This window comes from Archocentrus centrarchus, chromosome 3, assembly GCF_007364275.1.
Source record: "Archocentrus centrarchus isolate MPI-CPG fArcCen1 chromosome 3, fArcCen1, whole genome shotgun sequence".
Lineage (NCBI taxonomy): Eukaryota > Metazoa > Chordata > Actinopteri > Cichliformes > Cichlidae > Archocentrus > Archocentrus centrarchus.
In genome coordinates, this window is record NC_044348.1 from 27,241,401 (window position 1) to 27,364,098 (window position 122,698).

Genomic DNA, 122,698 nt, shown 5'->3' on the forward strand with positions numbered 1-122,698 from the left:
AATCCCACTTCCACATTGCAGACTGCACTATGCAATCCCTTTTTGAGTCCTGTCCAGGTTGATGCTAATGAAGCAATACAAATACAAATTTTGGATTTATCTGAGCAAAACGTGGGTTGTCTGTATTTATTAGACTTTTTAGCTTCATGCAATGTCCTTTGCACTAATTGAGCATTCACAGAAACACCCATTTTACTTCAGACAATTATTTGTAACACAGAATATTGAGGTATTAGACACAGAAGCTGCAGTGTTTACAGGTTCTTTTTAAACCATGTTCATGCAATTATCCTTAATTGGAAATGAAATGTGTACTCACATTTGTTGCATTGTGTTTGTACTGCTTTTAACGCAACCTGTCTGTGTTTAATTATACATAAGGCCTTAATTAAAATACAGTTATTATAAGATGATGAAATTTTCAATAAGTTTTCAAGCCAGTAACATTGCACAAGGCTGCACTCAGTTTAGCTGTATTCTTTACATATTGTATCCTGTGACTGAATCTATGTAGAAATGCAGACACTGATGCTGTTTCTAAACATCAGATTTAGTAAGACATCACATGATTTCTTTGCACCGTGAGACAAAATTCAGGGCAATGTTTTTCTAGGTCATCTGTGATTTCCAACAAATTACTATTTCTACAAAGAGAACAGCAACATGTCAAATAACGATGTTCAAAAAACATTGACAATGTGAAAGAGTTGCTTTGTAGTAATGATCCTGCTGGAATTATCACTCAAATCTGCAGCTTCCTTCCTGCTGTTTTCAGCAGGGAGAAAACACCACAAACTCACTGCATACTACCTGCCCAGCATCAAACGGCAGACAGATGAGGTTAGCAACAAAATGGCCTCACAATTCCCTCAAGAGACCAAAAACAGGCTTCCAAAAAGTGAATAGTGCATCAGTGGTCTGGTTTCCAGAAGCACAATTTCAAATGAATCATGATAAATGAGGATATGTAAATGCAACGGCCTGCAAACTACTGTCGATGCAACTCTGTAAAGCAGAGTTTGACAGTTGAATGCTTTTTTTAGACCTCAGATATATATTTAACTTAAAAATTTCTTAAACATTTCTGCTTCCGCCTGACAGTTGTGTTTGGGAGGGAAATCAGTTTCCAGCTACTGCTGATGGCAGTTACGTTTCTCTTTGTTGAGGACAAGACAGGAGAAAGGAGAGAATGTGGAAAGATTGTCAGCAGCATTCATTCCCTCGTCTCACAGTTGACGATGGATGACTTCAATGCGTCCTTCACAGCTGGCCTCTGATAAGCCCTCTTTCTGAGGCCCAAGGAGGAGGGCCCTCTTAATAGAATTGCTCTCATCTGAGTAGCAGTGCTCTATTGACTGCTCTTACCAGTGAAAGAGGACCCCGTTTGTGAACTGGATGAACCGGGAGATTGATGAGGCTTGGCTGTGTCAAATCAGAACGGCATTGTCTCCTATCCAGCCAGAAGGCTCCAACAACCTATCTAAGAGGGTATAATTCATATACATGTGAAAATGAAATGTTTGTACTGGGCTGTTTGTACTGGAAAAGCAATGCAGCACCAACATATGCCAGCCTCCAGTGAAACCTGGAGATCCTCCATGAAACTCACAACAGGAAACATAGCATAATATATTTCACTGTCTGTGTTGTCTATTATTAGGTCCAAAAATACCGCCATAGATTGGAAAAAAGATGGATAATTGTTAGGTTTGATGCAACAATAAATGACACTGCACACACTTTTAGTATGACCTGCTTTCTGCCTGAGAGAGAAATTAATGATTTAACTAATGAAGTTAAATAATACACTGTCAAAGGCATGTTTTTTTTTTCTCCAAAAATGTGCAGAGTACAAAAACAGAAAAGTACTTTATCTACAGGTAACAGTGGCTGTCTAACATTCTGTAATACAACAGATATCCACTGAGAGTTCAGGAGGCAGACGACAGGCTGATAAGATACTTATCTCCACTGAGGCTCTACTGCCTTATCGCTCTTATAGAGGCTCTTACCTTTTGGCTTTGACACAGCCAGACGATGATCCATTCTCAGTAGGACTTTCGGCTCTGTGTGTGGGAAACTATATTTGTTTGCTTGATTTTGCTGCCAGTTTTATGACACCTTGAAAGTGTCTGAACTGCGTAACGTTTATATAGGGTATGTATTTCTATATCTATATCTTTAATATATTATCTTGTATCTACAGAAGAAACTGGGTAAAGGAGTCTTTTAATTGTAAAATCAGAACATAAAGCTGCTTATGAGCTTGTGTTCATGATGATTACCAGCATTAGGGCTATATTTATGTGGCATAGCAATTCAAATATTACTTGATGGCAAAAAGCCCATTTCTAAGATACAGTTGTCCCCGGTAATGGAAAGTCCTTTGTCTTTTCCCTGAGCCTTGTCTCTCCCATAGTTGTGCAGCCATTTGGCCAATGTAGAGGTCCATTCATCAGGTCTGTGAGTGCCCTCATGTCTGATCATCTGTCAGTGGCTTTCTTATGTCTCTGACATCCGTCCTGCTGCTTCTCAAAATAGAGCGGGAGATTAGGAAGATGGGAGCATTTTAGCCTGGTCCCAGGAGGCCATTAATTCCCTCCATCCACCCTTCAAACCATCCCAATCTCCACCTTTCCTTCCCCCATCCATCCTTCAAATATCCACCCTGCACTTTCCTCCCCCTCCTCTTCCTCTTCCTTTCCTTCTCCTCCCAATTTTCTCTAGCATCTTCACCTGATGGAGCCATCGGGGGAAATCATTGTCGAGTATGTGCTACAGGTGAGGGCATCATCAGTCACAAAATGACACACTAGTCCAGCAATAGGCACATGGTGGGGCATGGAAGATAAATATTGACTAACAGCAGAAAAAGACAATCAAAAGTTTTTGGACAAGCTACAGTGTAAAATTATACATGGTAAAATACTTGTACAATTTGTTACAAATAATCACACAATGTAAGTACATTTGTGTTGCACATAATGCATATACTTTATCTATCTATCTATCTATCTATCTATCTATCTATCTATCTATCTATCTATCTATCTATCTATCTATCTATCTATCTATCTATCTATCTATCTATCTATCTATCTATCTATCTATCTGCCATTGTCTATTAAAGTTTAGAGATCCAACATCCCCCCCATCCATTTTCTTAACCTCTTAGACAACTTGAGACGAGGTACACCCTGGAAAGGTTACCCATCCATCAGAGGGCGTAGAACACAATGAAAATTGTAATCAGAGAAGCAAATGATAACCTAAACTATGTTCTGAGACAGCATGCACAGTGACACAGTGTTTTACATGCACAGCATGCACATGATGCAATAAATGTAATTAATCCCACCTCTGATTTTTACCTACCAACAGATGACAAAGTGTCTATTAAAAGTAATGGCACAAGGTGGCAAAACTGTATAAACAGCACTGAGGTCAAACATTTATCAGTCAACATCTTATTAGGTGCTTTATCAAAAGCAGGTTCAGAATAAAGGCAAACAAAATGTTTAAAAGGCATTTGTTCACATGATAATAAAGCAACTTTCAGCAGCTTTCTTACAAGCGGTTGCCACAGCGGACAGCTCTGCATGTTTGATTTGGCAGAGTTTTACACTTCATGGCCTTCCTGATGCAACTCCCAAGGGATTATTTGTTCATATAATATTGCAGTCACAAAAGTGCCTCAGCCTTTCTGCAATGTAACTGCGAATAGTGTGAGATATTAGATCAAACCAACCGATTCTGATCCTTTTTGTCTCATCCATAAAAGGAATTCTTAATATCATTCTAATTAGCTGGAGAGTGTACATTAACATTGCTCTTCTAAATGAATGTGAGAATTTAAAAAATAAAGAAGTATGGACAATAACTGTTACTTTTTAAATTTGTGAAGTGTGCGTGTGTGTGCATGTTGTAGTAAACTGTGCCAGATCTGAGTGAACTTGAGCACACAACATGCAAGTTTTAAACACTTCGATTGACTTTAGACTAACGTCTTCAGCAATGTGAAAAACATACCCCCCCCCCATCACCACAACCGCCACCCCTGAAATGAATAGCTTGATATTCCACCTTTAACAGCAACAGCTGAAACCAGTCACCTCTGATAACTGTGATACCTGATAATTTCACCCCACTGATCTGATTGCAGGGCTGCTTTAGTGCCACCACACAGCAGGGTTTGTGTGCATGAAATGTTCTTTTCAGATCCGGCCTCAGCTTCTGAATGAGATTTAGGCCTGAATATTGACTAGGCCAATTCCATTTGAGCAATTCAGAGCTTCTCGGTTTACTCCAGATGTTTCAGAATCCCCTGTATTTCAAACAAGTTCAACTTTCATGAGCCCACACCCCATTCCTTCCAAACCTGTGAGGGTCATAAAAGTGTGTTAATGTTTTATTAGCGGTTAGCTCTCCCGTGAATATCATTTAATGTACTACTGGTGAGACCTTTCAGGCAACTTCATGCTCATTCTCATGGGATGTTTATTAAGTTAAGGATAAGGATATTTATTTAATTCAACAGAGCTGGTAGTGAATCGGTTTGTGTGTGTTAAATCAAGCTGCAATCATTTATCAAAGCAGTTCTGAGGGATTCGTTTGGATTTCGTAACTAAGTAGATGAAAACTTTTTTTTTTTTACATAGGCCCACTTGGGAATACACAATGATTTATGATGCAAAGACAAAAACTGAGGAAATCCCAAGTGGGCACAACACTGTATTTGTGTAACTACCACCAACAGCAATGAACATTTAGCTTCACATTTGTTGAATCTTCTGTCGTCATTACAAAGAATTATCACTTACTTTTTGGGGCTGGCATCTTCACAGGATTAATTCAGGGGAAGTCCATGAACGCTGTGAATTTTTAAGTACTTTATTTAAGTGTTAATGTTGGCTCATGTTTTCATGCTGCATGGTGAAACAGCTGGCCTGAGTGTTAAATTACTTCTCTGACATTTGACAAAAGATCTAAAATGACTGAGTGTTAAAGATTTATGCTGATTAATACGAATTAATGATCCTAAACTAACATATAGATTTAGACACACCAATGCCTCCTATTGACTTTGAATTTATCTAAAGTTTAATGAGTGATTCTTACGAGTACTTGTCAAGCAAATTAATGCCGCTATCCTCCTCTATCAATTACATGTAACCTAAAGAAAAGACCAAAGCAACAACTCCAAAAAAAGAGTTTTGTGAGATGTTTATTAATTGGTGAGATTAGAAACTTTTTAAGGGGGAAAAATATCTTTGGACGGCATAATTAGGATAATTATGGGGACCACTGCAATCATAGCAGTAAGAGCAAAACGTTGTTTGCTCATTTTTCCGTGTAAATGAGTGCAAATGCATTAATCACTTCAGAGCTATAGTGTGAAGTCTACCTGTAATATGAATATGATCAAGATGTAAAATACAGTTAGGTCCATAATTAATTGAGAAACTCTTGGTTTGCTTTTGCAGTACATTGTGGCTCTTTATCCATTTGCAGTGTGAAGCAATGTTCAATCAGTTTTGCAGCATTGGGCTGAATCTGAGCAGAGAGCATGGCCCCGTACACTTCAGAATTCATTCTGCTACTTCTATCAGCAGTCACATCATCAATAAACACTAGTGACCCAGTTCCACTGGCAGCCATATGTCCCATAACATTATCTCCCCCAGATAATGTGACAGATAACGCGGTATGCTTCAGATCATGAGCTGTTTCCCCTCCTTCTCCATACTTTTCTCTTCCCATCATTCTGGTGCAGGTCAATCTTGGTTTCATCTATTCAGAGATTTTTTTTTCAGAGCTGTGCAGACTCTTTTAGATCTTTCTGACAAAGTCTAATCTGGACTTCCTGTTCTTGAGTGTAGAACCTTGTTGTAAAACATCTGGATTTACATTCATGAAGGTGTCACTGGACTGTAAACTTTGACAATGATATGCCTACCTCCTTGAAATTGTTCTTCACTTGGTTAGATGGTGTGAAGTTTTTTTTTTCATAGCCAAGGAAAGATATGTCCACTTGAGTTATCTTCTGTGGGCTTCCAAGTCTTTTGGTGTTGCTGACCTGGTCAATGACTTCATTCTTTTAAGAACGAACCAAACTGTTGATTTAGGCACTCCTGAAGTTTTTGCTCTTGCGCTCTGAAAGTTTATTTTGGTTGCCCAACCTAAAGATGGCCGCCTTCACTTGCATATTTGTCATAAAATAACAAGGGAACAGGCCTCACCTGGCCACGAAACCCCTTGGCAGTCAAATGTCCAATTACTTTTGAGCCTCTGAAAATGGAAGACTATGTTTAAACCCGGCTGTAATTCCCCTTGAATTAAAGCTGAAAGTCAGCACTTTAATTGCATTTTGATTATCTAAAATAAACTCACTGTAGTTTATGTAAGCAAAATGTGCCAGTGTTCAAATACTCATGGACCTGAACTGTTTGTATGTAGTAGATTTCACAAAGCGATGACATAATATGCAAATCAAATCAAACTGGACCAAACTGTGAATTGAAAGCTCATTTACACTATCTTTGCACACAAGAGCTGCATCAGAAACTGTGAGATGCACAGTTAAACTACAGGTTGAGATGTAAAAATAAATTTTGTCTTAAGAATTGTGAGGTTGGTTTCTGCTCCATAGAAGTATTCATACATAAGTAAAGACAGACTGTTCTTACTGTAGCTACAAAGCTGCGCCTGATGGAAACTGTTGAGGAAGAAGCTACAGCAACAAAGAACAAACAAAAAGATTATCCTGCTTAACTTAATATTATAAAACAATAATGAGCCAACAAGGCTTTGCATTAATCAGCCTGGACTACCCTGCACAAGTCATGGAAATGTGATATTGTCTCTAATAGGCCTAGATTAATTTTCCTTTGTGTCCTTTATTATTAAAACCTATTCTTCCTTGTGTTGAAGGCTGAAGGTTATATTTTTTTTGTTTTCGCCACATGAAAGGCAGTTTTGGAAGGCATTATTATCTTTCTTTCTAAGCTATATTACAGCCTCATCAGTCAGTGTGGTGGTTGTTGACTGCAGACAGTTAAAACGAGTTGTTTTTCTCTCTCGCAAACAAACTGAACTCGGCGTTATATCATAATTCTGAAAAGCATCTAAATTTTTTAATGTATTAAAAAGTTCAATCTCCCACCATATCTTTTTGGTCTGAAGAGAAACCTGCAGGCTTTAAAAGATGTAAACCAGCTCTGATGCAAAACACGTCACAAAAGACAACTACTTCTCCGTGACACAATATCTCTTTTTAATAAAATCCAAGAGAACTTCAAATGAGAGAAGGGAGTGCTGCTCTTTTTAGTAGTTTTAGATCAATGCAAACTGATGATAATTCAGTTCCATTTCTTCACTGCAGGCGGAGGGCTGCACGAGGGAATCACAGTAAGATGAACGGTCCATTTCACTGAGATCATTGCTTTTCCTATTGATCGTCTGATGCAGGTCTTGCCTGAGTCCAGACATAGTGCTGAAAAAATATATACATCGCATAGGGGAACAAAGCATGCATTCTTTGCCCTGAGCTCTACCACACACACACACACACACACACACACACACACACACACACACACACACACACACACACACACACACACACACACACACACACACACACACACACAAAGAGATGATTGTAGCCTCATCTGAGCAAGCTAATTGATCAAAGACACAATGTAGGAAACTAATTCCCATTAAGGCTGTCTAGCTGTTCTCTATTAGTTACTTTGTAACGTCGAGGCTAGTTAGCGGTCTGTCATGTTCCCTCCTTCTTTGTGTGGCCCCTTTTTCTTTCTAATATATGACTGATATAACAATGGCACGCCTTCTCTGCTGTAATAACTGGAACACGCATTTTACCAAAGTAATAAAGCACAGCTCTCTCCGGACACTATCTCATACAAGAGTGTTTGGTTTTGTTGTCCTTTTTGTTCTGTCTGAAGGAAACTTTCTGCTACAGTGCCCACACAGTATTGAGCAAGCATCTGGAATGAGTCATAGCCCCTCTAATGGAAATCCATTTAGCCTGGACTGAAGCATAAGTCTGCGCAGGGAAGCATAGCGTCACACTGAACTGAACCTCTGGCCATCTTTCACCACGAAGAGCACAAGTAGCCAACACTCAAGGTGAAAAGACCTGCCTGAACAATCAGCAACAAAGGTATTATTTGGCCGTTGTGGGAGAATAGAAGTGTTTGTAGGTAATAGCATTTTTATCAGACTACTTTTTAGGTTAATCTATCTTTTTTTTTTTCTCTGCATACGCAATATAAAACTTTTAAAAGACCCAGGGATCATATTGCTATGCAGTCAGGAGTAAGCACTGAGTCTTGATGATGGACAACTAAAAACTGAGTGTCCACAAAGAAAAAAAAAAAAGATCTGATTTAAACTAAAAGAGCCAGGAAGGCTGCAGAATATAAAGCAAAATGCAGATCCATGGATCATTAATATTTACAGATACTTCAAGCTGGGGGAGAATTGGATTTTGAGGCGGGCCTTTTATGCATTCTGGCTCCTGATTGTGATGCTGCTGCAGCCCAAGAGGCAAACTATGAATACATTTGAAGTGAATCTTTTAATGGAGACATGAAAGAAGGCCTGTGAAGGTCAGCTGCTCAGTAGTGCTGTGAGCAACTGAGCTCCTTTAACCTGTTTGGATTACTAAAAAAAAAAAAAAAATTGAATAAGAATGGCTTCCTCTTCTCTTTTATCACTGGAATTAAGAAGCCTAATATTTTCTCAGGAGCAGGTAATCATTTATATAAAGCACTGCTGCTAGTGGATAAAAGCAATCAATCTCAAAACACTTGTAATAGTGCCAGACAAAAATTATACTTAACCAACAAAAGGATGTTTGTGCAGCTTTGGCTTTAAAGCTTTGACAATGTTAACTTTTTTATATTACTGCCATTGAGTGGTGGCAAATTTCTTCCTCTCTGTTTCTCATATTTATTCTGGATTCCAAATAGATTTTGATTCAATATATGAAAAAAAAGCATTCTCAAAACATATATAATTTATGGACTAATACAGTGCATACCAAGACATACTTACAATGGCATTTATGGATCAACAGAGGAACTGATATTCTTTTACAGTAGCTAATTATGACCATAATAGGCTACATCAGTAGAGCCAAAAACATCATCAAGGACAGCTCACACCCTGGCTTTGAACTGTTTGACCTGCTGCCCTCTGGCAGGCGCTACAGGTGCATCAAAGCCAGAACAAACAGACTCAAGAACAGTTTCTTCACCAGAGCAATTACCGCCCTGAACTCACACACTCACCCAGTCTAACTGTGCAACACCCACATCTCTGCAATATTATATCATTCATACTGAACAATATCTATCACTCCTATATTGTGTGATATCCAATATTCATTCACTAGTGCAATATTCATTCACCAAGTGCAATATTCATCATCTTCATTATTATATGTATACTTATTTTATTTTTTACAACGTATATATTTTTATACATTCTCTTATTTTCTGTATATATTTTTATACATTTTATTTTCAGTATATTTTATACATACTGTTTTATTTTCTGTATATTTTAGATTATATTAGATTATTATATTTGTATTTTGCATGGCACTGAACAGGAGTGGCCCTCTAATCTCATTGTACATCCTGTATAATGACAATAAAGGCATTCTATTCTATTCTGAAAGTTTGGAAGAAGATTGGATAATGACTTTTGCATTTTATTAATATGCTTTTTTTTTATAGTAAACATACACAAGATACACTTATTTAACTGCTCCTTAATGCAAATATCTAATCAGCCAATTACATGGCAGGATAAATTAATGCATATGCATGTAAACATGGTCAAGATGAAGCTGAAGCTCAAATTGAGCATCACAAAGGTCATTTAAGAGACTTTTAATGTGGCATGGTTGTTGGTGCCAGACATGCTGGTTTGAGTATTTCCGAAACTGCTGATCTACTGGGATTTTCTTGCATAACCATCTCTAGAGTTTACAGAGAATGATCCAAAAAAACAGAAAATATCAAGTGAGCAGTAGTTTTCTGGGCAAAAATGCCTTGCTGAGGTCAGAGGTCACACAAGAATGGCCAGACTGTGTAGAGCTGATAGGAAGGCAGCAATAACTCACATAACCACTCATCCAATCAAGGTATGCAGAAGAGCATCTCTGAATGCACAGCACATCAAACCTTGAAGCTGACGGACCACGGCAGCAGAAGACCACACCAGGTGCCACTCATGAAGTGAAGCTACAGTTTGCACAGGCTCACCAAAAGAAGATCGGAAAAACACTTCCTGGTCTAATGAGTCTTGATTTCTGCTGTGACGTGTCGATGGTAGGGTCAGAATTTGGCATAAACAGCAGGATAACACACCAAAGCTCAAATCATCTCAAACTGGTTTGTTGAATATAACAGTGAGTTCACTGTATTCACATGGCCTCCACAGTCACCAAATCTCAATCCAATGGAGCACATTTGGGTCATGAAACAGGAATCACAAATCACAGCTGACAAACCAGCTGCATGATGCTGTCAATATGGATGAAAATCTCTGAGGAATGTTTCTAGAAACTCTGTGAATCTACAGCATGAAGAATTAATACAGTTGTGAGGGCAAAAAGGGGTCCAATCCAGTACTAGCAAGGTGTACCGAACAAACTGTCCAGGAGTGTATATTAATACCAGAAGGGCTGCACATAACAACAAAAAGAAGACAAAGCCAAAATACAAACTGCACATTTTGTGTGTGTGTGTGTGTGTGTGTGTGTGTGTGTGTGTGTGTGTGTGTGTGTGTGTGTGTGTGTGTGTGTGTGTGTGTGTGTGTTTGAGGTGAATAACTAAAGGGAACACTTGTGCTTTTACTTTGGCTCCTTGAGGAAAGATCTCATGGAGTTCTGGGTGGAAACTTGTTTGCTCATGAACTCCTCACATCATCTACAATCTCAAGAAATTCCCTGCAAGATAGCCCATATATGTCACTCACTCATTTGCTTGTTTCAACATATAATGAGAATTTTGAAATCATTTAAATAATTCCCTTTGTAATCATGCTTGAGCTGCACTGTGGCCCATCAAGATGCTCAACAGAGGAAAATAAGGGTGCATCTTCCCACAAGGTCAGCTTAGCTTTTCTCCTCCACAGGCTGTTAGTGTCCCTTTAAAGTATTGTATCAATGCTGGAAGAGTAATGGGCTCCATCACTTTTTTCATGTCTTTGTGGTGCCTTTCTACAACTTTTGTAATTTGGTTCTGTGTGTCTATAGGTTGGTTCAAAAGATTTCATGACTCATTTTCTATTCTGTGCACTGTGTCAGCGACCAATTTATTTTGAAGGCCTTGAAGGTAAATCTGTTGTCAGTTGACTGGTGATGTGAATTTAGATATCCCCTGCCAAGGACAGACCCGGTAGCAATAAAAGACATGAAACAGAAAGGCAGGAAGGTTAGACTGAAGTCTAAAATACTTTTCTTTCTCATTTGTTGTTTTGTTGTTGATTCTGCCTTGTATACATCTTCCATGATGATATGAACAACATTTAGGAGTTCTTTAACGAACAAAACTCCAAACAGCTCGCTGGGCAAATTCCACTTGCTGTTCACACAGGAATACCTGCACCCTGAATGGCCATCCAGCAAAAATTCACTCTGAATACAGAAATTTATTTTCTTCTTCAGAGTTCTCTTTTTTTGGGCGGCACAGTGGTGGAGTGGTTAGCACTGTCACTTTGCAGCAAGAAGGTGCTGGGTTTGAACCCACCATTATTATTGCCTGCGCTGAGTCTCTCCAGGTACTCTGGCTTCCTCCCACAGTCCAAAGACATGCATGGGGTTAGGTTAATTGGTGAAAGGTTGTCCATAGTGATTAGCAAAACTAGGCTTTGTGAAATGCAAACATTCAAAACAATTGTGCCAGAATTGTATCAAGGTTTTGTGACAATCTGACACCCAATTATTTCCACAGTGATACAGACTGGCCTTTTGCTCTCGTCACATCTTGATAATACTATCCTATAAAACAATGAAACGGGCAAGCGTTGCACAATTCTAAACAAAGTTACATATTATACCAGACTATCAATAATTATGATCAGCACAGGTCTTGGAGAAATCCCCACACAACAAAGAAAGAACAACTTTGAGATTAGTAAAGACAGCAAGCTGTGACTGTAATGAAATGTGTTTCAGCAAAAATTTTTCCCCCTGTTGTGTTAACATACGCGAGGCTATTTTAGTAATTCAGTGAACTGCACAACAAACCATCCATCCGTTTTCTTTCGCTTATCCAATTCAGGGTTGGAGCCTATCCCAGCTGTCATGGAGCGCGAGGCACGGTACATCCTGGACAGGTCACCAATCTGTCACAGGGCAAACACACTGAGACAGCCAGCCATTCACGCTCACATTCACACCTATGGCCAATTTAGCCTTTGGACTGTGGGAGGAAGCTGGAGTACCCAGAGAGAAGCCACACAGACATAGTGTGAACATGCAAACTCCACACAAAAAAAACACCCCAGCCTGGATTGAAACCAAGAACCTTCTTGCTGTGAGGCAGCAGTGCTAACCACCACACCATTGTTCCACCTGCAGAACAAATCAATTTATAAAAAAAATTGATAAAAGGTTATTATGTTTATCACGATAAAAACATGGGCTTTGTTGAATTGATTGTAAAATACTTTGTAGGTAGGCTAAATGCAGCCCAATAATCCTTGTGGAAGATGTTTTGTCTACAGTGGAATTAAGTGTGAATGAATGTAGCTAATTATGCTTATGGAAAATGAGGATGAATAAGAAAAAAAAAAAGAGTAACAATGTATACATTCTCATATATGAAAATTCAAAAATTTCAGCTTAATCGGTTTATCTTTTGACGTCTGCAGTGCCATCAGCAGTTGCAGTGTGGGTACTGTGGGTTACACTAACCAGGCTGTCAAAGAGTTCCCACAAACCGTCTCTTACTGCGGTTGCAGCTGCCACTCCTGCCTCCGATGATGATGACTGTCAGGCTTTCTGGGAGTTTGAGGTGTTATCGGGTTTGTGCTACACTCCTATCAATCAAACCGAGAAGCAGCAGGTAGGCCACCAAGCTAGGGTCAAACACACTAAGACCTCAATTAGCCGTGGTCATGTAACATAGGTGTTTTGAACCACACCTCGGAGCACTGTTTGGAAACATCTGCTCTTCGTAAGAGCGACACAACACTGAAACATGCGTATCAAGTGTCCCATCCCCAGTTGTCTGTTAACTCTGCGGCAGTCTGCTGCAGGGCTAAGACAAGGGTGTATCCCACCTCCTGCCCTGTGGCAGCTGAGATAGGCTCCAGCCCCCCCACCCACCCTCCCCGCCTCCAGCGGCCCTGAATTAAATAAGCCAAAGAAGATGGATGGATACACAGAGTTCCACACACACAATAATATATTATTCAGTGGCCATTCATAATGTTCTCTCTGTGACAACTGTAATAGTCCTTACATTCGTTACCCAAGGAGAGCTCTAATATGTAATCATATATTTATCTGTCCTGATGACTAGGATGACTAGGCCTCTCCACCTTCATCACCTAAAACTCGAGGCTTCAATTTCCAATAAATGACTGGTTATTTTGATCTAAACATCAGCACAGTGCGAGCACTGGAGACTTTTATGGCTTTATATTATCTGTCTGTGGGGATGGCACCTGACTTATAGCACTCGAGATGATCTGTTGTAACATCAGGTCACAGTGAGATTGGCTCTTTTTTTCAAAGACAGACACCATTACTCTAGCCTTGCGCCTGTGTTCTCAATTTACTCTAACAAGGCTCACACAGAGCACTATAAAAGTGCTGCTTGTCTATTAATACCAGGAAGCACCTGCTGTCTGTAAAAAAACATCTGGTTTTGTTCCTGTACTGCTGCACTGTTTAAAGCATCTTTGGGACACTGACCAGAGGAGCTGGCAGGAACAGATTACTTTAATTAAATGAGTCCAGGAATTAAAGACAACTACGGGCTGTCACAGTGTAAATACGAATGAGACACAATATTATACTCCAAACATGCCTGTTGAGGTGAGAAAACTTTTGACTGCATGATGAAGGCACTCTGTATATGCTGTTTAAATAGCTACTGTTTCTAAGCTTGAAACATCAACAAGGCATGAGACAAATGCAGTATTTAAAGTTTTGGGGGCATAGCTAACATACTAATTAACATATCTAGCTCCTTTTTATCATGTCCATTAAATGTCTTATCAAATGTCAAACATGATTTTCCACAGGAACCTAAATCAACCTGAAGTTCAGAGTCTCTGGTCTTTCTCCTTCACAGAAGATATGATTCACATATCATGATGGTAAATATGTGCAGTTGTGGTCAGAAGTTTACACACACTCATGAGCATGAATGTCTTGCTAATTTTGTACCACTGGCAACAAAACAGCCAACAACATGATGCTGCCACCTCCATGCTTGGCAGTTGGTACAGTGTTCTTAGGTGTGAAAGCCTCAACCTGTCTGACAAAGCAAAGTAGGCTAAAAGAAACAAAGTCACTGACATCTATCAGTCTGGAAAGGGTTACAAAGCCATTTCTAAGGCTTCTATTTAACCTTCCCAGGAGTGGCCGGCTGACCAAACTTACTTCAATGACTCATCCAGGAGGTCACAAAAGAACCCAGAACAGAATCTAAAGAACTGCAGGCCTCACTTGCTTCAGTTGCATGGGAGAGTACTAAGGCAAAAACCACTGCTGACCAAAAAAAAACACACATCTCCAGGACTTTTGGGAAAATATTCTGTGGGCTGGTGACACAGAAGTCAATTGATTTGGAAGGTTTAATCCTGTTACATCTGGCATAAAAATAACAAAGCATTGGTCTGGTGTTGCTTTGCTGCTTCAGGACCTGGACGAAGTGCTGTATTTGATAGAACCATGAATTCTGCTTTCAACCAGAAAATCCTGAAGGAGAATGTCTGGGAATCTGTTCATGCCCTGAAGCTTAAGCTCACTTGGGTTATGTAGCAGGACAATGATCGGAAACACAGCAGCAAGTCCACCTCTGAATGGTTAGTCAAAGTCCAGACTTAAATTCAACTGAGGTGCTTTGACAGAACTTTTAACAGGCTGTTGGTGCTCAAAAACTCTCCAAAGTGACTGAATTAAAACAACGGCTAAGAGAAACTATCAGTTGTAGTCAATCGTGACCATTAACGAGACATTAATAGGCCACGGACTTGTCAAGATAAAAGACACCGTAGAACCTTCAGCAGCACTTATTAAAAGATTTGAGTGTATGTGTATATTTGAGCGTGTAAAAGCCAACTTTTGACCCTGTATGGATGAAAGAAAATGCAAAATAACTTAAAACTTGTGCTCCCAATTCTTGATTCTTTTTTAAACTCATTAAAGATGTATGCTTTACAGTCATTCCACCCTGGAAAAGGAACAGTTCAAAGAAATTATTAAAAGCCCCAAATCACGATGACATTCACGGCCATGTTGAGTGTATTTAAACTTCTAGCCACAACTGTAGGTGACAGCAGAAAGTTTCTTTTGCCTTCAAACAGGCCAAACAGCAGGGCTAGTTATTTTTTTTGTGTTATACATTATTTTGAGGCGAGGCCAAATACTAACTGGCTGTGGAATTATACTCAACAGAAGAAAATGCAATGTTTGCTTGAGTGAAATAAAATCTTTGCTGTACGCATTATCTGCAATGCGGTATCTGCTCCGTTGGTGAGAGGAGGATGATCAGCAAGACACATGGCTAAAAGCCTCAGCACTCCCTGCTGATACACATAATCTGAATCCGAGTTTATATTTGAGCGTGTTACTGGTAAAAGGTAATGCAGTCAGCGTCCGATGGATGTGGCCATCAAGCCGCAGGCTATCAATCAGCTCCAGCTGATTTTGAATGTGGCCTACTGTGCGCCGTGCTCTGGCCCAGGGTGGAGGAGGAAAAGTCAGCTATTTCTTGCTCTCAGTTTGGACACTTGCAAGTTAATCACAGAGATGCACAGCCTCTGTCCTTTGGGCCCCAGCCTTGCTGGTCTCTTGTAGGCAACAGGCTGGATCTGGATAATGAGGCCTTCTCCTCTCCTGCTCAGAGGTCAGTCATTCAAACCTACTTGTAAACAACAACAAAAATTGCTGTAATAACAGGCTATTAGCCTTTTGTTGCCAGACTGCTTGGTTCCACTTCTCATTATATTCCCACTCCTGCATCCATGTTTGAATTAGAGATGTGGTACTGGCTCCTGATTTTGCAGGTCTTGGTTTGAGTGATTTCTAAAACCCATAACTATCCAGGTTGCAACAGCTTGACAATCAATAGGTCATCTATAAAGGGTGATAGGTCTCCTGCTCATTATGAAGACTGATTGGGATTAATTCAGCTATTTATCACAAACTTGACATTCATGAGATAACAAAAATAAATAACTAAACAAACTACAGCTGGTAGAATATGACCTGTCCATGTCCATATGAGATGGAACCCCATCAATAGCAATCTTCTCACTGAAAGAAATGACCTCATTATTCATTCATTCAACCTTGGAGGAAATGAGCTACAGAGGCGGTAAGAACAGGAATGAGTTTTATAATGGAGCACCAACTGCTGACCACTGTTACAAGCCAGCAGTTGTTGAATATCACAAGTGACTTTTAAAAAAAAATAGCCTCAAGTTATAAGGGTGCTCTAGTACCACCTTGTGGTGCTTTCTAGCACACACACACACACACACACACACACACACACACACACACACACACACACACACACACACACACACAGAGAGAAGATGGAAAGGCAACTGAGTAAATGCAGACAAAAGAAAAACTATTAGAATAAAATCTGTTCATCTCATTTACCAGCACACCACCTGTTCAAGCAGTTGCCCTCTGGGAAGTTGCAATAAATTAGTGGCATCCAAAGAAACTAGTACAAAAATTGCAACTTTCTCTGCTGTGTGCAAGAATATTGAAGCAGAGAAAGTCTCCAATTTGATCCAACGTATCCACTGCCCTTAAGCTGTAACTGCTGTCTTCATACTAGATGTATTTATGGATATGTCATGCTGATGCAACTATACTGTCAGATGACTACACTAGTCATTCAACCTGCTTAGGAGCTTAAATGACTTTAAATAGATATATAAATTGAGAATTTGATTATAATCTTAGGTGCACTGTGCTGGTTCAGGTAATTTCAGCATTGCCAGTTCTATTATAGAGTTATCCTAGCAAAGCCACAGATTTGTACATGCGAGGTTAAAAAAATTTAAAAAGAAAAGAATCCCCTAAAATCATGCTGGAGGGTGAAGCAGCGGCCAGTGGTTTAAGCGCACTGCCATGTTTCTTTTGGTGTTGTCAAGGGACCAGGGACTGAGGACTGCTGGGTAAAAAAAAATGACACCTGAATAATTTGGCAAACAGCACCATCTACTGGAAAATGTAAGACATGCACTCAAACATCTGGAAAATTGCATCACACAAGCGTCTGCCAAATTAAAAGTACAGTAATTATGCGTATGTGTAACCTAAGGCTCAGTTTGACACTGTTTTTATCTAGAGTAAATTACTTAATACCAGACTAGCCGCTTATCCAGTGTATACCCCACCTTTGCCCTGTGACAGCTGAGATAGCCTACAGCCCCACTCTGATCCTAAGACGGTTAAGTACAAAAAAATAAATAATTAACAAGATGGTCTCAAGAGCTTGAATGGTGACTGGACTTCTTTAAGGTTACCGCTCATCCAAGAGGCTTCTTCAGTTCTAAAACAAAAAAGCGTAGAGGCCCAGGTATTTAAACTCTAATGGGGGTTGTCCCCGTTGGAGGTGGTTGTTGACCCCACTATAAATCATGTCATCACATGAGCCAAGGTGTGGGGAAAAACAAAACAAACCAAAAAAACAAAACATGGGCCATTACTACCTGGGGTTTTGTGTGAAACTACTGAGACCTTGCCCCATCCTACTGAGATCACCTGAAATAAGGTGAGTGGGAAGAGATCTCAAGACAGCATTACAGGTGGCTGAAAGCTGCTGTTGTAAGCCACCACCTGTATTCAATGACGGTCATTCACAGTAGACACAGATGGCTTATTTTAGACAACCATTTGTTGAGACTACCGTGATGCGAATGACTGGAAACCTACACAGACAATAAACAAGCTGGATGATAAATTGATTACTTTCATACTTCTAATCAACTTATATAAAAGAATTAAAAAAAAAAATTCATAAAATTCTTTATTCATAAACTTGATGCAAGTTTACAAATTACTTTACATGGTCAAACTCACCCTTGCAATGGAAAAAAAATGAAACCAAAACAAAGCATGCTGACAGTGCATAACTTTATAACCCGGCCACCGCAGTTAATGAAGCAAGGTAAAGAACCCTGTATCAGGCTAGTTCAGTCCTCCAATACGTTACTTGTCAAGCCAAGAAGGTTTTTGTTAGTTGGAGCACAGCAGACTTGAGTACGCCATTATTCCAAAAGGTCAAGTTAAAGATGCAGGATTATAATTGATCTGATGGCACACGAATCTGAACTGCGGCTTTTGTCGGGAACCCTGGCATCTTTGAAAAGGTAATCCAAGCAGGAAAGTCCACGTGTCTCATATTGTAGATGACCTGGTTCAATAAACAGCACACAGGGAGAAACAATTCTGTGCACTGATGTAGTAGGAAACCACAAGTAAACATGTGATGAAGAAAAAAAAATTGGATACATCTATTTTTAAAACAAAACAAAACAAAAAAAAAAAAAAAAAAAACAACCACTTGTCTTTTGCTTGGGGAAAATATCCACTAATAAATGGACATGCAAAATACAGCAATATCAAAGACATAGGTTAAATGGTTTCTGAACTCCTGGTCAAAATAATCAAAACATCTCTTTTTTTCCATGTATCCAATCATTCGAAACAATTGCCAAGTAATTATCAGCCTCAATGGATATCAGAAAATCCTAACTGAAATTCAACAACAAAACCTAAAAAGGTTAAAAAAAAAAAAAAAAAATCAGAGTGTCACCTTAAAATGGCTCAAAAATGATTGACAGATTCATTTTTAATTTAATGAAAATATTTTGAAGCAAAAGTTTGGAAAGTTGAATGTGCAGTATGTATTCCTGAGTTTGCTTCTCCAGATAATGCAGGGGTGGGCTCAACAATATTACTGGAATGAAGTGAATACCAATGCACATCATAACAGTTAACAATCATGCCAATAATCCAGTCATGTTGCTTGTGATAAAAACAGAAGGGTGATTCTCGCCATATCCCGCAAGCCTAAATACATGCCAGACATACTGAACATGAACACTGTATGCTTTGTACCCATCTCACTCTGTTGAGACTGAAGTCAGAATTACTGAGGAAATTCCAAATAAACTCAAATATGAGGAACGACTGTATGAAAGAGCATAACTAAGCTTTCTACGCTGGTCATCAGGACAACATACCGAAAACAATGCAAGTAACCACACAACAGAACACCCACAACAAACGTGTAGCTGCATTAATTGGAATGCTCCACAGTTTCTGCATATTATTCACATTACATCAAAGCCTCAGCATGCTGAGGGGTACGCCAGCGCTGAGAGTGGTCATGAATAGTAACCAGAGAGGTGGCAATGGGAAGAGCTGGGTCTTTCCTGTGGCGAATCTGAACAAATATTTATCAAACCTGAACAAATGTTCTGGAAATGAAACAGACTCAGGCTGATCTTGCCAAGTATGAAGCTCGATGTTATATGGTCAAGACTATTGCTGTGAATTTGTAGCTCTGACTGAATTTTAAAACAGCCATGAGGTCAAGGAAAAGTCAGAAGGTAAAAGGTCACTTTTTTCCTAGACTGCAAAATTGGAAAAGTGGTCAGGATGTAAACCAGCTACAATAACTAAGCAGGTAACTATACTGTTGTTAAGACTAATTTTCAGTTCAACAAAACTCCATAAGACTGTCTTCACTGCATAGCCTTACTGAGGTTTGTCTGGTTTAAGTGATTAGATATGAATAGCCAAAACTCTGGCATGCCAGGAAGAGCTGCATCTATGCCAATGTTGTTAGGGCCATTGTAGTTAGAGGTGCCATCAAATGAGGGGAATGATAATGTCACTGCTCAGTAAAATAGGGATTACAAATCAATATATAAAAAAAACAAAAACCGCAGTAGTCATAAGCTTACATAAGAACATGGTGAACTTTTGTTTCTTTCTGCAAGAGTGTCAATGAAGCAACTTTTTCTTACTCTAAATGGGTCTTGAGAAGTTGCAGTGCCCCTGCAGTTAATAGTCAAGAGTACATTGTAACACAGTCTCTGCCCAGCCAAAGACCCAGACAAGGTTACATTATAAACAATTAAATCCATTTGCAGAAATACAAATTTACATGTTTACATGTGAAGTTAAAATTAACTACATTACAGTGTAATCCAATCAAAACACACCCCTGCTTTGCCTGATGAGATTTTCTATGTTGCCACTCAAGCACCACATCTTTCCTGTAGAAGTGGTCCAGTGGCTTGTTGGGATGATAACAGGGATCTCCAACGTCAGAACCCAGCAGGATGCTGTTCGTCATTACGGGCTGTGCCACTCAGACTGGAAAAGTCTCATCTTCTTCCCCACCTCAAGGCTTTGAGCTTTAAAAGATAAGAGATTTGAAAGCAAACTAGCCCCAGAAGCGTGTTATTCCAAAGGAGGGGTCTTGGCATGAAAGATAATATGTGAGCACAATATTACAGAGGCCATCCAGGGAGAGAAAAGGCAGTGGTCCTTTCCACCACCAGCATTTAAATGTCCTTCCCAGCTACCATGGCATCATCTTAGGGAATGTCACGAGCCACTCAGATCCAGTCTGTGGCCGGAAAGGCCTCGTCTGGCAACTGGAGCATCAGACTGCCACTGCTGGAGGATAAAGCCATGCTGCACCTTTCAACCCACAGCCAGCAAGTAACGCTGCCATGCTCAATGCCAAAACCAAAAGTTGAGAATGCATCTAATATTTAGTCTACCAATTTTCTGGAGTATGGGATATTAAAAAAAAAAAAAAATCTGGCTGCATCAGAAAACAGATGTATAAAGAAATTAATTTTATGTAGAGGTGAGGTGGGTGTGTGTGTGTGTGTGTATGTATGTATGTATGTGTGTGTGTGTGTGTGTGTGTGTGTATGTATGTATGTATGTATGTATGTGTGTGTGTGTGTGTTTGTTTATGTGCTAATTTTTGGGTGGTCACTGAATGGGAAATTTGGTTTAGAGTTCCAACTGTCATGTAGATAACAAAATAGTTTGCAGGATAAAAACAATATTCGTCGCAAGGAAAAGAAAAAAAATCTAAGACATATGGTCCCAGTTCAGGAAAGGCAACAGTCTGTATTAGCCATCCTCCTTAGGGGGTGTGTACCAGCCTAGGGGGAAAAAAAAAAAAAACAAAGACAAAAAAGAGCACAAGAGGAGACAATGACTACAAGGTAAAGAAAATCAAGGCCAATGAAAGCAAAAGTCAAAATGTTTGATCACATTACTTCCTACCTCACTGGCTTGCATCTGCATTTACTGGTAACTGGTGCAAGAACCAAAACCACCGCGCAAAAATTTTTTCAACACACATTGCTTAGCAAGGCTTTCACTTCTAAACTGTTGGAGTCTAAGACTCCACCAAGCTGTAGCTAAGTGCAGCTTGGTGGAGTAGAAATAGTTTACATTAATGCAAATGTGATGTTTCATAGAAGTCGAAAACAATAAAAATTCATATTAGCAGCCATCTTGCTCCAATAAACCCAAGAAACTAAAAAGCAAATATTTATTTTATTAGAAATTACATGTTAAACGTCACATTAGCATTTCACTGTCTATTTTCTCACCCTACCATCCTTGTTAATTACTGAATAATTGATATTCAAAATCTTATTTTTATTAATCTTAATATTCATTCTGTATTCATGTTTTTTTTTTAAATAATCATGAAATTCATTGCTGGACATGAACACAATATTTTGAACAGTGGTATGTTTCAAGTGTTTGATACATTTTGAAAGTTATACAAATCATTCAGATTGCTAAAAACAGGTTTGTCTTTCAGGATATTCATAGATATTCAGCCTACCAATGTAATATTCTCTCTCTCTCTCTGTTAAAGGTCTGATATTATGTAACCATATACACTGAATAATACCAGTTCCTAAATTCCTTAATTTATATAATCAAGGACAACAACAAGCAGATTGACACTGAATCAGAAGCAGACTGTATATATAGTTTGCTTTGTATTACTGTTATATACAGATCCTACTAATATAAATCCCTAAAACCATAACTCCACTACTGTAGATGACATGCATTTAAATGTCGCTCACATTGGTTATATACACTACAGTTAATGATCCAATATCCCTCAGCTGTGATGGTTGAGGGGCATTTGGTTTCAGTAAACAAGGTCTGCAATGCATTCTGTATGAAACTGGAGACGAAAACACTCACCGTTCTTTTCATGGATCTGAACCAGGGATTTGTAGGACTGCTGTGCTCTGGCAAGATTGTACTGATTCTGCATTGAAAGATGAAAATGAAGTCAACTTTACCATGTATATTGCTTATAGGACAGTGGAGAGCAAGCAAATTGCAATGACAGCTGTTTTCTACAAGAAAAGATGATGATTGTCTAGTTAGCTCCAATTTCAAGACCAAAACATTGTGCATGGTAGAGGATGATGAAGACACTTTTTGTCCTTCATACCAGACTGCATTCACAAACATCACCATTCACGCTATACTACACCTTTAGGGTATTAGATGATTTTTATACATTCTATTTTTTGTATATTTTACACATTGTTTATTTTCTGTATATCTCTTAATCATATTGATTATACTAGATTATAATATTTTTATTTTCATTTTAGAGAGTTTGATTTTCTGTTACATGGCACTGAACAGGAGTGGCCCTCCAATCTCATTGTACATCCTGTATAATGACAATAAAGGCATTCTATTCTATTCTATTCTATCAGGCCACTGCACAATGCTATGAAGTTTATGACTACCTTCAGAAATAAACTGTCAAGAATTCTGGCTTAATGGGGACATTTTAATCTAAAACACTCAAAACTGCTCCACTCTTATCATTAAAGCAGAAAATAATCAACTTCTGGAAAACCTGAAGTTACACAGAATGATAAAAATATGAACTAAAACCTCCATACAGTACAAAACCTGCTGTGGCCCTTTATTTTGAGACTCACGGTATCATCATTGGGTTAGTGTGGTCTCCCAGCTCAGCCTTATTTTCTTATTTTTTTGGTGTTATTTTGTCAAACTATCCAACTTAGAGCAGACTAATCTAGCAACAAAATCAGGACTGGCTTTGACTTCAGACACTGGCTATACATTCAAACCTGCAACACGCTGTACACAAGCTGCCTCAAAAGTGGTGTGCTGGGCTCAGAGTACAGGAAAAACACAGGTAACCTACACTCAGTACTGTGCCTGAACGCATCTTGAGGATCTGCTGTAGTACCAAAGTTGTTGTAATGAAAGCAAAAAGTTCAGAAAAAGAGAAGCTAGATAAGCTGTTACTAAGAAAATACAAGTTACAATAACTGAAAAGCTTTGCACTGTTATTATGAGAAAGATTAAAAGCTTCCTTTTCCATCCAATCTGAGATGCACTGTACTTGTGCATCCCTCCCCAGTCCAATTTTATGGGAATAAATAAATACCACACAGCCAACACAGGAGTTATGGCAGAATATGGTAAGCCATCACTTAGAACCATGGAACTGTGTCCCTGTGTTGTGAAAGCCCTGTCATTGTGGTCCACATCATTTACTATGTGAAGCCACCATGATATCAGAGTTGAAATGAAGCCTCCTCACTTACTTTATTGGCTCCAAACTGCACTCTGGCTTTTCCTTTAACTAAGGTGGCATTGATCTGCATGATGACAGACTCAATGGAATAGGCACTGCTCCAACCCTGCAATCAGGAAACCAAGTGTCAATAACAGCAGGTTTTAAAAAAAATAAACACAAAGAAGAGCTGGAAAAAAAAAAGATTCAAAAACAACCCAAGACAATACTTAATATTGCCATCTGGGTTTTATGAAAATATACTAAAATCACCTGTTTGGTGAGAAGTTCCATGCACAGGGCACCTCCTCCAAGAACATAACTAAAGCAAAGGAGAAATTTCAGAGAACAAGATAGAGGCACTTTTTAATCTAACACTAATGCAGTCTCTGCTTGATAACTTAAAAAGGGAAGAAACTACAGAAAATGTACAACGTAAATTAACTTACCCTCCAGAAAGCACAGGAGAAACTACTCGGACAAATGGTGGATCAAAAGGGAAATTATCCTGAAGAAGCAACCAGAAAAAATGGTTAATTTATTTCAAAAACAGAGTTTCATTTTCATAAAAAAATTAAATAAAAAAAATAAAAATTCCAATATTACTCACTTTATATGAGAAGTTTAGTAAAATGTAGTCCATTCCCTCCTTTTCCTTTAGCACTTGTAAGTCACTGTGTAAAGGGCTATCTGGATCCACCCTGCAGATCATTAAAAAGCATCCAGTCAGTCTGCATTTTTGCTGACAGGAAAAAAAAAAAAATACATGAGGCAATATCCCAAAGTTACTTACGTCCTCAGTTTGACGTGCCATTCATACAGGCTGTCATTAACAAGCTCGACTGAATAGATACCTGCAAAAGAAACTGATTAAACTATCTGGAAATGCAAGGCCTAGAAACAAAAACACTGACAAACTCCACCCCAAAAAATAGTGGATAACACAATGAGGAAAAGCATAAAGTGTATTCTGACTAACATACCATCATACTACTGTCAGACAATTCTATAGCCGGTACCAGCAATGGGCATTTATACAAAAGAATGGTTAATTATTCAACAAATATTCTTATTCTATTTTATGCTGCTGTTGAAATTTTGTCAGCAAACAGTAAAAGGTGTAGATACTACACCTAATCGCCACAAATCACATGAGTGGGTAGCTGACCTCATTAGGACAAGACAGAAAGCGTAAGGTACCTCTGAATTTAGCACGCTAAATGTGCTCACAAATCCTTTCCTCTGACCATGTAAATGTCATCTATGGCTCTCATATTACAATGCCTAATGTCTCAAAAATATTCCTCCATTACAGAAAAGGATCTGTGACAGAGTTTATTTATGTGTGATTTTTCATGTTGCTCAAATGTTCAACATAAAGTAGATCCGTGTGTGTTGCTCGTACCAGTCTTGTAACTCTGAGACCTGTAGATCTCTCTAAGTTCCTTCATCAAACGGTCAGAGGCTTGCACTGAACCAGACACAGCTCCCTGGAAAATATAGAACAACTATAAAGACAAAGAACACAGTGCTTTGAAATTTACCATAGGGGTAAACCTGTCATTTATACTTAAGCTAGGCCAATATCAAAGGCAAAGCTTTATCCTACCAGATATCAATATTTATATCTGCCCCCCGCCCAACATATTTTGGCTGATTTTTATATTTAAAGTGCGTGTGTTCAACACATTCTACACGCTGAAATAGCTACATAGCTGAGAAAATAAACCTAGCAATCTTTACCAGAAAAGGGGAAGAGAAAAGGAATTTGAAGGGCAGAAGCAAAGAGGAAACTAAATATGAGCTACATCAGTGAACAGGAGTATGCTGACAAACAGGTCACAGGCAGCTGTATTAAATTGCTCACCGATGTGCTCTCTTCTCAGTTGTCATTCACAAATATGATCAATACTGACAAAAGTGGTATACATAAATGCTGTTTGTGTACACTGTTTATGCAAGGCGCAAAAAAAAAAAAAAAAAATTAACCAGCCTTTTTACTAAATAAAGACTTACATTCAAGTGGTCCTGGCGCTGGTTCTTTCGGATCTTCTCCAAGATCGCTAGATTCTCCTTCTCGATCCCATCATCCTCAGATTTCTTCCCATCCACGGGCTCCTCCTCTTTCATTTCATAGTGGTCCAAATCCTCAATGTCCTGTTGGTTCATATTTAATATTTCAGACATTTTAAATAACATAACAGCATATTCATGGGGGGAAAAAAAGGTCATGGTTAAGACCATTGCAAAGCCTTAAGATGAAATCTGACTTGCCAATTCAGCAGAAAAGTTATTAGTTTTTCATTTTCAAACTGCAGGAATACAAACATGTGAAGTCAACAAGTCAATAATAAATTTACAGAAAAGATTATAGCCACACATGCATAATTTGTGGATATTCTTATCAAATATTTTCCAAATTATAATATGCAAGTACGAGTCAAAAGTACTCCACTTAAATGTGTGCAAATTAGGTGATCGAGGTTAAAATATAACCAAAAGCAAAGCAAGTCCATCTCACTAGCATGAACCTAGCACAAAGCCACCATCTAAAAAGCAGGACTTGGGTTTATTGGGTTAACTTCAAGTTTAACCCTGGGTAGCAACAGCATTCCTGGAAGATCCCTCAGATACCTGTGCAGTTAGTAAGGTGGTCAGAAGTTTTTTTACATAAAATAAAATAGTTTCTGAAGTCTTTGTCTTTCCTTGATCAACATCAGTAAGAAATATGAATTATTAGATGCAACTGCAGTCTTTGACATCCCCCCCCACCACCACCACCACCCTAGAAGTAATTTTAAAATATCCTAAAACAGGGCACTTATTTGTACTTGTGGACCTTGTATCAACTTTGCAGGTAGACTCAGCCTACATTTGAATAGTTTTTATCTTATTTTGTAAACATGGTAGTGCCTTTTCACATTGATAACCACCTTCATATCAACCCTTAATCTGTGTCCAGATGTTAAGGTACATGAAGCCAGATACGGAAGAGAGATCCTGAGTATGTTGAACTTGCTAGTACAGGCCCCAAAGCAATGCATCATGGCCCAGTTTCCCATACAGGGATTATGTCTAATCCTGGACTAAATACTCTTTCCTATTGTGGTCTTCATTGACTTTTTCCTTTTAGTCTAGGACCATGCTTAATCCTGGTAAACCAGCTGCATATGTTTAGACCAATGATGACTTACTTCTCCCATTTCCTCCTCATCTTCTTCTTCAGATGTGACCTCCTCTGTTCCATGCTACACACATGCAAAACAAACAAACAAAGAAAAACAAACAAGCAAAAAGACAATAGTTACGTAGTCTGCAAGAGATTAAGCTGACAGATCTTTAAAAAACAGGAGACCAGATTTTACTGACTTTGAGCATGGAAACAGTCTATACACCAATGTGGAGAAGAGCTTCACATAAATTATAAAGGGTGTTTATAATGACTCCCATTTCATAACTAAGCATAAGTGATTTGGAAGTGCATAATAAAACATCCTAATTTACATTAGGATATTTTAGCAAGGTATATTCATTAGAAGTAATCGGAGAGCAGCTATTGTCCATTAGGCTGTATTTGACAGCATGGATTGGGCAGGCTTGCCTTTCTGTCTTGTCCCACTGGGCCTGGAGGTAAGGGCTGGTCCAGCATCTCTACATCAGGATGTTGGGGAAGGTTATACAGTCGACAAAGGTCACAAATTAGTTTCTTCAACTGCTGTAAAAGCTTGAAAGAAAAGCCAAAAGTTGGAATTAGAGCAACCACACAAATTTGCAAATAATACAGAGCAAGGCCATATGACACAAACTTCAAATATATATAAAAATATAATTTTTAACCACTGACCATTAAATATTCCTGAAAAAACTAAAAATAGGGATTTGTGGCCAAGACAAGGACCAATTACATCATTGTTTACAGAGTGAGCTATGGGATGTTCAAATGACAATTGTGGAAAAATGTGAAGTAATGCAATCTAAGAGTATAAGAATCAATTTTGGGCAAATGACAAATTTCAAGCTAAGGATAAAAAAACACTAGCACTAACGCAAACAAATGTAGAAAGACCAACATTGTACTCAGACAAAAGGATGTGTGTCACTCTTTAAACTGGTGTATTCTGTTGTTGTAAATTTAGTGCAGTTGAGATAAACTGTACCACTAAAAACATCTGTGCAACAGTTAAAAAAACAAACAAAACACGAGATCTCATCTAGCCACAAAAGCCAAGGTTTGTCTCTTTCATTTCTCACGTAGTTTCAACAATGCTGTATTCTTTATCTGAATTTAGACCAAATAAGGGAGCAAACAAAAGACTCCTGTCCTCTACACTTCAAAATAAAGAAAGAAAAATAAAGAAAAACAAAGCATATTTTGAGTGCTACAAATAAATAACATGAATAAGTAGGCTAAAAAAAAAAGTGCATGTTGTACACCTCACACCAGGGATTGCATAAGGACCTATCTGTCAGTTATTCTGACCTCTGAAATTATCTTTGTGATCTAGTAACACTTGGCCAAACAACAAACCTGCTCGCTGACATGCTTATCACCTTCCTTAAATACATGTGCATACACTAAAGTACCAGTGAAAGCTGTTTATATTTGAAAGCCTATGGAAAAATGAGACCCCAAATTAGAAAGACTTTAAACAGTGGACAGTAAATAATCTAAATCTTGCAATAATCATTTAAAATTTTGAGGACAAACATGTGCAGTCTAAAATGAGTGCATAATTTTCTACCATTCTCATCTCTCAGCCCAAACCTCATGTATACTATGAAAAAAAAAAGAAGAGGAAAATTAACAGTCATCTCAGGGCACTTTATATTGTAAGGTAAGTGAGCAAACTGTGACAGCAGGGAGGAAGAATTCCCTTTTAACAGGAAGAGACCTCTGGAAGAACCAAGCTCAGGGAGGGGAGCCATCTGCTGTGACTTTTGTTGGGGAAGTCCACAAAAAACAAGGCTAAGCAGAAACTACAATAGCAAGTAGACAAATATTCATGGAATGCAATAGTAGAATATAGGTAAATGATACAGCTCCAACTATAGGCTTTTATCAGGAAAGAAAGTTTTAAGCCCTCCCTTAAAAACAGAGAGGGTGTCTGCTTCCTGAACCCAAACTGAGAACTGATTCCACAGAAGAGGAACCTGATAGCTGAAGGCCTCCCATGCTATCATTGTCATTCAGGAACAATGACAAAGGCTCCTCCATGAGGAGAGAAAATTTAAATTCAATTCTGGATTTAACAAGTAGCCAATTAAAACAAACTAATAGGGAGAAGTATAAGCACTCTTTCAAGCCCCTGTTAGCCCTCTCGTTGTGCCATTTTGAATCTTTTCAGGAAGCATACAGGCTAACTAAATGATAAGAAACTGCAATATCCAGCCAAGAAGTATGAACATAGAGAACACTGGCAACTTTCTACTTACATATTGAACAAGATCTGCATATTTTAAAAAGAAAGCTTTACAATAATCTGCCCATTATTCATTCTACTAATATGAATCCAGCTGTTTTACACACCTAACATAGTCAAGCAGTTTTCAACATGTAGGACTGGCACAAAAATATGCCACTCAATGCCCCTGCAGGTGCAGTTTGGATGACTAGGGGAAAAATATGCACTGAAACTTAAGCTTGCAGTTTGCTAATGCTATAGCTGACTTGACTTTCTCTAAAAATCCGTGTTACGATCCCTTTGTATGTTTAAAAATATGGGATAGGGTCGACAACTTTTTCTTCACCTTTTAAAGTGAGGCATACCAGTATTATAACTACTATTTGGTTAAGGTTTTAAGGTTAACCTTTGCTGTGATTGATAAAGTAATAACCAACTCTCTTACTAATGTGTACAGTGTATCACAAAGTGCATTAAGAATATAAGATTAACTACCAGAGTGCTGCCTTTTCTCACATCTTCCAACCTCTCCAAGACTTGAGCCAAGCTCGGGTCATCAGAGTCCACAAACCAAATTGGCGGTGTAGATGGATAAGATTCCTTGAGACAACACAAAAACAACACCGTGACAGGAATATATTGAACCCACATTACCGTGTGTCGCAGCATTTTTTAACAGCGAATTAAAAAAAAAAAAAAATTACGAAAATCTGAGTTGACGACATTAGCATTCAGGATGCATTGTTAGCTAAATGCTAGGACTGTCTATAAACACTGCGTAATGCGAACTGTGTGAACAAATAACCCCCAACAAAGAGCGCCATGGTTCAAATCATACTGGTTAATTAATCTACGCAAAACCTGTCCCGCTTAGCATCAGACTATATGGTCGTGGAGGTAGCCTACTACCTGGCTATCAAGTTAACCGGCTAACTATAGCTAGCTAGCGACAAACAAGGCAAAACCCCCGGCACCTGAGTTCTCGTCCACTTACCGTTATGTTACAGTGGATAATTAACAGCTTTTCCCCGGTTACATTAAACTGGCAGCTCAGTTCATCAGGTTTCCAGTCAATTATCCTGAATCGTTCGTGGTTTGTATCAAAAATGGACTCCAAAAACTTCAGTTCGGCCTTCAGCCCCGACACCGACATCTTCCACGCATCTCCGGCTGGGCCGCTGGGGAGGGAGAGAACTCGGGACTTAGCTTTTAGCTAGCTAAAGAAACAGCGTAAACTGTAGTAGAAAAATGACTACAAAAAAGTGCCAGAGAAATGGCGGTGTGCCCCAGCGGATTTAGCTTGATACGCAGTGCCAGCTGTAACCCGCGTCCGGTCAAATTTCAGCGCAAACGGATATATTTGCTAATGAAGCAGCTAACGTTAGCGCCTAGCTTTCAGTCAACGCCTGAAAACAGCGCAGTGCTTGGCAAGCTGCTAGCGAGCGAGTTAGCGAGCTAGTCCGTTGTTGTCTTTCCGTCTATTGTTGTTGTCTGCCTAGAGTAACAACATTTTAAGGCTCTCGCGGTGTTCCGTGACCGTCTCCTCACAGTCCCATCGGGATGTTATTTAGTATTTACTTAATCGGGAAACAACTCTACACTGTACGCTCTGACCTAATATCCCGCTACAGGGGTAGTGTTTTTCATCCCGGTGCACAACTGTAGCTGGCCTCTTGTGGGGTTTAAAGATGGCGTTCTGCAACCTCCCCGCTCCCGCAGAATCCCAGCATTCAGTGCGTCTTCAATTTATTTTCGGGGTGAGAAAATAAAGGTAAGTTCTTGACTCTGGATCATATAGTCAGACAATTTATTCGAGGACAAAGGCTTCACTCTGATGTTTATTTGTTAGCAAGTAAAACTAATAATTTCCTGCTTTGCATATTATGTGCAGAGTAAAACTCCATGCACAGCACTTAGAACTGGATTCTTTCTAGTGAATAATTTTGCTTTGGTACCACACAGATGGCTCAATTATGATTGTGTGAGATTGTGTTTCTCTGTAATTAATGTCTCATGGACTGTCATTTGGAAAATCCGAACTGTACTTTGATATGACCATAAGTGCTCAAAAACACGGTCACGCACAATCATTTAAATTCTAAGCTTAATAAGGGCGGGTGATAACAAGTAATGCCATAGTTAATCTTGTGGTACAGGGAGACACAAGAGATCCCTATTATATTTCACAGTTCCACCCTCTAAACATGCTTCTGACTAGGATGACAGTATGATATCAGTACAGATATGATGATGCTTATTATTAATATTTTAAACCAGTTAATCACTGGTGTCTGGTGGAGCAGTTTGCTGTGATTTATGAGGTGAATCCATTCATTGTTATATAGATGAGTTCTGGCTAGCCCTAAATATAGGCAATCAAACGATTTGCCAACACATTTGTTTTTGCTATTTTTTCAATAGCAAACATTCTCTTTCTGAATCTGAACTAAAGTGGTCATGTGCAAATTATGATCATTTTGACTTGTTGCTTTATTTCAAGTAAAGTAATTAGTCAACTTTGGCCTAAATTACACCATACAATTCCACCAAATGTGTGTGTGTTACTTTTTTTAATGTCAGTTGTAGGTTTTTATAAATGAGACTGATTACAATACCTATGTCTTTATCAATCTGTTTTCAGTAATAATAAACCAATAATAGGGGCAAAATTATGACTACGCCTACAGTCTATTGTCTAAAAAGTCAGAATATATTAAAATGTATTATTATTATTATTTTAAGAAAATATCACATTTTAGTGTACATACAATATAATAATACCATCTTGAAAATATTGACCTTAGATATATGTTTTAATAGTTGCTCAGTCCAATTGTAAGGACTATCTGATATCCACTAGGGTGCAGTGTTTGCTCATCATCTGAACAACAAGGGTTCTGTTTGGAGTGGTCAAAGCTTATAAACACACACACACACACACACACACACACACACACACACACACACACACACACACACACACACACACACACACACACACACACACACACACACACACTCTTGGACAAGCTTTCTACTAAATGTTTGTTGCCCTGTTGCATTGAACAAATGGCAGTACTGTGTTTAGATTATCTGTACATTCAACTGGAAGCTCTCTGGTCACATTCTCAATGAAAAAGTAGAAGTTGAAAAATATTTTTAACTTTCAGGTTTTAGGAAGCAGTCCCTTTAGATCTTGAATTCAATTAGACTAGATAGAGTGGGTGAACCTTCAAAGCAAGCTTTAAAAGCCATTCTCTTTGTAAGTTTGTTATCAGGAGAGATTTGGAAGCTGCAGACTGGCCCAGAATAGTGCTGTGCTGTCACCTCTAATTATGCTATCATAAGGTCTCCCTTTCAACAGGGATGACCTTTCTTTTATTTAGCCTTCTCAAAATTAGTATTCTGTGATATAGATGCAGACAGTTCATGCAAACATTACTGGTAGAAACTCAGTGCTTAGTGTTTAGTGCATATGCCTCAGATACCCCTGACACTTAAGCAGTGGAATGTGTATTCTGTGAACACAAATCTGTTTCCTTATTCTTTAAGCTTTCAGTTGCTCTCTGTTGCCCATGTGTCAACATCTGCATGTAGGTGACAAATTCTAAATTCACTGTGTAGATGATTGCAAGTGGGTGTAATATACTCTCACAATCTACCTGAACTCGCTGAATGTGCAGTTCGGTCAGGGGCGATGTTAATGTAATGGCTCTTCAAGAAAGGTCAAGGTTCCAGTCTAGCAAACATAATTTATTTTGCAGGGTTTGTGGCAGCTAGATTGGAGGTACTACCATATATTATGGGCAGGTGTTTGGAACACTCTGTGGTGCACCCTTCTGACTCCACTCTATATTGTTTTGCTTGGTTAGTTAAGCACAGGTATTAAAGAGTGAGTGTGTGAGAGAGTCGGGGTAGTAGCTGCCTTTCTTTTCTTCTATGTGTGTGCTACTTTGTTTTTTGAGATATGATTTTGATGGTAGGGTGCTGTAGTAATTTCTTCAGGGGTCACAGCATTTTAGCTGATTATTTCTATTGAGTATGAGGTGAAACATCTTGTGTTTTAAAGGTTATTTCTGTTGTGATCCTGGGTTTTTGACCTAGTGCTTTAGGTTTTGGACTTTCTATTTCTGTTTTTATGTTTTGTTTCTGACTCTAAGTCTATTTTGCAGTTTTGAGTTTTGTGCCTTTTTAGTTGTTCCTAGTTGGTTTCTTTATCTATGTCCTCAGACCTTCTTAGTTTTAGTTGTCTGGTTCTGTTCTTGGTTATAATTCGTTTGTATTTAATTCCATGTTTCAGTTGTCATGCTTTCCCTGTATTCTCCATGTCAAGTCTGCATTTCTGTGTCCTGTGTTTAGTTACTTCCCGTTTTATTTTGCTAGCCTCTTGGATACATTGTGTTTAATTTAGTTTCCTCTTATCTTGTTAGTTAGTTTCTGTTCACCTATGTCTTGTCTTCCTCAGCTGTGTCCTCTCTTCCTAATTAGCTCTTGTGTGTGTTTAAGCCCTCAGTTTTCTGTCACTTTGTTCTGTGGTTTCCCTTTTGTTTCTGAGTTTTTGTATTTCTGACTCCAATAGCGATGGGCAGATGAAGCCTCATGAAGCCTTGAAATTTTCCATCCAGTTGGTTCAAAAAAAGATTCATTTCTCGAGGCTTCGTGTGCACAAAGACTCCGCTGTTGGTCAAAGCCTTTATTGTGATTTCAGCTGTCTGTGATGGCCCCTTTGCTGTTTTGCAACAGTGTAAACATGGGAATAATTACTGCCAAGAATAGAAATAAAAACACAGCAACTTGATTTTGTGTGGTTCATTCATTCATCTATTTTTTATTCAATGTGTGGGTGATGGTAGCAGAGGTCTATCAATGTCAAAAACTTGTCAGTACAATTTCAGTGTTTAAATAAATCCAACAGGACACAAAATGTTTGTGTTAAAACTGTTGCAGTGTTTTCAAAAGATGGGAATGCGATTGTGCTTAGGAATACTTGGGTGATGGTGATTTTATTCATTTTTATTAAGATATAATATGTTTTCACTGTGTGTGGACTCAGTTGGTTTCTCAAAATCCTTTCATATGGTACTGAGGAGGCAGGGCTGCACAAGCATCCCACAGCAAGCCTGTACAGGCCTGGATATATGCACCTCTGCCCAGATGATACCTATAGATGAAGTGTTGCTGTTCTACCCCAGTTACAAACACTTCACCTTGGAATAAAAAAAAAAAGATTTATGAATATTATAGTAGTAACACATTTAATTGTTTATAGACGTATTATGTGTAATACTTACTGGGAGAGATCAGCTCAAAGTGTTGCCATACAGGGGGAATATTTCTCCTTTTAGCAGCTCATCTGTGTCACATGTAAACTGGCGAAACTTCAATATGTACACTAATAAATTTTGTGGGGATCTAGTTCATTTTTATAAATCACACCAACACTCGAACCACTACCTGAACCAGCGAGGCTTCAGATGTCACGGTGACGTCACTTGTCCTTAATGAAGCAAGCCTCGATGTGCGCTTCATAAAAGACTTCATGAACTTCTCGATACACGCTCCAAAGCCTCGGCAGTAGTCCCGTCACTAGACACCAGTCCTGCCTGTTTTTGTAGTTCACATTTTTGGAAAAGACTTCAGCGTTAAAGCTGGGTTTTTTTGGTTTTTTTTTAAGTTTAAGTCCTGTTTCCCGAGTCCTGCACACTCTGCCTGCCACACAGTGACATATGACAGCTTCTCAAATTTCACATTCTTCTTGAACTTACAGCTGGTCAAATAACTTAATTTACTGCCAAGTTAATTCTGAAGCTGCTGACCCATGTCAGTGAAACACAGTACATCAGCTTTGGAGAGAGTGAACATTATGCGTGGTTCAAAAAGAGAACACAAATGCAGACAAAATATAGGAATATAGGCAACAAAAAGCAAAGTTTAATGAAAACTAATAACTTAGGAGGAAAAACACTTAAGACAAAGAAATCCAGAAGCAGCAGTGGACACAACTGTCCATCATGTGGACAACTGGGTGGCTAACAAGAGGACAGTCGGATGGACTGACAGATGGAAAGACAAGATTGTATACACACACACACACACACACAGATAAATGGACACTGGTGATAAAAAATTTAACACAGGTTAAACTAAGAAAGATGGGACACACAAGTGGAAAGAAAGCAAAGCAAGTCATTAACAAAAATAAAACAAGAAGTAACTATAAAGGAACTGTTACTGGGGATTTATGCTCCAGCTGGAAATTTACGTCGTAACAATGTCGTAACTGCAAACCCCTCTGAAACCCTACAGCGTAACCTGACGTGCACCTCCCTAGAAACGTAACTACACATCAGGTCAACATCACACAATGATTGTGATTGGCCTGTTAAGTACCGTTGATTTCTCCTGTGCATTTTTTTTGCCACAGTTTTTGTCAGTGAGAGAATAACAAATATTTTCTCAATACAACTGTCTCATAGCATCAATATGTCAACAAATTCCTGGATGGAGATTGCAGAAACTATCAGAATGGACAAGAAGGAATGTACAAAGAAGTGAAAAAAAAACTTGATGGACAAATGTGTTTGCCCCCGAAAAAAAAACAAAAAACGGACCACAACAAAGAGTGGGGTCTTGGAAAAAAAGTCCAAGCGTTGGACATCATCATGGCTGGTACCACATATTAAAAGCTGGGGCACAACCACAGGGTAATTAACACATGATGCACCAGCACAAGCAACGATGTTGGCCATTTATGTAGGTTACATCAAAGGCTCTACAAAGATTCCCCATAGAAGTCAAAGTCAGGCCTTAAATGGGGAAGACACACACACACACACACACACACACCAAAAAAAACAAACAAACAAAAAAACACCCAGAAACACAAGAAGTAGAAAGAAAAAAATACAAATATGGCAGATCCAAATATTGAATTCAGGCTCTTAGATAAATTACAGTAAATGTTTTCCTTCTGTTAAATTATTTATGAATAATAAATGGAATTTTATAGCAAAATATATGCTGTCAAAGACTTGAATGGAAAAACATCATATTTCATGTTGGTTTTCATAGGTGGATGGTATTACATCCATTTCGCTCTTAAAGAGGATAAGCAAATGAAGGAGAAGAGATGGTCAAATAAGAAATGGAATGTAGACCTCAGTTTTATTCAGGAATTAGGCCAAGTACACATAAAAACAATTTTGGCAGATCATACAATCAAAAAAAGCACAAGCGCAAAGCTTGTCGAGGGTAAACAAACGGAAACAAATGTTTAGTTTAATCCTGATTGTCTGTTCAGCCTTGTTTTATGACTGAGCAGCTGATGTGTGGTTAGTCAAAGCCCGCCTGTGTGTGCTCTAATAAAGGGGCAGATTGCTGTTGTCCTCTGTGATTTATCCCACTCTTCTGTCCTCCATCTGCACAAGGCGGAAAGTTAATTAAAAGTCTGCCTTGTCACCTCATTCCACCCCAGACAACAAAAACAAATCATCTCCCACCATTCACAACCCTTATGATTTCTTTATGAACAACACCAGAACTGGTATCAAATAGGGTAGCATGAAGGGTCTAAAAGCCCACTTTTTCAGCTTGTCCTAAGACCTCATTATAAGATGTAAATGCACAACTGTTACCATTTGTTTCCATTTACTCTCTTACAAATTGTTTTGTGTGATTAGGTCGTAGCATCTTTCTAATTAAACTTTTAAATGCCTGGCTTGTCAAAAGAACATAGAATTAATTCTTGCCCTTCTTCACATAGGTTTAAATCCTATATTGTGACACGCACTTTAATTAACTGAGTCCTCTAAAGCGATCAACGTTTTTTTAGGCAAATAAATTTTTTGAAGTTCATCACTGCTGAAAGCAAACATCTGCATCTAAGCCACCATGCTGTTAAACAGCGTCTTGTGGGGAATTGGTGGCGTTTAGATGTTCAGCTTTGGATCACTGAAGCAGTTCTTCACCCTACTGCTGATTCACCAAATACAGCAGGGCTGTTTGTCAGAGGAGACAGCACCATTCTCACTGAGGAGGAGCAATATACAATTTTCCTCTGGGGAGCAGTGAGTGTATGGGCAGAGGCTGAAAGGGAAGTTCACATCCAGGACGCAGAGTCCTCATAAGTGTTTGTATGTCCTTGCATTATCCTCACAACTTAGAGACATTCCAGTTTAATTACGCAGAATGATTATTTCTCCCATTCAGTGCTGGACAGAAGCCACCATTGGAGTCGCTCAGAATGCACGTCTGAGTCTTCTGTTAGCTTATAAAGGTTTTTGAGTGTTTTAAGGAAAGGAGAGGGGATGCTGCTTGTGTGGTAGCTTACTGGTTACCGTGTTTTGTGTTCTTTATGTCCCAGGAATTGCTCCCTCTATGGATACATTTTCATTTTTGAAGAGGTTCACGTAGTCTACAATAAGATCGAAACCTTGATTGAAGTGCTGTACAGTGGACCCCTATTTACAACTTTTCCATAATGTGTACAAAAATGTTACAGTCCATATTTTCTGAGATCAATCTGATAGCTAAAAGTGCTACAGTGTTCACAATCTTACTGTCTTAATGCCTGTTTACCTTTGTCGTCATTGCTATTTTTTTAATATCTGTTGACATGAAGAAATTTATATGGACAAATTAAGCTCTAAGTTATAACAAGGCACTAGAAGAACCCTCTAACCTTTTTTTTCCATTATTTAATGGCAGTTTTTCTTCAGATACTGGCAAGTATCTTGAGAAACTGTCCCCTAAGAAGACCATGATAAATTTTCACAGAGGTTTTTCTAAGGTCCTGCAGGAGCACTGCAAAGACTTGCTAGAAAATAAATCGAAATACTGATACAAAGAGACAGCAATGAATGTGCTATAAAATATAATGTACAAAGCTGAACACTAGAAATCATTTTGGGTCAAAAAGTGTAAGTCCTTCTATTGTGTGAAAATCTACTCAACAATTTTAGTCCTGAGGAGTAAGATAAATCACACCTTAAAGAGCATTTCTCCCATTTACCTTTTATTGATGAAGGAAGGTAGTAAAGAAAAAGAGATATATTAGAATACTGGGAGTGTTGTGTATTTTGTAGATTAAGAATGAAGTGTATTATACCAACTCTATTCATGCAGGTTTTACGCCGGCATCCTCCAAAACATAATTACTTCCATAGGTCTTAGTCAGTTTAAGTGTCTCTCCAATGAGTCTACAGAGGGCCATTACTCCCACATAATACTGAATAAAGAGCAAATGTCACCTTGAACTGCAGCGGTATCAACAAAAGACTTGGAGCAACTCATCAGTGAAAAGTTTAATGTGTACAGTACATCACATGTACAAGTTTGACACTGTGTAAGTGTGATAAAATCACGTGATGATTCGCTGACTATAATCACATTTACACAAAGGTCACTGTGGCGCTGCAGTTACTTTCAAGGAAATTAACAAATATGGTAACAACACTATAACCCATCTCATCTATAGTGGTTTATATTGATTTTGAAATCAGGACGAATTCTTTCTAATTTGCATAAATAATTGTAAATTAGAAACATGATGTACATTACTCATACTTGTCAGACCAGCTAATGCAAAGAAAAACTGTTGGCTTTCCTAATATTTTGTAGAGTCATGTATTTTTGATAAGTTTTACAATGTAATGGATAAATGAGTGGGTTGTGCCAGTCTAATTTGATAAAAGCTATCTGAAAAACATCGCTGTTCAGTGGCATCTGTTGTTGCTCACATGGTCTAACCAAGTAAACAGCAGCATAATCACATTCAGTCTGTTTACTTTCTTGGACGCTGCTGCTTTAGCAAGAGGCAAAGGGGTTAGGTGAAAGAGGTCTCGTAAATGAGCGCACCATTGCCAATTTATCCATCCTAATGCTAATACAGTTTACTGGGCCAGTGAAAGACCCTTACAGACTGACAAAGGGGGAAGGAGGCCTAGCTTAAATCAATTAGCTAAGAGTACAAATTTCATGTAAATCATATCTCGCCTGACCCTGGGCAACAGGCCTGAAATTGAAGGCATATACAGCCAGTAAGTAGCACTTAGTCCTGGCCAGAGTTATGACTGAGGTTCAGTTAAGCAAGCACTTGCTATTTCAACTATCTCTGAGCTGCACAGGCACCAGAGTTTGAAAAGATCACATTTTAAATCACGGGCTTTGTCAATCGAGATGCTTTATTTATTCTGTATTAACAAGCACGGGATGTTAATCCACTAAGCCTTTCTGAGCTTTCTGAAACTAAACCAGGAGTTTTCACTTTTATCTGGATAACATGTCAGTGTCTAAATCCTTCTCTCTGAATTGCAGAACTTTCTGAAGCAGAAAATCTAACAGCTATGACCACTTTACTCATGGATTTGCCAGCAATGAGGAAATGTATTTATGGGCTTAAACTTCTCTTTCAGCATCACATTTAATTTGTGACCCTATAGCTAAGTGGAGCATATTGAGTGTCTTGTTTTGTGATTACATTATTTGTCCTTTTGTCACATTACGTGTATGTTATTATAGTCACTTTACATTATTTGTTGTTTCTTCTTCTTCTCCTCAGCCTGGTTCTGATCCAGTTTTCTCACCGATAAAAGGGAGTTTTGCTCTTCTCTCTGTGACCAAATGCTTGCAAAGTAAATTGCTGGGTTTGTATTTAAAATCTAATTTTAAAATGTTTTGAGATGATTATTACCTGTCCCCCCTGTTTGTGTTTGTCTCTATGTTTGTATTTCTTGGATGGGTGTTCTGTTAACTGTAATTTCCCCATTGTGAGACTAATAAAGGTATAAAGGTATTATTGTGAATTGGCTAACTAAATTTAATTTGATTTGTATCTCAGTGATTTGAGACAAATAACATCTCACCTTAGACCTGTTCTATGAACTGAGAGCTGATTGGCCTCAGTTGCTTTATTCATGCTTTACACTCAGTGACCCATTCATTTCACGCTTGGTTGTTGTAACATCCTTTAACTGAACTCTGGCAGATAGTATTGCAATGAACTACTTAGGCAACAGATCACAGTTATATTTGTGTGGAGCCCTAAACTCAGCGATTTACTTACAATAAATAATTTGTGGCGAACAGAGTTACACACTGACTGCATAAACCCTGTTACAACCCTATTTTTTTTTTAAATCTTCCTCAAAGTGCACAGCATTTTTGCCAGCTTACCGTTGTACAAATAAGGATATGGAGTATTCCTTGACTTTAGTTTCTCAGACTGATGTAGTGTGACTAAGGAGCAATACAATCTAAAAAGTTTCTCTGTCTTCCTCCATCTGCCTTCTTGTCCTGTATGTATGGCAGGGTGTGGAATAGGAGTGATATCATACAATGAGAAACTGTGGAGACATATGGTGGCTGTGCTGAGAAGCTGTATGTGGCAGATAACATTTTCCACCAGTGATTCTGATCACAGTGGAATCCTGAAGAAGTAGAGGGTCTCAAGGGGAGCAGCACACCATCTGGAATCCTGTGAGCTGTGACACATTCAATTTACCTCTACCTGTGGCCCAGCCAGTAACCTCTCTGTAGTGCTCACCAGGGCAGAGACAATAGCCAGGGTGATTAGATGGAGTCAAAACTGACAAGACCAACTTTTCACAATTGTCAAATTGTGTTTAAGAATAGAGCAGATTATTATTTTTAATTAATCAAGAAACCTCTGTAGCAAACGCCTACTTTTGCTGACTGCTTTATATTAATGTATATTTTAAATGAAGAGAGACAAATTGTTTTAACATTAGCATGCAATGCTAGGATTCAATTAATTAAGCTAAGGACAATGCACTAACCTTCTCTCTGGTCTAATGCCAAGGAAATGCAATTTTATTCATACCATCATCTAACTTCATTATTAAACTGGGAATTTTAAGTTATCAGTCACACTGCATATGTCATAACAGAAGGGTTTCTCTCTAGTAAAACCTGGCAAGCTTCTGCCCCCTGTTTTTACATCAATCTTTGTGCTAAGCTAAGCTAACTGGCTCCTATCTATAGCCTTATATTTTATAGACAGACATGAATTACCAGAAAGAATAAAAGCATATATTGGCAGAGTATTAAACTTTATAATCATTCATGTTTAGAAATACATTAATAACAAACTAATAACTAATATAGCAGAAATCTGTACAACATTTTGCACAAAATGGATGAAAGTGTTAATTTTTTTTTTTTAATTAAAAAAAAAATGTCTTCAGTCTTTCATTTTTTTTTATGCAATGACTGGCTGTTTTTTTAATAAGTGGGGAATGCAGTATTTTTTTTTTTTTTATACACAGTCAGTGCTTGCCTTATTTGCAGTGACACCCATCTGTGCACCTCCCATTTTTGACAAAAATTACTTTGTCCAAAAAATTACAAGATCACAGTGTTGTGATATACAAGACAGACACCGGAGGAAAGCATCTACAATTCAGAGCCACTCCACCAATAACAATTATCCTCTCCACCCTGAGGGTATTTGCTCTCAGCTAATTGATGGATGGTTGGATTTCCATGTGGGAAATGCACCTTCACATTCAATCTGTTTCACTTATTTTGGAGGGACTACCAGCCATGCTGCCTGTGGTTAGTTGATTATCTCTGGCCTGCCTCATTAGCAGCCAGTCCAGACAGACATGCAGCAATCAGTCACTTCATCTTCTGAATCCAGCCCCTTAGGATGAGATTTCTGTCATGATGAGGGCCTCTGTGATCCCCTGGGTACCATGGATGACCCGAGGCAGAGAGGCACCATCCTCTCAGCCTGTCTCTCTGAAGAGCTGATTTGATGGTTACCCAGGCACTTAATTGAATCACAGAGACATAATCTTGGCTAAACATACAGACGTCATTAACTCAACATATCCACTGAGTAATGGCTAAAGGGATAAAATTGTGTCATGAAACCACCAGTAATATACACATCAGGAAAATGAATCCCAGAACTGTTCGTTATATAATTAAGTTTCCAGGTAGTTTGCATTACATGAGCTGTCTGTTTTAGCGACTGTGGTGTTTATGCTGATGAATTTGCATAAATCCAAGTTTTGAGAATTAAGTCTTTTGAAAGTCATAATTAAAAATAGAATTTTGGATAGCACGGACATCTCTGTTGAGAATCATATTTTTTTCACTATGTTGAACTAACTGATAATGAGCTTTTTTACCTCATCTGACACTGGACTCAGTCTTGTCCTCCTAAAATGTATCCTCCCATAGGGAGGTGGTATATTACCTATCTTACAAGGCAAGTCATTTCCACATCCACTGTTGATGGCACTGATTAAATCTCTGCAACTCTGACCATGCTATGAGCCCCAGGAGATGGCTTTAGCTTCCATGGTCCATAACACCAGGCTTGCCGTACTGCATCATAATTATATCTAGCCAGGGCCAATGTCTCCTGTTCTTCCTGTTCAACACAAATGAGTTCAGGGGATTGAATTTTGCATCAGGATTTTTTTATGCTATGATATCAACAGAAGACAGGAAATTTTATTTCCAAATTGAACTAAGAGATTTTGAGAAATGCACTCAAACACACACACACACACACACAAAAAAAACATGCCAAGAGGCTAATGACTTCTCTTTTCTGTTTTAATACAGTATAAAATATTATATAAAGTTGAATTTATATTGTTCATTGAGTGGTTGATGTTGCTGTTCTTCTCTTTGCTGTACAATTTGCATCTAAGGTTTGGAAAATGACAGTTTTTGCCAAAGCTGTTGTGGGAATGTATGAATTATGTCCCACATTTGACCTTATTTTATTATTTTATAGTTTCATACATTTTCCTGGCTTTCTCTTCACTCATTAAATGCTTGATAATATAGTTGGACTTAAATCACTTGATGTTTATGAGGCAGTCACAACTCTTCTGACAGTTAATGTTCTGCAGAAATGACCTTGGTATTTCAGTAACCCAACCTTTATCTATTTACAGTATTGCCGATTAGTATTGAGTTTTCTCTTTTGCTGGCTACTTACTTTATTCAGTGCATTGCTTTCATTTCTAACATGTGGCTCTTGCTTGTGAGGAAGCAGAAAGAAAAGATTTACCAACAGACTTGCAGATTTGCATGACTTTGCTTCAATTGGGCTCTTGTCTAGGAGCTTTTAGACACACCTTTCTAAACGCATTAAGATCTCATCCAGGGCAGAAAGAATTGATTCCAGCCAGCTCTGATTGTGGGGATGCATGCCAGTGTATAGTACCATACTATATGACCTCACACTGATAAATGAGATCAATTTTACAGTTCTCTTAACACAAGAGGGCCATTGAGGTGTTTTGTCATTTAAATTACAAATAGGGAGACCCATGAATGTTGACACATTCATGCAGTCAGATAAATATACAACTCTATGTTGAGTGCGCAGTGAGATCTATATGATCCTGTTACTCTTCTGTACCTTCTTTTTCTTTGTTTTTTTATATACATATTCTGTCTCCAGATCACCTAAAAAGTTGCAGTTTATTTCAACTTAACAACTAGGAGAGTATGACAGCTTTGTGTTCCACTTCCAGGTCTATCAGGCTGAGTAATAATTTGTGACATACAAATTGATAAATAAGCCTTTCAACTTTCAGTCCACTTTGGTGAAGGCTTAAACGACCAGACAAGCTCCTTGACTGTGGACATCAGGGGAAGGCCACCTCTAAATCAGAGCTCTGGTGGGGAAGAGGAGCTCAGAGATGCCGCAGACCAATCGATCCATTCAGGATTTGTGGGCCTGTGCTGTAAAAAATAAATAAATAAAAAGCTATGTAGAGTACATATTGAGTCCTGTTCTATCTGCAGGTGTCACTTTAAACCATTTATCTTCTTCTCTCCTGCTATATGAGGCATTGGCCATCACACTGGCCTCACCTTCCTGTCTGTTGCTGAGAAGCAAAATAAGTTAATGAACAGGCTAATCTGTCTTCTCCAGAGGCTGTTCATTAATGACCGCTCTGTCTGACAAAACAGATATGGACTGCTGAGATAAGCTCTCATACTTGCCATGTTTTGCATTAACTTCCTCTTTCACCCAATTGCTGTTATTTACTTGCTTTCTTGGAGAAAAATATCTAGCCATAGGGCATGTGCAAAACATAACCATCTATTTGTACTGAATATGGTGTGTATAGCAGAGTTTCACCTAATGTGCCATTGCCCTGTGATATACTGACAGTAATTTTTGAAGTACCCCACTCTAATGATATCAACCATTAGAGTGGTATCAATGTATCAATGAGTTATTAACTTTGTGGTCAGTGTGCAGTAGATGTTTGCATCCACACAGAATTGTTGGGTGGTATTTCAGTGGTTCAGGCCAAGAAGAATTGCTCAACATCAAAGAGATCCAAGTGGCTGCGCTCGAGTTTCAGTGACTGGCATGCAAACAACCATCCAGAGGTGGCAAAAGTACTGACATTCTGTACTTAAGTAGAAGTACAAGTACTTGTGTTAAAAAATACTTTGGTAAAAGTCAAAGTACTGGTTCAACTTCTTTACTTAAGTAAAAGTAAAAAAGTACAGGCTCCGAAATGTGCTCAAAGTAAGAAAGCAAAAGTAGTTCTTTGGAGGACGTTTCTACCAACTATTTTTCTGTAAAGCTAAACGAACTTCATTATATATTATTGCAATCATATAAAATAATTCAATTCAATTCAATTCAATTCGGATTCAGGAGGAACAATGCGGTTTTCGTCCTGGTCGTGGAACGCTGGACCAGCTCTTTATCCTCTCAAGGATATTCGAGTGTGCGTGGGAGTTTGCCCAACCAGTCTACATGTGCTTTGTGGACTTGGAGAAGGCATTCGACCGTGTTCCTCGGGGTGTTCTTTGGGAGGTTCTGCGGGAGTATGGGGTGTCTGGCTCATTGTTGCGGGCCATTCAGTCCTTGTACAACCACAGTGAGAGCTTGGTCCGTATAGCCGGTAATAAGTCGGATTTGTTTCCTGTGGGTGTTGGACTCCGTCAGGGCTGCCCTTTGTCACCGATTCTGTTCATAATTTTTATGGACAGAATTTCTAGGCGTAGCCAGGTGGCGGAAGGCTTCTTCCTTGGTGGCCTCAGAGTCTCATCTCTGCTTTTTGCAGATGATGCGGTTCTGTTGGCTTCATCAGGGGGGGGCCTCCAGCTCGCAGTGGAACGGTTCGCAGCCGAGTGTGAAGCGGCTGGCATGAGAATCAGCACCTCTAAGTCTGAGGCCATGGTCCTCAGCCGGAAAAGGGTGGAGTGCCATCTCCGGCTCAGGAACGAGTTCTTGCCTCAAGTGGAGGAGTTTAAGTATCTCGGGGTCTTGTTCACGAGTGATGGGCGAAGGGAACGGGAGATCGACAGGCGGATCGGGGCTGCTTCTGCAGTGATGCGGACGCTGCACCGGTCCGTCGTGGTGAAGAGGGAGCTTAGCGTAAAAGCGAAGCTCTCGATTTACCGGTCGATCTACGTTCCTACCCTCACCTATGGTCACGAGCTTTGGGTAGTGACCGAAAGAATAAGATCGCGAATACAAGCGGCAGAAATGAGTTTCCTTCGAAGGGTGGCTGGCCTCTCCCTTAGAGATAAGGTGAGGAGTGCGGCCATCCGGGAGGGGCTCAGAGTAGAGCCGCTGCTCCTCCACATCGAAAGGAGCCAGTTGAGGTGGCTCGGGCATCTGATTAGGATGCCTCCTGGCCGCCTCCTGGGTGAGGTGTTCCGGGCATGTCCCACCGGGAAGAGGCCCCGTGGTAGACCCAGGACACGCTGGAGAGATTATGTATCTCGGCTGGCCTGGGAACGCCTTGGGGTCCCTCCGGATGAGCTGGAGGAGGTGGCTGGGGAGAGGGAAGCTTGGGCTTCTCTGCTTAGGCTTCTGCCCCCGCGACCCGGCCCCGGATAAGCGGAAGAAAATGGATGGATGGATGGATATAAAATAATACATGAGAGTACAAATGTTATTCCAATCTAAATTTTAATTCTAATGAATGCACTCAGCTTGAATCTGTTATGTAGGACACAAACTGTGACAGGGAATATAAACACAGCTCTGTTCTCTGTGTATTCCATAATAGAGGGTGACTGTGCCTCCACCTAAACACAAACATGAGGATACTCAGGGGTTACAGTGGGATTCAGAAGGTGGAGGAACCCTAAGATCAGCTGTAGTGGCTCTGCATGGGGAGAAGAATCACAGCTTTCTATTGTGAGCTCCAGTAAACGATGTTGGCTGTGATCAGCTGACCTGCTGCTGCTCTAAGGTTTACTGCTCTATGTGGATGAAGTGAATTCACGACAATAATGGATCGTTTGATGTTTGACGGCGCACTGACCGGAAATAAAACTTTTCTCTGACGTGTTAAAAAGTAACGAGTCTGTTTTGAAAATGTAAGAAGTAGAAAGTACAGATACTTGTGTAAAAATGTAGGGAGTAAAAGTAAAAAGTACTCAGAAAAATAAATACTCAAGTAAAGTACAGATACCTAAAAAATCTACTTAAGTACAGTAACGAAGTATTTGTACTTCGTTACTTCCCACCTCTGCAACCATCAGAGAACTTCCAGTTATATGTGTACAAATATACAATAAAGTAAAACTAAAGTTCAAGCCATCAACCAAAGTTTTTATTCAGCTCTATGTTAAAGTGCTGTTTATTCATTAAATGCTAAATTAGTCAAAAGTTACTTTCAGCTGCTTCCTTGTCACAAAGGGTCATCACAGGGAGTAGCGCCACATGTTTGATTTGGCAGATTTTTGGATGCACTTCCTGGCGCAACCCTCCCACGAGATTTGTGTCTCCTCCCAAGATCAAACCAGGGATCTTTTGCTTGTTAGGCAAATTTACAAACCACTACATTATGGTTTGTAATCACAAGCAATGAATATAGAGGATGCTTGTGAGTTTGAATGAATAATCTGTTATGAATCACTGTCACAAAGGCCAAGAAGCAACTGTTAAACTCACAGTTAAAGTCCAGTGTAGTAATATAACAATGACAACATAATAATAATTACAATAATGGGAGAAGTGTGAAAATCAGCTAGTTTAAGGAGACTCTGAATGAACATTCCACATATCTGGTGATGATGAGAGTAATACAACTAGGACAACATGAAGGATGTTTAACATTCAATGTTGTTTTAATGTTCTGTAGCTGTGGAATCCTTTCCATACTGTCTCGTCTGCACTTTGGTCTACATAGTGATCATATGTTCTGCTTGTTAATTAATATTTGGAGTAAATAATATCCAAAATGGAAATGTTCAAATTTAATTCCACAAAAATGCACTTACCTTCTTTCACTGTTTGCAACTTTGTTCACTAGGTAAGCGTTGTTTGGAAGGGGGCTTTAAAAAAAAAGCAAAAAGTAATCCAGCAAGACTGTAGCAAATATGTTTAAATGTAATAAGGATATTGAATTGCATTAAATTCAAATGTCTTTAAGTAAGGCCATATTTAGGAGCAGAAACGTAATAGGATGATATCCTATCATCTGACACACTGGTGCATCTACAAGCACAAATGCTGACAAAGCCTCTCCAAATACACCCCCCCACACACACACAGACAAGTCAAAAACTCTCAGCTTTATTCAAAGATTAGCATAACACTAAAACACCTTACATGATGCAGATGAGCTGATCCCCCTGAAGGCCAAGAAGGTGGTTAATCGATAGCCTCACGTGAGGCTGAGACACTCTGGTAGAGGAGCCAAGCACTCCGGGTAATGAACTGCCTGCATGATATATATCCCTTACAGAGTGGGATTGCAGTGGAGCAACATGGTACTGCAACAGCAGCAATTCTCTGATTAGCCATCACCCTTCCCTGGCACACAGAAAAGTCTCTCATTCACTTTCACTTACTGTCTCTCGATTTCTCAACATGTCCACTGTCACCCTGGCATAGGATTCCTGCTGCTGCTCACAAAGCTCATATTAAGTTTTAACAACCATGACAGAGTGAAGCATTATTTTAATTTACTTGATTTTTTTAAAATTTGCATCTTTAGTCTGGCAAAATCTTAAATATTTACCTCCTGTAATGTGTTATAAAAACATGAATGAGGCTGCATTTATAAAACTAAGTTCATGATGCCAATACAATTTGCAACCAAAGCCCATGTAACAGTCATTGGTTTAATGACTTAATGAAGTGTCTTAACTAGTCATGAAAATCCAATGAGGTGTTAAAAATGCTGTTTACAGTGGGGGAAATAAGTATTTGATCCCCTGCTGAATTTACAAGTTTGCTCACTTTTAAAGGAATGAACAGTCTCCAGTTTTTATTGTAGTTTCATTTTGATGGAGAGAAACAGAAAAAAATATACATTATATAAAGTTATAAATTGATTTGCTTGTCATTGAATGAGATAAGTAGCAAAACAGTAGCAAAACATGACTTAGTACTTGGTGGAGAAACCCTTGTTGGCAAGCATAGTGATAAGACTTTTCTTGTAGTTGGTCACCAGGTTGGCACACATTTCAGGATGGATTCTGGCGCACTCCTCTTTAGAAAAACTAAATCCTTTAGGTTTCTTGTCTACTTCTTGGCAGCTCAAAGCTTCAGCATCCTCCAAAGATTTTCTGTAGGATTGAGGTCTGGAGACAGGCTAGGCCACTCCATAACCTTAATGTGCTTCTTTTAGCCACTGTTTTGTTTCTTTAGCGGTATTTCTTTGTGTCATTGTCATGCTGGAAGACCCATCCATACCCTTCTTCGGTGTTCTGCCTGAGGGAAGAAGGTTTTTGTCCATAATTTTTAAGGTACATGGCCCCCGTTAGCCCCTCAATGTGGTGAAGTTGTCCTGTACCCTCAGCAGAAAAACAACCCCAAAACATAATGTTTTATAGTTCTTCCATTTCTGAATAATCTCACCGACAGCTGCCGCCTTCTCACCAAGCTTCTTGCGGTCTTGCAGGTCTTGTAGTCTATTCCAGCCTTGAGTAGCTCTACAATCTTGTCGCTGAGATTATTTGACAGCTCTTTGGTCTTGCCCATGGTGGTGGAGATGCTAGAATGGAAGAAACTGATTCTGTGGACAGGTGTGCTTTATACACATAATGAGTTTAGATTGTAATCTGTGTGCCACATAGGCACACAGATTACAATCTGTGGGAGTCAGAATTGTGTTGTAGGGGATCAAATATTTATTTCACTCAATGACATACAAATCAATGTATAACTTTTATGTAATGTGTTTTTTTGTTGATATTAAAGTGAAAGTAGAAAAAAAAATAGACATTTTCATTTCTACAAATTCAGCAGGGGATCAAATAATTATTTCACCCACTGTGCACCTTGTATTTATCTATTTCTTTTATTGCTACTATTTTAGGGGGAAATAAACATGTGATTAAAAGCTGGGGATGCATGCTTTTACATTAAAGATGTTAAAATGCTAAGGCAGTGAACTGTGTGGTCACAAAGCTGTTCTCTTTGTGGCATTTAAACCACTGAAATGTTTCACCTTTGTGAAGAAAAAGAAAACCTCGCACTTCATGGCTCAGAACGGCCAGAGAGAATTTCCCCCCAGGGCCTCATCATCGGGGTTAATAAAAGAGAGCTGCCAACATCTCACTTGATTTCCTCAAATAGTCTGTGTGCCCACATACCATAAAGTGCAATAGGTGTGAATATATTGTTGTTTAGTAAGAGGAATTGGAACGGGATTGAAATTGCTGTCAAACAAATTAACAAGATGTTACAACTTCTTTTATTTATCCTGGCATGTTTAAACAAGTTCAAAAGATAATTTCTTCTTGGAAATTTGCATGCATGCACACCTCTGAGGTATTTAATGAAACTTGCATATTAAGCAGTATATGCGCCTCCAACTAAACTCACTCTCTGTGCTCAACAAGATATTTTCTTGTCTTGAATTAAAAAGTAAAGAAAACCTTCAAATAATCATGTTCACTTTCTGCAAACAATTTTTTGGAATTAATGAGTTAGTATCTTTTAATCCATTCAAATATAATGAATGACATTCTATTACTGATGGCATCCTTGGCTTTAATCCAGTCTCCAAACAGCCTTCCTACTCTCCAATTAGGAATTATGTTGTCAATATTGAGCATTTCAGAATGTGTCCCTGTAAATTGTCATCACAGTTTAATATAATGAAGTAGGTGGCCATTTACAAAATGAACTGGCTCATGGTTCTTTTTTTGAGCAGTCATGTTTCACCACTCATGAATGTACTGCGGTTCATTGCATATTCAAAGTCAACGATCTACGTCCACTGTTGGGCCTAGAGTCAAAGTTCAAATTTGCTCCATTCAGGCTGTTAAAAATATTAACACTGGCTGCATAATTTAAGATTTTGGTCACGTGAGTTGTAGTAATAAAAAGAGAATATAACTTTATGACTGTTTACTGTTATACAAATGTAAAATAACCATCTCCACTTATTATATTATTATGCCATACCAATTATTCTCTGTTAAATACACCATTCAGTTCAGAGGAGTAAAAAATAAGGTCTCAGAGGTTAGGTATATGGATGACTGTTTTAGCATTTGCCTCAGCGCTGTTATTATCTAATAACTGGTGAGCTTTTCCTGTGTTTAATGTCTTTAATTTCTTCTCCTTCACAAAAATGTGTTACTCATTGTTAGCCGTATGAGCTTCAGTGATGTACATGTACAGAAATTTGACACAAGAGGGATGTTTTGAATTCATCTGCTGAATAAGGAAGCTTTGTCTTTGAGTGTATTTGAGATCAAAGCTGTTTTCAAGTATGAAAACAAACGTGCACACTTGAAACTCGCCATGGCAGCTATTGTATCACAGTGACCATCAAGCCTGCTTTTGTTATGCTTTCTTTGTGTAGTAATTTATCCCTAAGTTCAGATCTAAGTTGAAACTGAAAACAGTTATGATACTCAGATGAATGAAACCCAGTGGCAATCTAAAACACTATCATGAAACTTCAGAAATGTATCTGCAGTACTGTAAAATCTGATATTTAAGAAAACATGTATTTTCCACATTTACAGTTGGTCAAACATATGATCTGATAAAAACAAGTGAACAAACTGTACAGTTCATGACCCTGTCCCCTTCAGCCTGACAAAAACAAGAGAGGGTCAAAAACTAATCAGGCCCTATTGATCTGCTTGCAGTGATCCAGTCCAGAAGTCTTTGGTCTTCAAATTTATAACCCTAGCAGAGTCCTTGGGGCTGTTCTTCATGTCTGATACAGTTCCTTTGCTGGTCATTATAATGAGGCTTTAAGCAGCTTGGTGACTGTAAATCTGCTATGCTAAGATTGCACTGCTCCAGATCTGGACTTCAACTCAGTAAATCTCACATCCAGGACCAAAGAATAATTTACTGTCTTCTCTGCACAGCCGCCAGTGCAGCGCAAAGTCAGCAAATGATCCCAATATGCAGGCACTGTGAAATTATATTTGGGGTTTGTAAGAGTATTAGGTCCAAAATATCAACATCTGTACTTGGATACTAGCGTAAATATATTTACTCAAGTATCCAAGTACAGATGTTGATATTTTGGCACTGAGGCTGCTGCTTGATTAGGGCTGTCAGAACCCAAATCTTACACTGACTTGTATGCTGAGATCAAGACAGTTACAAGAAATGGCACTCGACTTCTTTGTCTGTTGTCAGTCCTCACATCTGAAGTTTCAAACAAAGGTTTATTTGAATATCACCTGTTTTTCCTGTAGAATAGGGAGATTCTGACTCACATGGAGCCTGTTTATTAAGGTGTGGGGCCAACAAAGGTTAAATAAATACTTATGGGTCGTTATGCTGGTTCAATATAAGTGCCCCCTGATTATCTATTATCTGAAATCGCTCCAGAGCTGGTGTAAACTTGGAGTAACTGATCACAGATCGGGCGCAGGCAGCGGCAGCGGAACAGGACACGGGACTTGCATGAGTTACAACTGACTGAGAGCAGCAGCGCACCAGAGTGGGTTGCTGCTTTGTGTTGGAGCGCAAAGTCCCGGTTGCCGCTGTGGTGTCAAGTGAGGGCTCAGCGAATTTCATGGCTGGATTGTTATGAAATAAATCCACATTGTGACAAGAGGCACCCGAACTGTGATGGTAAAGTGACTAAACCTCAAGCGTGCAGAGTCCGGCATGTCCGAAAGCACGACTACGGAACACCGCAGCTTTGAGCCTTCATCACTGACGACGGACCAGATGGTACCGTAAAAATGAGTCGCGCTCTCTCCATCCTCGCTTATCTTCTGCCTTTGATTCACTGTAAGTCTCTCTGTGTGTGTGTGTGCGATTTTTTTTCTTAATTCTGTGACATGAGGAACCCTTGAAGTTATTTCTAACATGCGCTTCTGTGTGTGTGTCAGCTCCAAATGTATTTGAGGCAAAGTTTCCATGCTGAGGAAATTTTTCTTTGTCCAAAAGTGGAATGCAGATTTTGGACTTGCGTGAAGTTTTCAGTACATGAGCTCATTTATATTGTATTTATATTTTTATGTTCCAGCTTTTTCTAAATGTTCGGTTCGATGTTTTAATTATTTAAAAAAATCATATCTTTGAAGAAGTCATACGTTGATATAACTCCTCATAGCTTTAACATTTTTAAATGAAGCTGAGATATTATAAGAGCATTTTTCGTTTTGTTTTGTTTTGGGGTTTTTTTTTGTTGTTGTTTTGCTCGTTGTCTCGTGTTTCATGAGTCACTATTGCTGTCAGCTGTAACGCGTAGTTATCAGTCAGCGCTCATGTAAAGTTTTAAAATATCTGGTTTGGGGTCACAACCACTAAGTATCTTCCATGCAGTAAACTTAAGCTTTAAAGAATTTATTTATTTTTTCTAAACAATTATAGGAAATTTAAACTTCTTCAAAAATAACATATTTATATGACCAAAAAGATTGTTTGTGGCCCACACTTTGTGTTACAGAATTTCCCACTACAGTGTTTTTAGATGTGCTCCAGAAATAAAATGTTTGTTTGTAAAAAAGAGACAGAAAAAGATATAAACGCCCCTCAGATCAATACACATTATACTAAGTAGTGGAATACAAAGTAGAGACAAAGGGTTTTATATAGTATATGTAACACTCAGCTAATTCTAACTCCTGTTTTGTTTGTTTTTTGTTTTTAAATTAATCGGATCAGATCAACTCTGTCCCAACTCTACTACATTTTTGTAGAATAATGTTTTTTAAAGGTGTGCTGCAGAGAATGACCTTTATCAACTCCAAAACAGCTTACAAACTCTGTTTACACACCTGACCTCACTCTCAATCAGTGTAATGTCAACACTTTTAATTTCCCACATTAAACCTGCCTGCACATGCACGCATTTGATGCTGTTCACAGCAGTTGACCACGATTGGTCTTGCTCATTTGCAAGTAGCCTTCAGGTCTGAGGAAGAAGGAACTTGTTTGACTGTGGCTTCCAAGAGCTTTGACAACATGCCATCTGCTCGGTGGTGCTATGGAAGTCCTGCTGTGTCGAATGGGATCTCAGTCAAGTGGCTGATAAAGGCACAGTCATGGCAGCATGCACTGACATGGGGGCTAGACTGATATTATGCCACACCCCGCAAAGCTGCAGGCATCCGTGGGCCGATAATGACACACACAGTTGGATACTTAGCAAATGAAAACTGCTTCTAAAATCACCCACTGTCATCACATGTAGTTGTAAGAAAACGTTTGGGAACTGTGGGATTATCAGGATGCTGAACTGACTGCTCATAAAACATGGTCTGATTTTCATCTAAGTCACTATAGACAAACAGTCTGGCTAAACGAATAAACCACATACAATTGTGCTGCAAAATCTTTATTAATCACGTCATGTAACAATAGCGCAAGCTATAAAGGACAGCAAGTGAACTCTTGAATTTAGTTACTATTTTTCATGTAAAGAGATTAGAAGGTAGAAAGGCTTCAGCAGTACATTTTTATGCCCTATAAGACTCATGTTTCATAGTATCATTATATCATTATAAAAATAGCAACATTCACATTTTTCTTGTGCAGGACAATGTTCACTTGATTCATGTTTAATTCTTATAATTACATTCCATGAGAAAAATGAAAAAATGGCCATTTCTAATAGTGAATTATTACAAGACATATACGTAAATCATTGCTACAGGTCTATCTATTTCTTTTCTATTTGGGTAAACAGAAAACAACCTTCATCAGATGTTTCCTGCAGCTGTTTATGAGACTTTGGAGAAAATTTTTTGGCTAATCCATCACCACAACACTGATTAGTCCAGCTGTATTTCTAGGATGTCTTGATTTAACAGCCCTTGTTAGGTCAGACCCCAGCATCTCAATTGGATTAAGGTGAGGTCAGGGCTTTGACTTTGCCATTCCAAAATATGGATTTTCTTCCATCACTCTGTGTTAGGCTCATTGTCTTGTTGCATTACCCATGAGCTTCAGGTCATGAACTGCTGCCCTGACATTCACCAAGAAATTATTAGGTCAGTTTTGAATTGGAAAAGGGTCGATAAGAAATCCCAAACATTGATGCTCCCTACACCATGCTGGTCATACATATTAGTGTATAGTGCCTTTTTTCCTCCAAGGATAGTGTTGTGCATTTTAGCTTTAAAAAGTTTAAACTTTATCTCACTGGTCCACACAACATAGTCCCAGTAATACTGCTAAATGTCCAGATGATGAGAGTTACAATATATTTCATTTTTTATTATTTTGAGAGTCTGTGACAGGCTGCGACATGTTCAGGGTGTACCCTGCCTCTCGCCCTATGACAGCTGAGATAGGCTCCAGCCCCCCCTGCGACCCTGAACAGGATAAGCGGAAGCGAATGGATGGATGGATGGATTATTTTGAGAGTAGTGTGGTGATCTTTCATTAGAGTGGAGATTTCTGCAGCTTTCTTGCTGTAAACGCAGGTATTTTGCTTTAACCTTTTGGCGTTTTTTTTTACCCTTTCAGGATTGCATGATGTGGTCTTGGTGTGATATTTGCTCCGAGGGAGAGTACCATTTGTAGACAATTTGTCTAATTGTCAATAAATCAACACCCAGGTCTTTAGAAGAGCTTCTGTTGCTTTTCCAGCTTTGTGTATCTCTATAATGCTGTGGAAAAACCTGGCTCCTAGAAGCCTTGGGAAAAGTAATTAGCACAGAAGTGCAAATCCTTTTCCCAACCCACATAGTTAATGATTAACCAATAAACTACAACCTATTGTGCATTATTAATTTAGACAGACATTTTAATATCTGACCACATTTTGTGAGCAATCAATGCAGAAATTCTGGCAATTCCAAATAATTCACAAACTGTGTGTGTGTGTGTGTGTGTGTGTGTGTGTGTGTGTGTGTGTGTGTGTGTGTGTGTGTGTGTGTGTGTGTGTGTGTGTGTGTGTGTGTGTGTGTGTGTGTGTTTTATGTAGCTTCAGAGAAAGCAGCGCGTGATAAATCTCTGTAGCCCTGAATTTGCCCTTGTGGTTACTGATAAAAGTAACAAGAGTTCTTCAATGAGCCCATTAGTACAAGTCTTGCTTTACTAGAGCATTCTCCACACATAAGTCAAGTCAGCTACTTCCAACCATGTGGGGACATCAATAACCAGCTGTAAGTAAAGGAAATGGAGGAGGTAGTGTTACACGCATCCATTCTGCTCCAGAAGAGAAGAGCTGACTATCCCTTTTAATCAGACTTGTCTTCAAACCCTGACATGGACATTATTTATCAGGGATGGAGCAGAGGTTGAGTTAATGTTCCTAGTTAATTTTTATTTAAAATATACATGTGCGGATTTGCTTTAAAGAAAGACGATGCAAGAGCACAATTATTAACACGCTGTGAATACATCTGCCCTTATCCAAAATGTAATTACCTTTTTGGAAATGACTATTGGGACCTTTGCAACATTTTCATATAATTTTCAGAACACATCAAATCTCAGCTTTCCTAGTTTACAGCTGCTGCGTCCCTTAAAGTTATACAGGCAGTCCAACTGAAGCAATCCTTCTGCATTTCTCTTGGAATTTCCCAGTTTTAGCAGTGAGGCAGCATTACTGAGGTTGTACATGCAGGTGCTTCTTTGTGTATAGTGGTATACCATCAGTGCACTTCAAAAACAGTCTTTTTGTTAATCTTCAACTTACCATTAAATAGTGTCGTTTTCATGTGTGGGAAAACTAACATAACTTAATACTCCAAGCTATTTATAACTTTAAAAAAAAAAAAAGAAATCTTTTAAATTATTTTTTGTTTTTTTGTAATTTATTTTTCTGAACTACAGCTTCATTTCAAAGTACTGTTCCTTCAAGGTACTATTTACAACAATTCTAAAGAAAAGTAGTGTTACTTATTACTAACCTTGTTCCATGTAGTCGTAATTTTTTTTTGTTCTACTTTTATTTAAATAAAGCAAAAAATAGTTTTTTTTAATTACTTGATTTGTGAATGATACTGTAAATTGTAGGCTATATTATAAATAAAACAAAATATGATCTCATTTACTCTTTAATATTGATCTAAATCTGTATAAGATCACTTTCCAATATTTGTTTGAGCTTATAGACTCTCAATTGAACACTGAGTTTAATGTCGTCTGCACAGAGCTGAGATGGATATGTGTACACTACATGCACATAAATGTCGAAAAAATAATTGTCACCAGGTAGCAGCAGCGCTGACTCAGAAGAGCGGCTCATGAACTGGCTGCTGGGTAAAGACCGCTACAATCCACTCATTCGCCCAGCTGTCAACAGGACAGAGAGAGTCACAGTAAAGCTGCAAGTGTCTCTGGCACAGCTCATCAGTGTGGTAAGGCACAAAGTACTTTTGCACACCATGACAAAGTATGTATACTTAGTTATGTACATACTAATATTTTGCCTGTTAGGGAAAGACTTTGTGCTAGAGCAAGAAAGAGATAGAAAATATAGAGCACATGAATGATGGAGGTTGATGGAAAAGACACAGCGAGAGCCACAAAGCTTTGAGGAAGCAGTTAATTAAAGCGCACCCTCTGCTGAGGAGCCATAGCTCTAAATGGATGGATGAAGTTGAGGATAGATCTGGTCAGCTGTGATCTCTGCCTCTCTCATGTCCAGATTGAAACTTCAGCACACTGGATTAAAAGGGGCCATAAAACTGTTTTGGCCAGTGTGATAGAGGCTCTTCTCTGATTTACAGCGGATGCTCCTCCCAGCTGCAGACTAAAGCAGCAAGGCTCATTCACAGCCTCTGTTTATGAGTTTGTATTGTACCCCTTAGGGTAATTGCCATTTGGTGTCACTTTATTGGAAGTGTATGTCACAGCAGTTTGATGACAGTGCAATCAACAAACATGTTAACAAGCAATCTGAGATGAAAGGAGGGTTACAGTGCAGTTATTTTTGACCTCTCTTCAAAACAGATTCCTTTTTTTTTTTACAGTAAAATTTGCAGAAGCCTATACAGTAACTCATTAACAGTTTTTGTGCAAATCGCAATGTACCCCAGCAGAGATTATCTTCAGCATGTTTAATTTTAATAAAAACAAAATATAAAAAGCGGGAATGTCATGAATAAATTCTTATTTCTTCTGGGTTAGTGTCTGGGTCTTAAATGGGGATGAAATTATGTTATAATATCATCTAATATATTCATTTTCAGAATGAAAGGGAACAGATCATGACCACAAATGTTTGGCTCACTCAGGTAAGTTTGATGAAGCATTTTGAGCGACCATGTGTCTTGTTAAATGTCCTTCCCCTTGAACTTGAATGAAACCATATCCATTCTTACTCTTGTGGAACAAGAGTAAGAATGTGGAACAAACTGCTTCTGTAATTGTGCCTCAAACATAATTTACAGATAATGTAGCATGTAATTAGAAGTGAGCTGCTATTGAGAAAGTGCACTGAAATCAGAGCCCAGGCTTGATGACTAGGCCCGTCTGTCTCTCCAGCACTGGGTGGACTACAGGTTGTCATGGGACCCCGAAAAGTACGAAGGTATTGTCAAACTGCGCATTCCCTCCAGACATGTGTGGCTACCAGATATTGTCCTATACAACAAGTAAGCATCACTGGTTCATCATTTCATATTTCAAAGAGATTTTATATTGATTTGTGTACATTGTTGGTGTTAAATTTTTTAAAAGATTATTTATTTTTTTAAATATATAATATATAATAAATATAATATTTTTTAAATATTTTTAAATCATCTGATGTACTTACCCAATATTTTTGGACAAGAACTGTAATATTCTTATATTAAAGTCAATCAAGTCAATCATAATGTTACATTTCTGTTTCCACCCTCCTGGTTTCTGATCTGTTCAATATTAATATGTATCCCAACTCTGTTCAGAGAGTACTGTATCTGTACTTGGCATTTGTTTTGGTGATTAACTGAACTGTTCTTTAACAATACTTTTTACTCTTAAAAATAACCAATGCAATTTCCTGTACACAATAACTAATCTGACAATGCAAGCCTCAAAGACGGATTTAGATGTTCGATTTTCTTTGTGTTTCTTCCTGTTCTCGCAGTGCTGATGGAACCTATGAGGTAACAGTGTTCACCAACGTCATCGTCCTTTTCAATGGCAGCATCAACTGGCTTCCTCCAGCCATCTATAAGAGCGCCTGTAAAATCGAGGTCAAGCATTTTCCCTTTGACCAGCAGAACTGCACTCTCAAGTTCAGATCTTGGACATATGACCATACAGAGATTGACCTGATTTTAAAGTCCGAGACGGCTAGTATGGATGATTTTACTCCTAGTGGAGAGTGGGATATCTTGGCTCTGCCAGGGAGACGGACTGTCAACCCTCTGGATCCCACCTATGTGGACCTGACATACGACTTTATCATTAAGAGGAAACCCCTTTTTTATACCATAAACCTCATCATTCCATGTGTTTTGATCACCTCTCTGGCCATTTTGGTCTTCTACTTGCCTTCAGACTGTGGAGAGAAGATGACCCTCTGCATTTCTGTCCTTCTGGCCCTCACCGTGTTCCTGCTTTTAATCTCAAAAATTGTTCCTCCAACCTCACTGGATGTGCCCCTGATTGGGAAGTACCTGATGTTCACCATGGTGTTGGTGACCTTCTCCATCATCACCAGTGTGTGCGTGCTCAACGTGCACCACCGCTCTCCTAGCACCCATAACATGCCTTCCTGGGTCAAGCTTATATTTCTTGAGAAATTGCCTGCCTTACTCTTCATGAGGCGCCCTCACAACAAGTCTGCACGCCAAAGACTGCGCCAGCATCGGTGCTTAAGGGCCAGGAGAGCCATTTTGGGTTTGGGATACCCAGTCTCATCCAAAACAGATATCAATATGTCAGCTTCTGCCCTGCTGTCTTCAGACTCTGCCTTCTCTACACCAGGACACAAAAATATAACTCCTCCAGTGGGATACAGCCAGTCCTACAGGAAAGGAGACCTACGCTCCACCGATTACCTTCCCAGTAGTTTCACAGCCACCCAGGACTTCCAACACAGAGACAACTCAGACTGGGATGCTGATATCCAGGAGGCAGTGAATGGGGTGTGCTTTGTGGCTGACCACATGATGGGAGATGATGATGATCAGAGTGTATGTATATGCATGAATCCATTCAGAGTTGTAAAAAGGGCTTTTGTTTTACTTCTAATATTATCTGACTATTAATTCATATTCTGCTATTTCATCTTATTACTATAATAGCACAAAACTGTTTATGTTTTTGGGGTGCATCGTGCTGTCTCATATGTGCCTGAAGACATTATGTATGAGCATGCTTGATCCCCCGCCATCTACAGCTGTCTTACTATTTATATAATAGCAAACAAGTAAAAGATATTTTCCTTGTACAATTAAGAGCCATGATAATTTAATTAAAAGTGCTCCATAAGCCACTAACACAAAAGGTCAAGTTCAGTGTCTCAGATTAGTCCAGGTGAAGCCCGGCAGATGACTGCTGTTTGTTGCTGTCCGTGTTTGCACTCCACCTATCACTCCATGGCCACACCCATACAAATGCAAACTTTAAGCCTTACTAACATTACCTGGTGAGTTGTAAAAATAAAAAAATAAATCACCCCCTCTATAGTTGTTGTGGATGCATAAATTAGCTACAGAGACCATTTTTGTACCAGATTGTAAACATAGTTTGTGCTGTAAAGTTGGGCATCTGGGAGCTTATTAATTTTTTTATTTTAAACGCCCAGAGATTAACATTTGGGCTGGACCCAGAAGGCAATTAGCTTAGCCTACCATAAAGTCTGGAAGCAGAGGTAAACAACTCAAGCTCTAAAATTTAAAAAACTACCTACCAAGAAGTTTATTAATATTGTGCACCTTTTAATTTTTTGTTTGGCTAAACATGTTAATAATATAAAATCAACAACTAGTTGTTTTAGGAAAAGCTTTTTGCTGTAAAGATGTCATGAAGAGTGACAGTGTGATACAGTCTCCAGGCAGCCTGTGGAGATACTGGACAGAAGTGTTACAGAATGTGTTGATTTCAACTACATTCAGTTGTTATTCTAACTGAGCAAACATTTCAGCATTAAATAATCAGCTGATCACCTTTTTGACAACAGCTAGTACTGGCTGAAAAATAGTTCCAAAATGAAAGCTGTGATGATGTCAGTGATGTAACATCTGTTGTACACCCTTCTTGAATGTCGTCTCAGCATTTTTTTTTTTTTTTTTGGACTTTTAAGCAAAGGGAATAATGTGTAAAAGCCGTTTTTTTTTTTTAATATTTCCCTTTTATTAAAACAAAATGAAAGATGAAACAATACACAATAAAAGGGGTGACTGAAACTGAAGACTTTTAACTCAGAAATCCATTTGTTGTCTTACCAAGCTAATTGATCTAGATATTGATTCGTTCACATCGTGGGTTTATTACTGACACAAAGCCAGATATAAAGGTGACAGACATGACAGACATGTATGTTACGCATGGAACAAATGACACAGAATTTACCTGTAGATAAATGCAAATATTTAACAAGTTTAATTTGCATTTATAAAAAACAAAAAACAAGCCCTGGTGATATTAGTCTCTGTATGGGCTTGTGCATTTGTTGTTTTCTTTATTGCAGTAATAGGATCAATAATGTTTGCTTTTGATGGGCCTCTTTTGTCCATTGAAACAACATCCACATCTGTCTGTTTACATTGTAGTTCTTGTTGTCACCAGTTTTGCCTGGGAAGATAATGTTACTGTTTGCTCCAATTCATTAGATAAAGAATCATAGTTTTAACAAGTGCAAATAAACCCATTCATCATTGCTGAGGTAAACAGAATATGGAGCAGTTAGGTATTTGCTTTTGGCTACAACATACTGGGTCACAGTCACTTGTACTGAAATTATAACATTTACCTCACACTCCATGACGCTTGAGGTGTAGGAAGGAAGACCACTAACCCTAAGTAGTAGCTGTAAATCACCAAACTGAAGGCAGATCCTGTTTTTATCATTCACTTTCTGTTACAAATCAATAGAGGACAGCAAATCAATAGCAAATCAATAGGGAGGAAACCGGGAATGAGAAATGGCTTGTTTCAAAAACCACCAAGGACAGCACTGATGATGGGGTGAAAGGGTCAATAGATATTTCAATGAGCAGTATGGATCAGTCTGGAGACTGTTTCTTACAGGCATGTACCTAACTGCATGAAATACATGAAGAAATGCTTATAGCTCACTATGCATTTCCTTTTAAACCAACAATCATTTGCTTTTTTAATTTATTCATTCAGTTTTCACTACTATATTTCAGCATGCTCCAACAGTATTAATTCATCTTGCTAGTCTGCAATACTGTACTTTTAAGAAAGAAATGCATGAAGAAACATGTATACTGACTAATTTAAATGATTTGAATGATTTCTTTGGTTTTGCAGGTTATAGAGGACTGGAAGTATGTGGCCATGGTAGTGGATCGGATGTTTCTGTGGATCTTTGTGATTGTGTGTGTGGTGGGCACCCTGGGCCTGTTTCTCCAGCCTCTTTTCCAGAGTCACATTATTCCCAACCAGGTCCCCAGCTCGGACATTCCTCGCATATGACACTCAAAGAGGAAGACAGTGCTACTTCAGGGTTTTCATAAGTGACTGTGGTATTAGGAAAATATTATGGATAAGTTTTGTCTTCTTAGTTTTTGCTTAGCACAGTGTTGGCAGGAAACAGAAGCACTGAAACGATGTCTTCTGTGCCAAATCCTACCCAAAGGGCACGAGAGAGGGATAAACAGTCAGAAAAAGTACATGTAAACATTAATTGTGTATATAATGTTTGTGTATGGTACAAAATGAATAAAATGCACTTATTGTCACATAATATTCAAAACAACATGCCCTAAAGCAATAAAGAACCCAATACTTTAAGGAATTGGTACATTTGCAAAGGTCTGAATGTAGCATCATTACACTGAGGTCGTTTTTCTTAGATTGGTATTTCCATAAACAGGACTGAGTGTAGCCTTCACTGCACTTAAGTATCCTGAACTGTTGCAGTAATATGCATAATATGATAAATATACTGTATGACTGCCATCAGATGTAGTGTAACCTGTCATTTGTGTTACTGTGTTGCTGAAATACAATAAAGAAAAAGCTGCGTGCTCTTTTAGTTTGATTAAATGTGTCAGATCCCCTATAAAGTCTTAAAAATGTCAGGGTCTTGCCAATGTGCTTAGTTAATCTGTATTGCTGGTGATAAAGTTCAGAGCCAATATGTTGAATTAGGGTGTGCCAGTTAGGATGGTTTATCATATAGATAAGACAGTTGTTCACTTTCAGAGCAAAAAAGCAAGACCAGGCAAAAAACTGTTGACACAACAACGCCTTTAAAGCTGGTCTTGACTGCAGTGTCTTAAAGTCTAGTACTTTTGCCATGCAATACCACATCACTGACATGTATCCTTAAGTAACAATTTCTCCTAAAATGAAATATACCTGGGTTCTAATAAAAATAGAAAAGGAAAAAATATTCGAAAATTTGTTTGTTTCAGATACTACAATCTCATGGTTGCCTATTTATACAAACACTTTAATCTGTGATAAGTGCTCATTTTTGCAGATGGGCAAAATGGAACAAAACAAACACAACCTTCACTAACACATACACAAAGTAAACGACACACAACATTTACAGCTCACTAAACAGTGCTGAGTGAGCTCGTTAAAGGTTCTGCAGACTTTGTGTCTTTTGTGAGTCATGCATGTAAATCAACAGATAGCAATAAACAACCATGTTTATGGATCGACCGGCTTTATTTTCATCTTAGTTTACAGTTTTTCCAAATGGTTAACTGCTTTTTCATGCACCTGTTAACTTCCAGCTATCAATTAACTGGGAACAATGTAATACTGGAGCATGTATCCATAAAGAATCTTTCATCTGCTTCAGTCCAAACTGGAGGAGTCTTGTATTCAGCAGTCATTCACAAGCCCTATGTCAGCAGCTGTTTGTTATTAGGATACTTAAGAGATTCAATTCAATTCAATTCAATTCAATTTTATTTATATAGTGCCAAATCACAACAAACTGTCGCCTCAAGGCGCTTTGTATTGTGGGTAAAGACCCTACAATAATACAGAGAAAACCCAACAGTCAAAACGACCCCCTATGAGCAGCACTTGGCGACAGTGGGAAGGAAAAACTCCCTTTTAACAGGAAGAAACCTCCAGCAGAACCAGGCTCAGGGAGGGGGGGTCATCTGCCGCGACCGGTTGGGCTGAGGGGAGAGAAAGACATGCTGTGGAAGAGAGCCAGAGATTAATATCAATTAATGATTAAATGCAGAGTGGAGTATAAACAAAGTAAATAAGGTGAATGAGAAGAAACAGTGCATTATGTGAACCCCCCAGCAGACTAGGCCTATAGCAGCATAACTAAGGGATGGTTCAGGGTCACCTGATCCAGCCCTAACTATAAGCTTTATCATAAAGGAAAGTTTTAAGCCTAATCTTAAAAATAGAGAGGGTGTCTGTCTCCCGAATCCAAGCTGGAAGCTGGTTCCACAGAAGAGGCGCCTGAAAGCTGAAGGCTCTGCCTCCCATTCTACTCTTAAGTATCCGAGGAACCACAAGTAAGCCAGCAGTCTGAGAGCGAAGTGCTCTGTTGAGGTGATATGGTACTATGAGGTCTTTGAGATAAGATGGTGCCTGATTATTCAAGGCCTTGTATGTGAGGAGAAGAATTTTAAATTCTATTCTAGATTTAACAGGGAGCCAATGAAGATATGTGGAAATCTACAGTTCAGCCTTTGCACCATGATTTTTTTTTAAAGAGCTGTCTGTCAAGATGGTTTGCTGAATGACCTGAGCCTCAGGTAAAGTTTATCATGTGTAGGTGTACAAGTAACCAAAGTTGCATTCTTCTCTACCCTGGGGAAATAAACTATCTGAAGGTCAAATGAATATACAGTATATAATCCTTTAGTAATCCCCAGGTCACAGTTCTCTTTTCACATAAAACATTTCAAAAAGTTTAAATGATATCAAACGGTAGCCCCGGTCCTGGTATAGACTAATTTATTCTCAGAGTATACTCAGTAGGTTAGAGGTCCGCTGAAAATCAGATCTTGAGAAGCTGAATGACAGAGCACCAACCCACTGCTGGTTAAAAGGAAGACTACAGCAAATGTGGACTGATAGTAAAGAGAGAAAAAGAGGAAAAAGACAGAACTTTATCCCAAAGGATAATAATACCCCCACCCCCCAAAAAAAGAAAAGAAAAGAAAAAAGTAAAGAAAGAATATAGGCATACCCAAACACCAGCCCAGTGGCACCGAGGCTATTGAACTTGCTTGAACACAGCTTGTTAATTCAATATTAAAGTCTGTGAAAGGAAAATGTGTGTGAACACCACCTGGGTTCCTGTCTGCGTAAAAATGTCTGCTTTGCAGAGCCCAGACATGATGGAAACATGACATAAAATGCTTTTAACCTCATTTTTTAATAGTCAAATAAAACCTATCTGATACTGCTTTTGTTGTGGTCCTGAGCCTTTCGCCCAGCGTTTTGTGTTTTTTTTTTGGTTTTTGAAGTTTTGTTATTGTTAAATTCCTTCAGTTGCGTCTCATAGTTTGCTTATGATTTAGATGCTTAATCTTTGTATTTCTCTGTTTAGTTTGCTTTTAGTTCTGGATAGTTTGAATTATATATTCTTTCAGTGATTCCAGGATGGCTTCTTAATAGTTACATTCTCAGGTTTGGTTGTGGTTTTCTGGGTCATTTTCTTAGTTATGGTTTATTTGTTTTGTACTTGTCCCCTTTATTCTCCATGTCAAGTCTGCATTTCTGTCATGTTTAGTCATTTCCTGTTTCCATGGTGTTTAGTTTTGCTTCCTCTTGTCTCGTTAGTCAGATTCTGTTCACCTGTGTCCTGCATTCCCCAGCTGTGTCCTTTCTCTTGAATTACCTCATTTGTATTTAAGCCCTCAGTTTTCATCTGTTCATAGTCGCATCCTCCCTCATTCCTCTTTGTTGTGCGTTCCTCAGTTCCGCTTTTCCAGTTAGTACCTGCCCAGCTCTGTGTTTATTTTTGGTTTATTTTGCAGTAAAATAGCAATAGAGCTAAGTTTTGGAGTTTAAGTTTGCATTTGTGTCCACCCTCTGGCTGCCACACAACGTAATATGACAGCTTTAACTGTTGCTGAAGTTTTTTTTTTATCCATCAAAGGAACAAAGCATGATAAATAAAATGCATTAACTCACAGTAAGAATAAATGCATAATATATGTATTGCCAAACAGTAAATTTCTGTCAGATCCATTGCAGTTTCAGGTGGTGTCACTGTGTGACAGATCTGACAGACAGTGGCTGTTAAGTTCTGGAAAACTGACAAACCAAAATGTTGAAATTAGGAATGAAAAATTCTCACTACTGAACAGTTTATCTTTGTTTTACTTGGTTGTACTTTATCATTATTATTATTTTTACATAGCATGGCTCCTGAATATGACTGGCTGTGTGCCTCAGTGAGGCTCTGCCTCCCTCCCTCCCTGCCTTTGCTTGCTCATTCTGTCGGGTGTTGCGACGCGCTTTCTCACTCCCCACTTTCTCCTCCTGTCTTCTCCGTGGAGCACTGCTGCAGCTGACTCTGGAATTATCTGGCATTTGTCAATTTGAATAGGATGAAAGCCAGGTTCTGCTTCGTATTTGGTACCTGTGCTTTCCTTCTGTGTCTTCTCTCAGGTGAGTAAGAGGCTGGCAATATGACATCTTACTTGTTGCTTTAGGCAAATGTAAAAAAATATATATTAATAAATTTTTTTAAAAGGCCTAAAGATAATGATTTTTGAAGGCTACCTCTAGTAGATCATATAAAATTGAATGCAGTGCAGCAAGGAATCATGCTTGTATTCAAATGTTTTATACAGTCAGGGTAAGAGTAACATCTAGCTTTAGGTGCTGTTCACTGGAAGAAACAAACTATATTAGTAATGATGCCAAATGAAATCTAAGCACTCGAGTTAGAAATAACTTGAAGGTAAAATTAAAATAAAAAAGGGGGACCATTGTCAAATTTTCAGTTCTGCTTTAGTTGATAAAAGGTAAAGCAGCAAAAATAGAGCACAGTTAATGTCTATAATCATTTAAACAGTGAGATGCACATGTCTGACATTCTGTTCCTAAGCAGGAGGCACATGTTCAGATGCAGAGCATAAGCTCTTCTCTGTGATATTCTCCAACTACAACCAGTATATACGACCAGTGGAAAATGTGTCTGATCCAGTCATTGTACAGTTTGAGGTGTCCATGTCACAGCTGGTCAAAGTGGTAAGTACCCATCAAATGTTTTTCCTCAGTTTCTGAGTGTCTGTAGTGTCTGTGATTTATTCTGCAGCTATTTTACGCCCATCAAACATATATAACTCTGTTTAATAAACATGAACTGAGATTCCACTCTCCTATAAAGAAAGTACAGCATATAGATCTGTAAGTATACAAGGCTGAGGACTGCTGTTTTTTGAAATTTCAAAAATGTAGGTGCTGATTTGCAGGCTTTTCTTGAAACAAAATTTAAGGGAATGGGGTAACTGGAATACCATCCTAGATACCTGCGATACCTGCTCCCATTACACAGTAGCCCCTGGGACCTAAATGAAAGGAAGGACAGTGTGGCTGTTTCTCTGGGCAAGACAAGATGGGAAATGTCAGCTGTCTGAGCACCTCTCAGTTCAGGCGCCCCGTATCACTCAGTCACTGCCACTTCAGATGGGCACTCCTAGATTTTTCTGCTAGAGTTTGTTGACTGCAGGCTGGCGTTCCAGACAGACGACTGTGTCACTTGTGTTAGACGGGTCCGGTGCGGATGGCGATAATAAGCAAAAAGGATTGTTTGACAAGTGATACAGCTTCATTCACACAATGCACTGCTTTGGATATGTAGGATATTGTGCTCTGTATGCTTGCTTTAATAAAGAATAAGTCTTTGTTTTTACTTTTTCTTTTTTTTTTTTTTACTGGGTTCACACTTGGTGCCAGTGTCTTATTGTATACATTGTTTTCTTTTAATTCTTTATCTCAAACAATCCTTTTTAATTATAATGGCCTTTTAAAATAATAATAATAATAAGGAAAATGTCAGCCAGTACTAGACAACAGAGTTTCACTGTGTATAAACTAATAACAATAAGGTGACACCTTATGCACCTGGGAACCTATCTCTATGTCTCTTTCTTTGCTTCTGTGTAAGAAATAGGTGTTTTTTTTGTTTTTTTTTCAAAGGACATAAATAAGTATTGAGGACCTGTCTGACTTGGTGAAGATGAAAAAATAGAGAAATGGGTCTTTTGTTATATTCTCTTTAAGTCACTTAATGTAGCAGGCAAAATCAGAAGGCCGATGGATGACTGTCATTCCCTCTGCACACCTGGTGCTCCAAACTCAGAAGCATTTGATTCATTGTCACCAACTCCAACTATATGAGCTCATTTAGAGCGCCAATAGCTCATGACCTGGGCTGCCTAACATCACCTTATAATCAGGGATTGTACCACAGGCTCACTAGGCAGTGGCAGTGTGTATTTTGGTCTCAGAAGCTGTTCTGCTAAAGAAAATCGTTTGACATTTTGGGAAATGTGCTTATTGACCGGAGTTGCTATAGCAAGATGTAGTAGATGATTTATGGCCAAGTTTCAGCTTCACTAAAATGAAAACTGCAAATTATAAATGCATCATCTGATCTCAATCAAAAAATGTTGCCCTTGTGTTGTTCTGCATTCTGAGTAATTTAATTATAAGACACAGGATGTGCACCTAAATCACATAAAATAACACTTCTCCCAAGGATAATCAGTACAGGTTATCTATCAACCATAGAACCCACGAGTTATTCTGGACACTAAATGGTCACATGAATGGTTACTGTTATACACCTGGTCATGAGATTGGTTCATTCACGGCCTAAATCACACAGAAACCTGACCGTCAGTTAAAGTTAAAGCTGGGCTGCAACCTACAAGCCCCAGCTGTCATATGGCTTAGGCTCCAGGCGTGGAGGACTCAGGTGCACATCTCTGAAACCTCTTGCCTGGGATATGCAAAGCCCTGATGCTGCAGAAGCACTCCAATGATAATATTCAGCAGTGAATTGGATGATTGCCTGTGACAGTATTATTACTGTTTTAACTTTATTAATAACATGTACTTGGTTTTCCTTGCTTCAATGTCCTCATTATCTCTTGTACCCTCTTCTCAGGATGAAGTGAATCAGATCATGGAGACCAATCTGTGGCTGAGACATGTAAGTTTATGATTCAAGAGTGTGCAAAGAAACCTTGAGCAAGGGCATCAAGTGTAGCTCCAACCTTCTGTCATGTGTGATTCTTTGGGGCTAGACTGACAGGTTGAATTATTCATAGGAGGAAGCTTTTTAAACACATTGATCCTTGTGGTCCTATTTTCTTTTTAAAAGAAATAAAATAAACTGGATGCACTTACATTTCATAATCAATTTGCAATGTTTTTGAAATCATTTGACAGAATGTCCATGATATTCATCCAATATAGGCTTCTGCAGAAAGTGAACCTGAAATTTTAAGTTAAATTAGTTTCTATTTCATAATCACACAGAACAACCCTATAGCAAAAAAAAAAAAAAAAAAGTTGTTATCCACTCATGTTGTTTGGTTTGACGGGCTTTTGTTTGTTTGTTTTTTTTTGTTTTGTTTTTTTTGTACTGTGCTCCATGATAAATTGTGCAATGAACCAGCTTTGAGTCAAATGAGGAAGGACAAGCCTCCAGTTCCAATTTTAGTGCTGAGTAAATACACATCTGTGGTAGAGTCAGGCTTCTGCTAAAGGTTGAGCTGTAATTTTACTTTGGTGTTCAGAGCTGGAGTATTGTTTCTCTTACATTCAAGTCATCAGCTGTTTTTAGTGTATCTCAAATACTCAAACATCAGGGGTGAGGCACATTTCTACTGCTCTCCATTCCAAACTTAGAATGCACCCAGGATGCATACTGTTTTGTAATTAAGTCAAATTCTTTACAGCTCTCTGGGGTTGCTTTGATGTACTGGCTTCACGAGTCTCACGAGGATCACCAGCTGTCCTGAGGAGCAGTGTTCAAAAGATCCATAAAACACACTATAAACTGTGATTCAAGTCACACACATACTATATATCCTCTGTTTATGTGCTACCTTTGGAGATAATGACATTGTTTTTATGTGGGACATTTTACAAGCGAATACATTTAAAATCTGACAACAGATAATCACCAGGAGGAGGCAACTGGTGCCTTCTTACTTTCGTGTATTGTATTGTGGTCTTTTTTTTTTACCAATATATTTTTTATTAGGATTTTTCACTTTGCAAATACAAGCACGTAATTGTCTGAACGGGTTCTCTTTGTAGTTATTACATGGTAGTAATTAGTTTTACTCAACTTAGAGAAATGAAAATAAAGAAGTAAAGGAAAAAAGAAAAAAGAGACAAATAGAAAAAAAAAAAAAAAAAAAAAAAAAAAAAAAAAAAACACAGCTTCTCAAAGACAGGGGTATTCGAGCAGATTACAAATTGGTCAAATATGAATATATACATCTATACAACATGGCACACCACAGGTTCCGGCAAATCAGAACTCAAACAAACCTTCTGTCAAGTCTAAGTTCTTAATATAATTAATGAAAGGTCCCCAAATACTCTCGAAAAGATACTGTTTGGATTTCCTAATATATGTTATTCTTTCTAGCGGCAAATTAGACGACATCTGTTTTAACCACTGTGTGGCACTAGGTCTGCTGATGTTTTTCCAAACCAAAGCAATACATTTTTTTGCAGCTAACGAGCTTATATCTATAAAGGTACGTTCTGATTTAATAAAGTTATGTTCCCCAGGATATAAAGCTAACAGGAACAGTTTAGGATCCAATGGAACTTGTTTTGAGATAATTTTTTCAATTATATCTTTCACCTCTGTCCAAAATGCTTTGATTTGTCTACATTCCCACATGCAGTGTATTAAAGTCCCTTTGGAGTTACATTTTACACAAAGATCTGGAATATTATTATTGTATTTATTTAAATGCACAGGCGTAACATAGATACGCATTAGCCATTTAAATTGTAGAATTCTAAGACGGCTGTTTATGGACATTGTGTGAGTTTTAATTAAAGCCCTTTCCCAATCCTTTTCACTGATATTTGATGATAGGTCCAAATTCCAGTTTATAAGCTTATTGTTTGAGTTCTCTAATGAGTTGGAGATCAGGACATTATAAAAGTCTGAAATGATGCCCTTTCTTGATTTATTCCGAATCATTAACTTTTCAAGTAAGGTAAGAGGGGGCTTGTTAAGATTGTTGTAGTTTGCTTTAACAAAGCTTCTTATCTGAAGAAATTTGAAATAGTGCTTTTTATCCAGCTTGAATTTGATTTGTAGCTCTCCAAATGACAAAAATATATCAGAATTTGATGGGTAGAGGTCCCCAATACTTTTTAAACCTTGCAGTGCCCAAAGCCTAAAGGTTGCATCTGCCCTACCTGGAGCAAACAGCTGATTACCCCATATTGGGCTAAATTGGGATATGTTGTTTGGCTCCGCAAGGTATTTTCTAACATCCTGCCAAATTTTTATCATGTTTTTCAGAATGGGATTTGTAGTGTGTTTCTGTAACTTCTTTAATGTGTCGGAGTATATGAACAATGGAAGAGTTAGACTTAAATTGTGGGACTCCATTTCTACCCAATGAGGATTATCTTTATCTGCAAAATAGAACATAATAGTCCTTAGTTGAGTGGCCCAATAGTAAAGTTTAAAGTTGGGGCACTTTAACCCCCCTCTATCAAATGGTAAATAAAGCAACGAGAGGCGAAGCCTAGACCTTCCATTATTCCACACAAAACCTAAAATGTTTTTTTTCAGCCAATTGTATAATTCAGGAGGAGGCGGCAGGGGAATGCTTTGGAAGAGGTATAATAGCTTTGGAAGTATATTCATTTTCAGGACATTAACTCTTCCCAATATGGATATAGGCAGAGATGTCCAGTTGTTAATTGAGGCAGCTATTGTTTTCATTAGGAGTTCGTAGTTGGATTTGACCACTTGTTGTAGTTCTGGGAAAATCTGAACACCCAAATATACAAAATGTTCCACCACGTTAAATTGCTTAATCTCACTGATGGGGTTGATCCTTTCACCTTGATTTAATACCAGAATAGAGGATTTTGTATTATTTACTTTGTAGCCTGAGACTCTCCCAAATTCCTGGATCACTTCCATCGTCGCCGGAATTGAGTTTTTCAGATCTGTTAGAAATAAAATAACATCATCAGCGAATAGAGAAATTTTGTGCTCTGTGGGACCCACCGTGATCCCAGATATTCGTGGATGGAGACGAATAGCTGATGCCAAAGGCTCGATTGCTAGTGTGAATAGTAAGGGAGAGAGAGGGCATCCCTGGCGACAACCCTTCCTGATTTGAATCGCCCTTGAAAATATTTTGTTTGATACTATTTCTGCCGTTGGATTGTTATATAATATTTTAACCCATTTAATAAAGTTACTACCACAATTCAACCTTTCCAATATGTTAAAAAGATAGGGCCATTCGACCCTATCAAAAGCCTTCTCCGCATCCACTGAAAGAAGACCTGTGTCTTTAGCGTTCTTTTTGAACCAAATAATATTCAGGACTCTTCTAATATTGTGATATCCCTGCCTCCCTACTACAAACCCATTTTGATCTTTATTTATAATATCTGGTAAGATTCTTTGCAGTCGTAGTGCCAATAATTTACAGATGATTTTGAGATCAGAGTTAAGTAGACTAATGGGTCTCAGGTTTTCACATTTATTGGGAGGCCTACCCGGTTTTGGCAGCAGAATAATTAGAGCCTGATTTAAAGAGGGAGGCAAGGTGCCATTTTTAAATGACTCCATGAACATGTCTAGAAGGGGAGAAAGAAGTTTGTCCTTAAATTTTTTGTAAAGGTCAATGGGGATACCATCAGGTCCTGGTTGCTTACCAGATTTCATTCCATTAATGGCCTGTGCTAATTCCTCTTTATTTATTTCTATATTTAAGTCTACTCTACAATCCTCTGCAATGACAGGGATATGTAGTCTACTTAAAAACTTGTCTAATTCCACTTGGTCTAACTTTCCTTTAGAGTCGTATAATTTCTGATAATAATCTTTAAAAGCATTATTAATATCCCTTGGATCTGTTAGAGTTTTATTCTGTGTTTCTATTGATGTAATCGAGGTTGTTGTTTCAAGCCGTTTAATCTGCCAAGCTAAAAGTTTTCCAGCCTTATCCCCCTGTTCGTAAAAATTTTGTTTCAATCTTAAGAGACTGGATGCAGCTCTGAGACTGGACATTTTGTCATATTCTGCTCTGAGGATCAACAGCTGTTTTTTCAACTCAGTATCATTTGTTTGAAAAACCTTCTCCTGAATGTTCTTTATTTTATTTTCTAGGTGCTGCCTTTTAGTCTTGGCTTCCTTAGACTTATTGCCTGTAAAGCTAATAATATGACCTCTAATAAATGCTTTAAAGGCCTCCCATCTGATGCATGCTGTTGTTTGATTAGTATTCAACTGAAAGAACTCATCAATTTGTATTCCTATATATTTAACAAAATCTTCATCCTGCAACCATTTATGCTGAAAGCGCCATCTAGGGGGATCCCTAGTAAGATTCTTATCACAGTAGCTCAGACAACATGGAGCATGATCTGAAATCACTATGTTTCCATAGGTACAGTTTTGAATTTTGGATATTAGTTCTGTTGAAATTAAAAAATAATCTATTCGCGAGTACGTCTGAAATGTTGCCGAGTAGCATGAGTAGGCTCTGGTTTGTTGCTGAAGTTCCCTAAAGATGTCTACCAGTCTGAGAGTTTTCATAAACATTTGTATAGTTGTTCTACAGGTGTTATGTGTCAGATCTGACCCTGTGGATCTATCTATTTCTGGAACAAGAGTACAATTAAAATCCCCTGCGATCACAAAGCGCCCCTGCAACGCTGAAAGTGAGAGGAACAAGTTCTGAAAAAACCCAGAATCATTTGTGTTGGGACCATATACGTTAACTAGGTTAATTTTTTCCGATAGTAAAGAGCCCTGAACTATCAAATATCTACCCTTCTCATCCTTGATAACATTGGTTGCAAGGAATGGGACAGATTCGTGGATAAGAGTCATAACTCCTCTTGCTTGAGAAGAAAATGTTGAAGTGAATACATTGCCTCGCCACCTCCTCCTGACCCGCCCCTCATCCTCTTTCATAAGATGCGTCTCCTGTAGAAATACTATTCTGGAGTCCAAATCTTGCAGTTTATTAATGACTTGTTTGACCTTCTTTAGACGTTGTAGGCCCCTGCAGTTCCATGTAACCATTTTAACATTTAAGGCTTGCGACATGTAAGATCCATCAAATTACCAGAAATGGAGAAAAAATAAAAAAAAAAGTTTACCCCATACCAACATGAACATTTGAGAAGCTTAAACAGAACAAAACTCACAACATATCCCCTAAACCTAGTTTCCCACACCAAGTCCGACTTCCGAGGGACTCCCTCCCCCCTCCGTACACCTCCCGTTACCACGTGTGACTGACCCACACACAGTGAGGAGCAGTCTAACCACTCAATGACCAAAACAAAAAACCGATGTTTACCGATGCTGTTCACTATACATAACAGTACTTTAATCTTCCATATATTTGCTCACGGGTTCGAGCTTATTAGCATGCATGCACACCAACCGGTATGTGCATGCTCCCCCTTGCCATCCCTAAGCAGGAGTAAATGTATTCGTACTAGATCCCTGTTGTTCCATCACCCATATAACTGACAAATAAAGGCAACAACTTGGTTATAGAAAGCCACAAATTGTTAACTTAAGAAACCGTATGGGCGTTTAAGCCACTGTTGCCTCCCCGTTGGTTTTCTTCTGGATTTTCTGTAAAAACTCACGTGCAGCCGCCGCTGTTTTGAAAACATGAGTTCGGTCCTGATAAGTCACCAGCAGCTTGGCTGGGTGAGCCACCCCGTGGCGCAGTCCCAGTTTGCGTAGTTCTGTGCGTATCGGGTCAAACTGCTTCCGAAGCTGGAAAAGATCCGCCGCCGTATCTGGGTAGAGCCGGACTTGATGATTCTGGTAACGAATTTCAGTATTAACTCTTGATGCTAGAGCAATACGCTGCTTATCCTTGTAGCTAAGAAATCTCATTATTAAAGTGCGAGGCGCTGCAGTGCTGTCCCTCCGGGGTCCAATTCGATGCGCTCTTTCCACGACCACCACTCCAACACCGAGGGTCTCCGGCAGCCACTTCTCTAGGAACTCACATGGATTCTGTCCTTCAGCTCCCTCCGGCAGACCGATAAGCCTCAGGTTGTTTTGTCTCGACCTAGCCTCCAGATCCGTAACTTTATCTTCCAATTCTTTCTTCTTGGACTCTAGCGTATCCACCTTAGTTCGTAGTATTTCTATCTCACTCTCCGCATCAGAAATACGTGTTTCGGTTTCTGTGATTCGTTGAGTACAGTCATTTATCTCTTTTCTTACACTGTCGATGGAGCCCAGAACCTCATCAAATCTAGAGGAGAAATCCTTCTGGATCGAATTAACAACAGAAAGTATTTCATCCACCTTGCTGCTTTGAGACTTCGGGTTCTCTTCTCTGTCTGCGGCAACCATCGGAGCGGAGGATGAGCTAGCATTAGCTTTCTGCATTTCACCACGAAGGTGGTATTCCGTTAGCTTGTGTTGTTTCGCCTTTTCACTTACTTCTTGGGATGTTTTTGCTGCTTTAGGCATTATTCCGAACTCACGCGCTCTTTTGTCATTTAGTTCGTTTTGAAAGGAAGGAGTTTTAGGTAAATTCTTTGACTGGAACAGCAGAGCGGTGAAGACACGTCCTCTCACATGGCCGCCATAACCGGAAGTCGTATTGTGGTCTTTTAAGACAATCTTGTATAATTCATGAAAAGCTTGGTGTTAGCTATGCTGGTAATCTTGCTCTGGGGATGGCCATGATGTTCAGTCCACCACTTTGGCCCACAGTGAAATATCTCAACAGCTATTTAATGGATTATGTAAAATGGACCAACACTATAGCCCCCAATGCATTTACCCAGTAATTCTCAGGGTTTTCCACTCCTCTTGCACCACTGTGAGGTATAGGCTGGTGGCCTCACTGGTGGCTCAACCTGACTCTGAAACTCATACCTGTTAAGTCTCTGACCTTTTAATTCTCTGACTTTTTATGTAATTAATTCTGATTTGTTCCTCAGATCTGGAATGACTATAAACTTAAATGGAACCCAAAAGATTTCGGAGGCGTCGAGTTTATCCGAGTGCCATCCAACAGGATTTGGAAGCCAGACATTGTGCTGTACAACAAGTGAGCATAACAACAAATTTAAAACTTGGCACAGCATCTTTATTGATTGTTTGTTGCTGCAAAGGATATCTGCACAATGACAGACATTATCAGTCTCCATTGTGCATTCATGCATGGGTCATTTCTATCCCTACCATCACATGGTGCATTTACTGAAACTCCAAGGCATTTTTTTAATTGATATTTTTATAGTTCAATAGTTGTTCATATCTATCTGCTTAGGATTCAGTGACTCAGTTGTCTTTCACCATCCTATCATTCAATGTTACATTCTATTTTGCTCACTCACTCTTCCTTTCTTTTTTTCTAAAGTGCAGTCGGAGATTTCCAGGTTGACGACAAAACAAAGGCCCTGCTTCGCTACAATGGCGACGTTACCTGGATCCCTCCGGCCATCTTCAAGAGCTCTTGCAAGATTGATGTCACATATTTCCCATTTGATTACCAAAACTGCACAATGAAGTTTGGTTCCTGGACCTACGACAAAGCCAAAATCGACTTGGTGCTGATTGGTTCGACAATCAACCTCAAGGACTTCTGGGAGACAGGCGAGTGGATGATCATTGATGCACCTGGTTACAAACACGATATTAAGTACAACTGCTGCGAGGAGATCTACACCGATATCACATACTCTTTGTACATCCGCCGTCTCCCTCTTTTCTACACGATCAACATGATCATCCCGTGTCTCCTCATCTCCTTTCTCACAGTGCTTGTCTTCTACTTGCCCTCTGACTGTGGTGAGAAAGTAACACTGTGTATCTCTGTCCTGCTGTCTTTGACTGTCTTCCTCCTTGTCATAACAGAGACCATTCCTTCCACCTCACTGGTGATACCCCTGATTGGCGAGTACCTCCTCTTCACCATGATTTTTGTCACTCTCTCTATTGTTATTACTGTTTTTGTGTTGAACGTCCACTACCGCACACCAAAGACACATACCATGCCCTGCTGGGTAAGGCGTGTGTTCCTGGAACTGCTGCCCAGGGTGATGTTCATGACCAGGCCAGAGAGGGATCCTGAGAAGGTGACTGTGGCTGGCAGTGTTCAGACGATGCATTCAAAATCCTGTGCCATTCATTCGTTAGGTACTCTGCCAAAGCAGCAGAAAGCTCAGGCCCTGGCCAACAGCATGGTATCAAGTCTGACAAACCGGCAACGACTTTTTAATAACACAGAGCTCTCCAATCTTAATAACTTGGGTGGAGAGTCAACTAAATGTCCCAGCTCTGGGTTCTTGTGCTGCGAGGGCCGCTGCAACTGCTGCTGGCAGAAGAGAACCAGCAAACTGCCTGCAGACTCTGGAGGTGGGAGCGGAGGACTGGGCAGCCTAGGAGCACTAAGTGGAGGCAGCACTGTGGGTGTTGGAGTGGGGAGTCAGTGCTCTAGCTCAGAGTCTTTGGATGGAGGAATAATGCCCCTGCTGTCTCTCTCTCCTGAGGTCAGGGAGGCTATTGAGAGTGTCAAATACATAGCAGAGAACATGAGACTACAGAATGAAGCAAAGGAGGTGAGTACTCAAAAAAAAGCAAGGCCGAAGCCATTTAATATTGTACAGCTTTCAAATAAAGAATTGCAATCTTGCTATAACATTGAAAATGTTTTTGCCGTGTCCTCTCATAGGTTCAAGATGACTGGAAGTATGTTGCCATGGTTATCGACAGGATCTTCCTATGGGTTTTTGTGCTTGTGTGCATCCTGGGAACAGCTGGCCTCTTCCTCCAGCCTCTATTACTCGGTGAAGATATTTAATTCAGTTTGATAAAACAAATTGTCCAGACTGCTGAATTGCACAAAATCTGTTACACAGATGAGTCTGACAATGGCTCAGAGAAAATTTCAAAGTTAAGTGGAAAATATGGCAAATGTTGATACAAGCGTTTCAGTGACTTTTTTATTCATAGATACAGTTGTGCTTTTTTTCTTTTCCTTGTTATAAATCCTGTAAATCCTAAAGACATGGCTGCAATTAAGATGACTTAGAATTCAAAATGTTTAAATGTCTTAAAAAACTATAAAATGTTTCCCAAAGCCAATGCAAAATTTCATGCACCTCGATTTTGCAGAGTAAGATCCTCTGTTTATTCAACAAGCTTCAACAGAAGTGAACAATACTGGGACATGTTACTACGTAAAACTGTCATAATCCATCTGAAACTGTGGTGTTTTGCAGGCTCTTGTGTTTAGTATTTTGACTAAACTGATGTATAATATCATGTGTGACAGACTTCTACGGTTGTTCATCCATCTGTTTATTTGATGTAAGCTCTGCTAATGTTTGTGACTATTATAATAGCAGCCAAAAGAAGACAAGACAAGCTGTTTTGATTGTTTGTATTTGGCCTTGTGACTCGTGGAATGCTTCTGACTGAGAATGAGCCTTGAATGAGATGCAGAACTTCACACAATACTGTCTACAGAACTCTTTTTCAATAGACATGTGATTTTTATATGAATAGAAAAATAGTGTGTTAAGGCCTTTATTGTAATTATATTACCATAATTCAGTCCATATAAATTGTCATAGTAACATACAGCACAGCGCACATATTTGAGGTACTTGTTTTCACTGTTCTTTTTTTTTAATGTAATTTTATACTGAATTGATGCCGTCTACCACAGTCTCTACCACGGCCATATCTTCTCTTCTTCTCCTGCCTCTGAGAAAACATGCTAAGATGATGTTGCCCATCTTGACCCAGGACACACTTGCAGAAGAGATCCAGGATCAAAGCTCTTTCACTTCTAAAGAAAGACTGTGACCCTGTTTGATGTTTAAAATCAACCCATAGATAGTTTTAAACTGGGTTTTTGTGTGTTCAGCTTTTTAACATTTTAATTTATATTTTCATGTTTGAGAATCAAGCAGTGCAGACTGTTCTCAAAGACTGACATCCTGTGGCAAATCATTGCTCCTACAGCTTACTTCCTGGTCGTTTTAAAGGGATACCTAACCCAGTTTGTCATTATTGCTGCTGGAAAATGTCCTCATTTGATTGCACATTTAACACATACGAACCCATAGTGACGCTGGTGTCACAGTCACAAATCCATTAAAAGAGCTGCTGCTTAATTTTGAAATGTTTACTTTCTGGACAGTGTAATGACTTAAAAAATATTGTGAATTTGTGAATTGTGAGGATATTTAAATGTTGTGTACAAAGAAGAAAAGTTGTTTGTAAATAGTAGTACAACCATATAACCTACTCCTGGATACACATTGCTCTAGGTTCATAAGAATTTAAGTTTGAACTCTATATCCAAACACACACGCACACACACAAATTCCGTGAACTGCAACTTTAGTTTGCATTTATATGAAACCAGTGACATTTAGCCCTTTACAAAAAAAATTAAAAACAAATAAAATTGTTGAGTTTATCTGCCATTTAAGTAACTTCAAATTATTGTCTGTAAAAGGAAAAGCTTTGGTCCAAAGGAGTACAGTCTGTTAAAATCAGAGGAGTTTACTCTTAAATCAACATTCTACTGTGTCTTAGGGTCAAGTCCTTACTTATATTTAGAAAAGATATGCATTTATATGTCCATCTTCTTTTTTTTTGCTACATTTATGGATAACGTTTCTACAAAGATTGTACATCATTATAGCTACTGGCAGTTTTTATTTTATATGTATTTTCCCAATGCAGTGAGAGTGAAAGAAGCTGAGCATCCTGTATTGGGTACAATTGTCAGTCCATCAGACTGACTTATTATACAACTGAAGAATCAGAGCAGATGATGAGGCTGCATTAATTGAATGCTTGCAGAGAAGCACAGACAGATGCTGTAGTAACTCTGGGTCTCATCTGATGAGAAGCCCCTGGCTAATGAATTTTAAGTTCACTTAGAGCTCAGCTGGCTGGTGTACAACAGATCTCTCAAACAGATACTGCATGATGCATAAAACGAGTGAGCTTCTGACGAGATCACTGAATGTTATCTTAAGATTAGGTTTTTAAAACAGAATAGAGAAGGGAAAAAAGTCAGTGGAAGGTAACTGGGGATATAATGTATTTTAAAATGAAATGGTTTCAAGAACAGATTGTGGTGAGTTTTACTTTTTTGCAGATATAACTTTTAACCCAAACAACAATGCTGAAACATCAAATGTTTCCACAGGAAAAAAAAAAAAACAGGAAGTGGTTTATTATAGTTGCTGCACATTTACTCTTTGACCCACTCTGTGGTTTTGGAGGTGACTTTAATAGGCTAGTTCAGAAGCTAATACAAGATACTCTGCAGATTCTCTCTAAAAGCGCCTCATTGCCTGTAATGATGAACACAATAATCATTCTTCTGTGTGAGTACATAAACAGGTAACATCTACTTCATTCACTGGAGCTGTTTTCTGCCCATTTAAGCTGATCGGATTAACCTGATTTTTCACTATTTCTTCAAGGTACCCTGGCAATTCAGGTCATAAGCCAAACCAAAGGTAAGTTCAGTTTTCTCATTACGAGTTACGTCTCTTCTGTATTCATTAATATTATTAAGCTGCACTCCTTGCATATACAGTGGCTTGCAAAAGTATTCATACCCCTTGAACTTTTCCATATTTTGTCACATTAAAACCACAAACATAAATATATTTCACTGGAATTTAATGTGAAAGACCAACACAAAGTGGTACACAATGGTGAAGTGGAAAGAAAATTATGCATGATCCAAAACATTTTTTACAAATAAAAAACTTAAAAGTGCGGTGTGCAAAAGTATTCAGCCCCCCTGAGTCAGGAAACACCTTTTGCTGCAATTACAGCTGCAGGTCTTTTAGGGTATGTCTCCACCAGCTTTGCACATCTAGTGACTGAAATTTTTGCCCATTCTTCTTTGCAAAACAGCTCAAGCTCAGTCACATTAGATGCAGAGCGTTTGTGACCAAAGCACCTTGTTCCACACGTTTGCTGTGTCCCCAACATGGCTTCTGGAGAACAGCACACGGGACTTTTTATGGTTTTCTTTTAACAATGGCTTTCTTCTTGACTCTTCCATAAAGACCACATTTGTGCAGTGCACGACTAATAGTTGTTCTGTGGACAGATTCCCCCACCCGAGCTGTGGATCTCTGCATTTCGTCCAGAGTCACCATGGGTCTCTTGGCATCTCTGATCAGTGCTCTCCTTGTTCGGCCTTTAAGTTTAGGTGGACGGCCTTGTCTTGTTAGGTCTACAGTTGTGCCATACTCTTTCCATTTCCGGATAATGGATTGAACAGTGCTCCGTGAGATGTTCAAAGCTTGGGAAATCTTTTTATAGCCTAAGCCTGCTTTAAACTTCTCCACAACCTTATTCCTGACCTGTCTGGTGTGTTCTTTGGACTTCATGATGCTGTTTACTCCTTAATATTCTCTTAACCAACCTCTGAGGCCATCATGGAGCAGCTGTATTTGTACTGAGATTAGATTACACACAGGTGGACTCTTTTTAGTCATTAGCAGTCATCAGGCAACTTCTGAATGCAATTGGATGCACTCAGAGAAAAGCGGGCTGAATACTTTTGCACACTGCACTTTTCAGTTTTCTATTTGTAAAAAATGTTTTGAATCATGTATAATTTTCTTTCCACTTCACAATTGTATACCAATTTGGTCTTTCACATTAAATTCCAGTGAAATATATCTATGTTTCTGGTTGTAATGTGACAAAATATGTAAAAGTTCAAGGGGTATGAATACTTTTGCAAGCCATTGTATAACACCATATGATGTCATGCAGATTAGGGTTTAATATTTTTCCCGAAAATGACATGAATCAAATCCCGGGAAATGACGAGCCATTTCCCGGGAATCCCGGGAAAAAGTTTTTTTTTTTTCTTTATTTTAATTAGGCCTTGTGTAGCCTGTGTCGGCCTTAACCGATTGTGATATTGTAGAGGTAGCTTTCCAGCTATGTCCTATTATGCCCAGTAGGGGGCAACGTCGGCTTGATTAACGCAATAAAACCTACATCTCAGCATTCGAGTGCTCGAGCTATGCGGTGTTGTATCGTTCCTCAACACTCCCTTAACAAATATAATTCGAATATTCCTCCATTGTACATGGAATTATACCAAGCTATTTTACAACTGCTGGTGCAAAACAATACGGTTCATCTCCACAGCATTGATAAAGGCTCAGCCACGCTGTCGTGGCGACATCTGTTGCGCTATATCTCCACCAGTGGAACGCTGTAATAGTCATTGAAAAGTTAACTACCGTACTTCACTATAATATGGCATAACACAGGGCCTTGAGTAATGCACTACGACTTGGTCATTGCCATTCTGGCAACAACAAATTTATAACACCGTGTCTGAGGGTTAAAGTAGGTTCGCTGTGAATCGTCTTTTGAAAAACTGGCCAATCCTTATAGCCTAAAAAATATACATTTTCCTCAACTCCATTTTAAAAGCGAAATATATTAAAGCAATCTATTTCATGATCATTTCTTCACACATTAGGCCCGTATCCTAATTCATGATTGTTAGTAAGCGGCTGCAAACGAGGAAAAGAAACACTCGAAGTTAAACAGATATTTCTTTATTGTTCAGGGCAGGCATATTTTATAGGCTATATAATGCAATATAACAACATATAATAATATAGAATTATATAATACAAAATACCTTAGGGTAAACACATTGCCTACGATTTCAACAAATTAAAGAGGAAAAAAGTACAACTGTTTAATACCTCTATTAAAACGCTTGAGATGAAGGCTGAAGCCTTAAACGGAGGCTGAACGTGCCTGAAATGAAGAGTAATGCTTTTCGCATTAAACGAACCCTTCTCTCAATATTTCCTTAAATTTAACTTTCTGAAGCTTTCTAAATCGACGCGCGCGACTTTTTTCCCGGTTTCCCGTCTAACGTTTCCCGGGAAACGGGAAATGGTTCTGATCGCATTTCCCGGGAATCCCGGATCCCGGGATTAAACCCTAATGCAGATATTTCTCCTGCAAGGATCCTGGCCCGGCTCACAACCTTAAGTGAAAACAGTGACCTTTATTTAACCTGCAGCACATTTGGGAAAAGAAAAGACTCCATGGTTTTCATTTATTTATTAAAAAATGGATCTGGAATAGAGAAACTGACACAGAAGCAAGAACAAAACGACATCACGTTCTGCATATCCAGAGTCGGTCTTCATCACAGTGGAAATTACAGCTGTGTTTATTCTGCCCAAAATTATACTGTTTCTGAAATAGCCAACAAAGGAGACAACATCATTCAGATTCTGGTCATAGGTAAGTGTTTTCACTCCTCAAAGCATCATGTAATTTCAGTTTCTTTCCACTCATTTTCTCCTGCTGCCATGCAGCCAATGTTCTCCCCGCAGATATTTCAGTAGTTGGTCCATCCACTGTTCATGAGGGAGTCAATGTTGAATTCCGCTGTACAGTTTCTCAACACCTGCATACACTTGGTGAATGTAAACTTATCTACTCTTACCTGAGGAAGAATGAGACCATCCTCCGAGTGCAACCCTTTCATGTCACTCAAATGCAGACAACTTTCATCATTGAAGGTGCAGTTTTGAGGGATTCAGGTTATTACAGCTGCATAGTCCTGCCATCTAAATGCATCTATGAGCACAAGTACACACTTCATGGAGCCAATAACGTATTTCTTGAGGTCAAAGGTAAGGATGCAGCAGCTCAAAAATGCTTCCAGAGGACCTTTCATTTTTTTTCTTTTTAAATAATAAGATGTAAGTAAAATATAGTTAATTGTGTCTTTTTGTGCTTTTCAGTGGATTTGGTCCCTTCTGTGTTAATCCACTCTGGAGTGATAACTTTGATGCTGTTACTGGGGGTTTGTCTTTGTTGGATCAGAAACAAACAAGGTCAAATAAATGCAATCAAAAGTCATTCTGTATGATATTGTGTTTTCTCACACTAGTCACACTGTGTACTTAAATGTACCTGAATGCTTTATTTTGCTTTAAAATTATATCTGTTTTGTGCTTCAACAGTTCACTCAGCTTTGTCCGGACCACGGTGAGCTTTAATTCAGTCCTACTGATGTTTCTAGAAGCTTCTGTATAGTGTGTACATGAACATTTTAGAAGAAGGAAAATGAATTTGCTCTGAGGTGTGTCTTAGTGTGTAAAATACAGTACAAATTGAATGTAAAAGTGAATGTGCCACTGAATTGTGTTTTTGTGCAGTGCAATGGCTCAGCAGGCAAATGCAAACAAGTTGGAGGAACAGCAGGAGCAGAGAGAGCAGAAACATCTGGAAGCACACGATGGTATGTTGAAAATGATGTTTCAGCAAAGACATACTCTGGAGAAATTTTAATAGAATTACATATGATGACTTGGAAAGTTGAGTTTAATCCTGTACTTTTCTAATCAAAAAAAGAACATCTGTGAATTCCCATCAACGTGCATACTCTCATTTTATCTGAAAGCTAAAATATAAAATTGTAAACTAATACTTCTAATCACATCTCGTTTATTAATGATTAAAATTGCAAAAACTTTGTTAACATCTCAATAACAGAGCTATGAACAGCTGTTGTAAATAACAGTTTAAGGTTGAAAATGCTAATAGCTTTTATTTTTGTCTCAAACATTTATTAAACATGTTCTTTTGTTTGTGTTTTTATTAGCATTCAGCTCAGAGGATGATCAAGAGTAAGAAAATGAATGTTTTTCAAATACAGTTGCAACTTTTATCAACACATTTTAAAATAAATGTATAATAACTAAAGCAGCATGAGAATTAATGAAATCTTTTCATTAACATCAGGAGTCATAACAGTGTAGTAGCTGAGGGCTCTCTGCATTCTGATAGTTTCGAACACGTGTACAATGTAGTAGGTAAGTGAGTGCATACTGTTTAGCTTCACTGTGCTATAACAACGTTTAAAGCCTGCTGACCGTAATTTACATTTCTTTGGTTTTCAAACATGCAGATTGAAGTGATGAGTGAGATGAAATCGATCAGCAGTGTGCCACATAACACATTTTGAGTACTAAAGGTACTGTAAAATCAATAGCTATCATTATAATGCAATGTACGCATATCAAGTGGAACATTTATTACCTATGGGTAGCTGTTTTGTCTTCTTATCATCAGTTGTAAAGAGCAATAAAAAAAAGGCTAGATTAAGCACAAAGTTAATGTTACTAACTTATTGTAGTGCTGTTTCCATTACTTCACACCAGCAGGTTTGTTTCTCTTAGTTCACTGAGTCTTAGAGGAAGAACACAGGAAAGAGTGTTTCATTGCATGCTGCCTGAATTAGAAGCGCTAACTCTGTCATGAAAAGCGGTAAACAGAAAAGAGGCAAGAGTATATGCATGAGTGTATAAACAGGGATGGCCACGACCACCTTTTAACTGCAAACTTTCCTACCACAGATGATCTGCCTGCAAGATCACCTGCAGAATGTCTCTATTCCACGTCCTTGAAAACAAAGAAAACAGCTTTGCCACCTACCATTTCCTCTTTAGTCCTGGTTCCAGCTAATTCATGACTGAGGGCAATGATACTGTTTTCAATATGAATGATGATGGTTATCAGCACTGCAGCTGAAGAAAGACTTCCTCCTTTTGCAGCAGCTTGCTGTTTTTTCTTTCTTCATTTAACAGTTTGATTAAAAGCATACGTGTCCTCACCATGGCATACAATCAGTGCTTCATAAAATAGTCTACGCTTTGCTTTTACTCAGGACCATTGTCGGTACTGATGCTTTTTATTCTTCTTAGTGATTTTATGTTAGATTAAATGTAATACAAATTTGTGAACTGTTATTTTCATCATTCAATTATAAAAATACATAAAGTACAATAAAAACATTGTTTCCATTTACTCATTGTGTATTGTATTCTGTGAGTAAATATATGTGTGTGTAATTTAACTGTGATTCTTTCCTGTACACTCCTGAGAATGTAAAAAAGAAGTAAATAAATATAACATCTTTTCAGTGTTACACAGCCTGACATATCCAAACATCACCCTGCATAAGACAAATAGGAGAAGCACGTTCTCCAGTATCATCGGGGGACTTACAGCCTGTGAACACGGGCATCAGTGTTTTATGGTTGAAATTTTTATTTATTTGAATGAACGTGTTTCACAAGAGCTTTGACGTGTAACATAACTCATCAAAACACAAGAAAACTATGGCACTGAAGTCTGACAAATAACACAAAACAATATCTTTTCATTTCTTATTTATCCCATCTGTCATGGCCGGGGAGGAAACGGACGAGGAAGGACTCACATGAAGGACTCCAGAAGCAAACATAACTAAAAAGGGGATTTATTTCAACGGGGAAAACACAAATACAAAAACCTTGGAAGGGAGGCACAGGGAGACGAAGGGCAGGCACAGGGAACACAGGAACATGCGGGCACAAAACATCAACGACGCGACAGAGAACAAATGAAAACTGAGGGCTTAAATACACACTGGGTAATCAGGGCAAGAGGAAACAGCAGGGAACAACAGGTGAGGCAAATGAAACTAATTACACAGGGGAAGCAAAGCTAAACACAAAGCACAAGGAAATCACATTGGCAAAATAAAACAGGAAGTGATAAACCAAGGAACACGCAGACAAGTCACAACACTGGGAACATGACAAACATACAGGGAGGACAAACTCAGGAAATAAACTATTAACACAAAACGCTGGGCCAACGGCCCAGGACATGACAGTACCCCCCCCTCAAAGGCCGGCTCCCGACGGCCAAAACCAGAAACAAAACCAGACAAGGGCGGGAGGCGGGGGACCAGGAAGGAGGGCCCGAAACAAAAACAGACAGGGAGCAAACAAAGTCAGGAACAAACCCAAAAACACAAGGAAGCACCGGAGCAAGGGTAGAGCACAGGGGCAAAAAACAATAAGCAAAAGGAACAGAACAAAGAAAAGCAATGGCACAAGCTGAATAACAGTCCAAAAACCAGAGCAAAACATGGGGATGAGAAAACAAAAAACAACCGGATGAAAATAAAGCGACGGCACAAGGCCGGAGAGCTCCAATGTCCAAAACAGGGGGTCGAAACAAGGAACAGTCCAGGAGCTATGACAAAACAAAAAACAGCAGGGGAAAAAACAGTCCACAGTTCAGGGGAGTCAGTGGGAAATCCAAAAACAAAAAACACACAGTTCAGGAGGCCGCAGAGGCCAAGGGGCCACAAAGCAAAATCCCAACGAGGGAGGCCGACCGCGCTCCCAGCGGCGGCGGCGACGAGGACGAGAAGGAATCACTGGAGGCCGACCGCGCTCCCAGCGGCGGCGGCGACGAGGACGAGAAGGAATCACTGGAGGCCGACCGCGCTCCCAGCGGCGGCGGCGACGACGAGGAGGAGTCACTGGAGGCCGACCGCGCTCCCAGCGGCGGCGGCGACGACGAGGGGGAGTCACTGGAGGCCGACCGCGCTCCCAGCGGCGGCGGCGACGACGAGGAGGAGTCACTGGAGGCCGACCGCGGGGCATGCGGCGGCGGAGAAGGGCGACCCCGGGCTCTGGTGGGGAACCCTCGGGTGACGTGGAGCGCTCGGACTGAGCGGAGACCCCCATCGGCTCGGACTGAGCGGGACCCTCGTGCGCGGAGCGCTCGGACTGAGCGGAGACCCCCATCGGCTCGGACTGAGCGGGACCCTCGTGCGCGGAGCGCTCGGACTGAGCGGAGACCCCCATCGGCTCGGACTGAGCGGGACCCTCTGGCGCGGAGCGCTCGGACTGAGCGGGACCCCCTGGCTCGGACTGAGCGGGACCCTCTGGCGCGGAGCGCTCGGACTGAGCGGAGACCCCCATCGGCTCGGACTGAGCGGGACCCTCTGGCGCGGAGCGCTCGGACTGAGCGGAGACCCCCATCGGCTCGGACTGAGCGGGACCCTCTGGAGCGGAGCGCTCGGACTGAGCGGAGACCCCCATCGGCTCGGACTGAGCGGGACCCTCTGGCGCGGAGCGCTCGGACTGAGCGGGACCCTCTGGCGCGGAGCGCTCGGACTGAGCGGAGACCCCCATCGGCTAGGACTGAGCTGAGCCCAAGGGCTGAACGGGGCCTACATAGTGAGGCACCGGATGCGTAGGCTGGGACCGCGGAACAGGGCACACTGCTGCTTTATTGAGCAGCAGGGGCTGCTCGAGGAATAGCCGAGGTGCAGGGGACTGCGTGGAAGCAGGCCGGGAGACGACTGGCTGCGTGGAAGCAGGCCGGGAGACGACTGGCTGCGTGGAAGCAGGCCGGGAGACGACTGGCTGCGTGGAAGCAGGCCGGGAGACGACTGGCTGCGTGGAAGCAGGCCGGGAGACGACTGGCTGCGTGGAAGCAGGCCGGGAGACGACTGGCTGCGTGGAAGCAGGCCGGGAGACGACTGGCTGCGTGGAAGCAGGCCGGGAGACGACTGGCTGCGTGGAAGCAGGCCGGGAGACGACTGGCTGCGTGGAAGCAGGCCGGGAGACGACTGGCTGCGTGGAAGCAGGCCGGGAGACGACTGGCTGCGTGGAAGCAGGCCGGGAGACGACTGGCTGCGTGGAAGCAGGCCGGGAGACGACTGGCTGCGTGGAAGCAGGCCGGGAGACGACTGGCTGCGTGGAAGCAGGCCGGGAGACGACTGGCTGCGTGGAAGCAGGCCGAGAGCTAGGGAGATCTGGCTGCGTGGAAACAGGCCGAGAGCTAGGGAGATCTGGCTGCGTGGAAACAGGCCGAGAGCTAGGGAGATCTGGCTGCGTGGAAACAGACCGAGAGCTAGGGAGATCTGGCTGCGTGGAAACAGACCGAGAGCTAGGGAGATCTGGCTGCGTGGAAACAGACCGAGAGCTAGGGAGATCTGGCTGCGTGGAAGCAGGCCGGGAGCTAGGGAGATCTGGCTGCGTGGAAACAGACCGAGAGCTAGGGAGATCTGGCTGCGTGGAAACAGACCGAGAGCTAGGGAGATCTGGCTGCGTGGAAACAGACCGAGAGCTAGCTGACACTGGGGCCTGAGAGGGAGCTGACACTACTGGAGCTACAGAAGGAGCAGGAGCTGAGGGAACTGGGACCAAAACCGAAGGAACTAAGACAGGGGCTGAGGGAACTGACTGAGAGGGCACTGAAACAGCTGACACTGGGGACCGAGGAAGAGTTACTGGAGCTGACTGAAGGCGAGGGAGAGCGACTGGAGCTAGAGCTGACTGAGACCCTGCTGCTGCAGCTAACACAGAAAACCGATGCGAAGGCTTGGACCTGGTTGCCCCCACCCGCGGAACAGGAACGGGTGCAGAGGTCAGCCCGTCCGAGGCTGCCCCCACCCGCGGAACAGGAACGGGTGCAGAGGTCAGCCCGTCCGTGGCTGCCCCCACCCGCAGAACAGGAACGGGTGCAGAGGTCAGCCCGTCCGTGGCTGCCCCCACCCGCGGAACAGGTACGGGTGCAGAGGTCAGCCCGGCCGTGGCGGCCCCCACCCGCGGAACAGGTACGGGTGCAGTGGTCAGCCCGTCCGTGGCTGCCCCCACCCGCGGAACAGGTACGGGTGCAGAGGTCAGCCCGTCCGTGGCTGCCCCCACCCGCGGAACAGGTACGGGTGCAGGGGGAGCTGGAGCCAAGGGAGCGGGAGCAGGGTGAGCAGAGAGAGCTGGAGCTAACTGAGGGGTCTGAGACTGCGACTGAGGAGGAGCTGGAGCTACAGCTGACTGGGAACACTGCGACTGAGGAGGAGCTGGAGCTACAGCTGACTGGGAACACTGCGACTGAGGAGGAGCTGGAGCTACAGCTGACTGGGAACACTGCGACTGAGGAGGAGCTGGAGCTACAGCTGACTGGGAACACTGCGACTGAGGAGGAGCTGGAGCTACAGCTGACTGGGAACACTGCGACTGAGGAGGAACTGACACTGGAGGAACTGACACTGGAGGAACTGACACTGGAGGAACTGACACTGGAGGAACTGACACTGGAGGAACTGACACTGGAGGAACTGACACTGGAGGAACTGACACTGGAGGAACTGACACTGGAGGAACTGACAGAGTGCTAGGGTGAACAGACTTTAGGGAAACCGACTGAAGGCTAGAGGGGCCTGAGTACGTCAAAACTGGCCGCGTGGAAGCAGGCCGGGAGACAGAAAGAGCAGACTGCGAGCTAGAGAGAGCAGGAGCTAAGGGCGTTAGAGCTAACTGCGAGCTAGGGGAGACTGACTGCGAGGAGACTGACTGCGAGGAGACTGACTGCGAGGAGACTGACTGCGAGGAGACTGACTGCGAGGAGACTGACTGCGAGGAGACTGACTGCGAGGAGACTGACTGCGAGGAGACTGACTGCGAGGAGACTGACTGCGAGGAGACTGACTGCGAGGAGACTGACTGCGAGGAGACTGACTGCGAGGAGACTGACTGCGAGGAGACTGACTGCGAGGAGACTGACTGCGAGCTAGGGAGAGGAGCTGACTGCGTGGAAGCAGCCTGAGGCACAGCTGACTGGGGAGACTGAGACACAGCTGACACCGGGCACTGAGAATGCGCTGACACTGGGGACTGAGAAAGCGCTGACACTGGGGACTGAGAATGAGCTGACACTGGGGACTGAGAATGAGCTGACACTGGGGACTGAGAATGAGCTGACACTGGGGACTGAGAATGAGCTGACACTGGGGACTGCTGTAGGTGAAGGGTGGAGGTTAAGAAATCCTGCACTAACCCATGCAGAGAGCCAAATAACCAAGGGTAATCATCGACTAGCCCTTGCAGCTGGGCCGTGAGCTGTTGCTGTTCCTGCTCACATGGGTCAGCCAGAAGGTCCATAACCAGTGAATCCACCCAACGGATAATGGTCTGCTTTGCCACCTCAGGGAGGGGAAAGGCAGGGGGGTGACGGGAATAATTGTCCGTAGGCATAGTAGCGTTGAAGCCAGTGTTACTCACGGAAACGGAGGATTGGGTGTGAAATGGTGAAGCGGTCCGCGGCGTTATCCCGCTCGGGTCTCGGGGTGCCTTCCGCCGTTGCTGCCGGGAACTCCCTCTCCTCCGCGGCTGCCGAGGAAGGGAGGGATCAGCGAAAGGGGAGGCAGGTGAGTGACGATGACGGGGACTGTTCAAAGACGCCGGGCCCCCCAGCGCTAGACGAGTGCCGTCGAAAAAATTGGAGCCGGAGGGGGTTTTGTAATGGTCGCGTCGTTCTGTCATGGCCGGGGAGGAAACGGACGAGGAAGGACTCACATGAAGGACTCCAGAAGCAAACATAACTAAAAAGGGGATTTATTTCAACGGGGAAAACACAAATACAAAAACCTTGGAAGGGAGGCACAGGGAGACGAAGGGCAGGCACAGGGAACACAGGAACATGCGGGCACAAAACATCAACGACGCGACAGAGAACAAATGAAAACTGAGGGCTTAAATACACACTGGGTAATCAGGGCAAGAGGAAACAGCAGGGAACAACAGGTGAGGCAAATGAAACTAATTACACAGGGGAAGCAAAGCTAAACACAAAGCACAAGGAAATCACATTGGCAAAATAAAACAGGAAGTGATAAACCAAGGAACACGCAGACAAGTCACAACACTGGGAACATGACAAACATACAGGGAGGACAAACTCAGGAAATAAACTATTAACACAAAACGCTGGGCCAACGGCCCAGGACATGACACCATCAGTTTTTCTTTTTAGGCATTTTTCAAGACATACATTACCAGCCTGAAAAGCACAAGAGTTAAAGTAATTTCTTCAGCAGCAGCCAGAAAAGATAGAACTACATCTACAGAGTGATAAATACTAGGGCATTGCTGTATGGCCTTCAGGAAGTTGTTGTCTTGATCTACTGTGGCTAATGTAAGAATCTTAGCTGCTCCTTTCACTTTCAAGCAGGTTTTCATACTGGTCAAAAAACACAGGTAAGCCCATGATGGGAACTCTGTGATAAATAGCTTCCTGAATTCCATTTGTTCCTCCATGTGACACAGATATTTTGACCTTAGGGTGCCCTAAAAGCGCATTCTTTGGCATCCAGTCAACTAATAAAATGTTGTTACCCAGAGCAGCTGGCCTGTTGCCTTTGTTGTTCCAGATGATTTTCTGTGGCAATTTAGCAAAAGCTGCAGCGATCTCATTTGATTCATCAAGCCTCTATCAGGGCCATACCATCTCCTTTAACTTGTTCTTGTCACTAAATTGGCCTCTCTAGCATTATGTTTGGAATCACTTTTGTCAATAGTGATTTAAGATATTTGCAGAGCATGTATATAATGTGGTTAGCACTGTTCCTCACAGTGAGAGGGTCCTGGGTTTAAACCCAGGCAGGGATGTTCTTTGTGGAGTTTGCATGTTCTCCTTGTGCTTGCCTGAGTTTTATCTGGGATCTCTTCCTTCTCCTGCCATTGAGAAAACATGCAAAGTTAATGTTGCCTATTGTTACATGCTGCAGAGCTGAGTGTGTGTGGTGTCGCCCTTTTTCCTTTCTCTTCTTCTCTTGCTCTCCCATTTCCCTCGCTCCCACTCTGTCTTTCTCTAGGACTCAGGTGTCCCTCATTTCCCCCAGTCTGCACCTGGGCTCATGCAGCAATTAGGCCCAGACATTATAAAAGCCAGTGAGTGCAGGACTGAGTGGAGAAAGGAGAGTGCCAGTGGTGGCTGGTTAAGAGCAGTGTGTAAGCTGAAAGTGAATAAGGGTTTTGTTGGTTTTTGTGTACTAGTGAGTAGTGTGGACTGTAGAAGCAGAACCCCTGGCTGACTGTTTCTTTTGTGTTCCATTTGGGCAGGTTAGATTGTGTTCTTTGTCTTGAGTTTTCTTACTGATAACAGTGTTGCTGTCTCTTTGTGTTGGGTCTCCTTATCAATATACCAGTGCTGACAACTCGTGTTTTTTTCTGTTGATAGCAGCATTGCTGTCTTTTTGTTTTTAAATAAAAACCAGTATTAAATAACTACTGTCTGTTTGGTCTCTTTACCTGGCTTTATTTATTGTTGCTCGCTACATCATCCCACACACACACTCCCCACCCCCAGACCTCATCATGGGGCGTAACACCTATCTTGACCTAGGACACATTCGCAAAAAAGATCCAGAATCAAATCTCTTTCACTTCTAAAGAAAGATTGTAACTCTATTTCGTATTTTAAATTATCCCACAGTTCCAAACTAGGATCTTGTGTGTTCAGCTTTTTAACATTTTAGTTTAGATTTTCATGTTTTTGACTCAAACCATGCAGACTGTGCTCAAAGACTGACATCCTGTGGTAAATCTTTAATACTACAACTAGCTTCCTGCTCATTTTAGTGGGATATCTGACCCAGTTAGTCCCTATTGCTCAAATCCATCAAAAGAGTGCTGCTTAATTTTGAAATTTTTACTTTCTGGTGTAATGACTAAAAAAATATTGTGAATTGTGAAGATATTTAAATATTGTGTCGAAAGAAGAAAAGTTGTTTGTAAATAGTAGTACAACCATGTAACCTACTCCTGGATACACTTTGCTCTAGGGTCATAAGACCTTACGTTAGAACACTATATCCAAACACACACGCACACAAATTCCGTGAACTGCAACTTTAGTTTGTATTTATATGAAACCAGTGACATTTAGCCTTTTACAAAAAAATTAATCATGTCATTTCAGTTTCTTTCCACTCATTTTCTCCTGCTGCCATGCAGCCAATGTTCTCCCCGCAGATATTTCAGTAGTTGGTCCATCCACTGTTCATGAGGGAGTCAATGTTGAATTCCGCTGTACAGTTTCTCAACACCTGCATACACTTGGTGAATGTAAACTTATCTACTCTTACCTGAGGAAGAATGAGACCATCCTCCGAGTGCAACCCTTTCATGTCACTCAAATGCAGACAACTTTCATCATTGAAGGTGCAGTTTTGAGGGATTCAGGTTATTACAGCTGCATAGTCCTGCCATCTAAATGCATCTATGAGCACGAGTACACACTTCATGGAGCCAATAACGTATTTCTTGAGGTCAAAGGTAAGGATGCAGCAGCTCAAAAATGCTTCCAGAGGACCTTTCATTTTTTTTCTTTTTAAATAATAAGATGTAAGTAAAATATAGTTTGTCTCTTTTTGTGCTTTTCAGTGGATTTGGTTCCTCCTCTGTTAATCCACTCTGGAGTGATAACTTTGATGCTGTTACTGGGGGTTTGTCTTTGTTGGATCAGAAACAAACAAGGTCAAATAAATGCAATCAAAAATAATTTTTTAGCAAGTCATTCTGTATGATATTGTGTTTTCTCACACCAGTCACACTGTGTACTTAAATATACCTGCATGTTATATTTTGCTTTAAAATTATATCTGTTTTGTGCTTTAACCGTTCACTTAGCTTTGTCCGAGCTACGGTGAGCTTTAAGTGTGCTTATAGTGTGTACATAAACATTTTAGAAGAAGGAAAATGAATTTGCTCTGACGTGTGTCTTAGTGTGTAAAATACGGTACAAATTGAATGCAAACATTAATGTTAGATTCAACTCATTGTGCACACAACGAAATGATCATTCGAGATCACTCATCCAGAGACGAGCATCTGCAGTCATGCAGCCAGAGACCGGCATTACCGTTAGGCAATGTGGTTTAAGTGTCTTGCTCAAGGATGCAACGCAGCGCAGGGATAGGGGTTCAAACCTGCAACCTTCTGGCTGCAAGGCGAGCGCCTACCCACTGCCCCACTGCCACGAATGTGCCAGTTGTGTTTTTGTGCAGTGCAATGGCTCAGCAGGCAAATGCAAACATGTTGGAGGAACAGCAGGAGCAGAGAGAGCAAAAAGATCTGGAAGCACACGATGGTATGTTGAAAATGGCATTTCAGTAAAGACATAATCTGGATAAATTTTATTAGAATTACATATGATGCCTTGTAAAGAAAACCTATTCTAGTTGAGTCCTGTACTTTTCTAATCAAAATAATGAACATCTGTCAAATCCCACAGCGTGCATACTCTCATTTTATTTCTAAGTTTTCACATCTCAATAACAGAACTATGAACGGCTTAAGGTTGAAAATGCTAATAGCTTTGATTTTTTTCCCCCCGACATTTATTAAATATGTTTTTTTGTTTGTGGTTTTTTATTAGCATTCAACACAGAGGATGATGAAGAGGAATAAAATGAATATTTTTCAAATACAGTTACAACTTTTATCTGCATGTTCTGTCCCTCACACTTGCAGCAAGATTTATTTGTTTGTTTTAATCCGAGTTGGTCAACATTTGAATTCTCTTTTGTGTCACAAAAGGTCAGCCTTGCTACATTTGTTCTGTTTTCCCGCTTTTGATTATGAATAATAGTGCCATCTAATGGCTAATGTCTTTAAGCAGCAAGGAGGTTAGGGAAGCAGCCATGTCATGCTCAAGCTTTCGAGGAGAAAACAACTCTTCATATCATCTGTGAGCCTTGGTAATTCATAATCTGTAAGTGTAGAACCACACCATAGTTTGTTGTATGTTAGGTAGCATTTTGTCTGTTTGATTGTAGTTTATTTTATTATTCTGCTTGTAGACCAGTTTCCTAGTTTAAGTGAGAATAAGCTAATGCTACTGACCTTCAGTTCTGTCTATCCTAGTTTTGGCTAAAGTCATGTGAATGTTTATTTGTGTAATACTTGTGACAGTATGTTTATGGAAGTGAATTTGTTTTATGACAAACCACTTATGTACATCCTCAATTCTCTTTTTGTTACAGTTTTACAGTAAAAAATGGGTCTCAGTAAAGAACAGAAGACAACGTCACAGAGTCTCATCATTGCTGAATCCATTAATGTTTAGCTCGCTGTCTAGGTTAATTACATAGCAGTTAACTGAGGGCAGAAGACTGCACATTTCAAAATAAATGTATAATAACTAAAGCAGCACGAGCATAAATGAAATCTGTTCATTAACATCTCATCAGGTGTCAGAACAGTCTGTACACTGTAGTAGGTAAGTGATCACATAGTGTTTAGCTTCATTGTGCTATAACACATAGATTTAAAGCCTTTTTGCCATAATTTTGATTTCTTTGATTTCCAAACATGCAGATAAATGATTTGAGTATCATGAAATTCTTCAGCAGTGGGCCAAGTAACTCTAATTGGGAACTGAAACAACTGAAATTAACAGTTATCATGATGATGAAGAGTAAGAAAATGAATGCTTTTCAAATACAGTTACAACTTTTATGTGCACATTTTATAATAAATGTATAATAACTAAAGCAGCACGAGTATTACTGAAATCTGTTCATTAACATCATTTTCTCATCAGGTGTCAGAACAGTCTGGTAGCTGAGGGGTTTCTGCACTCTGACAGTTTCGAAGACATGTGAACTGTAGTAGGTAAGTGATCGCATAGTGTTTAGCTTCATTGTGCTATAACACATAGTTTCTTTCATTTCTAAACATGCAGATAAAAGACATGAGTATGATGAAATTCTTCAGCAGTGGGCCAAGTAACTCTAATTGAGAACTCAAAGTACCGTAAAATTAATAGCTATCAATATAATTATATTATTATAAAATAATATATGCATACATAGTGAATCACAATTGGCAATATAAGAAGTGCAGTTGCTTATCAGATGCAACATTTATTATTTATGGGTAGCTGTTTTGTCTTTTACATCGCAATAAAAAGGTTAGATTGAGCACAAAGTTAAAATAATTAAACTTAATGTTACCAACTTATTATTGTGCTGTTTTCATTACTTCACCCCAGCAGATCTGTTTTTTATAGTTCACTGAGTCTTACAGGAAGACCACAAGAAAGATTGTTTCATTACATGCTGCCTGAATTAGAAGAGCTAATTCTGCAGAGGTGGCAAAAGTACACACATTCTGTACTTCTAATTAAGTACTCGTGTTAACTTGTGGTTGTGTTAAAAGTACTCTGGTAAAAGTTGAAGTACTGATTCAACTTCTTTAATCAAGTAAAAGTAAAAAAGTACAAGCTCTGAAATGTACTCAAAGTAGGATTGTACAAGTAACTCTTTGGAGGACATTTCTAACCGCTATTTTTGTGTAAAACTACATGAACCTGATATATTAATATAATAATAAAATGGTATTACGAGAATACAGACATTATTTCAGCCTAAATTCTAATGAATGGACTCAGCTTGATTATGTTATCATCATTGTAGAAGTTAACTCTGTCTACACCAGTGGCGGATGCTGGTCTTTCAAGGAGGGGAAGCTCAATTTCGGCCTACATCATAAAATGTGTCGGTTTATTTATACGTAAATTCTACCCTCCGTTCCTTTTCAAGAAAATGATCTGTGACCCTGTTGTACCAACAAGGCATCTTTTCCAGGGACTTGACTAGTGTCCTCTCAATGGCCAGCAGAGCTAGGCTGCTTAAACGGCCTTGGCCCATGGTGTTGCGGGTGTAAGACTTGAGCCGCTTTAAACAGGAGAAGCGCCTCTCTACACCTGCAGATATAGCTCCAATCGTTGCCACTAATGACAATAGTTTGTACACCTGAGGCATTGCACTGTCCAACTCCGGTCCACATCATTCAACTGTCTGCCATTATGTGCAGCTTGCTACCTAGCTAGCTCGCTAGCTGGGACTGGTGCGAGGCTAGTGTGAAGTGTGTCCGCCTGTGAGTGCTTTGTGACGGTGGAGGGGCTCAGCAGCACCCGCTGGACAGAAACTGCGATAGAAGTCAGAAAGAGTGATAGAAGTCAGTCTCCAAACACAATCAGCTACAAAAAAACCCCACCAGAAACAGAAGCTAGATTTGTCAGTAGTCGTTTTTAACAAAGAAAATGCCGCTAAGAGGATTAGGAAAGTCTCCGGTTCAACTCAGAACAGAATGAAAATTTAAAAATGCCCCCACGGATGTTTACACCAAAAGATTGCTGATTCGCTCATTTTGCTGTCAATCAAAAAGGGATTCAGCCTCAGACAGATCATCCAATCATCATGCAGAAGCTGAGCGTCCGGGCCAGCCGAGGCTAGCCCACTGCCCCATAGACCCCCAGAGACGCTGAATGTCCGATGGGCGGGACAAAGCCCATCATTTATCCAATGACTCGTCTCGTTTCGCTGCATTCTTTGCTTTGCTATTGAACTCTGTGGATGCTCAGCGTCCACAATAGTGATGGGAATTCCGGCTCTTTTCAGAGAGCCGGCTCTTTAGGCTCGGCTCCCAAAGAAGAGCCGGCTCTTTCGGCTCCCAAATGGCTCCTTAGATTTTAATTTTTTTTAAAAAGTGTAAAATGAATTACCAGAGGTGGCAAAAGTACTGACATTCTGTACTTAAGTAGAAGTACAAGTACTTGTGTTAAAAAATACTTTGGTAAAAGTCGAAGTACTGGTTCAAGTTCTTTACTTAAGTAAAAGTAAAAAAGTACAGGCTCTGAAATTTACTCAAAGTAAGAAAGTAAAAGTAGCTCTTTGGAGGACGTTTCTACCTGCAATTTTTGTGTAAAGCTAACTGAACCTTATTATATATTATTGTAATAATATAAAATAATACATGAGAACACAAACGCTATTCCAATCTAAATTTTAATTCTAATGAATGTACTCAGCTTGAATCACAAACTGTGAAAAGGAATTTAAACACAGCTCTATTCTCTGTGTCCTCCATAGTAGAGGGTGACTGTGTCTCCACCTAAACACAAACATGAGGATACTCAGGGGTTACAGTGGGATTCAGAAGGTGGAGGAACCCTAAGATCAGCTGTAGTGGCTCTGCATGGGGAGAAGAATCACAACTTTCTACTGTGAGCTGCAGTAAATGATGTTGGTGTGCAGACTGTGATCAGCTGACCTGCTGCTGCTGCTCTGAGGTTTACTGCTCTGTGTGGATGAACTGAATTCACAAAGATGTAACCCAGTATTTCACAGCTATCTGAGCGGATCTCCATCCCCTACACTGACAGCATACAGGCTGTATAAATGTTGGATTCAGTGAATTAATCTCAGCATCAGCAGCTTTGATTCAAACTCATCTCTGCTGCACTGATGTAACCTGTAACTCTGACCATGAACACAAAGTGCACCAACACAGAGCTTTACTGTAAATACAGTACAACAAGATAACCTGTTTATTACGTACTAAACTGCAGTATTTTCATACAATCTTTGAATAACACAAAGTCAGCACACTTCAGTTTATTTTCCAGTCCTTACCTTTAATTCTAGCCTCTCTTCTTCCTCTCCTGTCCCCTTTCTCCATCTCTGAGTGAACATCTCTCTCTTTGCTCTCCCTGAAATACAGCAGCTCTTCTTTTAGCTAGTAGACACACTGTGTGACAAACTGCACACACTTTGTGTGTTTGCTGATATTTGTTGAGCATTTAAAAATGTTGCATTTACCTGCCACACGTTACTCCCTTCATGCTCGCTCCTCTTCAGTAGCGCTAGCTAAGCTGTTTATGTGCCGCAGCGCAACTTACGGACTCGGTCCGGCCCGATTATAGCGCTATAAATGATACATTAATTATATGGGTTTGCGTATTTAATCCCTTTGTACGAGATAAGCCCCGGTGATGGAGGATACGCCAGTACGATTGTCTCTTATATGTTAATATTCCTCCGTTTAGGCTCAGATCGCTTGATGACTGACGGCGCACTGACCGGAAACGCAAACTTCTCCCTGACGTGTTAAAAAGTAACGAGTCTCTTTTGAAAATGTAAGAAGTAGAAAGTACAGATACTTGTGTAAAAATGTAGGGAGTAAAAGTAAAAAGTACTCAGAAAAATAAATACTCAAGTAAAGTACAGATACCTAAAAAATCTACTTAAGTACAGTAACGAAGTATTTGTACTTCGTTACTTCCCACCTCTGTGAATTACTAATGTAAAAACACAACATTAGGCCTATATCAAATGTTTCTTTATATATTCAACATATAATAGATTCAAGATTCAAGAAGTTTATTGTCATGTACACCGCAAAACACTGTGGTTATGCTGAGCAATGAAATTCTTACTTGCGACTGCTTTACAAACAATTGAAATAAGCAACTAAGTTAAAATAAAATTTAAGAACTAGTATATTAGGAAAGTAAAAGTAGAAAATAAAAATAAATAAATAATAAAGCAAGTGCAATATATACAGATATATACAGATGAAAGAAAGGCAGGTAATCACAGTTTGGTAATCAGTCAGTGGTTCAGTAGCCTGATGGCCTGTGGATAGAAACTGTTTTTTAGTCTGGTTGTTCTTGCTTTTACACTCCTGTAACGTCTGCCAGACGGCAGGAGTGTGAACAGTGTGTGCTGTGGGTGGGTACGGTCCTTGATGATGTTGTGTGCCCTCTTTATTACCCGGGTATTATAAGTGTCCTGTAGTGATGGGAAGGCAGCTCCACAGATGAATTGTGCTGTTTTGATGACACGCTGGAGAGCCTTCCTGTCCTGACTGGTGCAGTTTCCATACCACACCGTGATGGAGTTTGTCAGGATGCTCTCCACAGTGCATCTGTAAAAGTTGCTGAGGAGCTTGGGGGATAATCCGAATTTCCTCAGTTTCCTTAAGAAGAAGAGTCTCTGCTGAGCTTTCTTGACAGTCTGTGTTGTGTTGTAGGTCCAGGTGAGGTCTTCACTGATGTGGGTGCCAAGGAATTTGAAGGTCTTCACTCTCCACCTGAGTCCCGTTGATGAATAATGGAGCATGCTGGTCTCTTCTCTTCCTCGGGTCAATAATCATCTCCTTAGTCTTCTCTGTATTTAAGGAGAGATTATTTTCCTGGCACCAGGACACCAGCTGGGCCACCTCTTCCCTGTAAGCTGCTTCCTCTCCCCCAGTAATCAGCCCAATGACGGTGGTGTCGTCAGCAAACTTGACGATGGAGGTGTTGCTTTGGGAGGGGATGCAGTCGTAGGTGAAGAGGGTGTACAGGAGAGGACTGAGCACACAGCCTTGTGGGGTCCCAGTGCTCACTGTCTTTGTTTCTGATGTCCTGGTACCAACTCTGACTGCCTGAGGTCTGTCTGTAAGGAAGTCCAAGACCCAGCGGCAGAGGGAGGGTGGTATTCCGAGGGTGAACAGCTTTTCAACCAGCCTGCTTGGGATGACGGTGTTGAAAGCTGAACTGTAGTCTATAAACAGCATTCGAACATAAGTGTCCTTATTTTCAAGGTGTGAGAGGGCTGTATGGATGGCTGCATTAACAGCATCATCAGCTGAACGGTTCTGACGGTATGCAAATTGCAGGGGATCTAATGTGTCCGGAATGGATCCTTTAATATGGGACATGACCATCCTCTCAAAGCACTTCATTACAAGTGAAGTGAGTGCAATGGGACGATAGTCATTCAAAGAGGTTGTGTTGGTTTTCTTGGGGAGGGGCACTATAGTGGTGGACTTGAAGCATGTGGGCACAGATGATTGGGAGAGGGACAAATTAAAAATATCTGTAAAAACCTCGGCCAGCTCTGAAGAGCAGACCCTCAGAGCACGGCCAGGGATGTTGTCGGGGCCAGGTGCTTTTCGGGGATTGGTCCTCCTCAGGGCCTTGCACACCTCAGTCGATGTAGAGTGCTCCAAATACAAATTATAAAAGAAAAAATTGGAAATGTTAGGGATTATTTTTTACTCAGTGAACAAAGGACAAATGTTTAAAGGTAAACTCCAGTAAATTAAATAATAAACAGTGGATCAGCCAAATAAATAATTAAATAATACATTAGACAGAGAGCAACAGATCAGAAAGTATTAGACTAACTTCTTGTCAAGGCCGGGGAGGAAACGGGTGAGGAAGGGCAAGCACAAAGGACTCCAGAGGTAAACATAACTTAAAGGAGGTTTATTAAGGCTGGGAGGAGAATGAACACCAAAATCCTACGGAGGGGTGACGAAGGGAAAACACAGGGAACACTGGAACATGCGGGCACAAAACATCAACGACGCGACAAAGAACAGATGGAAACTGAGGGCTTAAATACACACTGGGTAATCAGGGCAAGAGAAAACAGCAGGGAACATCAGGTGAGGCAAATGAAACTAATTAGACAGGGGAAGCAAAGCTAAACACAAAGCACAGGGAAATCACACTGGCAAAATAAAACAGGAAGTGATAAACCAAGGAACACGCAGACGAGTCACAACACTGGGAACATGACATCAAACATACTGGGAGGACAAACTCAGGAAATAAACTATAAACACAAAATGCTGGGCAAACGGCCCAGGACATGACAGTATCCCCCCGCTCAAAGGCCGGCTCCCGACAGCCAAAACAAGAAACAAAACCGGACCAGGGCAGGAGGCGGGGGACCAGCAAGGAGGGCCCGAAACAAAAACAAAAACCAGGCAGAAGGCCCAGGGACAAAACCAAAACACTGGGGAAGCACAGGGGCAAGATCTAGAACACGAGGGCAAGGAAGCAACAATCAAAAGGAACAGAACAAACAAAAGCAACGGCACAAGGCCGAAAAACAGTCCACAGTGCAGGGGAGTCCATGGGAAATCCAAAACAAAAAACACACAGTTCAGGGGGCCGCACAGGCCAAGGGGCCACAAAGCAGAGTCTGGATGAGGGAGGCCGACCGCACCTCCAGTGGCGGCAGCGACGACGAGGAGAAGACACTGGAGGCCGACCACGCTCCCAGTGGCGGCAACGAGAAGAGGACACTGGGGGCCGACAGCGCTCCCAGTGGCGGTGGCGACGACGAGGGGGAGTCACTGGAGGCCGACCGCGCTCCCAGTGGTGGCGGCGACGAGGAGCAGACACTGGAGGCCGGCCGCGCTCCCAGCAGCGGCGACGGGGAGCAGGCACTGGAGGCCGGCCGCGGGGCATGCGGCGGCGGAGACGGGGAGCAGGCACTGGAGGCCGGCCGCGGGGCATGCGGCGGCGGAGACGGGGAGCAGGCCCTGGAGGCCGGCTGCGGGGCATGCGGCGGCGGCGACGGGGAGCAGGCACTGGAGGCCAGCCGCGGGGCATGCAGCGGCGGAGACGGGGAGCAGGCACTGGAGGCCGGCCGCGGGGCATGTGGCGGCGGAGACGGGCGACCTCGGGCTCTGGTGGGGAGCAGGCACTGGAGGCCGGCCGCGGGGCATGTGGCGGCGGAGACGGGCGACCTCGGGCTCTGGTGGGGAGCGCTCGGACTGAGCGGGACCCCCTGGCGCGGAGCGCTCGGACTGAGCGGAGACCCCCACCGGCTCGGTCTGAGCGGGACCTTCGGGCTCGGAGCGCTCGGACTGAGCGGAGACCCCCACCGGCTCGGACTGAGCGGAGACCCCCACCGGCTCGGACTGAGCGGGCCCCTCGGGCTCGGACCGCTCGGACTGAGCGGAGACCCCCACCGGCTCGGACTGAGCGGGACCCTCGGGCTCGGAGCGCTCGGACTGAGCGGAGACCCCCAACGGCTCGGGCGGAGGTCCAGGATCCCCAGACTGCCGTGTAGAGCATGCAGTCGTCTCCTCAGACGACTGGGGTGGCTCTGCAGGTTGACCAGTTGAGTCTGAAGCTGGTGGTGAGGACTGAAGGAGTGCGGGCGGAGGCACTGCTGAAGGCCAAGATGCTGTAGCGGGCCGTGGTGCAGGCTGGGTGGCCATCATCCTGGGCAGCAGGGGCTGCTCAGGGGACAGTTTGGGTGTGTCAGAAGACGGCTGCGTGGAAGCAGGCCGGGAGACGACTGGCTGCGTGGAAGCAGGCCGGGAGACGACTGGCTGCGTGGAAGCAGGCCGGGAGACGACTGGCTGCGTGGAAGCAGGCCGGGAGACGACGGGCTGCGTGGAAGCAGGCCGGGAGGCGACGGGCTGCGTGGAAGCAGGCCGGGAGCTAGGGAGATCTGGCTGCGTGGAAACAGACCGAGAGCTAGGGAGATCTGGCTGCGTGGAAACAGACCGAGAGCTAGGGAGATCTGGCTGCGTGGAAACAGACCGAGAGCTAGGGAGATCTGGCTGCGTGGAAACAGACTGAGAGCTAGGGAGATCTGGCTGTGTAGGCCGGAACTGAGCTACAGCTGACTGAGAAGGCTGGGAGTGAGCTGAGGCTGGGGCTACAGCTGACTGAGGGTGAGGGAGAGCCACAGAGGCTGACTGAGACCCTGCTGCTGCAGCTAATGCTGAAAACTGATGCGAAGGCTTGGACCTAGCTGCCCCCACCTGCGGAACAGGAATGGTGCAGAGGTCAGCCCGTCCGTGACTGCCCCCACCCGCGGAACAGGAATGGGTGCAGAGGTCAGCCTGTCCGTGGCCGCTCCCACCCGCGGAACAGGTACGGGTGCAGAGGTCAGCCCATCCGTGGCTGCCCCCACCCGCGGAACAGGAACGGGTGCAGAGGTCAGCCCGTCCGTGGCCGCCCCCACCGACTGAAGAGGAGCTGGAGCTAACTGAGGGGTCTGGGACTGCGACTGAAGAGGAGCTGGAGCTAACTGAGGGGTCTGGGACTGCGACTGAAGGGGAGTTGGAGCTACAGCTGACTGGGAAGACTGCGACTGAGGGGGAGCTGGAGCTACAGCTGACTGGGAAGACTGCGACTGAGGGGGAGCTGGAGCTACAGCTGACTGGGAAGACTGCGACTGAGGGGGAGCTGGAGCTACAGCTGACTGGGAAGACTGCGACTGAGGGGGAGCTGGAGCTACAGCTGACTGGGAAGACTGCGACTGAGGGGGAGCTGGAGCTACAGCTGACTGGGAAGACTGCGACTGAGGGGTAGCTGGAGCTACAGCTGACTGGGAAGACTGCGACTGAGGGGGAGCTGGAGCTACAGCTGACTGGGAAGACTGCGACTGAGGGGGAGCTGGAGCTACAGCTGACTGGGAAGACTGCGACTGGGGGGGAGCTGGAGCCACAGCTGACTGGGAAGACTGCAACTGAGGGGGAGCTGGAGCCACAGCTGACTGGGAAGACTGCGACTGAGGAGGAGTGTGATGATGTCGGGTACGCTGCTTCCTTCGTGTTCCGTTAGAGTGGGAGGCAAGATTCTCTGCATCCAGAATGTCCACTAGCAGAGGTGAATCAATGATTTCCACATCTCCCGGCAGCCAAGAGAGGTCTGGCTGCGCGACGGTAGAGTGGGGAAAAATCTCATCTCTAGCCACAGTAATATCGAACCCGGTGGTACTCACGGAGGTGGCGGCCTGTGCGTGAAGCGGTGACAGCTGTGTGGAATCCCGAGGCTGTGGTGACTGTCTCCGAGGCGATTCGCTCCGATACTGCCGGGAGCTTGGCCTTCCTTCCCTGTGTCCCAGGAATCGGAAAAATGACTCCTCCGGAGTCATTCCGGGCGTCGCTTCCGGGAAAATGTCTCTTTGCTTCCTCCGGGACCTCTTCTTCCATGGCTTCCAACTCCGCGGCGTTATACCGCTCGGGTCTAGGGGTGCCTCGCGCCGTTGCTGCCGGGAACTCCCTCTCCTCCGCGGCTGCTGAGGAAGGGAGGGATCAGCGAAAGGAGAGGCAGGTGAGTGACGATGACGGGGACTGTTCAAAAACGCTGGGTTCCCCAGCGCCAGACGAGTGCCGTCGAAAAAAATCAGAGCCGGAGGGGGTTTTGTAATGATCGCGTCGTTCTGTCAAGGCCGGGGAGGAAACGGGCGAGGAAGGGCAAGCACAAAGGACTCCAGAGGTAAACATAACTTAAAGGAGGTTTATTAAGGCTGGGAGGAGAATGAACACCAAAATCCTATGGAGGGGTGACGAAGGGAAAACACAGGGAACACTGGAACATGCGGGCACAAAACATCAACGACGCGACAAAGAACAGATGGAAACTAAGGGCTTAAATACACACTGGGTAATCAGGGCAAGAGAAAACAGCAGGGAACAACAGGTGAGGCAAATGAAACTAATTAGACAGGGGAAGCAAAGCTAAACACAAAGCACAGGGAAATCACACTGGCAAAATAAAACAGGAAGTGATAAACCAAGGAACACGCAGACGAGTCACAACACTGGGAACATGACATCAAACATACTGGGAGGACAAACTCAGGAAATAAACTATAAACACAAAATGCTGGGCAAACGGCCCAGGACATGACACTTCTCTGTTTCGGTGCATCTTATCTTGAGGACCGGCCACAAGGATGTATAATTAAAACATCAGGAAGATGATGTGCTTATGACTCCACAGCTGAGGAATCATGAGTCATGAAAACCAGCTTCCCTTAGCAAAAAGAAGTTTATTCAAGTGTACTATGAGTATACTTATTTTTTACTAAACCTGAGAAAGTATACTTGAAGGTCACTTTTTATAAACTATATTTTATATACTTAAGAATAGTATAATGAAGTATACTTGGCTTATACTGAAAAGTATAAACAAAAGTCTAAGACTAAGTACATTAATACTAAGACTTACACTTATACTTTAATACTAAAACTTGGACTTATACTTTAGTATACTTTTTACATCTTTCTGCCACAAAGTACTAATACTTACTATATCTTGCTCCAAGTGCATAATAATGTCAAGTCATTGACTCATGCTTAACATTGAATTTATATATTGATAATATAATGCTGGAGTTTAAAACTTTACAGTATATAGTATGTGTGCTCAATTGCATTATCTTTATGTACCTTAAAAATCATACACAAAAACAGAAAACCTTTGACTTGACTTTATTGATCAAGCTAGTCCCTTTCATAAGGGTTTGGCAATGGTGTTATGTACATAGCATCAGCTGTTTCAACAAGAACACATTTTGTTTTGATCATGTCAGGCCAGACAGCATTAACAGTTTCAGCTTTTTTCACATGTACGAAAGTACTTTGTACACTGATGTGTGAATCTTTACATACAGGCCTGTCTGATTTACTAAGTACCTCAACTAAAACACAACATAGTTTGCCACATGAACAAAAAGCAGGGATTTGATGTGAACATGTTTGTTTAAAAATAACCAAGTCAGAAATTAAACAAAATGTACCATCTTTCAAGCATGCAGCACTATTGTGTCTCTTCTTTAGTCTGTCATAGTTTTGACTGTGATACACAAGTCCATTTACCAAAAAACGGTTCTAAGACCAAAAGCAGTTGCTTAGATTTCCACAATGGCAAGCCTATATGACATGTTTATACTTGTTTGCACCGGGGGGTGACCAAAACCTCTGACATTTTCATTTAGCATTTCACAATTTTCTGTTTTCCTTTTACTACAGTAAAGTTCTTCAACAAAAGACTGAATTGAATGTGAGGGTGGAATCAAACCTGGAAACATTAGATTGAACAGTTTCAGTAAATGAGTAAGTGCTTTGCCTGTTAAGTTGTTATGCAGCACATAGGACATCAGCATCAATAAACTTTCTCCCTTTGAAACAGGTGCACCAGGATATAGGGGCTTGTCACCATCTGTGTGGTCTTCAATGCCCTATGGATATAGGAAAAAAAGATAGAAAAAGCATGTACAAATTAGAACGAGTAACAGTTAACACATACAGTGTGTATTATCATCATTATTGTTATGTAGTACTGTCTCCAAATGTTCCAATTGTATGTAATGTGCGAATAGTAACTACTAACAATGTGTTATTGAACCACTGTCTACATACCACTGGAAATTCAGGTTCATTTCCTCTTGTACTCCCCTCCATCACGTCTTCGTCATCAGCATGGTTTTCAGCTTCATCAATGGCAGCACCAATCAAGTCCTCTTCAGAATGTGGCAGAGCTTCATCATTTTACAAGTTGACAAGGGAAAAAGATAACTTGAAGTAATTAATTAAAAGATTAAAGGAAGCGCATATAAACTAACCCATAGAATGGTGCATTCACCTCTGAGACGTGAACATCCAACTGGCTTGTGGTTGGTTTCTCAGTGTCGAGTTCATCATCTTCATTTTCACTGCTGGAAGTGTTACTCCAGTGGTCTTCTGTGTCAGTGTGGTTATCTATATTATCATTCTACATGTGAACAAAGGAAAGAGAATAAAAAAATGTAACATTTGCTTTTTTGTTAGCAATGTTGTCATTTGTCTACACTTTGGTTCAGCTAGAGGATAGCTCAAAATGCACATAAGTGTGGTATGAATGTGCTCAACCATTACAGCAAACCTCTAACTAAATGTATTGGAAAATGTGTGCACTGTTGACACTTCCGTGAGAGTGTCACTGAAGGCCCTCTGAAGCATATTACTATGCTAACAAACTTGGCCTAGTGTATTCCCCCACCCTACCCCAATGTACCTCTTGAATGTCCATATCCAACAGGCTGTCCGTGGAAGAGCTCTCACTATCAAGTTCATCTTCACTGCTGGAATTGTTGAGTTCTTCCTCTCCACTGGTCGAAGTGTAAGTCATGTGACCATCTGTGTTGATGTCATCATGACTGATATTCTACAGTTTAACAAGAGAAAGACAATGAACAACTGAATGAATTAACTCCCTTTATGTCAAGTCCAATCATCAAATCATAAACAGAGTAAGTGTAAACTTTAATTTTCTGACAACTTCAGTGCTTTCCACCTCAACTGCTTATTGTGTCATGGGAGAAAAATAAGTCAGTGAAGTGGCATATGACAGGTGCTTATGATAATGTACCTAGTTGGGGAGCTGAAAGCACAATTTAGGAAAGATTCTTAAACTTTAATCAAGCAGGATATGAAGATTACCCAGATACATGGGGGAATGTATACTGGCAACACAACAATTCCACTTAGACTGAAACTGTGCTTTTGCATATTTACCTGTTGAAGGGCAGAATCCAAAAGCCTAGGTGTGGAAGAGCTCCTACTGTTGACATCATCTCTAACTTCTCTATGGGAAGCAGTGGGCTGACTAATGTGATCTTGTGAGTTGTCCTGTAGTTCTGCCCTATCCTGAAAAGGTGGGGTGTTCAAACATAAATGTAAATTATTACTCAGGTCCTTTCATTCCCTTTGGGTATACTGAGTGCATTTAAGATCATCCCAACATATTTTGGGAAGTTGCCTCCGTATGAGACTGTACATAATGCATGGGTATCAATTGTCTTTGAAATTAAAACCAGATTCAACTTTCCCTATTCTGCCAACTTCATTGAAAAGAAATCTCACCTGCATTGTAAGCAGCTAGCTGCTAGGTGTGTTCAGATCTTACACATCAAACATTAAAACATAACAGTTTTAATAGACTCCTTGCATATAAACATTTTTACTACGGCTCACTTACTTCCGGTTACATTGGCTGCGCAACAATCACTGTAAAAGACAACTCACACAAACTTGCATTCGGACATTAGCTTACAAGTCTGTCACTCATAGTCAAACAAAAACGCTACCTTTAACGGTAGCAGCCATGTAATCTTTCATTTAAGATTACAAGCTGCTAACATTCCAACGTGACTAATGCGGCTAAAGTAGCCTAACTGTAAACATCTGAGCAGTACAGAATTTTATGTGCGAGCAAATTCATTATCTGTTACTTACTTTTACTTTCCATCTGTACTTGGTAGTCCTTGGAATCTCTGCTGTGTAATCCTCTAAATATCTTTGATAAGGTCCACACTGTTTAGCCACGTTAGCTCTAATGAGCTAGCTCAGCTTCTTCCAGGTAGTATCACCACAGAAATTTCTGGTATGGCACTTCTGGCCATGGTCCCGCCCCGACCTGGCAGCCAATGGGAGCCTCCCAATTTTAAATTAGCGCTCACGCGCCAATTCAAGGTCTCCCTTGCAAAAAAAATAAATAAATAACGGTCTCAACCAGTATCAACAAGGAAAGGAGAAGAAGGAGAAGACATATCCTAGCTAAAATTGAATTTTCAGCATTAGATACCACAATGCCATTTGCCATTTATTATTTCAAGGACAAGACTGTGGAAGTTGGGAAGATTTTATGGATGAGTACTGACGACCAGCAACAATGTCCAAAAGTAATCACTCAGTGCCCTGATCTAGAAGAAGAAGACGGATGGATGGAGATAAAGTGGGACATAAAAGGCAGAAAAAAGTCAGCTCCAGCCTTTTTCCCAGCAAAGGTTTTGATGGTTGGTGGTAAGTTGTTAATTGTATTGCTTCTCAATTAGCTTCATAGCTTCATCTATACCCTATATGAAAAAGCTAAAGGGGTGCTCACATTGGCAGTTTTTTAATTACAGAAAATAAATACCTTGGTATGACACCAGTTGATTCTAAGTGACATTTCTTTATCATTTCTGGTGTGCATAAAACTTAACTCCATAGTTATATGATTTTTGTTTTGAGTTACACATTTTTGAATCTAGGTATGATCCATCAGTGGTGCAGCTGACTCTGTAAATGCAAGTAAATCATCATTACCATGGATGTTATTATATTTGCCTGTTATAAACATATAAAACTGAATTATAATTTTAACAGAAGAGAAATAAGTCATCATGTGCTGAAAAAGAGTGATGATAGAAGAGCTGAAGAAGCAGCTGGCAAACAAAATATCTTCAGAGGTAAAATATTTGACTATTGTGGTATTTTGAGTTGAAGCAATAATTATCGTGTGGATTTTCTGCCTGATCCTAATTCTGGCTGATTCTTTGATTTCACGTGTTTTGGTGTAGTCAACTAACTCAAATGAGGAGTCATCAGATGAGGAGCAGCTGCCCAGAAACTGGAGTGGCGCACAGAAGAAAGTGAAAGAGCTTCAGAGAGAAATCGAGAGCCTGAAAGCAGACTATGGGAAAGAGATACTAGATGCTATGAGAGGTATTTTCTCTTTATCAATTCAAGTAGCCTAAAGCAAATTATAAAACAACAGCTTTTAACAACTGAATATGTGCCTATACTGATTCCTGATGTCAAACACTGTGGGTGTGCAGGTCAGGTATAATGAACTAAACTTAATAACACAATAAAGTGAAATTTTCATATACTCCCATACTGAAGCATTGAAATCTGAAAAAAGAGACAAATCACACAGACAAACAATTGCTGGCAGGGAGAGCTGGGATCTGCTGCCAAGTGTGGAAAAAGGTCCACACCTGGCTTCAACCTGACATTTGGCTAAGGTTTTGGCTAATTCAGTCTCCTCCTGCTTCCTGTTTCTGCCTAATCAGCGCCACTTCCAGTCATGGTCTTCATAACAAAAATGACTAATTTAATGTTTTAAAATGGTCTCAAAACACAGTAATGACACAAAGCTTTTGTTGCCTTGTTTTCATTCCCTTTACAGAGCTTCCAGCAGTAGTGACAATGCTGAAAGAGATCTTAGAAAAAAATCACTGTTCAGATCTCAACTCCTGCTTCCACCTGGTCAACACCCACACCAGACCAACAAGTTTGACCACCTGCCTCTCCTCAAGTGTTGTCTGACCCTCATAATATGGTAAATACCTCAAAATGCATTGATAGGGTATGTGTTTATCCATGTGGGGAAATGTCTGCTATACAATTTCCCTCTACACCTTGTGACTATACACATAATTTAAAAAGAAGCATATTAATCAACTTTGTGCTGGATGTATACAAATAATGATTGATTTGGAAATGCTATGATGATGCCCCCCAAATTTCTCATGTTATGGAGTTAGTGTATAGATTATAGGCCAATGCATATTCACTGCACTGATAAATGAATAGATTTACAAAGAAATTTTATATAATTGTTTCATCATTATTTGGTGAGTAATAGTCAAATGTTTTGCAGGTGCCTCTATACGCCAGGTTGTGATGTAAAAGTCCCAAGACTAAAGCTGAAGTCTCTGCGAACTGCAAGTTCAGCATTGTACATTGGGGATCTTGCGGTGTTCATCTATGGTAGACACGCTGTCCAACTCAAGTTTGACCGGGAGGCAGTCGAGGCCCACAAAGATGTGGAATCAAAACCACAACTGGATAACACCAAGCTTGATGCTATATTTGGTGAGTGCATTTAATTTAAGGCAAAACTGGAATAATAGGTAGAGACATAGTTATAATCAGACACTCACACACACTATCAGTACTACAAATAAAATAAAATAAAAACAATACATACTAATGCTTCTATATGATGGTAAACAATCAAGGCTTTTCAGTTGTCGTAAATTACAGAGGATTTACACGTGATGTCACTGCCAGCATGCTGTCCATTGTTTTGCCACTCAGTTACACTCTGCCTTATTGAGTCTGACTGGCGTGTGATGTGTGTGCAATCCCTTTATAACAGTTTTTGCTGATTGCATTTAAGTTCAGAAATGTACCTGATAAACCATCCTCCCTGCCATGACATGTGTTAATTGTGGACAGTGAATAAGAATAACACTGAGGTAATGGTTTGTTCTGTATGTGTTTTTTCACTCATAGACCATGCCCAGGTGAAATCTCCTGACACCCACCATGCAAGATGTGAGACGAATCATAAGAAAGAAATGCAACAACATAAGCTACGCCAACAAGTAGATGAAAAGAAGTCATAAAAGTACAGATTTTGTTTCTGTCTTTTTTATTTTTGGTTCCAAAGGTGCGCTTTTCTTTTACCTTTTTTGACAAGGAAGGACTTTATTTCTCAGTTGAAGATGCTATGTTTACATTTTTACAAGCATATGCACAAGTTTTGCTTTACCACTTTTTACAAATAAGGACTTGATCTTGGAGAGACCATTATGTTTACATTTTTAGATGCAAATGTGCACTTTTTCCTTTCATTTTCTCCAGTAAGGAAGAACTTGATTTCATAGGTCTTTGTTTTTGAAATGTTTGAAATCTTTGAACATATATAAAACTTGTTTTCAACATTCTGTCTTGTGATTTTGTAAATGCATCACACTTTCATAAACTTTAAGAATACTTTAAGGAGTATATTTCCAGTATATAAATAGTAAGCTACAAGTAATGTGCCAAGCAAACTTAAAGTATAACAAATAAGATAGTGAAATAACCAACATTTATAACAGTATACTTAAAGTATACAATAAAAATAGGGACTCAAAGTATATAACTAGTACAATGGCAGTATATCGATAAGTGTACTTGTGGTATACTTTAAGCATATGAGAGGGATATACCAAGTACATTGATAGTATATAGATGAGTGTACTTGTTGTATACTTTTGCAAACTTAAAATGAACTTTAAAGTATACTTTCATAAACTTGAAATGTTCCAATTTAGTCTGAAAAAGTATTAAATTGGTATACTTTCTAGTACACTTAAAGTACATGGTCTATAGTATACTTGCTATACTTATACTTATACAGATGCAGCCACTGAAAATTTCCGGCCGATCCGTGACGCGACCTTGGCCGGTCCTTGGCCGATTCGTGGCCGAACCTCGGCCTAAACGCGATCCCCCGCTAATGACGTAGGAATTCCGGCCACTGGTGGGAACGCCCCTAAGCAGCATTTGGGGAAAATGGTGGTAATGTCTTGTTTATCCACCAGGAGGAGCAGTAATAGTGGAAGCGCATTCATTTGCAGCCCGCTGTATACTGTACCAAGGATCCTCACATCATTGAACTGTAATTGTAAGCGGAACTGTCCATTAAAAACAATAGAAAGATGAGAGTAAAGCGGTCATTATAGTGGAGCGGTGAGTATTGTCTGGAGGGACGGGCTGGGCTTGAAGTTCAGCCCGGGACCTCGGACAGGCTGTGAGCGCTGCACCGCCAGCGAAACTGGGTAAAAAAATAAATAAAATAATTCTGATCACCAGCCGGTTTGGCCTGGCAATGACCTGGGAAGCCTAATCCTCTCATCAGTGTCACATTGTTCTTCCAAGTCTTCACAATGTTAAGCTTTTTGTTTGTTTATATTTTCCCTTTTATTTTATAATCAAAACTGCGACCAAAATGGCTATAAAAGGCCTTTTCTTAAAGGATAAAGTGGTGTTTGAGCCACAGTTACGACGGAGCGGCGGCTCTTTGAAATGGGACGCAGCCTTCCTGCGGCAGACAGCTAGCAGCAGGAACCGGACGCGCCAGGTTAGCCTAAGAAGCTACTGAGGCGTCCGTGACAACCACCATAGAAACAGCCTTTTAAGACCGTTTTAAAAACATCCTCAGAGTTCAAACGAGCAAAAATATATGATTTGAAACAGTTACAGCCGCAGAGCTGTGGCGGCTTCTTTAAACGTTGTTTACATAGATGATCATGAATGATACGATGTAGCTAGCAGTGAATGAGGTGACGTCATTGTGTGCGCATTTCACAGCTGTCTGTCTCAGTCTGTTGTTATTATTCTAATTAACATGTGTTTACTTTCTCTGGACCATCTCAGGTCCACCGTTACAATTTCAGCCTACAAAATGATTTAAATATGAACACACACTCTAACATCAGTGCGCTTTATGAAGTCCAATCCTTAAAATAAATATTATGTTTGTAAACATTCATGTCTCTGAAATAAGTACAGATGTTCATGTTTGTCATTACCATTTTATTTGTTTAGAGAATTGTGAACTTCACATTGTGTATCTAATCAGAGTCTCAGCAACCTTCAGTCAGAGACTGAGACTGGATCACAGCTTTAACCTCTGCAGAGTCACAGACAGACACAAACCTTCCAAATCACACACACGCAGCCCAGTCTCATCATTTTTGGATGCCTCTACGGTACACTACACTGTGATCAATATATTAAAAATTATAAATGAAAAGATAACATTCACATAAAGCTGTTTGAAAGTAAAATTAATAGGTACTTTCCAATAATATTTTTAAGGATCTCTGTCAGAGACCAGACAGAGCCATGACTCTCAAGAACCAGAGACTGAAATATGGAAAGAAAAAAAAAATCCCTATGAGAAATAAATGTGCAACAGTAAATATTTTGTGCAGTGGAAAATAAACGTTTTGAATCAAAAGCTTCGGATATCATCAAACCAGAAATATAGAACTCATTTTTTTCTTTAATAACACACCTTAGCATGCAGTAATATGACACGTTTCCAAACAACAATACATAGATTTTATTCAATGTTTTGATTGTGGCAGTGAAAACACATGTTGCTGTGCACTGAGACCATGAAGCCCACTTCTCTGAAGCAGCTTCTTCTTCTTCTTGGCATCAAAACAGAGGTGGGAGAAATCTACCAAAAGGAGAAAGAACATCTGAGGTGAAACCAGTCAGGACAAATGATTAAATTATATATAGTAGTTCAATACAGCCTCTCAGGTAGCTTTGTGCTGATTTCAGCTCACTGCTCCTGTCTGTGGACCCGTGGTTTTTATGTTTGTAACCACTTAACTTCCATTCATCTATTTAACTCAGGGAGGAGAAATGTCAGGTTGGTGCAGGCTGGTGAGTTTAGGAGGGAGGTGCGTTTGGTTCTCTGTTGTCATTATCTGAAAGATTTGGTTTACCCTGTGGCTGGGCTGTATCTGGAGTTATGTTGGACCTGTCACACTTAGCAAGTTTCCCAGGTTGGTGTTTATGGTTTAGAACTTCTAGCTCTGGAGCAGCATCTGTGGCTGTGTAGGGTCCCGTTGGTTTTTGCTGTTTCTCCAGATCTGCGTTGGAAATTAGGTTATTGATCTCAGTGCATTCCTAAACAGGCTGAACAAGGTTATATATCGTCACCCTCCTAAAAAAATGGTCAAAGACATTTTTAAAATTTTATTTTTGTCTAAATTAAATTTTCAACATTCGGTTCAGTTTTTTGTGTTTTCTGAAAAGCCTGAAAAAAATCAAGGGAGGGTGACGACATGTTTCATGGCTAAATAACATAACTGCTGCAGTCTGATAGTGACAGCAAGATCTGAAGCAGTGGGTGACGAGGAAGAGGAGGAATACAACAATTTGAAGAGATCCCTCAGTCTACAGTCAGCACAATGGCTACATTAGTGGCTGTTTGAGTTTCCTTCCATCTGCTGTGAACCTGAAGCACGGAGAACACAAAACATCTCTTCCAAATCTGGGATCTCAATTACAAATTTGTTCTTATTAAAGGTGAAATATGTGTTGTGACCTGGCTTTTTATACACCTGGCGACCCTGGGTCATCAGTGGTAACCCATCCCCACCCCCACACCCATCCCACACACATTCCGATCTACTGGCCCCGTGTACATAACAAAAGGTGGCCTAATGAGATGTAAAGTGCCATTTGGAGGCGCTTGGTAGAAAAAGGAGTAGTGTGAAAATGCTGGTAGTTATAGTGGTCCAAGTTGTTCACCCACTCTACTCTAAGTCTCAGAGTGGGCTTGCTTTGTGGCCTGAACTTGAGTTCAAGCTTCTCCAAACTCCACTGGTGTTGCTCTGCAGTAGCTGGTCCTCCATCTTCTTTCTGTAGGTGTTTTTTCCATCCCTGATTTTCCTTCTGAGATCCTTCTGCACAGCTCTCAGCTCCTCCTTATTTCCTGATCTAAAGGTTCTCTTCTTCTCCTTCAGGAGAGCCTTTGTTTCAGAGCCACAGTTATGTATAACAAGTAATACTCAAGTGAATGTTAAACATGTATTAAAAGAAAAATGATTCAGCTCAGCTCACAAGAAACTGCTGGATACTATTCTGGAAATGCCTAATGAATACAAGGCCACTGTGAGCAATGACAAACCTTTAAACATGATAATCAAAAAGTACACATTAAGTATCATTGCTCACCTTTATTTATGAGAGTGTCACTTCTCAAAATGATTGCATGCTGTCAGCTCTCATGGGTGAAGTTTGGCTTTGAGGGTTGGAGAAGAAGCTTTCCAGCACCTTTGGATTTCCAATTCAGTTCTGAAAGAGCAAAGACACAAACTACAATGATGTATGAACTGGACATGTTTGATTGTTGCTGCAGCACAAAACAGGTTTATAAACTGAATCAGTAACAAAATTATGGTGTTGAAAGTAAGTAGCCTGATGATTCTAGATTAGTGACTCCAAAGCAGGCTGAGTCAAAACCTGAGATGGAGACTGGGTTTGTTTAAAGCTGAGGACAGTGAATCAGTCCCTGCTCACTGACAGGATTCCCAGAGTCTGGAAGCTTCTCCATGATGGGAATGTAATACACTGCAAGTTTCAGCTCATTCTCAGGTGCTGGCAGGTTTCATGGATCCTCGTGTTTGTCACAGAGGATTAAAGGCAGCCAGACTTTCAGTTTTATGTGTATAGTGCCAAATCACAACAGTCACCTCAAGGCTCTTTCCACAGAGGAGCTGAAGGCTCTGCATCCCATTCTACTCTTAAGTATCATAGGAACCACAAGTAAGCCAGCAGTCTGAAGTATAAACAGACTGCTCTTTGTTTAAATAGTGAATATAAGAAACTTGCAAATATAAGGTTTGTTTACAGTGAATATAAAGAAATCACGGGAACCTCCCCAGCAGTCTAGGCCTATAGCAGCATAACTAAGAGAGGCTTCAGGGTCACCTGATCCAGCAACTGTGTTCAGACCAGTATCATTTTATTTTACATTGTGATAAGCCTGGGTCAGTTCAGTGCAGATTAAATGAAGCACTGTACTCGCAGATATTGAATATGGATGCACTGAAGCTCATGAGGATATTTATTTGGAATCTGTGGCTGAAAATAATCATTTTACTTAACTAGTAAGTCCAGAAGCTCATATTTCTGTCATAACATTGTTTAAATAGTGAACGCTTTCCTACGATATCCGCTAACATTTGCACAGAAAATTTAAGCTAGCGTCTCAAAGACGGCAAAACCCGCAATAATCTCTACAAATGCATCTCAGAGTTGGGATATCAGCGCTCTCTTACACCACATTAATCTAATTTCAAGTGCTTATTGAACTCACGGCCGTAATAATATCACTATATAAACGCTGTCCATTGAAATCCTCTTACCTGAACACTGCAGCATCCGCCGGAAGTCAGCGAGCATGGCTTCTGTAGTCCTTCTTCTGTAGTCCTTCGTCTGTAGTCCTTCTCTGTCAGTGATCCTCCGTTAGAACGATAACTACCTTCTCGACTGACTACGAGGTGCAGACGGCCCTTGCTGGCCCATATTTACAGGCCTGAAAACCGCTAATAAAGTCAGTAATTACCTGATAACACCCGAAGCGGGTGAACTAATGCAATTAGCTGGACAGCAACGGGAATACGCGTGACCATGGTTACGGCCGATGGGGTGATGGGTACTGTAGTTCATTTATTTATTCATCGTTGGTTCATGGATTTAACACAGAGGGAAAACGGCTTCAGACCACGGAACTCACAGAAAAAATTGGACACCGAATATAGCACTAACCATAAACACGTAAATATAAATTTAGACCTAAAAAGCCCCACAAATGTCATCGTTACAACCATAAGCAGCACCCCACATTAAATGAAACGAGGAGAAATTCATGTCAAAAGGAAAAGTGGCGGTTAAGGATCGCAATTAAAGGCATAATTCAGCTTCTGAGCTTCCAGTTCAAAAGAAAAGGGGGGAAAAAAGGGGGACAGGGGCAAAAAAAAAAACTATACTGCAGCTTAGAAGCCGTGCTCAGAGGCACGAACTTTATCCCACTGCATTTCAGGCAGGTTAGAAGTCGTGCCGAGTAACACGAAAAAAAGAGGGAATTCGTGTTCATGAGCCACGAATCAATAGATTAAATTTCGTGACTACTGCACGAACTGCCGTGAGACCGGGTTGGCTCAGCGCAGCACCGCTTCTTTTTTAACCTACTGTATTTATTTACTTATTTAGTTAAAAGATGAAGTGAAACAAAGGAATCTTTTGGTGATTCGCAATGGAAATGTGTGAAAGGTCATACTGACAAAAATTTTAGGCATCTATTTTAGGTTTTCAAAACTTGATACTTCACCAAAACTTTTTTGAATCACAGAACTCAACGTTTTTGTTAAGAAGGCGCCACCTTTTGGTGACAGTCTACAATTGAGGGAAAGGGGTGTGTTCATGCTGGAAAGTAGATACGCCCAGGAGAAGGAGGGGGACTTCCAGCCCGACGACAGCCGGACGTCGGCCAGCTGGGAGCTGGACTTCAGCTGGCCGACGTCTGGCTGGATGCGGCAACATTAGGTGGCTGCATCTGTACTTAAGTATACTTCATAAAATGAACTTAAGTATACTACTTTTTGCTAAGGGTTGGAAAAGACTGAGTGATGAAGGTCAACTCGTAGCACCCAGAGATTGATTATGTATAGATAAGAGGAGGCTGACAGTATAAAAATGTTTTGGTTAGACAAGAACACGGGCTCAATTTGCAGTCTACACTCTATCACATTAATCTTTTAACGTCAGGCAATCGCTGCTGAATCTTAGGTTTCCTGACCTTACCAGCCGCGAACAGCTGATTAAGACGTAGCCTCACCGCAGACTCAGCTGGTCAAAGGAAGTTGATCAGCTGGCTTTTTACTGTAACTCCGGGACCACTCCTGCTATCGAAAAAATTAAAACGGTTCCTGAAAGCTCAGAAATTGCACTTCACAGTCATGTAGTGGTATTACGGTATTTGTTGCCGTAAGTCCGCAAACGCCGGCGCTTTTTAAGTAGGCTGTGTCGCCTTCGACATGTTTGGAGGTGTAAGGTTAAAATTTGTCCAGTCTTTACTACGTTTTCCGTCACTCATTTTCCTCACCGTTCCTGCGTGTAGCCTCTGTGAAATGCGCAACTTCCTTTAGCTCTTTCCTGTCTCTCAGCGAATTTTGCAGGGGCCCCTCCCTCTCTGGTGTTTGTTTACTAACTGTGCAGCTCGACGGTGGACCCTCCCGCTCAGTGTAGACGATCATATGCTACTATTCATCTTAACCAATTACGTGCAGCTTCCACAAAAAAAAAAAAAAAAAAAAAATGAAACGAAACGAAACGAACGAAAAGAAAAAGAAACCGCTCACTATCAGGAGCCGGCTCCCATCGTTCACTTCAAAGAGCCGGCTCTTAGAGCCGGATCGTTCGCGACCGACCCATCAAAAAAATAAATACTCAATAAACGTACAGATATCTGAAAAATCTACTTAAGTACAGTAACAAAGTATTTGTACTTCCCACATCTGTACTTACATCTACTCCCACATCTGACATATCTACTTACTTAGGAAGTAGATATGTCAAAATTCAGCAGCAGCTCTTTTAATGTATTTGTAACTTGAAATGTGCAGCTGTTGTGTTCATGGTCAGTTTAAAAAAAGTGTAGCGGCAATGATTTTAAATTGAAACTGATGACACTTAGATTCATTCACTGGATTTAACCCTTATACCAACTGTATACTGTGAGTGCAGATAGCTTGTTAAATAGTGTGTTACAGCTTGTTAAATTTTCATCATTTCAAGATTATATGATGTGGTTCAGTTAGCTTTATACAAAAATAGCTGGTATAAACATCCTCCAAAGAGCTACTTTTACTTTCTTACTTTAAGTACATTTCAGACCCTGTACTTTTTTACTTTTACTTGAGTAAAGAAGTTGAATCAGTACTTCAACTTTGACCAGAGTAGTTTTTAACACAAGTAGTTGTACTTCAACTTAAGTACAGAATGTCTGTACATTTGCCATCTCTACTTAAGTAGAAGTACAGATGCTTGTTTTAAAAAATACTCTGGTAAAAGTTGAAGTAGTGATTCAATTTCTTTATTCAAGTTATTCTGTCCTGGCTTTTGTGTCCATACAAAGCACTGACAGATAGCTAGCAAGAGTAAATGATGAGTGGGGCTTTCATTCATGAAGCTTTAATTGCTGTACATGCCACTTCATCCACACTGTACTTAAGTTGTAAAACTACAACAGATATAAGACACATGTCACTATAAGCATTCTCAAGATAAAGTAATTATAACCTGCAGATATCACCACTATTTAGCAATGCGCAACACATGCTAGTACTGAAAGACTCTTAGATTGATTGTAGTGGCTCTGCCTGGGGAAATGAATCACAGTAATTTCTGTTGAGAGCTCCAGTAGATTATCTTTCCATAAGCAGCTGACCTGTGCTGCTGCTCTGGTTTACTGCTCTAGGTGGATGAGGTGAATTCAACAAGATATAACCTATTATTTAACAAGCGACTGATTTCCATCCCTCACACTGACAGTATACAGTTGGTATAAAGGTTGAATCCAGTGAATGAATCTAAGCATCATCAGCTTCAATTTAAAATCATCTCTGTTACACTTGATATAACCAAACTGACCATGAACACCACAGCTGCTGTGCACCAACACAGAGCTTCGCTGTAAATTCACCACAGTACAGCAAGCTAACCTGTTTATCCTGCACTGAACTACAAGATGTTCATACAACCTTTGAATAGCACAAAGTTAGCATACCTCAGTTTGTTTTGCAGGATATTTCACAATGTAAAAAACATAGCTTCACAGCTTAAGCTAATTTTTTTTAAAAATGAGGACACTGCATGAAAGCTTTAAATTTCTAGTTTATGAGATGCCACTGATCTGTCCTTACCTTTAAATGGTACCTCTCGTCTTCCTCTTCTTTCTTACATCTTTCTCTCTAACTGAACTTCTCTCAACTGGTAAATACAGGAGCTTGACCTTTAGGCAGCAGACACAAACAAAAGCATACAAACAGTTTGTGTGTTTGCTGATATTTGTTGAGCTTATAGAAACTTTGCATTTTAAATTACCTGCAACAAACGTTACTCCATTTTTCATTCCTCTTCAGTAGTGTTAGCTAGATGCTGAAGTAACACGACCACAACTTACGAACATCTGCACCCTGTAACCCCTGAGTACAACGTTATAAATGATGCATAAATGATATGGTTTTATCATTTCATATATACAATAAGCCCCAGTGATGGAGGTTAGTCCAGTAAGATTGGCTTTTGTGTGTTTTCTAGTGCAAACTTCTCAAAGACTCGTTAAAGCTAAAGTAACGAATTTACTTTGAAAATGTAAGGAATAGAAAGTACAGCTATATGTAAAATGTAGGAAGTAAAAGTAAAAAGTAATCAAAAAAATAAATACTCAAGTAAAGTACAGATGCCTGAAAAATACAGTAACATCATCATCTGCTCTGATTCTTCAGTTGTATAATAAGTCAGTCTGATGGACTGACAATTGTACCCAATACAGGATGCTCAGCTTCTTTCACGCTCGCTGCACTGGGAAAATGCATATAAAATAAAAAATTGCAATAGCTATAATGCTGTACAAACTTTGTAGAAATTTTATCCCTAAATGTAGCAAATTAAAAAGCAGAAGATGTTGAAAATGTTGTCAGAAAAATAAAATCTCAAATAAAGTAGAGATACCTGAAAAATCTACTTTGGTACAGTAACGAAGTATTTGTACTTCGTTACTTCCCACCACTATTGAAAAGAAACCCCTGGCTAATGAATTTAAAGTTCACTTAAAGGTCAGCTGGATGGTCTTCAACAGATCTCCCAAATAGATACTGCACTGATGCATAAAATGAATGAGCTTCTGAAGATATAACTTAATGTTATTTTAAGATTGAGATTAAGAGTGAAATATCACGTGTCACCACAGAAGAAACAAGACCCTCTCTGTGGTTTCAGAGGTGACTTTTATAGGCCCGTTCAGAAGCTTTCACAAGATACTCTGCAGATTCTCTCTAAAAGCGCCTCATTGCTTGTAATGATGAACGTAATAATCATTCTTCTGTGTGAGTACATAAACAGATGACATCTACTTCATTCACTGGAGCTGTTTTCTGTCCATTTAAGCTGATCGGATTAATCTGATTTTTCACTTTTTCTTCAAGGTACCCTGGCAAATCAGGTCATAAGCCAAACCAAAGGTACGTTCAGTTTTCTCATTACAAGCTATGTCTCTTCTGTATTCATTAATATTATTAAGCTGCACTCCTTGCATATATAACACAATATGATGTCATGCAGATATTTCTCCTGCAAGGATCCTGGCCCGGCTCACAACCTTAAGTGAAAACAGTGACCTTTATTTAACCTGCAGCACATTTGGGAAAAGAAAAGACTCCATGGTTTTCATTTATTTATTAAAAAATGGATTTGGAATAGAGAAACTGACACAGAAGCAAGATCAAAATGACATCACATTCTGCATATCCAGAGTCGGTCTTCATCACAGTGGAAATTACAGC

General features: G+C 40.5%; 3 protein-coding genes and 2 long non-coding RNA genes across 6 annotated transcripts; 3 read left to right on the top strand and 2 right to left on the bottom strand.

The window, feature by feature from the left end:
- Window positions 1–18,253: 18,253 nt before the first annotated feature.
- ube2q1 (ubiquitin-conjugating enzyme E2Q family member 1) lies at window positions 18,254–30,979 on the bottom strand. The gene is made up of 13 exons (XM_030758276.1): window positions 30,270–30,979; window positions 29,771–29,875; window positions 27,475–27,597; window positions 27,068–27,121; window positions 25,890–26,030; window positions 25,279–25,363; window positions 24,667–24,727; window positions 24,484–24,574; window positions 24,323–24,381; window positions 24,147–24,195; window positions 23,905–24,000; window positions 22,508–22,574; window positions 18,254–21,435 (listed from the first exon to the last, which is right to left on the bottom strand). Exons 1-13 carry the CDS (start codon window positions 30,426–30,428, stop codon window positions 21,404–21,406), a joined length of 1,122 nt encoding a protein of 373 aa, XP_030614136.1. The 5' UTR covers window positions 30,429–30,979; the 3' UTR covers window positions 18,254–21,403.
- Window positions 30,963–62,673, top strand: chrnb4 (cholinergic receptor, nicotinic, beta 4 (neuronal)). Of its 2 annotated transcripts, none has more exons than XM_030758263.1 (6): window positions 30,963–31,046; window positions 56,847–56,992; window positions 57,827–57,871; window positions 58,122–58,231; window positions 58,711–59,764; window positions 62,070–62,673. In XM_030758263.1, the coding sequence occupies exons 2-6, from the start codon at window positions 56,879–56,881 to the stop codon at window positions 62,232–62,234; spliced, it is 1,488 nt and encodes a 495-aa protein (XP_030614123.1). In that variant the 5' UTR covers window positions 30,963–31,046; window positions 56,847–56,878; the 3' UTR covers window positions 62,235–62,673. The 2 variants fall into 2 exon arrangements, with proteins under 2 accessions (XP_030614123.1, XP_030614117.1); XM_030758257.1 differs by lacking the exon at window positions 30,963–31,046 and adding an exon at window positions 52,158–52,466.
- A 3,561-nt stretch (window positions 62,674–66,234) lies between these two features.
- On the top strand, window positions 66,235–79,093 carry chrna3 (cholinergic receptor, nicotinic, alpha 3). Its single transcript, XM_030759147.1, has 6 exons — window positions 66,235–66,368; window positions 66,814–66,953; window positions 68,878–68,922; window positions 75,924–76,033; window positions 76,346–77,546; window positions 77,660–79,093. Exons 1-6 carry the CDS (start codon window positions 66,308–66,310, stop codon window positions 77,786–77,788), a joined length of 1,686 nt encoding a protein of 561 aa, XP_030615007.1. The 5' UTR covers window positions 66,235–66,307; the 3' UTR covers window positions 77,789–79,093.
- A 1,165-nt stretch (window positions 79,094–80,258) lies between these two features.
- Window positions 80,259–83,030, top strand: LOC115801392 (uncharacterized). Its single transcript, XR_004021755.1, has 3 exons — window positions 80,259–80,339; window positions 80,439–80,474; window positions 82,963–83,030. It is a non-coding gene; the product is annotated as an uncharacterized LOC115801392 (long non-coding RNA).
- A 24,583-nt stretch (window positions 83,031–107,613) lies between these two features.
- Window positions 107,614–109,384, bottom strand: LOC115801385 (uncharacterized). The gene is made up of 4 exons (XR_004021752.1): window positions 109,245–109,384; window positions 108,525–108,656; window positions 108,025–108,174; window positions 107,614–107,742 (listed from the first exon to the last, which is right to left on the bottom strand). It is a non-coding gene; the product is annotated as an uncharacterized LOC115801385 (long non-coding RNA).
- Window positions 109,385–122,698: the final 13,314 nt, after the last annotated feature.

Excerpts from the sequence above, each read along its gene's own strand:
- chrna3 (XM_030759147.1), top strand. The coding sequence starts at position 66,308 with ATGAAAGCCAGGTTCTGCTTCGTATTTGGTACCTGTGCTTTCCTTCTG. Across the intron at positions 66,369-66,813 it reads CCTTCTGTGTCTTCTCTCAG|GAGGCACATGTTCAGATGCA; the intron begins GTGAGTAAGAGG and ends GTTCCTAAGCAG. Across the intron at positions 68,923-75,923 it reads CCAATCTGTGGCTGAGACAT|ATCTGGAATGACTATAAACT; the intron begins GTAAGTTTATGA and ends TTTGTTCCTCAG.
- ube2q1 (XM_030758276.1), bottom strand. The coding sequence starts at position 30,428 with ATGTCGGTGTCGGGGCTGAAGGCCGAACTGAAGTTTTTGGAGTCCATT. Across the intron at positions 24,382-24,483 it reads TACTAAACTTCTCATATAAA|GATAATTTCCCTTTTGATCC; the intron begins GTGAGTAATATT and ends TTGCTTCTTCAG. Across the intron at positions 24,196-24,322 it reads TCTCCTGTGCTTTCTGGAGG|TTATGTTCTTGGAGGAGGTG; the intron begins GTAAGTTAATTT and ends CCTTTGCTTTAG.
- chrnb4 (XM_030758257.1), top strand. The coding sequence starts at position 52,418 with ATGAGTCGCGCTCTCTCCATCCTCGCTTATCTTCTGCCTTTGATTCAC. Across the intron at positions 52,467-56,846 it reads TCTTCTGCCTTTGATTCACT|GTAGCAGCAGCGCTGACTCA; the intron begins GTAAGTCTCTCT and ends AATTGTCACCAG. Across the intron at positions 57,872-58,121 it reads CAAATGTTTGGCTCACTCAG|CACTGGGTGGACTACAGGTT; the intron begins GTAAGTTTGATG and ends CTGTCTCTCCAG.